The 109442-nt window shown below is 39.9% G+C and overlaps 8 protein-coding genes and 1 long non-coding RNA gene across 17 annotated transcripts; 4 read left to right on the plus strand and 5 right to left on the minus strand.

Annotated features, from left to right (window-relative positions):
• Positions 1–4269: 4269 nt before the first annotated feature.
• Positions 4270–8351, minus strand: LOC122969820. The gene is made up of 3 exons (XM_044335818.1): positions 8253–8351; positions 7963–8136; positions 4270–5064 (listed from the first exon to the last, which is right to left on the minus strand). Exons 1-3 carry the CDS (start codon positions 8322–8324, stop codon positions 4435–4437), a joined length of 876 nt encoding a protein of 291 aa, XP_044191753.1. The 5' UTR covers positions 8325–8351; the 3' UTR covers positions 4270–4434.
• A 3737-nt stretch (positions 8352–12088) lies between these two features.
• On the minus strand, positions 12089–15773 carry LOC122970525. 2 transcript variants are annotated; one of them, XM_044336687.1, is made up of 5 exons: positions 15723–15773; positions 13520–13575; positions 13046–13422; positions 12803–12932; positions 12089–12294 (listed from the first exon to the last, which is right to left on the minus strand). In XM_044336687.1, the coding sequence occupies exons 1-5, from the start codon at positions 15752–15754 to the stop codon at positions 12281–12283; spliced, it is 609 nt and encodes a 202-aa protein (XP_044192622.1). In that variant the 5' UTR covers positions 15755–15773; the 3' UTR covers positions 12089–12280. The 2 variants fall into 2 exon arrangements, with proteins under 2 accessions (XP_044192622.1, XP_044192620.1); XM_044336685.1 differs by having other exon boundaries at positions 13520–13599; positions 15723–15767.
• A 2795-nt stretch (positions 15774–18568) lies between these two features.
• LOC122970524 lies at positions 18569–20972 on the minus strand. The gene is made up of 5 exons (XM_044336684.1): positions 20663–20972; positions 20501–20523; positions 20291–20411; positions 20001–20174; positions 18569–19280 (listed from the first exon to the last, which is right to left on the minus strand). Exons 1-5 carry the CDS (start codon positions 20663–20665, stop codon positions 18636–18638), a joined length of 966 nt encoding a protein of 321 aa, XP_044192619.1. The 5' UTR covers positions 20666–20972; the 3' UTR covers positions 18569–18635.
• Positions 20973–26554: 5582 nt separating this feature from the next.
• On the minus strand, positions 26555–31984 carry LOC122970526. Of its 4 annotated transcripts, none has more exons than XM_044336689.1 (6): positions 31894–31984; positions 30096–30140; positions 27912–27967; positions 27438–27814; positions 27195–27324; positions 26555–26760 (listed from the first exon to the last, which is right to left on the minus strand). In XM_044336689.1, exons 2-6 carry the CDS (start codon positions 30122–30124, stop codon positions 26747–26749), a joined length of 606 nt encoding a protein of 201 aa, XP_044192624.1. In that variant the 5' UTR covers positions 30125–30140; positions 31894–31984; the 3' UTR covers positions 26555–26746. The 4 variants fall into 4 exon arrangements, with proteins under 4 accessions (XP_044192624.1, XP_044192623.1, XP_044192625.1 ...); XM_044336688.1 differs by having other exon boundaries at positions 31866–31941; XM_044336690.1 differs by lacking the exon at positions 31894–31984 and adding an exon at positions 31671–31729.
• A 518-nt stretch (positions 31985–32502) lies between these two features.
• rpl14 (ribosomal protein L14) lies at positions 32503–36944 on the plus strand. The gene is made up of 6 exons (XM_044336692.1): positions 32503–32609; positions 33210–33311; positions 33404–33498; positions 33876–33975; positions 35835–35888; positions 36849–36944. Exons 1-6 carry the CDS (start codon positions 32607–32609, stop codon positions 36906–36908), a joined length of 414 nt encoding a protein of 137 aa, XP_044192627.1. The 5' UTR covers positions 32503–32606; the 3' UTR covers positions 36909–36944.
• A 4448-nt stretch (positions 36945–41392) lies between these two features.
• LOC122970523 (SNF-related serine/threonine-protein kinase-like) lies at positions 41393–58332 on the plus strand. Its single transcript, XM_044336683.1, has 8 exons — positions 41393–41660; positions 45125–45519; positions 45908–46126; positions 47771–48017; positions 52299–52440; positions 53410–53622; positions 53888–54022; positions 55665–58332. The coding sequence occupies exons 2-8, from the start codon at positions 45397–45399 to the stop codon at positions 56938–56940; spliced, it is 2355 nt and encodes a 784-aa protein (XP_044192618.1). The 5' UTR covers positions 41393–41660; positions 45125–45396; the 3' UTR covers positions 56941–58332.
• Positions 58333–67215: 8883 nt separating this feature from the next.
• LOC122970449 (1-acylglycerol-3-phosphate O-acyltransferase ABHD5-like) lies at positions 67216–71206 on the minus strand. Its single transcript, XM_044336598.1, has 7 exons — positions 71102–71206; positions 70313–70395; positions 69732–70140; positions 68694–68845; positions 68154–68265; positions 67899–68079; positions 67216–67554 (listed from the first exon to the last, which is right to left on the minus strand). Exons 1-7 carry the CDS (start codon positions 71143–71145, stop codon positions 67435–67437), a joined length of 1101 nt encoding a protein of 366 aa, XP_044192533.1. The 5' UTR covers positions 71146–71206; the 3' UTR covers positions 67216–67434.
• On the plus strand, positions 71186–92597 carry LOC122970451. Its single transcript, XR_006399202.1, has 6 exons — positions 71186–71631; positions 72919–72963; positions 81806–81940; positions 85060–85203; positions 87667–87727; positions 91285–92597. It is a non-coding gene; the product is annotated as an uncharacterized LOC122970451 (long non-coding RNA).
• A 929-nt stretch (positions 92598–93526) lies between these two features.
• On the plus strand, positions 93527–107036 carry topaz1 (testis and ovary specific TOPAZ 1). Of its 5 annotated transcripts, none has more exons than XM_044336264.1 (21): positions 93528–94061; positions 96341–96475; positions 96947–99224; positions 99322–99371; positions 99787–99887; positions 100125–100171; positions 100269–100336; positions 100461–100519; positions 101085–101171; positions 101536–101593; positions 101827–101978; positions 102187–102279; positions 102371–102486; positions 102599–102668; positions 102783–102954; positions 103086–103186; positions 103590–103755; positions 104932–105084; positions 105481–105684; positions 105901–106087; positions 106189–107036. In XM_044336264.1, exons 1-21 carry the CDS (start codon positions 93710–93712, stop codon positions 106385–106387), a joined length of 4848 nt encoding a protein of 1615 aa, XP_044192199.1. In that variant the 5' UTR covers positions 93528–93709; the 3' UTR covers positions 106388–107036. The 5 variants fall into 5 exon arrangements, with proteins under 5 accessions (XP_044192197.1, XP_044192199.1, XP_044192198.1 ...); XM_044336266.1 differs by lacking the exon at positions 93528–94061 and adding an exon at positions 94542–94654; XM_044336265.1 differs by lacking the exon at positions 93528–94061 and adding an exon at positions 94661–94758.
• The last annotated feature ends 2406 nt before the right edge of the window (positions 107037–109442 follow it).

Below are 109442 nucleotides of genomic sequence, written 5' to 3' on the forward strand. Positions count from 1 at the left end.
ACGCTTTCATCAGAAACACACTTAATGCCTGTTAAACATGAATGAACAGACCGAGCTCTTGATGGTAGAATATGGGACGCTGTATTTACTCTCCCCTACAAATATGTGTTGCCTAACAAAATCAAAGAACTTTTATTTAAAATCATACATAGATAGTTCTTTTTGTAATTATATGGTGGAGATGCTAGAACATGTGTTTATTCAGTGTGTACATGTGACACTGTTTTGGACTGATTTTCAGTTGGATCTAAAAACATATTTGGTGAGGAAATTTTACTTAAAAAAACATGATTTGTTATTAATATTCAACAATCCTAATTTTTCAAGCAATGAACAATATGTCATTAATTTGCTCATTATTTAGCCAAATTTGACATGTGTGTGTTCATATTTTTTTTGTTCTTTTATTGTTCTACCTATTCTTGCATCTCTCTGTCATGGAACTAAACACATTTGTTTTTATTTCAGTTTTAATTCTTTGTTTATATAATGTGTCACTGTGTTATGCTGGGGTACATTCCATGAAAACTCATGATATGATAATATGTATTGTTTGACAAATGTTGTTCAATGAAGGAAAAAAAAGCGTTACACGGACGCCATCTTGGCTCCCAATCTATGGGCCTTTTCCAAAGCTGACCCTCCCCACCTCCCACTTTAAACTCAGAACTCAAATACATTGTTCACATGTGGCCCTAATCCTATCCAGTAATTTACAACCTACATCATTAAATCCTAAATGCATATCATGCTCATTGGAATTCTGATAGTTTATTGATTTTAAATTGAATTATTTAGAAAATGTATCATTATTTTAGGATACTGTGATTTTGATACAATACTGTGATTTTGTCAGATATTGAACATTGTTCTAAGCCAGATGATTGGCAGTTACACCCAGATAAGAGAATATCAGTGAAGTCACTGAAGACCAGCAAAATCACTGTTGGTTTTCATTTATTCTTTCAGACTAAAAACATCCTCCCTATTTCTTAAAATATGTTCATCCCGAGTCCGGTGTGATTCGTGGGTGTGAGCGGAGTTGAGTGAAAAGACAATCCGCTCCCCAGCTACACAGCTGGGTGTGTGCTCTGCTTCGCTCTGCTCCATCACTGGTCCCTGCTCCCAGGAGGAAAAAACTCGCTTCTTTTTTCTGATAATCAGCCAAAAAAAAAAAAACTGTAGTGTATTGAATCAAATTATTTCAATAATCTGGACAGCTCATGCTACACAACAGGAAAAGATGATAACCTAAAGGAGTGCTATTGTTACAAACATTCAACAAAGGGATTGTTATCCACAAATTATAGAAAGTCTCTATTTTAGATTTAAATAACAAAGAATCCAAAAAAATACTCAAAGGCGTGTGTAACGCACACGTCTAAAGAAAAAACTGTGTTTTATAGGGACAATTAGCCTACTGAAGGAAAACAAAAATATTGGGCTAACTAGGTTATCACCCTAAGGCTGCATTTACACCAAATCAGGAGTCTAAGGACCCGCAGGGTCGAGCGGAGGTGTGTGGGTTTGTGGGCGTGTTTATTTGTGCTCTACAATGTAACCGCTGTGAAACAATCAGTAAATCATGTTTTATTGATCTGATTCACCGGCCTTCTCACTACCAGCGCTCCCTCTCTTCATTTACTCTCTAGCTCGCTCGACCACAGCTGCTATCTCTCTCTCTCTCTCTCTAATCAGGAGAGAATAACACGAGTAAGTGCCATAAAGCTAAGTTTGAGTCCGATAGGTCGTAGATGCCAACAGGTGGTGCACAGAGGCAATGCATAGAGTACATAGATTGCATAGAAGCAGAATTTTTTTGTTTGTTTGTTTTTTCTCTACCTTCCGTCCATTAAGTGCAGTGTTCGCGAAAGAACTGGGTCTTTTCTTAAAGATTGAGAGGAACGATGGTAACTTGTTCCACCACTGGGGAACTGCAGAAAAGAGTCTAGCAAGCGACTTAGAGCTCTGTTCTGGTGGTGGTACCAGGCGCCTTTCATTGGCAGAGCATAGTGAGCGGGAGGGAGTCTAGACCTGGATGTGGGAGTTCAGGGAGGCAGGAGCCGTTTTAGTTGCTGTTTTGTAAGCGTGTGTCAGGGTTTTGAATTTGATGCGGGCAGCAACTGGGAGCCAGTGGAGGGATATGAACAGCGGAGTGACATATGCTCTTTAGGGCGTGGGAAAGGAAGGAATCATGTCGACAGTGAAACTCTGTACAATAGCCTACTTTAATTAATAAAATCACAACAGGTGGTATAAGTGGGGATTTGAACATTTTATACCAAATACCAAGGAATATGCCAGATATATCTAACTATCTGGGAAAGGGTGCTGCTTTGGCAATGCAACATCGTGAGCGGCACAGAGCGAATTTGAGCGAGCTTGAGTGGGTTTGAGTGATATCTGCTCAAGTGTCAGTTCTTATTTTTGTCAGTGGTTGAAGAGCGTTCCTCGCTCAGGTTAAATTCCTATCGGGCACCGAATGTAAAAATTCGGTTATAATTTTCTAGCTTATATGTTTTGAACATTTAGCTCACTTTCCTCACGTTTGAGACATAAATTCATGTAAAAACAACATTATATGTAATTGTTGACAATATGTTTATATGTTTAAAAAAGTTTTAACGTTAAGTGTGAATATTACATTTAAATCTAAATGTTAAATTTAAATCTAAATGTATATACAAATACTTTTTGGGGTGACAAGTCCAACTCTAAATCAGAGGTGGACTTTGGGGAGGTGAACAAGCAGCTTTAGAGAGACACATCAGAGAGAGTCATCTTAAAATCATCAAGAAGTATCTTAAACAGAAGAAAGCTGAGAGGATGAAACTGTTTACCCTAAACAACAAGCTCCAGGACGCCATCAAGGACTGCAACAGTTTCCACTGTATGGAACAAAGTAGTGATTGAGGTCTATCAGTATATCTTAAAGCTTTTAATACAGATTAAAAAGCTGTAAAGTTGTTTGTCAAAACACTGTTTCCTCTTTATTTTAAGCATAACCTCATTTTAACATACTGTAAACACTAAGTTTTCACAGGTGATTTTATTGTTTTTTTTCCTCCACTGTGTTGTGTCCCACTGACACAGATGCACCACTACATGTTCAGTTAAAAGTCCAGATTTGACAAGTCAAAGTATAGTGACCTGTTTATGTTAGATCTGGTCTAATGTGGTGTGATTGGGGAAAAAAGCAACAATATCGACCTATTTTCTCTTTTCACATATGCAATATGGATTTTACAACTCTGCTCTAAATGAATCTAGTCAGGATTTGGCAAGTTTTTGATCTAGAAATGGTCTGGATGCAGAAAAGCAGTAAAATTATCTAAAGTCTAACACCCACTTTCAAATTTGTGAAACATTTTTGTATTATTTCTGTACACAAAACAAAAAGTGATTTCATTGCTTTTTTTCATTGCCATACAGACATTAGATCAGGTCTAGCATGAAAACCCATATATTTACACTTGTGCCAACTGGATTAACAAGTAGACTCCAGAGCCTGTTTAAAACAATCTTTCAGATTTGTGAAACCCTCATTACATATGTGAAAACAGAAAATAGGTTGATTTGCTGCTTTTTCTCCATCCAGACCACATTAGACCAGATCTAGCATAAAAACCACTATACTTGATAGACTTGGTAGACTGAACTTTTAACTGCTGCCATCTAGTGGTGTATCTGTGTCAGGGATGGGGGAGGAGGAGGTGGAGAAATACTTTATCATCTGTTAAAACTGCATTATAATAGCAAATAAAATCTTATGTTCTTTTTATTTCATGACTATCAATCCCAGGAATCTGTATAAACATGTGATTCAATTAACTAATTTGTTGAGTATATAAATGTTGAAATATGTACTTATATGATGTCCATACTGCAACATGCAGTGTATGAATACAGGGTTGTTGTTTAATACTGGATGTATTGCCTGATCAGTCTCTGCAAAGCACAGAACAAACAGACTTGTTTCAACTTTATGTTTACTCTGCTTTTAATGAATATGTAGATGAGATCCAATTAACATCATGTGGTCCCACACATAGACCTTAATTACTATCATGTTCTTACAGTTTAAAACTGTGCTGCTTATTGTTAAACAGTTTCATGTGCTAAACCTTCTTCTGATTAAGATACTTGATCATGATCCTCTCTCTGGTCCCCCAAAGTCCACCACTGACTTGTCTTAGAACTGGACCTGTCATATGTGTAGAGTACCTGTATATACTGGCAAGTTATCCCATTATCATCTCTTTAGATGGAGTTGTAGGAATTAAAATAAACACACATTTTAGTTAAAATCAGTTTGATTTTATTAAAACAACAAGATCAGCACATGAACCATTAAGTAATATATTTTTAAAGCCACCACATGTGATAAAAGACCATAACCATTTAATTTCTTAAATATTCAATATTTCCACTTTTTTAAAAATGTTCTGTTTGTGGGGTGTAGAAATTATTATCCCATTTAAATTTCATCATGCGCAGCACACTTTTAAGATGTTTCAAAACACCTTCTTCAGCTGTCAGCCTGTTCTTCTCTGTGCATGTCTCAGATGTTGGTTGTGCTTGCACTTTAACATCTTTCTCGTTTTTGAGCAAGTTGCTCACACTCTCAGCTTCAGCACAGTTGCCATACGCCCACTCCTTCTTGTAAGTCGTGTGCAAACCAAACAAGTTCGCACATGATCTGCAAGGAGGCTTTTGTTCTCCTGTACTGAAATTAAACGCCTGGCACCTGACATACTCTGGAAGTTTGATGGTTCCGTCAAAATATGACTTCTTGACCTTGTTTGGATAGTAGGTCATCACTGCACCAGCTACATAATCATCCCAGATGCTAAAACAGGAGGCAGCAATCATAATTTGCCCGGGATTTGCGCCAGAAGTGGACATGGAGACTCCATAGTGTCTGACTGCATTGACTGACTTCTGAGAGACGCAGATGGTGGATGGGACCAGTTCATCTGTATTACCCTCCTTCAGTCGATGGATGAGCTGTTGCAGTGTCTGTATTATCTTGTCCTCATTCTCTTGTCCTTCCAGGTGGACAATCTGCAAGGAATCAAAAATATTATGAAGCTGTTGTCATGCCCACAAATCAGGTAATATGAACTGAGTCATGCTTTGTGTTTGTTAAATGGAATGATATACAGATGTCATATCAGATTCTTATCCATCATGCAGTATCATTAGGAAGACATCTGATTGGTCCCAAATTTAGCATAACTATGATCCCAAATATACAGTCATAGTCATAAGGAACTATAAGGAGTCCTGCAACAGATGGTTTGGCCCTCACAGAGTCCTGATCTCAACATCATGGAGTCAGTCGTATTACATGAAGAGACAGAAACAACTGAGACGCCTAAATCCACAGAAGAATTCTGACAGCTTCTTCAAAATGCAGGAACAACCTACTTGTCATGTACCTTCAATAACTGTGAGCATGGTTACACCAAATATTGTTTTCATTTAGGTTTCTTCTGTCTACTGCACTTCGTATGAAGTTAATTAGATGAATAAAAACTATTCATGGCATTATTTTTGAAAGCATCCTCACTTATGGCAAGCTGTTTTAACATTTCACTAGACTGGATAGGCATTGCAGATATCTGTAATTCAGTTGTTCCTAGACAAAATTTCAGATATCCACAATGAAAATCTTCCTATCCACACTTGTCATTTCAGATATCTACGACGTCATTCTAGGATTCTCCCAGGACGAATGTCGTCACTTTTGCCATTCATGTATATTGGGTTTCAATTTCAGATAGCCAGAGTGAACATTCTGGATATCTGCAATACAGTTCTTACTAGTCACAACCAACTGAAATTGGCATTTGTTGTCGGTGAAGACAGAAAAATCCTGCCAAAAGTGGTCACTAGATGTCGCACTATGCATGTCCTAAACTCAGATGATTGTGAGTGAGTGATGATCAGATCAAACTGTTACACTAGGCAGTGCTGATCAAATATGAATCACGATTCTGTTACTGCATTAGCTATTGCTCGTCTCAAATGTTTTCAGAAACATACTTTAGTGAACTATTTAGCTGTAAAGTGAGATGGTTTGTAACGCGGCCGCCATGTTGAAAGCGGCAGAGCTACAACCAAGCACCGCCCAACTTGCAGACGTCACCCACTGCGTCGATCTACGTCAGTTACACTTTCAGATATCTAAAACTACATTCTTATGGGGCCAGGACAGTGACATTTACGTTTTGGAAAATTACAATCTTACAATTTTATTATCTTATTTTATTCTGATATTTTTTTTGTATGATGATGTGTTTTTCAATGTCAATCTTCAGATTTTTTTTTACCCTGTCAGTATTTTTTCAGTGTCACCGCTTTTCACTTTCAACTTTCTGTCACTGTTTTGGCGTAGAGAGGAGGGACCTTGCTAGGCTTGCATTACACAGTGTGCCTTACGATGCGACACAGATTGGATATCCCAGGTGTCATGGTGGACATTTTGAGCCAGACTGTTGTAATTTTCACTTTATTAAGATTAAATATTTTTTCAAACTGACCACATATTTGGAATCTACATGGTAACTTTCGCGCCTGAAAAAAAACTTCATAAAGTGAGATATTAACGGTTCTAGAGTGAAAATTACAACAGTCTGGCTCAAACTCCGTCATGACACCTAACTCTGGGATATCCAATCTGTGTCGCATCGCAAGGCACACTTGGTGATGCAGGCCCAGCAAGGGCCCTCCTCTCTATGCCAAAACAACGACAGAAAGTTGAAACTGAGAACCGTTGACACTGAAAAAATGCTGACAGCATTAAAAAAAAATCTGTCACTGAAAAAAGACAGACATGAAGAAAAATCTGAAGATTGACATTGAAAAACCAATCATCATGCAAAAAAATATCAGAATAACTTTTTTCAGCACCAATACTTGTTTCAGTGCCAATACAATGTTTTCCAATACAAGTGTTTCAATGCCAGTGTTTTCTTTTTCAGTTCAGATTTTGTTTTGAATTCCAAATTTTATTTTTCGATGCCAAAATATAAATGTCACTGTTCTGGCCCCATACATTCTGGACAGGAAGAATTACAATTATGGATATCCACAATATTTATATAGATGTCCACAGTTATATTTTCCTGGTTAAATTGCAGTTACACATATCCAAAATGACATTCTTACTAGTCAAAATACATTTTTGGATATTCAAAGTTACATTATGGATATCTGGAATGATTTTTCATTTTGAGTATCTGAAATTAAAATTATGACTAGTAACAATTGGATTGTAGATATCTGAAATAAAAATTTCTCCCAATAATTGTTATATTGCAGATATCCAGAATGTTCATTCTAGATATCAAAAATGTAATTGTGGATTTTTTGAATTTGAAAGTCCAATACACATGAATGGCATAAGTGACGTCATTTGTCCTAAGAAGAATGACATCATAGATATCTGAAATGACAATTGTGGATAGAAAGAATGTCATTGTGGATATCTGATATGTTCATTTTGACTAGGAAGAATTGAATTACAGATATCTGCAGTAAAAATCCAGTCTAGCTATTAAATGTTAAAACAGTCACTATACTTTTTAAAAGATTTTTAGATATCTTAAATGTATTTTTGACTAGTACAATCAAAGTTGTAGATATCTTGAAATACAATTTCTACTAGTAAGAATTTTATTGTGGATATCTTTAATTACATTCTGACTAGTGAGAATACAGTTTTGACTAGGAGAAATACTATTCTGGATATCTAAAATGCAATTACAAATAGGACTGGTTTGATTAAATATTAAAACGGCTTGCCATACCTCACTTTACTTTTAGTGCCTAAAACCTTTCCACAGGTCTGTACATTAATCACAAACTGTAATATTTAAGGATGTTTAGGTGACAGAACAATTCTATATAACTTTACAAGGAAGACATGTATTGTCTCTTGAGAAACTTTAATCTTACCATGTCTTGCACACATGAAAATGGACTCCGCTTGGGCAGTTGAGAAGAATAAAGGTCAAAAGGCCGAGGGTAGCAGTACTTCAGCGCACCATACATCTCATCATCATTCACAATATCTTGGGGGGTAAATGGTGGAGTCTTGATCTTTCCCAAAAAGAAGATACTGTGAAGAATCTGTAAGGTCAAAACACATTCAAAAACATATAATCTTCTGTGTTGTTTGTAACTGTGCAAAATACAGCGTGAAAGGGCAAAAGATTAGGTCCAAAAACAATCACCATCAGACATACCTCATCCACTAACAGTGTAGTATATTCTGAATCAGTATGGTTATTCAGTTCCACCATTTCCTCGATAATCATGAAAGCATTCCTTATGAAAAAGTCTTCATCTTGCAGTAATTCTTCTCTAGAGTAATAAAGACACATAATTTTTAGGGAATTAAGAAGCAGAATGTAACAATAACTGTATGTATTTCAGTAAATCGGTAGACTCACCCCCTTTCCATCTGCTCAGCATTCTGATGTAAATTGAAAATCATACATGACACATTAAAGTCAAACTTTCCACTGACAACAAAAATTAATTTAGCAATGCAGAATTGAATCATAATAATATAAAATATTGGCACAGGAAACCATGTAAAAGCAGCTACTCACCATTGTACAGTAAGTGATTATAAGTAAATGAAACAAAAAGGTTGGAAGAAACAAAGATCCCGCCCTCTGTTTCTACGACTACCAACTACTTTCTCTTTCTAAAACTACAAACGCCTCCAGTAGTTTTCTGATGTAACATAAAACTAAATTGCAGAATTCACAGTATGATGACAGTAATAATGACATATGAATACTTTATAAGCATCAGTTGTATTCATCCACACCGGAAATGGTGAGAGATTGTTCGTCAGTTTTGTTTCTGCTGCAACGTCATAGTGCTGGTTTGCTCACTACTGAACAGAGCAGGAAGTTTTTGTATGTGTGTAAAACACAGGGAGGGCATAGACACAAATGTCAGATGATAATATCCTGAGTGTGGCTCTCTGAAATTAAAGCTGTTTACACCAAGAACTGATAAAAAGAAAATACCATAGATACCAATGCGATTGCAAAATACAGCAACTCTATATTAGCTAGAGGATGATTTTTATCCTGTATGAGTGACAGTATGCCTGTATAACTAGGTGTGGTGCTACAAGTGAAGCAGGAATTAATTTGTTTAACAAAACTGAAAACAGCAACAGAGACACCCGCTCATGCAGTGACAAGTTATACAACCATGGGTGCTGAGAAAGAAACTTACTTGCATCACATGTAATGTGGGTTCATAACTCACCAGCACCGTGGCTGATGTTAAAGCTTTCAGAAAAATGGTTTTCAAGACTTGTGATTTAGAAACGAGTAATTGGCAACACAAAACAACACACACAAGCACAGACTGGTCAACAATACAGGGTTTGAGAGATACACTTTTATGAAGTGTTATAGTCATGATGGACTTTTCTTCTCTGACCACAGTTATGTTAAGAATTTGTATTAACTTGTAGTAGCATTTTATTTGTTCTTGATTGTTTCTCATCAGTGACTTGGGAATATAATTCATGGAAATAAACATGGGAAGTTTATTCTATGAAAATGTATGTTTTAAACAGCATTATAATAACAAATTAAATTGTATGTTCTTTTTCTTTGATGACTATCCATCCTGGGCATCTGTATAAACATGTGATTCCATTAACTAATATGTTGTTGAAATATGTAATTTTATGTCTATAGTGCAACCTGCAGTATATGAATACTGGGTTGTTGTTTAGTACTGGATGCATTGCCTGATCAGTCTCTGCAAAGCACAGAACAAACAGACTTGTTCCCAACTTTATGTTTACTATTGATCCACACCCAGAATGGTGAAAGATTGTTCATCAGTTTCGTTTCTGCTGAACAAGAAGGGTGTAGACACGAATGTCAGATGATAATATCCTGAGTGGAGTGTGGCTCTCTGAAATTAAAGCTGTTTACACCAAGAGCAGATAAAAAGAAAATACAATAGACACCAACGTGAATGCAAAACACAGTAACTCTTTATTGCTGTATGAGTGACAGTATGTCTGTATAACTAGGTGTGGTGCTACGAGTGAAGCAGGGAGTAAGTTCTTTAACTAACTGAAAACAGAATCCTGCTCACGCAGTGACAAGTTATACAATCATGGAAGCCGAGAAAGAAACTTACCTTCATCACATGTTTAGTGATTATAATGTGGGTTCATAACTCACCAGCACCGTGGCCGATGTTAAAGCTTTCATGAAGAATAGTTTTCAAGACTTGTGATTTAGAAATGAGAAAAATTGGCAACACAAAACAACACACACAAGCACAGACTGGTCAACAGTACAGGATTCTAGAGATACACTTTTATGAAGTGTTATAGTCATGATGGACTTTTCTTCCCTGACCACAGTTATGTTAAGAATCTGTATTAACTTGTAGTAGCATTTTATTTGTTCTTGATTGTTTCTCATCAGTGACTTGGGAATATAATTCATGGAAATAAACATGGGAAGTTTATTCTATGAAAGTGTATGTTTTAAACAGCATTATAATAACAAGTTAAATTGTATGTTGTTTTTCTTTCATGACTATCCATCCTGGGCATATGTATAAATGTGATTTCATTAACTAATTTGTTGAGTATATATATATATATATTGTTGACATATGTAATTGCATGATGTCTTTACTGCAACATGCAGTATATGAATACTGGGTTGTTGTTTAGTACTGGATCATCCAGTCTGGATGTATTGCCTGATCAGTCTCAGCAAAGCACAGAACAGACAGACTTGTTCCAACTTTATGTTTACTGTTCATTCACACCCAGAATGGTGAAAGATTGTTCATCAGTTTCGTTTCTGCTGAAACGTCGTAGTACTGGTTTGCTCACTAATGAACAGAGCAGGAAGTTTTGTAGGTATGTAATGGCACAAGGAGTGCCAACAGCAACTCTTTATTAGCTCCCGTGTAACTCTATATAACTTGGTGTAGTTGTTTACCTGAACTGAAAACAGCAACGGAAAATTCCGCTCATTCAGTTGTACAACCATGGGTGAAGAGAAAGAAACTTACCTGCATCACATGTTTAGTGATTGTAATGCAGATTCATAACTCACCAGCACTGTGGCCAGTGTTAAAGCTTTCATGAAGAATAGTTTTCAAGACTTATGATTTAGAAATGAGAAATTGGCAATCCAAAACAACACACACAAGCACAGACTGGTCAACAGTACAGGATTCTAGAGATACACTTTTATGAAGTGTTAAAGTCATGATGGACTTTTGACCACAGTTACATAAGAATCTGTATAAACCTGTGGTGGCATTTTATTTATTTATGATTGTTTCTCACCAGTTGGGAATAAAATTCATTTCATGGAGAGTTTATTTTATGAAGGTGTATTTTTAAACATCACCAGTAAAGTAAAGTAAAGTTTCATAAATGGCTATCTCAAAATCTTGCCACATGAAGCTACATATTTCCTCAGTCCCAGTTTTCAGTACTGACTCTGCACGAACAAATATGTAAATGTACCCTCCATGCTTTCACCTGGAAAAATATATTTCTTGCTAAAAGCAGTGGTGGACAAACTACTGAATTTACTAAAGGTTTCACTACCACAATGGAATAATGTGATAGTAATATTATCAGTCTTTTTGCTCTACAAGCAAATTAAAGTAAACAACATAAGAGATGTAAAAACTGGAAAAAAGTTGTGTTTTCTATAGTCACCAGGTTAATGTTTAAAAAATCTCAAACAGATTGAGCAGGTGTGGTTTTGTCATTAGGACGAAACCACACCTGCCCCATGATGACAGGTGTTCAGCTGGACTGAGATCTGGTGAGTGTGAAGGCTACAGCATGTGATTTACATCATTTTCATAAAACTATTCACTTTTACTGAAAATATGTCAGCATGTGCATTCATCTAAGAGTTTATTCAGGTGTTTCCTTCAATCTGTCATCTGACTGTATGATTCCATAAAATTCAAGTCAACAAAAAGCAGGAAACTTTGTGCTTAGATTGGTAACCATGGAGTCATTATGTAATAATATCAAAACAGACATATTGGATGGCTTTGTGGTGTATTTATTGAAGGACCACAGGCAGTTTATTTCAGTCTTTAGAAATGGTTGTAAAATCAACCTAAAAAATGAAAATGAAATGAAAAAATGATTCAAATCATTATTTACACATTTTGTACACCCACTCAACAACCAAACATAACCAGCACAAGACACAAACCAAAAATGATACAAAAGATGTCAGCTGATGACTCCTAGAGAAAAGATAGCAAGTGAGACAGAGAGAGAGAAGACACAATTAAGATCTTAGTACAATATAAATGTGACACATAACTAAGCAAAACAATCCTTTAAGTAAACTTACATTTACAATAAGAGTTAATATGCTACTCTGGCTGTATTGATGTAACATATGATTGTATGTTTGTTACAATCCCTGCTTTGTTCACATGCATAAACTCACAGATAGGCCTGCCTCAAAGAGAGCCTGAGTAAGTTGAACTTGTTTTGTAAGACAGACCCCTGGTTCTGTGAATCCATTAATCTTGTCTTCATTAAGCTACATTCAAAGATTTAAATCAGTTTGGGCTTTAGAAAGCAAACCTTTCTTATATTATATTATATTATATTATATTATATTATATTATATTATATTATATTATATTATATTATATTATATTATATTATATTATATTATATTATATTATATTATATTATATTATATTATTCATCTTCACCTGCACCAAATATTAAGATACCCACCTCTCCTTTGTCTGGCCATTTTGAGATTCTCCAGGAATCTGGACTTATCTGCTATCACCCGTGTATGATGCTCTTGGGCCAACCTCCTCCCCACAGGCCCACTCTTCACTTTTGCCCAGTCCTCCTCTGTCTACATACAATAGACAATATTAAAATCACTGTCAGTGCCCACAGGTGATCAATCACCAGGGTCAACCATCACAAAACCTTGCTTGTTCTCAGTAAATGACTGTAACTTCTCACCATATCTTTGAGGGCCTCCCCCTTGTAATATCTCTTGGATGCCGGATACTCAATGTCTTTGTCACATAGTCGCTTCAAGCTTGAAGCCACCAAATGCAGCTCCTCTCCATCGTAGGCGTACAGATTTTTGTCCTCACAGGTCATCAGAACAGGGTCACACGGGCAGGAAGTGTCCTCCACTACACCTACGACCTGCATGTGCACTATATCTGGAAGGTAGAATTTGCCCCATCCGTTCACCTTGGCATCTGCGTCTTTGTAAATGGTGTCGTCAAGCCCTCCTATCCTCAACGTTGCGCCAGCTGGATTCTTTAAGGTTAACCTGTTGTGTTTGTATTTGGACACAAACTTTGACACCCAGGCGAGGTAATCTGCACCTGCAACACATGTCAGACAAGAGGAGTTTAATGGAGTATAGAAAATGTTTATAGCAAGATCTTAATGATATGTGAAGCAAAGATGTATGTGGTCAACCTTTTTTTCCATTGCACTGCAGGAAGCTATGCTCATCGAACTGCTGACCTGCAGACCTGAAAGGTAGAAAAGATGACGATCTTGATAAATTTTACAAAAACAGAATTTTAAAAAACACCGTAAGAATAACATACTGTAGTGATGATGACTGTAGGACAAAAAATATAAGTGTCAAAATAGTGACTCGGCTCAGTATATTAATAGTCTCCCTGCTGACATCGGACAGTCTGACTCAGTTGAATCCTTTAAATTGAAACGCAACTCATCTTTTTAGTTTGTTAATTATTCTTATGGTCACTCTGGTGCCCCCATGTTACCATTAACCTTCCAGTGGGTCGGCCTCAGTGTCAATGTAAAACACTTAATGCCAAAGTAATTAAATCTTGTGTCTTGTGCCATCTTGGGACCTTCTCTCTCTTTCTCTTCCCTTCCTTTCCTCAGGACTGTGTGTCGGTTTGGTTCATGGCTCCTGTCTGTATTTGTCCACGCATCTCGGATTCAAGTCTTCTTCATCTTCCAGGAGACTCAGCGTACATTATATGTTGTCTGAAATTACCTGCTTCATTTTGTTTCTTCTCCCTCAGTACGAATGGCATCCTTGAGTCTTCTCTCCAGGTCTTGGTGGGTCCAAAGGAGGTTTGGAGGTCCAGGAAATCATCTTCACTGCCTTCACTCCAAACACTGAAACTTTTCACTTCAATTCATTACATTCATTTCAACTTATTTGTATATGTGTTCCCATTTTAAAGTTTGTGATTTACAAATATATAAATAAAGTTGTCTCGACTGCTGAATTTCTCAAATGTCATTTTTCAGTTCTTTGAGCTGAACAAACCAACTTCCGTTTGTTGTATTATGGCTGTGGATCAAGAATGGCTCAATAGCACGAGGTATCCCATCATGCATTGTATTTAAATTCAAATTCTCAATTTCAACAACGTAACCTGATTGGTCTGTGTCCTTTTATATGTTGTCTCAGATGAGTCACATGGTCTTCTCTCTGATCAATATTAAACCATGATGAATAGTTATGCACTTCAATCACTACCTGTACTCTTTCTAGTTAATGCACTCATACTGTAAGAACTGTACTGAGCAGCGCTGATACTAACCTCATGTGGTTGCCACCAATACCTCAAAAGCTGAAATAATTACATGCTGTAACTCACAACATAGAGATTCAGGTCATTCTGACTCAAAGGCAAAACTCTAGAAATTAAGTTAGATTATCCAACTAAATTTTATTGATTGATTCAGGTCTTCATCCTCCAGGAGATGCAGCCAAAATTTTCTTCGTTGCTCTGAACATCCTACAATATGTTTGCAGTTACCATCTTCATCCTGCTTCTTTGCGCCTCTTCTGTGTCTGTATGAATGGTTTCCTTTAGTTTTCTCTCATGTGTGTACGTGCGGTCTGTGTCCTCATTCTAGTTTTTGTGGTTTTGTGTGTTTGGCAGCACCAGGAAATTGCTCAACATCTTCTTTGATCCATTGTCTTCACTCCAAACACTTTTACACAATGTCTGGAACTTTTTATTTCAATTAAAATTTTAATTAAACTTCAACTTATTACACTTCACATTTACTTATATGTTTGTTATTGATTTAATAGAAATTCTGTTCTTCTATATTATAATTTCCCCATTAAAAATTACAGTTTAGAGTCTGTCCTTATTTAAATTGAGGGTCTAATGATAAAGGGTGTCATAAATTGTTCAAATTTTAAAGTCCTCTAATGCAAATTTGTGGTTTGTGAATGTGAGCTGTATTAATAAAATTTAACCGTTAAATTTCCTCAAAATGTTCTTTTCTCAATCCTGAGCAGCACCTCTATTGTAATGGGGTGGAGGCATTTGACATTTCTGAGTCATATCTCAAAACTTCACCACAAAATGAAACTTTGTTTGGCTCAGTACAACTAACGAAAAGGAGAAAATGTTTTTTTGTGATTTGTGTGTCAACTGACACTTTAAGAACATATGAACAAATTATGTTTATGCAACCATCAGTTTATTTCCACATTCTCAGGTCAAATTTTTCTATTATCTATGATGTTGGAAGCATTTTGTAATTGCTTTACATTTAAACTCCTTGTGTTCAAACAAGTCACTATGAACTGCAGTCCACCTCTCTTCTCAGTTCTCTTATTATATGTCATTACTCATTTAAACCCCCCTGAACAGAATAGAAAACTGGTTCTTACAGGCAGTTCTTCACTGGACCGTTCTCTATCATGGCTGCGTGTCACCTGAAAAACAACATTTTTATTGTTAAAAGTAGTGGCGGGGAAAGTACTCAAACACTTTACTCAGATATTGAAAGTATTAATTCTACAATGGAATAATTTTAAATAACATTTTAAATGATTGTTTCGAAAATGAAAAGTATAATATATAATATAATATAATAAATAATTATAATTAAAATCAGCTTCCCTTGCATTATCCTATTTACCCTTCAAATGGTAAACCACCTTCAGCTTTTGTCAGTGGAAACACAAACGAGTAACGATAATCATCTCAAACGTGAAAAGTATGACCTATACTCACATAAAAAAAATCTAATTTAAGAAAACAATGTGTAAGCTACATAACAGGCGCAAAAAGTGTGTCCAAAATCTTTAACGTATGTCTAACAAACAACATAAAAGTAGTTACCACAGCTGTGGAGTAGACTGTACTTTGCTGTCCTGACAGAAGATAAGAAATGCGGAAATACGACCGTCATATAGTCGCTTCTGTGCTGCCTTCAAGTACCCATCAAACGCTACGTTTAACTGAGACTTCCTTATGTTTTACTTTTCATCCCTCGAGCGGGATCCGACAATATTAAAAACTCTGTCTTGGTGGCAGTTTTTATTTCAAGCAATGAACAATATGTAAATAATTTGCTAATTATTTTAGCCAAATTTTACATTCATAAAACGAAATTACCATCTTATATTTAAACAAACAGATCTAAGCATATATCTTCAAACACTGTCACGTTTAAAAACATGCAACAAAAAATTAAGCAAAACTATATATTTATGCATGCGTGTGTGTGTGTGCGTGTGTGTGTGTGTGTGTGTGTGTGTGTGTGTGTGTGTGTTCATTTTTTTGTTGTTTTGTTTGTTTGTTTTTTTATTTTTCTACCTATTTTTGCATCTCTCTGTCATGGAACTAAACATTTTTGGTTTTATTTCAGTTTTAATTCTTTATTTATAGTGTGCCAATGTGTTATACTGTGTTACATTCCATTCAAAGTCATGATATGATGATCTCTCACATTTTAGACAGAAATCCATGTAAAACAAGATGTAATTGTTAACAATATGTTTATATGTAAAAGAAAAAATGTTATGAACATTACATTTAAATCTAAATGTTAAATTTAAATCTAAATGTATATACAAATACTTTTTGGGGTGACAAGTCCAACTCTATATCAGAGGTGGACTTTGGGGAGGTGAACAAGCAGCTTTAGAAAGAGACAAACCAGAGAGAGACATCATTGAAATCACCAAGAAGTATCTTAAACAGAAGAAAGCTGAGAAGATGAAACTGAACAACAAGCTCCAGGACGCCATCAAGGACTGCAACAGTTTCCACTGTACGGAACAAAGTAGTGATTGAGGTCTATCAGTATATCTTAAAGCTTTTAAAACAGATTAGAAAGCTGTAAAGTTGTTTGTCAAAACACTGTTTCCTCTTTATTTTAAGCATAACCTCATTTTAACATACTGTAAACACTAAGTTTTAACAGGTGATTTTATTGTTTTTTTTCCTCCACTGTGTTGTGTCCCACTGACACAGATGCACCACTACATGTTCAGTTAAAAGTCCAGATTTGACAAGTCAAAGTATAGTGACCTGTTTATGTTAGATCTGGTCTAATGTGGTGTGATTGGGGAAAAAAGCAACAATATCGACCTATTTTCTCTCTTCACATATGCAATATGGATTTTACAAATCAAGTGTGTTTTAAACAATAATTAGCTGCTCTAAATGAATCTAGTTTTTGATCAAGTTTTTGATCTAGACATGGTCTGGATGCAGAAAAAGCAGTAAAATTATCTAAAGTCTAACACCCACTTTCAAATTTGTGAAACATTTTTGTATTATTTCTGTACACAAAACAAAAAGTGATTTCATTGCTTTTTCTCCATACAGACATTAGATCAGGTCTAGCATGAAAACCCCTACATTTACACTTGTGCCAACTGGATTAACAAGTAGACTCCAGAGCCTGTTTAAAACAATCTTTCAGATTTGTGAAACCCTCATTACATATGTGAAAACAGAAAATAGGTTGATTTGCTGTTTTTTTCCCCATCCAGACCACACTAGGCCAGATCTAACATAAAAACCACTATACTTGATAGACTTGGTAGACTGAACTTTTAACTGCTGCCATCTAGTGGTGTATCTGTGTCAGTGAGCTCAACCCCAGAGGAAATACTTTATCATCGGTTAAAACTGCATTATAATAGCAAATGAAATCTTATGTTCTTTTTCTTTCATGATTATCAATCCCAGGAATCTGTATAAACATGTGACTCCATTAACTAATTTGTTGAGTATATAAATGTTGAAATATGTACTTGTATGATGTCCATACTGCAACATGCAGTGTATGAATACAGGGTTGTTGCTTAATACTGGATGTATTGCCTGATCAGTCTCTGCAAAGCACAGAACAAACAGACTTGTTTCAACTTTATGTTTACTCTGCTTTTAATGAATATGTAGATGTGATCCAAATAACATCATGTGGTCCCACACATAGACCTTAATTACTATCATGTTCTTACAGTTTAAAACTGTGCTGCTTATTGTTAAACAGTTTCATGTGCTAAACCTTCTTCTGATTAAGATACTTGATCATGATCCTCTCTCTGGTCCCCCAAAGTCCACCACTGACTTGTCTTAGAACTGGACCTGTCATATGTGTAGAGTACCTGTATATACTGGCAAGTTATCCCATTATCATCTCTTTAGATGGAGTTGTAGGAATTAAACACACATTTTAGTTAAAATCAGTTTGATTTTATTAAAACAGGATCAGCACATGAACCATTAAGTAATACATTTTTAAAGCCACCACATGTGATAAAAGACCATAACCATTTAATTTCTTAAATATTCAATATTTCCACTTGTGGGGTGTAGAAATTATTATCCCATTTAAATTTCATCATGCGCAGCACACTTTTAAGATGTTTCAAAACATCTTCTTTAGCTATCAGCCTGTTCTCCTCTGTGCATGTCTCAGATGTTGGTTGTGCTTGCAATTTAACATCTTCCTCATTTTTGAGCAAGTTGCTCACACTCTCAGCTTCAGCACAGTTACCATAAGGCCACTCCTTGTAAGCCACTTGTAAGTTTAAACCAAACAAATTCACACATGATATGCAAGAAGGCTTTTGCTCTCCTGTATTGAGATTAAACGCCTCACACCTGATATTCTTTGGAAGTATGATTGTTCCATCAAAATATGACTTCTTGACCTTGTTTGGATAGTAGGTCATCACTGCACCAGCTACATAATCATCCCAGACGCCAAAACAGGAGGCAGCAATCATAATTTGCCCGGGTTTTGCGCCAGAAGTGGACATGGAGACTCCATAGTATTTGACTGCATTCAGGATGTTGGTGTTCTGAGAGATGCAGATGGTGGATGGGACCAGTTCATCTGTATTACCCTCCTTCAGTCGATGGATGAGCTGTTGCAGTTTCTTTATTATCATGTCCTCATTCTCTTGTCCTTCCAGGTGGACAATCTGCAAGCAATCAAAAATATTATGAAGCTGTTCTCATGCCCACAAATCAGGTAATATGAACTGGGTCATGCTTTGTGTTTGTGAAATGGAATGATATACAGTACTGTGCAAATTTTAGGTACTTTTGATGTTTAGATGCAATATCATCAGGAAAGCATCTGATTGGTCCCAAATTTAGCATGACAATGACCCCAAATATACAGCCAGAGTCATAAAGAACTATCTTCAGCCACAAGAAGAATAAGGAGTCCTGCAACAGATGGTTTGGCCCCCACAGAGTCCTGATCTCAACATCATGGACTCAGTCTGGTATTACATGAAGAGACAGAAGCAACTGAGACACCTAAATCCACAGAAGAACTGTAGCAACTTCTCCAAGATGCAGGAACAACCTGCCTGTCACATATCTTCAATAACTGTGTGCAGGTGTACAGAGAGAACTGGTGCTGTTTTAAAGGCAGAGCGTGCTCACACCAAATATTGTTTTCATTTAGGTTTCTTCTGTTTACTGAACTTTGTATGATGTTAATTGATGAATAAAAACTATTCATGGCATCATTTTTGAAAGCATCCTCACTTTACTTTTAATGCCTAAAACTTTTGCACATTACTGTACATTAATCACAATCTGTAATATTTGAGGATGTTTAGGTGACAGAACAGTTCTATATAACTTCAAAAGGAAGACATGTATTGTCTTCTGACAAACTATAATCTTACCATGTCTAGCACACATGAAAATGGACTCCGCCTGGGCAGTTGAGAAGAATAAAGGTCAAAAGGCCGAGGGTAGTAGTACTTCAGCGCATCATACATCTCATCATCAGTCACAATATCTTTAGGGGTAAGTGATGGAGTCTTGATCTTTCCCAAAAAGAAGATACTGTGAAGAATCTGTAAGGTCAAAACACATTCAAAGACATATCATCTTCTGTGTTGTTTGTAACTGTGCAAAATACAGCATGAAAGGGCAAAAGATTAGGTCCAAAAACAGTCACCATCAGACATACCTCATCCACTAACAGTGTACTATATTCTGAATCAGTACGGTTATTCAGTTCCACCATTTCCTTGATAATCATGAAAGCATTCCTTATGAAAAAATATTCCTCCTTCAGTAATTCTCCCTTTCTAGAGTAATAAAGACACATAATTTTTAGGGAATTAAGAAGCAGAATGTAACAATAACTGTATGTATTTCAGTAAATCGGTAGACTCACCTCATTTCCATCTGCTCAGTATTCTGATGTAAATTGAAAATCATACATGACACATTAAAATCAAACTTTCCACTGACAACAGAAATGAATTTAGCAATGCAGAATTAAATCATAATAATATAAAGTATTAGCAAAGGAAACCATGTAAAAGCAGCTACTCACCATTGTACAGTAAGTGATTATAAGTAAATGAAACAAAAAGGTTGGAAGAAACAAAGATCCCGCCCTCTGTTTCTACGATTATCAACTACTTCCTTGTTCTAAAACTACAAACGCCTCCAGTAGTTTTCTGATGTAACATAAAACTAAATTGCAGAATTCACAGTATGATGACAGTAATAATGACATATGAATACTTTATAAGCATCAGTTGTATTCATCCACAGCTGAAATGGTGAGAGATTGTTCATCAGTTTTGTTTCTGCTGCAATGTCATAGTGCTGGTTTGCTCACTACTGAACAGAGCAGGAAGTTTTTGTATGTGTGTAAAACACAAGAAGAGTGTAGACACAAATGTCAGATGATAATATCCTGAGTGGAGTGTGGCTCTCTGAAATTAAAGCTGTTTACACCAAGAGCAGATAAAAAGAAAATACAATAGACACCAACGTGAATGCAAAACACAGTAACTCTTTATTGCTGTATGAGTGACAGTATGTCTGTATAACTAGGTGTGGTGCTACGAGTGAAGCAGGGAGTAAGTTCTTTAACTAACTGAAAACAGAATCCTGCTCATGCAGTGACAAGTTATACAATCATGGATGCCGAGAAAGAAACTTACCTTCATCACATGTTTTGTGATTATAACGTGGGTTCATAACTCACCAGCACCGTGGCCGATGTTAAAGCTTTCATGAAGAATGGTTTTCAAGACTTGTGATTTAGAAACGAGAAATTGGCAACACAAAACAACACACACAAGCACAGACTGGTCAACAGTACAGGATTCTAGAGATACACTTTTATGAAGTGTTATAGTCATGTTGGATTTTTCTTCCCTGACCACAGTTATGTTAAGAATCTGTATTAACTTGTAGTAGCATTTTATTTGTTCGTGTTTCTCATCAGTGATTTGGGAATACAATTCATGGAAATAAACATGGGAAGTTTATTCTATGAAAGTGTATGTTTTAAACAGCATTATAATAACAAATTAAATTGTATGTTCTTTTTCTTTCATGACTATCCATCCTGGGCATATGTGTAAATGTGATTTCATTAACTAATTTGTTGAGTATATATATATTATTAACATACGTAATTGTATGATGTCTTTACTGCAACATGCAGTATATGAATACTGGAATACTGGGTTGTTGTTTAGTACTGGATCATCCAGTCTGGATGTATTGCCTGATCAGTCTCAGCAAAGCACAGAACAGACAGACTTGTTCCAACTTTATGTTTACTGTTCATTCACACCCAGAATGGTGAAAGATTGTTCATCAGTTTCGTTTCTGCTGAAACGTCATAGTACTGGTTTGCTCACTAATGAACAGAGCAGGAAGTTTTGTAGGTATGTAATGGCACAAGGAGTGCAAACAGCAACTCTTTATTAGCTCCCGTATGACTCTATATAACTTGGTGTAGTTGTTTACCTGAACTGAAAACAGCAATGGAAAATTCCGCTCATTCAGTATGGGTGACGAGAAAGAAACTTACCTGCATCACATGTTTAGTGATTGTAATGCAGATTCATAACCCACCAGCACTGTGGCCAGTGTTAAAGCTTTCATGAAGAATAGTTTTCAAGACTTATGATTTAGAAATGAGAAATTAGCAATCCAAAACAACACACACACACACTTTTGACCACAGTTACATAAGAATCTGTATAAACCTGTGGTGGCATTTTATTTATTTATGATTGTTTCTCACCAGTTGGGAATAAAATTCATTTTATGGAGAGTTTATTTTATGAAGGTGTATTTTTAAACAACACCGGTAAAGTTCCATTTAGCCCTACTGTATGGGAGTGGTGCCACAATTTTCATAAATGGCTATCTCAAAATCTTGCCACATGAAGCTACATATTTCCTCAGTCCCAGTTTTCAGTACTGACTCTGCACGAACAAATATGTAAATATACTCTCCATGCTTTCACCTGGAAAAATATATTTCTTGTTAAAAGCAGTGGTGGACAAACTACTGAATTTATTAAAGGTTTCACTACCACAATGGAATAATGTGATAGTAATATTATCAGTCTTTTTGCTCTACAAGCAAATTAAAGCAAACAACATAAGAGATGTAAAAACTGGAAAAAGTTGTGTTTTCTATAATCACCAGGTTAATGTTTAAAAAATCTCAAACAGATTGAGCAGGTGTGGTTTTGTCATTAGGACGAAACCACGCCTGTTCCATGATGACAGGTGTTCAGCTGGACTGAGATCTGGTGAGTGTGAAGGCTACAGCATGTGATTTACATCATTTTCATAAAACTATTCACTGACCCTTTACTGAAAATATGTCAGCATGTGCATTCATCTGAGAGTTTATTCAGGTGTTTCCTTCAATCTGTCATCTGACTGTATGATTCCATAAAATTCAAGTCAACAAAAAGCAGGGAACTTTGTGCTTAGATTGGTAACCATGTAGTCATTATGTAATAATATCAAAACAGACATATTGGATGGCTTTGTGGTGTATTTATTAAAGGACCACAGACAGTTTATTTCAGTCTTTAGAAATGGTTGTAAAATCAACCCAAAAAATGAAAATGAAATGAAAAAATGATTCAAATCATTATTTACACATTTTTTACACACACTCAACAACCAAACATAACCAGCACAAGACACAAACCAAAAATGATACAAAAGACGTCAGCTGATGACTCCTAGAGAAAAGATAACAAGCAAGACAGAGAGAGAGAAGACACAATTAAGATCTCAGTACAATATAAATGTGACACATGGCCATAACTAAGCAAAACAATCCTTTTTGTATGTGTGTAAAACACAGGGAGGGCATAGACACTAATGTCAGATGATAATATCCTGAGTGTGGCTCTCTGAAATTAAAGCTGTTTACACCAAGAACTGATAAAAAGAAAATACCATATACACCAATGTGATTGCAAAATACAGCAACTCTATATTAGCTAGAGGATGATTTTTCTCCTGTATGAGTGACAGTATGCCTGTATAACTAGGTGTGGTGCTACAAGTGAAGCAGGAATTAATTTGTTTAACAAAACTGAAAACAGCAACAGAGACACCCGCCCATGCAGTGACAAGTTATACAACCATGGGTGCTGAGAAAGAAACTTACTTGCATCACATGTAATGTGGGTTCATAAATCACCAGCACCGTGGCTGATGTTAAAGCTTTCAGAAAAATGGTTTTCAAGACTTGTGATTTAGAAATGAGTAATTGGCAACACAAAACAACACACACAAGCACAGACTGGTCAACAATACAGGGTTTGAGAGATACACTTTTATGAAGTGTTATAGTCATGATGGACTTTTCTTCCCTGACCACAGTTATGTTAAGAATTTGTATTAACTTGTGGTAGCATTTTATTTGTTCTTGATTGTTTCTCATCAGTGACTTGGGAATATAATTCATGGAAATAAACATGGGAAGTTTATTCTATGAAAGTGTATGTTTTAAACAGCATTATAATAACAAATTAAATTGTATGTTCTTTTTCTTTCATGACTATCCATCCTGGGCATCTGTATAAACATGTGATTCCATTAACTAATATGTTGTTGAAATATGTAATTTTATGTCTATAGTGCAACCTGCAGTATATGAATACTGGGTTGTTGTTTAGTACTGGATGCATTGCCTGATCAGTCTCTGCAAAGCACAGAACAAACAGACTTGTTCCCAACTTTATCTTTACTATTGATCCACACCCAGAATGCTGAAAGATTGTTCATCAGTTTCGTTTCTGCTGAACAAGAAGAGTGTAGACACAAATGTCAGATGATAATATCCTGAGTGGAGTGTGGCTCTCTGAAATTAAAGCTGTTTACACCAAGAGCAGATAAAAAGAAAATACAATAGACACCAACGTGAATGCAAAACACAGTAACTCTTTATTGCTGTATGAGTGACAGTATGTCTGTATAACTAGGTGTGGTGCTACGAGTGAAGCAGGGAGTAAGTTCTTTAACTAACTGAAAACAGAATCCTGCTCATGCAGTGACAAGTTATACAATCATGGATGCCGAGAAAGAAACTTACCTTCATCACATGTTTAGTGATTATAATGTGGGTTCATAACTCACCAGCACCGTGGCCGATGTTAAAGCTTTCATGAAGAATGGTTTTCAAGACTTGTGATTTAGAAACGAGAAACTGGCAACACAAAACAACACAGACAAGCACAGACTGGTCAACAGTACAGGATTCTAGAGATACACTTTTATGAAGTGTTATAGTCATGTTGGATTTTTCTTCCCTGACCACAGTTATGTTAAGAATCTGTATTAACTTGTAGTAGCATTTTATTTGTTCTTGTTTCTCATCAGTGATTTGGGAATATAATTCATGGGAATAAACATGGGAAGTTTATTCTATGAAAGTGTATGTTTTAAACAGCATTATAATAACAAATTAAATTGTATGTTCTTTTTCTTTCATGACTATCCATCCTGGGCATCTGTATAAACATGTGATTCCATTAACTAATTTGTTGAGTATATATATATTATTAACATACGTAATTGTATGATGTCTTTACTGCAACATGCAGTATATGAATACTGGAATACTGGGTTGTTGTTTAGTACTGGATCATCCAGTCTGGATGTATTGCCTGATCAGTCTCAGCAAAGCACAGAACAGACAGACTTGTTCCAACTTTATGTTTACTGTTCATTCACACCCAGAATGGTGAAAGATTGTTCATCAGTTTTGTTTCTGCTGAAACGTCATAGTACTGGTTTGCTCACTAATGAACAGAGCAGGAAGTTTTGTAGGTACGTAATGGCACAAGGAGTGCAAACAGCAACTCTTTATTAGCTCCCGTATGACTCTATATAACTTGGTGTAGTTGTTTACCTGAACTGAAAACAGCAATGGAAAATTCCGCTCATTCAGTATGGGTGACGAGAAAGAAACTTACCTGCATCACATGTTTAGTGATTGTAATGCAGATTCATAACCCACCAGCACTGTGGCCAGTGTTAAAGCTTTCATGAAGAATAGTTTTCAAGACTTATGATTTAGAAATGAGAAATTAGCAATCCAAAACAACACACACACACACTTTTGACCACAGTTACATAAGAATCTGTATAAACCTGTGGTGGCATTTTATTTATTTATGATTGTTTCTCACCAGTTGGGAATAAAATTCATTTTATGGAGAGTTTATTTTATGAAGGTGTATTTTTAAACAACACCGGTAAAGTTCCATTTAGCCCTACTGTATGGGAGTGGTGCCACAATTTTCATAAATGGCTATCTCAAAATCTTGCCACATGAAGCTACATATTTCCTCAGTCCCAGTTTTCAGTACTGACTCTGCACGAACAAATATGTAAATATACTCTCCATGCTTTCACCTGGAAAAATATATTTCTTGTTAAAAGCAGTGGTGGACAAACTACTGAATTTATTAAAGGTTTCACTACCACAATGGAATAATGTGATAGTAATATTATCAGTCTTTTTGCTCTACAAGCAAATTAAAGCAAACAACATAAGAGATGTAAAAACTGGAAAAAGTTGTGTTTTCTATAATCACCAGGTTAATGTTTAAAAAATCTCAAACAGATTGAGCAGGTGTGGTTTTGTCATTAGGACGAAACCACGCCTGTTCCATGATGACAGGTGTTCAGCTGGACTGAGATCTGGTGAGTGTGAAGGCTACAGCATGTGATTTACATCATTTTCATAAAACTATTCACTGACCCTTTACTGAAAATATGTCAGCATGTGCATTCATCTAAGAGTTTATTCAGGTGTTTCCTTCAATCTGTCATCTGACTGTATGATTCCATAAAATTCAAGTCAACAAAAAGCAGGGAACTTTGTGCTTAGATTGGTAACCATGTAGTCATTATGTAATAATATCAAAACAGACATATTGGATGGCTTTGTGGTGTATTTATTAAAGGACCACAGACAGTTTATTTCAGTCTTTAGAAATGGTTGTAAAATCAACCCAAAAAATGAAAATGAAATGAAAAAATGATTCAAATCATTATTTACACATTTTTTACACACACTCAACAACCAAACATAACCAGCACAAGACACAAACCAAAAATGATACAAAAGACGTCAGCTGATGACTCCTAGAGAAAAGATAACAAGCAAGACAGAGAGAGAGAAGACACAATTAAGATCTCAGTACAATATAAATGTGACACATGGACATAACTAAGCAAAACAATCCTTTAAGTAAACTTACATTTACAATAAGAGTTAATATGCTACTCTGGCTGTATTGATGTAAAATATGATTGTATGTTTGTTACAATCCCTGCTTCGTTCACATGCATAAACTCACAGATAGGCCTGCCTCAAAGAGAGCCTGAGTAAGTTGAACTTGTTTTGTAAGACAGACCCCTGGTTCTGTGAATCCATTAATCTTGTCTTCATTAAGCTACATTCAAAGATTCAAATCAGTTTGGGCTTTAGAAAGCAAACCTTTATTATATTATATTATATTATATTATATTATATTATATTATTCATCTTCACCTGCACCATAGATTAAGATACCCACCTCTCCTTTGTCTGGCCATTTTGAGATTCTCCAAGAATCTGGACTTATCTGCTGTCACTCGTGTATGATGCTCTTGGGCCAACCTCCTCCCCACAGGCCCACTCTTCACTTTTGCCCAGTCCTCCTCTGTCTACACACAACAGACAATATTAAAATCACTGTCAGTGCCCACAGGTGATCAATCACCAGGGTCAACCATCACAAAACCTTGCTTGTTCTCAGTAAATGACTGTAACTTCTCACCATATCTTTGAAGGCCTCCCCCTTGTAATATCTCTTGGATGCCGGATACTCAATTCCTTTGTCACATAGTTGCTTCCAGCTTGAAGCCACCAAATGCAGCTCCTCTCCATCGTAGGCGTACAGATTTTTGTCCTCACAGGTCATCAGAACAGGGTCACACGGGCAGGAAGTGTCCTCCACTACACCTACGACCTGCATGTGCACTATATCTGGAAGGTAGAATTTGCCCCATCCGTTCACCTTGGCATCTGCGTCTTTGTAAATGGTGTCGTCAAGCCCTACTATCCTCAACGTTGCGCCAGCTGGATTCTTTAAGGTTAACCTGTTGCATTTATATGTGGACACAGACTGTGACACCAAGGCGAGGTACTCTGCACCTGCAACACATGTCAGACAAGAGGAGTTTAATGGAGTATAGAAAATGCTTATAGCAAGATCTTAATGGTATGTGAAGCAAAGATGTATGTGGTCAACCTTTTTTTCCATTGTACTGCAGGAAGCTACGCTCATCGAACTGCTGACCTGCAGACCTGAAAGGTAGAAAAGATGACGATCTTGATAAATTTTACAAAAACAGAATTTTAAAAAACAGACCAGACTATTGTACCATAAGAATAACATACTGTAGTGATGATGACTGTAGGACAAAAAAATATATGCAAGTGTCAAAATAGTGACTCGGCTCAGTATATTAATAGTCTCCCTGCTGACATCGGACAGTCTGACTCAGTTGAATCCTTTAAATTGAAACGTAACTCATCTTTTTAGTTTGTTAATTATTCTTATGGTCACTCTGGTGCCCCCATGTTACCATTAACCTTCCAGTGGGTCGGCCTCAGTGTCAATGTAAAACACTTAATGCCAAAGTAATTAAATCTTGTGTCTTGTGCCATCTTGGGACCTTCTCTCTCTTTCTCTTCCCTTCCTTTCCTCAGGACTGTGTGTCGGTTTGGTTCATGGCTCCTGTCTGTATTTGTCCACGCATCTCGGATTCAAGTCTTCTTCATCTTCCAGGAGACACAGCGTACATTATATGTTGTCTGAAATTACCTGCTTCATTTTGTTTCTTCTCCCTCAGTACGAATGGCATCCTTAAGTCTTCTCTCCAGGTCTTGGTGGGTCCAAAGGAGGTTTGGAGGTCCAGGAAATCATCTTCACTGCCTTCACCCCAAACATTGAAACTTTTCACTTCAATTCATTACATTCATTTCAACTTGTTTGTACATGTGTTCCCATTTTAAAGTTTGTGATTTAGAAATATATAAATAAAGTTGTCTCGACTGCTGAATTTCTCAAATGTCATTTTTCAGTTCTTTGAGCTGAACAAACCAACTTCCGTTTGTTGTATTGTGGCTGTGGATCAAGAATGGCTCAATAGCACGAGGTATCCCATCATGCATTGTATTTGGATTCAAATTCTCAATTTCAACAAAGTAACATGATTGGTCTGTGTCCTTTTATATGTTGTCTCAGATGAGTCACATGGTCTTCTCTCTGATCAATATTAAACCATGATGAATAGTTATGCACTTCAATCACTACCTGTACTCTTTCTAGTTAATGCACTCATACTGTAAGAACTGTACTGAGCAGCGCTGATATGAACCTCATGTGGTTGCCACCAATACCTCAAAAGCTGAAATAATTACATGCTATAACTCACAACATAGGGATTCAGGTCATTCTGACTCATTTTATTGATTGATTCAGGTCTTCGTCCTCCAGGAGATGCAGCCAGAATTTTCTTCATTGCTCTGAACATCCTACAATATGTTTGTAGTTACCATCTTCACCCTGCTTCTTTGCGCCTCTTCTGTGTCTGTATGAATGGTTTCCTTTAGTTTTCTCTCATGTGTGTACGTGCAGTCTGTGTCCTCATTCTAGTTTTTGTGGTTTTGTGTGTTTGGCAGCACCAGGAAATTGCTCAACATCTTCTTTGATCCATTGTCTTCACTCCAAACACTTTTACACAATGTCTGGAACTTTTTATTTCAATTAAAATTTTAATTAAACTTCAACTTATTACACTTCATATTTACTTATTATATGTTTGTTATTCATTTAATAGAAATTCTGTTCTTCTATGTTATAATTTCCCCATTAAAGATCACAGTTTAGAGTCTGTCCTTATTTAAATTGAGGGTCTAATGATAAAGGGTGTCATAAATTGTTCAAATTTTAAAGTCCTCTAATGCAAATTTGTGGTTTGTAAATGTGAGCTGTATTAATAAAATTTAACCGTTAAATTTCCTCAAAATGTTCTTCTCTCAATCCTGAGCAGCACCTCTATTGTAATGGGGTGGAGGCATTTGACATTTCTGAGTCATATCTCAAAACTTCACCACAAAATGAAACTTTGTTTGGCTCAGTACAACTAAGGAAAAAGAGAAAATGTTTTTTGTGATTTGTGTGTCAACTGACACTTTAAAAACATATGAACAAATTATGTTTATGCAACCATCAGTTTATTTCCACATTCTCGGGTCAAATTTTTCTATTATCTATGATGTTGGAAGCATTTTGTAATTGCTTTACATTTAAACTCCTTGTGTTCAAACAAGTCACTATGAACTGCAGTCCACCTCTCTTCTCAGTTCTCTTATTATATGTCATTACTCATTTAAACCCCCCTGAACAGAATAGAAAACTGGTTCTTACAGGCAGTTCTTCACTGGACCATTCTCCATGATGGCTGCTTGTCACCTGGAAAACAACATTTTTATTGTTAAAAGTAGTAGTGGGGAAAGTACTCAAACACTTGACTCAAATATTGAAAGTATTAATATTACAAAGGAATAAAATAATACGATGCCACAGAGTATGTGCCTTTTTCACAATTATTTAATGAACTGCATCAATAGAAAGGAACTAGACAAATGCCAGTTCAAAAGACAATGTAATACTGTATTTCAGGGGTGTTAGTCATGTGTGTCTGTCCATCAGTGACTGACGGAATGATGAAGTTACGCCATTGGTCGGCCAGCCGAGTGTTGGAGTTTCCATATTGGCCGTTGCTTTCAAAATTAATCGGCGCAAACCGTTTTCAATTACATCTTCAGGGGGCGTTTATAGCAGTTCCACTAACTGCAGCTCAGTCTGCATCTGGACTCCGACGACATGACTGCACGAATGTCGGAGGAGCGTGTGGAGGCATTGTTCGTTCGTGTATAGAAACAGAAAGTCGCTGGTGCTGCAGCTCGATTGGCTGCCTTGATATGAGCACCGTTTAAATTTTTGAATTTGTGACCCCTACTCGTCGCACCAGCAGTTTAGTCCGCGTCACCAGGTATCCCAGCATGCTTTGTGCAGCGAATTACTCGCTTCCCATAGACCACATATGCGGATTATGTCGACAGTCCGTTCGCGTACAGTGCGGCCACACCTTGAGTCTTAGAAAAACGAGAGACATCAGCTGATAGAAACTGATGAAAGAGCAGGGGTAGATAACACATAATTAGAATAGTTATAATTACAATTAAAATAAGTCCTCTTTCATATCAAACATCCGAAGATAGCCTATGAGTGGAAAATATTGTTCTTGCAACTGCATTTATAACATTTTTTGACTCAAACGTAGCTTAAGCATGTCATGTGATATGCTACTTCAGTAATTATTACTGCAACCACTACAGAAAATTGCAGATGAACATTTAATATCCAGGAATTCACATAATAGACACTACCACTGACTATCCCTGTAACACACTGGCAGCAGTCTTTGAAATAGAAAAAAACAAAAAGAGACTTTTTGTTGTGAGTTGTGAGATGACTAGCAAATGTGACAACAAAAAGTACTATTTAAAAAACACCTTTATAAGTACTTGTCGTAAGAATAATTTTTCAAATTAACGTTTTTATGATTTAAGGCCAGAATCATTCATCATTAACGATAATTTCAAAATGCTCTCATGTAAATATTTTTCATATTGCATCATTTTAATAATCATTTAGCTACAATTTGTAAGTTGTAGCAACTTAAATGTAGCCCACATTTAAAGTGATCGTTTCCGAAAATTAAGTCTATAATTATTGAGACTTTCAAGTCAAAATATTTTTTCAACTTATGCGGCCATGTTGTACACAGGATGACGTCGATCCCCTTATACGTTTTCACAAAAGTTTCATAAAATTGTAGCTCTACTAAATGTTGAGTAAAAGGTTTAGGCTATCAGGGTGTAGCCTATTAGTTACTCGTAACATAACAATTAGCTTTCCTTGTATTTTCCTATTTACCCTTCAAATGGTAAACCACCTTCAGCTTTTGTTCTTTCCTGTCTCAACAACAGCGGGAACCATAAACGAATAACAATAATCATCTCAAATGTGAAAAGTATGACCTATACTCACTTATAAAAAAATCTAATTTAAGAAATCAATGTGTAAGCTACGTAAGAGGCACAAAAAGTGTGTTCAAAATCACTAACGTACATCAAACAAATAGCATAAAAGTAGTTACCACAGCTGTAGAGTAGACCGTACTCTACCGGAGTCTTCACGGAAATTTGGCAGTCATGCGGTCCCTCCCATGCTGCCTTCAAGTACTCATCAAACGCTACGTTTTACTGAAACTTCACAATTTTTTATGGATTAGTTTTCATCCCTCAGGCAGAATTACATACTCTGTCGTACTGGCAGTTTTGTGTCTTTCCCCTTTTTTACGAATCAGTGTTATAGAGATTCTTCATGTAAAATTGGGCAAGTAAAAGGAAAAAAGGCAGGCCTCCCGATGTTTCACTGACTTTAATGCAGTTTTGTTTACATCATTCTCCATTTCCAATAACAACACGTATGGGAAACGTTTCGTGACATCAAAAACCATGACTTTCTTCGTCGTCCTTGCCACAACAACGGTAAATCATTTATTTCTGATGTTTTTTCAAAGTAAATTCCGATATTTGACTGTGTCCGTGAAGGCAACAAGATAATGTGACGCAGATGTTTTAATTCATCGGTCCAGAGCACATTTGACACGGATTTCGTATCAGACTGAGATCAATTTGTTTAAGAATTCCAAATATTAGTTAATTTCAACGCCGAGTGGCTTTACAAAGACATTTGTGTATAATAATAAATTCGCGTAAACAGTAGAACAGACTGCGCATGTGTGGCGGAAGCCGTTTGTGCGCGAGCCGGAAGCTCTAACGTCCTTTCTGTACCCAGACTGCCATCATGGTGAGTTCGCCATGAGTGTTTTAGCGTTTCAAAGTCTAATTTCTTTCTAAATATATCATTGTCCTGCAACAAAAAATAGCCATGTGTGTTCCTAACACACTCATACGCATATTTATTGAGTGCTTGAAACTGACGGGTTGGTTTATTGTACGTTTTAAGGACCTATCGGTAAAATGTCGGATATCGGCCGCTGTACAACGTGGTCCGGCAGGCAGGCAGGGCCGAAAATTGCTCGGCGAAGCTAACAGATGCCCTGTTTTATCTCAAGAACATTGACTTATATCGTGCGCTTACGAAATTGTTTCATTTTAATACACATTGTACCTATTGTCAAACATGGTCCCATCTTGTGAACGGCGCAATGCGAACGTAACGAGTCGTTAGCTGTAACACGGGCTAGTTAGCTAACGTACAAGATACAAGTCTAATCCATTTCAATAATGACTTCAACATTGACCTGTTGGGTTGTCCATTAAGTAGAAAGTTGCAGTAACACTTACCCAACACAGCACTTTCTCTACCTCACACACTACTCTCCTACCTGCCCGGTCCATTTTGAATTTCAGTCATCGCTGAGTTGTGAATCTGTTTTGTTCTCAGGTGTTCAAGCGCTTTGTTGAGATTGGCCGTGTTGCCTACGTCTCTTTCGGACCCCATGCCGGCAAACTGGTGGCCATCGTCGATGTCATCGATCAAAATAGGGTGAGTGCTCATGAGGACAGTGGATTGATCAGTGTGAAAACTTGACTTTGGCTCGTTTGGTGTGTTAAATGCACTTGTGCTGTGCTTTCCAGGCTCTTGTTGATGGTCCCTGCACAGGCGTGAAGAGGCAGTCCATGCCCTTCAAGTGCATGCAGCTCACAGACTATGTCATCAAAGTACCACACAGGTGAGCGGAAACACCGGTCAAATCCTGGATACCAAAAATCCTGTATTAAGACTTGTAGAGAGACAGTCACTTTTGTGTGTTTGTTGGTCACTTAAGACACATGAAGTTGAGCTAAATACAAATAGGTTTATTTATGAATGGACTAGCTGCTGCATATGTGTGGCTCCCATGTGACCACCTTCCAATACATCTTGAGTGATCAGATACCAGTGTGTCCTCAATATATTTATAATGCAATCTCCATCACACAAGATCATTTTAAAATCACTTTGGATATGGCCTTATTTTCTAGAAATATTACATTAATGTAGTTTTAAGTGACGATACGTCAATGTGTGTCTCAAGTGATAGTAATTGATATGTGTGATGTTTCACAGTGCCCGTCAGAAGTTTGTGAGGAAAGCCTGGGAAAAGGCTCAAGTCAACGAGAAGTGGGAACAAAGCAGCTGGGCCAAGAAGATTGAGGCAAAAGAGAAGGTAAAGGCTATGATTTTGCTTTTTTTTTCTCAGTTCCTTGTCTGTGTCAAAACTATTAGTGAATAATATTCATCCAGTATTATAATATCAATTCCAATATTGACACATGAACAACATTTTGATTTTTAGGAAGTGGTTGATTAAGGCACACAAACACTAGTTTTCTTGTGGTTCTGCTGTTGGATTTCTTGGCTTCCGTGGCAGCGGGTACTGCAACACAATACAGCTCTGCTGTTGATGATGTCTAGATTGTGGTTTTAGAATTATAAGTTGGTTGTTAAGCAAATAGTAGGTTTGGTTATTTGGCCAAAAGGGGTATTGCCATTAGAGCTGCAACGATTAGTCGATTTTCTGAAAATCAATTGGCAACTATTTGTTTCAGCCATTTTTCAAGCAAACATGTCAAACATTTGATGGTTCCAGCTTTTTGAATGTGAAAATTTGCTGTTTTTCCTTGACATGTGACCCTAAATTGAATATCTTAGCATTTTACTTGTAGTCAGACAAAACAAGTTAATTGAAGACATCACTGTGACCTCTGAGACATTGCGAATGCCATTTTTTTACTATTTTTAACATTTCATAGACTAAACAATTAATCAAGAAAATAATTAGCAGATAAACCGATAATCAAAAAGTTGAAAACAAACTCACACTGTTTTACTTGCAAGTTAATATCTAAAAATTAACTAATTTGCAAATTAACTTGCAAGTCAGACAGTGTGCGAGAGTTTGTTTGCAACTCTTTGATCTGTTCACCCCTCTCCTACGTACCTGTCTTATGAAAAAGATGTGCGAAGTGTTCTTCTGATCAGATATTAATCAATAATGAAAATAAGTTGTGGCCGTAATTACCATGCAAGTGGCCTTGTTGTAGTTTCCCTTTTTTTTTAACTACAGCTGAACAGAATTATTTTGTGAACAGTAGGTTAACATCTGCCAGCTTACAGTTTTCTTATTTCACCGTAGCAGGAATCCATACAGCATTGAGTCACTTGTCTGACCAGCTGGGGGGTATCTAGGATATTGAGATGTTCTGGTGGGGTGCCAGTAGGAGTTTGGTGGTTTGTACCTGATAGCGGAGTGTACATGTAATTTCATACGACGAAACGGCACATGCTGCTTGTGCAATAAGACAAAATGCAACATATACCAACAGTGTGGTGCTAATAATTAAAATTCAAACTGATTTTAATCAAGTACTAATGTAAGATGTGCAGCTGAACTGTGACTCTGATAATGATATGGCATGCAAAGCTGATCAGTCACTTTCTCTCACAGTGATCAATTTAGGTACTAAATGGCCGTATCAACTCATGAAACAGGACCCTTACTGTTTTAAAATACTAGCTGTGTTTCCCCCTGGAAAGTCAAGTTTTTATTTCCTATATGTGCATTGATGTTGGCAGAGATTATTTTAGTGGAGGCGGCCCACCTCTTCAACAGCTATAGGAAGTTTGCCTGAATGATGTCACATACACCAGAACAGACAGTTTTTCTACCTGATATTTATCTGTAAGTGTAAAATCATTAAACTAAACCTCCATACAACTAATTCTCAATAAGAAGCATCATCATAGCAGTGATGAGTTCAGAACAGAATCCACACCAGCTTCAGGGTTTGAAGCAATCAAAGAACTTGTTATGGTTCAAAACAGTAAACTGCTCATGCTGTATCACTGACTTGCTAGGAGTATGCACACACATCCAAACCCAAGAGGGCAAGAGTGCTGGGCTGAAAGTGAGCGAATGTCGAAATAAACAGATAAACGGCTCGCACACTTCAGGGCTCTAGTGTCCACTTAAAAATATAAGTATATAAACATATCACTGATTTATCATCCTCATTTTCTTTGCAGAGGGCCAAAATGTCTGACTTTGACCGCTACAAGGTGATGAAGGCCAAGAGGATGGTAAGTAAAGCAGAAAGACAAATCAGCTGTATAGGCTGGTGTCAGCATGCAAAGTAATTTTGGTTTTACAGCAAAAGTATCCTGTTCACCAAAAGTTAAAACTTAAAGAAACAAAATTCAAGAGAGTAAAATATGTTGTAGATTGTTTTCAGTGTGGTGAAATAGTATTTTCATTGTTCATGATTAATAAGAGGGCAGTTATAAGGCTGAGAGTTATTCATGCATCCCTAGTGCTGCCTGTTTCTTTACTGTATTTGTTGTTGCTCCTCAAAATTTAAACATTTAAATGTGCTGTACATTTCTTTACTGTGTTGAAATTGTTAGCAATATGTCCTCATTCTATTAATATTCTAGATAAATTCATTCTCTGAGGTGAATGTCCTCCATTGGCTGATAGTTTGATTTTTTTTTTTTTTTTGATTTTTTTTTTTTTTTGCCCTCAACACTCCGCTGTGTCTGTTCATGCTACATGTGACTTGATGCAATTCCTTCCATTTTAATACCCTTAAAGTTAAGCATGAATTCTTGACTCACATAGTTCATACCCACCTTCATGATACTGATGAGTATGGTTTGTTTTCGTGAGGCCAGCTCTCAGATAGACTGGGATTATTATGGGCCAGGCCTTGTTATACTGGTATTATATACAACTGCGTTACATGTGATCACTGTCACAGCCTGTTGAAGTGGCTGAATAAACAGCTGCAACTAGTAAAATTAATGATGGGTCAGTTTGATGTAATTGTGCCAGTGAGTAAGCATTGACAATAGCTAGTATTGTTAATGGTCGCTCATTGGCAGGCAAATCAAAAGTGCTCATTAATTTTAAAAGCTGCAGCTCGAGCTGCTGCAGTGTCTCGTCTATGTAAAGGGTGCTTTGCTCTAAGTGTAGACAAATGTGTGTTCCTACAGCAGTTATGGGGTATATTTTAATCATGGACTTGCTCTTTGTTTCTGCAGAGGAACAAGATCATCAAGCATGAGGTGAAGAAGCTCCAGAAGGAAGCAGCAAAGAAGTGAACAGTTTTCACAAAATAAATTTCCTGTTCAATTGTTCATCTGTGTCCTGTCTTCTTCTTTTGCCCAGTTGGCAGAGCTTGTTGTGGCTCATTAGAGATTTTTCCACTTCGGTGGGTCATTTATTTGTAATCAACTTTATGAAAGAACTTCAGAAGTCTTGCCTGTAATGGAAAAAATGATATAAAATCTGAATTTAATGATTTTGGTAAATGCTTTGAAGGAGAGTGTTCTTGTCACAGCAAAGTGTTTAATAGGTTTTTTTGGTTTTTTTTAGTTAAAATCTCCTCAGTGCTGAAACTAGTTTGAATTCATAACTAATGAAAATGCCTTTAAACAAGAAGGGTGCTGGTGAATGCACTCGTGAACTGAACTCATTCACAAAATATTTATGTATGACAGGTGTTATTTTGTGGCATACACATCCTTTGTGGACTTGGTATTAGCATGATTGACATGAAATACTCAGCTGTATGCAGTGTGTTAAATGCAGTCTAAAGTCCTTTATATTGAGTTGTGAGCCTCATACAGATCAATGATTCAGCTGCTCAAAAAGCCAAAAGGCATGTTCCTAAAGTGCCCACTGATGTTCAGTCAGTAAGTTAAAAACAGGAAGAGCAATAATGACACTGGAGAAAAGGCAAAAAGGAACTTAGTCTCACTAATTCACAGTATGTTTTCACTCAAATGAGTTTTAACTTCAAGCTACAAGGTTGTTAATAAGGAGCAGTCAAATTCAACTTGAAAGGGCTTGTCCTTTAAAGCGTTTTGAATCTTCCTGAAATGCAGAGTATTAAGTTGTCCAGTTATATTTGACTGTCTGTGACAACAGCTTTCTTCCAGTATGTGGCATTTTTTCCTGTGCTGTGGGAAGAGTTTCTCAGCGGAAGAGACTTCAGACTGTGGTCTCAGCTAAAAAAAAATGTGTGTTTGTTTTTCCCAGCAGGAGTACATACAATAATATTTCTCACCTAGAAACCCAGTGAATTGTGTAAGAAGAACATAGAACTGAAAATTTTTGGATTGTTTGAACTTATGCATGACAGAGTTCCTGCAGAAATATCTACTTAGCTGTTGACCTTCAGTTTTATGAACTTTTATACTGACATGTTCTGTTTATTACCCCTCTGTTCTTACTCTTTGTGTGTGACTCAGTTTGATCAGGACTTTGTTTTGGTTTTCTCTACAGCTCTGGTAGCTGTATGATAAGATGAGGCAAAAAAAAAAATGTTTCTAGTGTGTTTTTACAAAATGTCCTTTCCTCCAATACCCACTAGATGGCAGTCTAATACTGAAGCTTAACTCCTTTGTCTCCATTTCTACTTAGTTAAAAATAAGCAGTGGTGGAAAATAACTAAGTACATTTACTCAAGTACTGTACTTAAGTAAAATATTTTTTAGGTACTTGTACTTTCCTTGAGTATTAACATTTGATGCTACTTTATACTTCCACTGCACTACATTTCAGAGGGAAATATTGTACTTTCTTCTCCACTACATTTATTTGACAGCTTAAGGAATTATTCAGATGAAGATTTGACACAATGAATAATATAACAAGTTTTTAAAATACAACGAATTGTTAAAGATGAAACCAGACATCTTACAAAAAGCAGTGTGTAGTCAGGGTCACATTTCAGATGTCTATCAGTTGTTAACAGCTCCACCAAATAGTGATTTTTCCCTCTAAACTTCTCACATGGTTTCATGTAAATAAATGTTCAAATGATCCAATATTTCACCAAAAATCAAAGATTAGAGAAAAAGTCCAAAAACTGAAAACAGATTTGTGTATTTTTTCTTCTTTCCGCTCCCATTAATCATCTCACGACCCCTCAGACTTATCTGGTGACCCTTTGGAGGGGCCTGACCGCTAGGTTGGGAACCACTGGACTAAACTAGCTAACTGTATATAAAGTAGTTCAAACTAGCTCCACCTCCAGCAGCTACAACAGTTAATCTAATGATGTCATATATAATAATATATCAGTCAGAGGGACCAAGCCAGTACTTTTACTGCAATACTTTAACTACATCAAGCTCATAATACTTGTGTAGTTTTACTTACTTTTTCATGCAGGACTTTTACTTGTAATGCGGTATTTTTACATTGCTGCATTGCTGTATTAGTACTTGTCCTTAAGTAAAGGATCTGAATACTTCTTCCACCACTGAAAGTAGCAGATAAAACAGGTAATGATGCCTGTAAGTTGGTTTGAATCTCCTGAATATGAAGCTCTGGTCTGTTCAAAGTAAATATTGGGAGAAGCTGTTTGCTGCCAGCTTCTTCTAGTGTTGCAGTTGCTCTAGTGTCGCCTAATCTAAACTCCGCACTGGCTTTGACGTGAAGCAGATGATAATCTAATAGATCCCATGCGTGTAACTCTTACATAACAACACACTTGAACATTGCCCAGCTGGTACAGTGCAGAGAACAGGGACACACATGTCAGCACACCTCCCCTCTCACCATCCACCACCAGGTGTGAGTCCTCCCTGGTAGCTTTGCAGGCCCTCACTCAGTGGTCTGGTCTCTATATGAGACGTACACAAGCTGATAATGACCCATTGTCCTTTTTGTAGTCCAATAAATGCTCATTTTATCCTCGCAGCTCATTTATGTTGTATTCATCAAGTTATGATTCAAACATGAACACGTGTCAGGCAAAGAGCAGTCAAAAGACAAAAGTATATTTTGTGTTTTTCTCGTGGTGCCTGATAAACACGTTTTTCTGCGAGCGTACTTCTGACGTCAGAGATGAATGGTACCAGTGCGCAGTAATGATAGAGCTGTCATTCACAAATAACGACACCGGAAAACGGTGTACATTTCCTTCAAAATAAAAGCTCAATACATTAAATATCTTGTAGGGCAGTGGTTGTCAACCTTTGTGGTGTCAAGGACCCCCACACAGATACACATCAGGCCGCGGACCCGTATTTGATAAGATGTACTCTCAGGGATCCCTATCTGATAAGACTGAGCTATTCCATAACTGTCTAGACTGTAGAACGGCAGATTAACAATGAAGACTGTGAAACCTATGAACACAGTAATCATTCTTATACATTCTCTCACTGGGCTAACGTCTAGTCAATGAAATAATAGTGAAATTAAAATATTTCCCATTTTTCTGGTGACCTCCTGGAACCCCTCATGGACCCCTGGGGGTGCTTGGACCCCAGGTTAAGAACTGCTGCTGTAGGACATTGTAAAAAGTTGAATTGATCTTGATGTTTTCAACGATCTTGGGAAAAAACAGACACACATTAAGGCCATTTCCTATTTTTGCTTTACAGATTGATCTTCAAACAGTTAAAGTGGTTTGTTATTCACATGTTTTGAAGTTATTTCCTTTGCCTGTATTAACCTAATTAACATATATGTAAATATGTATTTTAATGTTTTTATATCAAAATCCCATTTTAAAATTCTTAAAGATGGAATGCTGGACTTTTTTCTCCCCCTTCTAGGAGTGAGAGTAATTACAAAAACACTGTCGACACGTGCTTACGTCATGGGTGGCCTACTCTGTCACTACTGTTGCGGCTGTAAAACAGTGGATAATGTCACCACTGACACCAGATTTAAAAACTATTTATACTGTGAATTACAGAGGCATTTATCTGGCGGTGATAGGCTTAATCAGCATTGTGTGAACTCGTTTGGCAAGGGCTTGAATGTAACAGACATTCATTTATATGTAAAAGTCCCATACTATAGCTTTAAAATTACATCTGCTCCTTCTCCCTCATGACAAATGATAGAATATGAATAAGCAAATATTGTTCATTTCAAAAGTTTAACTACTGGACACAAGATTTCTCCTTGATGAATGTCCAATCTCGGTGTTTGTGCACTGGAGGCTTCAAGATTCTACATCATACTTATGTAAATTGCATACTGGACCACGATTGGCTCCAGACTAGTTCTGATGTCACAAATCCTGCTCATAGGCCCACCCATTAAAATTGGATTGTCAGTTAACAGGAGAAACTTTCCACTTTCAACAGATTAACGTGACGACAGACTTCAAGTGTCAAAACTCTTTAACATACATCATTCTGCACAGTGAAGCTCAAACATCCAACTGTAGGAACAAAAAGCAAAAGACATTTTTGAGTGGAGGGAGACTTTAATTATCATCTTAAACACATAAATGTATCCAATAAAATGTGATTTCCTTTACTTAATCATGTTAATTATTCTCATAGCATGTTTCCAAAGTACAGTATGTTATATTTGAATAACAACGTCTTACAGATGACCACAAATTAAGCACACAGGCCAGAGCAAGATTCATTTTCTGTTAAAAGCTGTGTCACATATCAGACAGTATTCATATTTTAATAATGATAAGCTGTTAAAAAAATAGGTACATTGGTACATAAACTAATCAAACTGATAAGTGCCTTTTACTACTACTACTACTACTATTATTATTATTAAACAAGGACCATGCACAACAAACATTAATCTCTAAGTCATGTACTTCCTGTTAGCCTGCTGACTGTGCGTGCTTGACGCAGCTGGGGGAGGGAGAGAGAAACAGAAAGGTTGAGTGGACTGTGTGACAGATACACACGGGGACTCACTGGAATAATCGCTGTCCGGTTCACTGTCAGTCAGTACCGAGTGAACGGCGTCGGATTTCAGCCTCGTTAAAGCGCAGCTCACCGCTCGGAGCCCCGCAGGGTCCCGCAGTTTTAAACGGCACGGACAGGACGGCTGGCGCTGCTTCAGATTCCTGTGTGGTGAGTAGGACTGTGTGGTAGTGCATGCAGGCTGACGGTGCGGGCCCGTATAGTAATATGTGTCAAGTTCGCCGGGCTCCAGTTGGGTTTCAATGGAGGACTTTTCCATGGTGCGCATCCTGGAGGCGCATTTTTCGCATGCTGTCCGTGTTTCACAGCTTTCATATGTGTGCTGCTGGTGCAGGCTGCTCTGCGCTGTCATGTTATTGTGGATGCAGCCAGCAGGCATGTTGACAGGTGAGGGGGGTTGGAGGGTCCCATATGGGCAGTAGCACATATACAGTAAAAAATATTACTGATACAGGTTAACAGCTTGAACATAACAGTCCTTTAATATTCCAGTTAGTTGACAGTGCAGTGAATTTGTGACATCCCTATGGGCACTTTAAGTGTCCCTGTAGTTAGTTTACAGTGACTTCTTCATGGTGTCTTTATGGTAGTCCTATAATAACCACATATGGAGAAAACACCGTAGTGTAACATACACTACTGAAGAAATCTTTCTATCTGTATAGAACACGCTTTAAGGCTGCACATATACAGTGTGCATAAAAAATCACTGTTGTGCCCCTTCTGTTATTTTTATAGGGACCTACTATGTCTCTATGGTACAGTCATAACTCCTCTGGTGTCACAATGATATTCCTCTAGATATGTACAGTATTATGCATAGTATTACTATGCATTATTGCAGTGCATTGCAGTATTTAGTATTAAATCTGAGGGGTCCCGAGATTATCAACAGGACAAGAAAACAACAAACAACATATTCCTGCCACTCAAAATTGTGTTCACTTTTTTCAAACTTTCCTCTAATCTTTAATTTTTTGTGGTATCACTTTAGGAGTTTTAAAAAATGGTTTCAAATAAAACGAGGGGGGAAAAAATCAGTCATCCATTGAACTGGACACAACTGGTAAACCTGTCTAACCAGTGATGGGTTGGGGGTCACAGGTAGACATTGGTTTGTGTTGAATGGTCACAACCCAAAAAAGTTGAACCAATGTATTATAGCACAACTGGCTACCAAGTATTTGACCCTAAAGTACTATATGATATTTGATCTTTAATGGATAAACATCTGCAGTGTAAAATGGTTTGTTTGTGAACTAAGTTGGGTATCTTTTACATAGATATATTTAAATGCACCAGGAAACTGATTTTCCAGTTAACCAGACCTGATAGCCCCCAGTTGATATCTTTAATCTCACAGTTTATATGAGTGGAACAGTTATAATAACAGGTCCTTGACCTCATGTGTGTGTTGGTATGCTTTTGTGCGCACACATGCACATTAATACCTTGTAAATCAATACACCGCCAGCAACTTGAACAGTTATACAACTGACCTCAAAGCATGCAGGATTGGTACAGTATGTTGACATGTCAGAAAGACAGGCTTTTTCATCAAAAATACCAAACTGTATCTCACACTAAGTGCATTTTAGGATCTTCTCAACTTGTATTTTTATCCATCACCAGCTTTAAACTGATCAAAGGATTACACACACTCCCTCATGAGGTAAGTAAGAGGTCTAGATTTAGACTGGCAGATCAGTCATTCACTGGCGAGTTAACGTTAATACTCTGGTTTAAGTGAGGCCAAAACACACCAGCTCATCACCACACCACAGCCTGCACTGATCCCACTGAACCTGCACTGTCAGCCTGACCAGTGAGTGTGTGTGTGTGTGACACGAAAGCAGTCACAAATGTGTGTGTGTGTGTGTGTGTGTGTGTGTGTGTGTGTGTGTCACCTTTCATGGCTTCAGCTTTTTGAAACATCAACACTTACATTTTGTCAGTGTCGGGGAGGCAAAGAGTTCAGCGCAGTTGAGATTTGTGTGTGTGTGAGTGTGAGAGAGAGCGAGACAGAGCAGAGGCAGATAGAGATGTCAGCCTCCTATTATAAGAAAAATGACTCACTCTTTTCTCACAAGTACAATCCTCCAACTGAGGAGCACATAAAAACCCCAAAGAGCGTTTTAGGCTTTCATAGTTTCGTTTGAGCAACCACAGACTGCTGGTTGGGTTAGAGACTTTTTTTTTTTTTTTAATCCTACTATATGTAGTCATGTTGATAGGCATGTTCCCTGGCAACAGTTATTTGGCTTCCTGTTATCTCTGTGAATCCAGGTGACACACCTAGGCGAGGATAACCGCGCAGGAATGTTCTTTGCCTGTACATTGTGTGTTTTTTGCCGCCTCCGTGCTCTTGGCACGCAGGTAGATTCCTGGAAGAGGAATGCCATGCCTCCCTAGAGGCGTTGTTTCATAACCAGGGCTGTGAAGCAACATACTGTATGACGACAGTAGCCTCTGGTGAACAGAGGAGAGGTCAGACATGTGAGCACAGTGGTATTTGAGATGACTTAGTTTGGAAAAGTAGAGTTTGCCATGCCTTAGGGGCAAAAAACATCAAATAGTGTGACCATGGACTATGAAAACATTCAAAACATAGAGGAGAAATATGGGGCAAGCTTATATGTAAATGATATTAGCTACAGAAACAATTACCTGATTAAATGATTAGTGAATGGACAGAAAAATAATCTGCAACACTTTTAGCAATCAAACTATTGAAGTCATTTAATGGAGAAAAAAATGCAGTATTTTCTGGTTCCAGGTTCTCAGATGAGAGTGTTATCTGCTTTTCTCTGTTAAACTGAATATCTGGGTTGTGGACTGTTGGTATGACAAACAAGACATTTGAAGACGTCACCTTAGGTAACGAACTTTTTTTAGTGAAATGTCTATGTCTAATGTCTGTCAATATCTATGTGATGGATTGCCATCAAATTTGGCACGCCCCTCAGTATGAATTGTAATAACTTTGGTGAACCCTTGACCGTTAATCTAGTGCCGTCATCGGGTTTGTTGAATACTTTGGTTTATGACCAAAAACTTGCAAGAATAATGACATTTCCATCAACCATATAGCTGTACTTTGCATTTAGTGCTAATTACCATCTGCTGATTACCACATGCTAAACTAAGATGTTGACCATAGTTAACATTACCTGCTAAACATACTGATGTTGGCATTTAGCTCCAAAACACCACCAAGTACAGCCTCACAGAGCCACTAGCAGGGTGTAGGTTCTTAGTCTTGTTTTTTTGTTTGTTTTAGTAGCAAATGAAGAACGTAAAGTCTTCGATTCCACTATCACTACTAATTTAATTGTTACATGACATGCTAAAATGCACCCTCATGTCATTTTTGCTAGTTGTCTGCAGTTGCAACTCTCATTGTTATTACATTGTGTGCAGAACATTTGGCCTCCTCCAGTCAGTGCCAGAACAGTAATGGTGAGAGAATGCAGTCTGGAGGATAACCGTTCATCAGACGGGTTCATGACTCAGGGTTTAGAGGGATTTCCTCAAAGCACTGGCTCAGTTTATTCATCATTGTTATATTTTTAATGGATTAATTTACTTTTCTTTTGTATCATTTTGCCCCTTAGATCATGAGAAGATGGGATTGAAGCGAAAGGAGTGCAGTTAGTGCAAATCCCGGAGAGCATTTGCTGTTACTGTGCTGCAGCTTCAAATCCCTGAAGCTACTTTAGTGAGAGGCCCCACAGCTGGTCCAGGATCAGCCTCTGTAGCCCTCTACAATCCAACTACTACCACCAACACAAACCTCCACTAACTTCAACCTAATCAGGAGGAGATGGAGAACTGACGACCAGCGGGCGACAGAAGGCAGCTCCTCCCTCCCCGTTCACCAGCAGCCATGGCGGGGCTCAAACGTCATCATGATGGGAAGATCGCCGGGCTGTACGACCTGGACAAGACGTTGGGTCGGGGACACTTTGCTGTGGTTAAATTGGCCCGACATGTGTTCACTGGGGAAAAGGTGCGTCTGCCCACAATTTGTATGTGCAAATGCAATGCTTTGATGCCAGTGATACAGTTTATTCATATTTAACCAGTCAGTGTCAACATACTGTTGAAGGTTTCAGCCTCACCCTTAGAGACAGACATACAAAAAAAGGGTTAAGAGGAACACTTGTAGAGATTTGTGTCTAAGGGTAAAAGTGTGCGTTGATTTGCCAACATATTGTGTTGATCTTGGCTTTTGTGTGTGTTCTAGTATCACTTGATGGTATGACAAAACACTAAATATTTGTAACGTTTTTGCTTGATAATCATCAAAATATTTCTAGTATCTGCGCTACACATCAGCAATTAGAACTTTCAGTCCAAAAGTATCAACAACTTGTATGCAAACGTTGCTCTTCCAGGTTGCAGTGAAGGTGATAGATAAGACTAAACTGGACCCAGTGGCACGTGGTCACCTTTTCCAGGAAGTGCGATGCATGAAGCTGGTGCAGCACCCCAACGTGGTGCGCCTCTATGAGGTCATTGACACTGCCACCAAGCTCTACCTCATCCTGGAGCTGGGAGACGGAGGAGACATGTACGACTGCATCATGAAGCGCGACGGAGGCCTCAGTGAAGAGGTGAGTGGGCAGTAGAGTGGCCATTCACTTGCATAGACTGTCTTTCCATGGCAGATGAAGGTCTATCTGATCTGCAGAAGTGTCCTTGATAGTATCTTATAATGTGCTTTTTTATAGCTGTACCTGACTTTGAACTTGAAGAGAAAGGAGATCAATTAAATATCATATTAATATTATTTCTCCTGGCAATGGATCAGAATCACTGGAGTTTAAAGGACCAGTGTGGAAGATTTAGAGGTGTCTATTGGCACAGATGGAATATAAGTATGTATGTTTTAAATGGTGTATAATCACCTGAAAATAAGAATAGTTGTCTTTTCGTTAGTTTAAAATGAGCCCTCTATATCTACATAGGGACCGGGTCCTCTTCCACAGAGCCCATTATGTTGCACTGCCATGTTTCTACAGTAGCCCAGAACAGACAAACTTAACACTGGCTCTAGAGAAGACCTTTTGCATTTTTCGTGAGTTTTGCGGCCACTGTAGGTTCTCCTACACGCTTGGAGGGGGAGGGGTGTTTAGTTGGTTGCAATCTGCAACCTCACTGCTAGATGCCACTAAATTCTACACACTAGTCCTTTAACTCTGGTTTGGTAGTTCTTTTCTTTATTTCTAGTGGAGTCTCTTTAGTGGAAATGCAGTGAAGGACAATTCAAAGGTAGTTAGAAACTCACCGATGCATTGTGCATACAGTGTCTTCAAAGTTAATAAATTCCAGACACCAGGAGGCAACTGTGATGGTGGTACTTATGTAATATTGAAAGTTGTTACATTGCAAGATAAGGAGGGAAAAGGGACGAGATGTTCTCAAACTCTCTTCTCTATGTTGACTTTTTATGTACACTTACAATGACGGAGGCAAAAAGCGGGTTAAAGTTGGGTTTTGCTATAAAAAAATATGTAGAAATAAAAGTGGGCATGTTTTGTTAGCTTGATGTATGTTATACTGTGTAGGATAAGTTGAGAAATTGAAAGTTCTTTTATTTTTTGCGACTTTGAAGGAATAGAGGATTTGGGGAAATAGGCTTATTCACTTTATTGTTCAGAGTTAGATAAGAAGGTCGATACCATTCTTATTTCTAAGTTAAGTTTGGAGCTAGAGTCAGAAAATGGTTAGCTTCGCTTAGCATGGGGAAACAGCTAGCCTGGCTTTGTCCGAAGGCAAAAAATACACCAAAACACATAAAAATGAGAAGTTGATAGTCAGGCTAGCTGTTTCTCCCTGCTTACAGTGTTTATTGCTAAGCTAAGCTAATCGTCTGCTAGCTGTAGCTTCCTGTTTAAGACATGAGAGTTGTATTAATCTTCTCACCTGAGTCTGGGCAAGAAAGAGGCTAAATCTCTCAAAACGTCAAACTATTGCTTTTAAGTGTCTATAAAGGCTTTGCTACAGTGGAACATACAGTAGTTGTTGTTCAGCACTATTTAGTTTGCATGTTCTCTTATGTTCATGTGGGTTTCCTCCCACAGTCCAACCGCATGTAATTCAAATGAAGAGTCTAAATTTTCTATAGATGTGAATATGAGGGTGAGGGGTTATGTGTCTTGTTGTGTTTGCCCTCTTGCTAACTCACAAACTGACATAATTATAATTCTGAGATGCATTATTATTGCTTGATCCCATTTCTGTCTCTCCTCCTCAAGGTGGCCAAGTGTTACTTCGCCCAGATTGTCCACGCCATCTCCTACTGCCACCGGCTACATGTGGTGCACAGGGACCTGAAGCCGGAGAACGTGGTGTTCTTCGAGAAGCAGGGAGTTGTCAAGCTCACCGACTTCGGCTTCAGCAACAGGTTTCAGCCTGGGAAAAAGCTCAACACGTCCTGCGGCTCGCTGGCCTACTCTGCTCCTGAAATACTGCTGGGGGACGAGTATGACGCTCCTGCTGTGGGTAAGTTTAAAGAACTGACAGAGAGCGAGTTCTAGCGCAAGCAGTGAGGATATACAGTATCTATGCTGACTTACCAAAGTCAGGTAGTTATTATCAGCAGAGCATGGTACACGCTGTCCTCCACTGTATATCAGCCTTAACGCTTTCGCATTCACACACTCCCTCTGCTGATATGACCTACTGAACACAGACTTTGACTGTGCTGTTTAACCTACAGTACTTGTGGATGGACTGTACAGACAACTTGGCACACTGACAGCTTTATCAGCCAGCTGATATACGGAGAGGAGCTGCTCAAAGTTCAGAGGTTAATATTGGAAATCAGTTGCTGGAAATCAGGCTGATTCGATTTTAAAATAATCCACAGCATTGCAGTTTATTTTGATTGAAAGTCTTTCTGTGTATAATAAAATCTGTTATCAGATTAGACTGAAATAGGTTTCCTCACCATCGTCACCACCTGTCCATCGCTCCTATCAATAGTGGTACCTTGCTGAGCCATGGCTTAGATATTACATTAAAATGTAATGGAAAAGAAATGAAACAGAAGCGTGCAGATTGGAGGAAAACGGGGGGGAAGGGGGAGGGAAGAAACGCAGGAGGAGAAAAAAGTGGCAGAGAGGGGCAGAGAGAAACGAGGAAAACAGACAGAGCGAGAAAAGGCATCAGTAGTCTCTGTGTCTACCCAGAGGCCACTGCGTCAGAGCATGGGAGGGGAAAAAAAGCCCTGCAGAAGCAAGAGAAAAGCATTTTCTATTTTTGAGTGGATTTGCAGTGGCTATTTTCTTCTGTCACTCCTTCTCACTCTCTTTTGTGCCAAGCAGATGAGCTAGTCCCGAATATTGAAAGCGGAGTAATAAAAAGTCATTGTAATTTGACTCTATGTGTGTTTTTGTGTATGATGTTGTGAGTGGCTAGAAATGTGAGGTCAACTGTCCTGTAAAAACCTGTCTGAACACTTGACCCAGATGATAAATCAGACGTTTTTAGCGCATGTGTGTGCAATGTTCATACTGCCTGTGCGCTATTGTTCATTCAGCTGAGATGAGGATGTTTTGATTGTGGGGATTATCCATCCAGCCAGGATGTAATATTGTGTGATTCTATCAGCAGTGCAGTTTGATGTGGAACGGGCTGAATGGAGGCCAGCACTCCTGACGTTCATGGCTTTGAGGTAACCTGGCCTGGGATTACATCGCTGCCAAAGTACCTGCCGACGGTCTGCAGGGTGCTGAGTTTTGCTGGTGACGTGCCAGGTGGCGACGAGCCCGGTTTATTGCAGAGATAAAGAGGCTGTCCTCACCCTGCTCGCGCAAGTTGGGCCGGTTTGGAGTTTGTTGCTCTTTTGAGGAAGTGCTGAAAATAATTTGAGATGAAAAGTGATCCAAAATAGAGATAACGTCGCACCAGTATTCAGTCCTACTGAGCGTACAGAAGGCGCCAATTAGCAGGAACTGAACACTCCAAACTGCAAAAAAAAAAACCCAGAGAAAAAAGCTCCTTGTATCTATTAATCCAAGGTGTTTTTCCTAGCAGACAAATTTGACTTCCTCAGCACTCTCTCACATGTTCAGGTACTTGTGAATGCACAGTCATAAGGCACTATGAGGAACTGGTGATCTGTCTTGTCATTCCCAATGGGACTCCAGCCTCTGATGAATAGAAAGAATGTTGAAAGTGAATAAAAAGAAAGTTTAGGACAGAACAATCAAACAAAAGTACATGACATATTATTGTTGCAGAAAATTTGAAGGTTTAACACATTGCAGGCATGTTTGTGCATTTTTCAGAGCAGATTATGGACTAATAAGGGCTATGAAAATATGCCTGCCTCCTTTTTTTTTCCTTTCGATGTTATGCAGTGTGTGGGCTCCCTCCTTTTTGTCTTCAGTAAATGGAAAGTTAAATATAGATTTCTGCTTCCAGCTCAAGAAGCACAAGCCGCACTTCAAAAAAATTAACTTACCTAATAGCAATTACAAAGAACATATCCTGGGCACATGCATAATTCAGGAAATAGCTGTGCATGATAATGAACATGCACAAGTGGGGAGATTTTTTTTAGAAAAAGATACAATGATGCACAATGGAGATTAGCAGGACAGGATGCTGAACTTGGCCCACTCAGCCTGGAGGTTAGCTGTGTCAAGACACAAGGAAATGGTTGTTGGTTATCTCAGGGAAGCAATTGGTGTTAAATTGCAATGCAGGGCAGCGAAAAGGGATGTTTACACTCCCAGCTGTCACTGCTAAGTAGCCGGCATAGTTAGCGCCGGTGATGCTAATGTGCAGTGATGTGAACGGTGTTATCCAGAGATGTGTCAGCCATCTGGTTTATAAATAAAGTTATCGAGGAAGGAAGTTTGGCGGACCGCTGACGCAAGTAATGAGGGAGAAGGGTCACGGTTGCTAGGATACGTTGGCTAGGGGTAAGATGGTGATGGGGACTGCAGCAGTGTTTGCTCTCTCCATCAGCAGTATGAGATGCTCCTTCACAGCCTCAGAGCAATAAATACTCCCCACCCCCCACCCCCCCCCACAGTAAACTGGCGTATCCTGGCAAACTGAAGACATATCACTCAGGATGTTAAGGAGAATAAACCCACTCAGGCTCAGTTTACCACCTTTTTTGTAGGATAAATCTTTCATGAAATATATTGTAAAACTGATGTTATATATACAGTATGTTATATGAGCACAAGGTCGGTTCAGGTAATAATTCATACATTTGCTGTTGGAGAAAAAAGTCATCTGGCGCCCAGGTAGTGAGGCATGCTACATTTCTGTTTTTAGTGCACTCTGCAAAATGTAGTGCAAAAAATCCACAGCAATAGGCACACAATACTAAAAAAAGCCCACAAAAATACAAAGGAACCTAGAGATTAGTACTTTAAAGCTGCACTACTAAATATTTTTATATTAATAATGAGTCAAATGGGTATGTGTGATGTGAACAGAATGGCTTGTAGTGACGAACCTACAGAGAATTATCAACCGACTTTGCCGTTCCCTCAGCTATACAGAGCAGTTTTCAGCTCATTGTTTCGGTTTTACTGCTCGTAACTATACTGTTTGGTTTGCTCTCAAGGCTCTCATCAACCTTGTTTCCAACCACAGGAGGCAGCTGTTTGAAGTTAAAAATAAATGCTGATAAACTAGCCGTATGCTGCCTGAGCAGCACCAAATGGGTAACAGACACAGTTAGCAACTAGCTGGTGAACATAGTGGAGCATTTAGCAGCTAAAGAGCCAGGTATTTTTCTCAGGAGTTGGTGGAGACCAAAACAGAGCTACAAGGAGAGTGAATATTGGGCTTAAATTGGCAAGTACCAGAAACAAGACTCCAAATGAATGCTAATGTTGCTCCATGTCTGCTGGATGTGTAAATAGGCAACTGTTTGCTAACACATTTGCCACAAAAACTTTACAAGGTGATAATATAGTATGTCAGTGTTGTGTTTACAGCTTGTGTGTTGTGCCCAAGTATCAAAAAAATCAATTAACGCAGCTTTAAAAAAGAAGAAAGACACTACAAATTGACTTGACTTTTTCTGATATTCATGCTGCTCATGAAGAAGAAGAAATGATTTAACTGCTTTTTTGTTCTCTTTCTGCGTTGTCTTCATATTGTGCTACATGCAAAGCCCAAAATCTTGTATCTCTCCTTCCAAAGTGGTTGTGAAAAAGTGGTTTACATACTGCCTAAAAAACTGTATGCTTTCATATCGCTATCTCTCTCCTCCATAGACAGTATATTACTGCAGAATGTGTGTCAGTGGACCATCCAGCTGACCGGAGCAGTGGTGAAAGCCTGGAGCAAAACATTGCTCTTTTGAAATGGCTAATCGGACTAAGAGAACTGTTCCATAAAATTAGCATTTGTATGAAGCTTTGAGGGATGAACACGTTAACCCACTTTCCAAGGGACTGTGTGTTTGTGTAGGAGCACATGCATGCGTGTGTGTATGTGTGAGCATGATGCCGGCCGCAGGCAGCAGTGCAGAGCCTCATCCTTGGTTAGACAGATGTGTCCTAAGCTAGTACATATTTATGGAAATGGCTCTGATCGAATATGATTCATGCTTCATTTCAAATGGGGGGAGGAGGTGAGACAACGTTTGTTTTTTCTATCTAGGTCACTAAGCAGAAAGGACATACGTGCTTCACTTTGTTTGTCTGTCAATCCTTATTTTTATTAGTCTCCTCTCTTTTCTTTCACCATCCTTGAAAGATTCACAGTTTTGGTATTGAAAGACAACTCTCTCTGTCACTGTCTCTGCAGATATCTGGAGTCTGGGGGTGATCCTCTTCATGCTGGTCTGTGGTCAGCCCCCCTTCCAGGAGGCTAACGACAGCGAGACGCTCACTATGATCATGGACTGTAAATACACAGTACCTCCGCACATCTCCCATGCATGCAGAGAGTGAGTAACGCACACGCACACATCCCCGCACAGATGGACAGGGTACTCTGCAGGTGCTGCATATTTCATGTTTATAGACGTGTGAAGAAAAGACAGAGCGGAGAGAGAGGAGCGGTCTCTCTTCTGCTGCTCCTCGTTGTCCTGCTTTCACTCGCTGCTGCAGTCAGCTGCTCCACCAGAGATGCAGTGCTGCGTTAAGTGTATCTAATGCACCCTTAAAAATCAGCCCTCTATTTTTAACATTGTGAGGGTTTAAGGATGCGTCAAAGCAGAGCAGAGCAAAATAGGTGCTGAATACATTTGAAATAGCTGTAGCTTTGAAAACATATATTGTTTTTGGACATGACTTTATTTGGTTATGTTGACTTGAACACACATTCTAGTTCATGTGTTCTTTGTTTGCATCCTTAAACAAATTGCTCGCCCATGTGGCCTTGAGGAAATAGCATTTCTTCCTGTTTCTGTGAATGATTTAGTCAGGGAAGTTGGTACGTCTAGCTTAGCCTAATTACAAAAACACAATTCTTGTTTCCAAAGGTCACTATGAGGATAATGTTGCAGGTAGAGTTTGACTATTCTGAGTTTTTTAAGGGAAATACTGATAAAATTCATGGTATTCTTGTATTTTAGCTGCAGACAGGTGATATTTTGTGCGTTATATTTAAACTCCTGTTGGAGGTAGAGGGCACTGAACAGCCATTCATGGATTTTAAAGGATAATTCTCGTTTATTATAATTTGGAGCTTGTAGTTTTGGTCATCATTTATGGATCATAGTATTAACTCAAGCAGAGTACTGAAGTCTTGCTTTAGTTTATTAGCTTCAGCTGCTAGTAACATCCATTCATACTCATGCAGGTATAAATATGAGATAAATATTACTTTTTATGTAATATATCTAGAGTTTTGACTAGATGTTTCTGCACAGTAGTTCCTCTGTAATACTGATCTCCCCTGTGACTTCCTTCAGTCTTATAGGCCATATGCTGCAGAGGGACCCCAGGAAACGAGCGACCCTAGAGCAGATCGAGGGACATGAATGGCTTCAAGGTGTCGACCCCTCCCCGGCCACCAAGCTGTCCACCCCTCTGGTGTCCCATCGCAGCTTGTCAGAAGACGAGCACAGCTCCATCATCCAACGCATGGTGCTGGGGGCCATCGCAGACCGAGACACCATAACTGAGTATGTGTCCCTGTCTCACACACTCGCATAAATTAGCGGGCAGCTATTCTTTTCTGTGTAATCTCCAGATATTTGCCACAGTTCACCAGTCCAACTAAAGCTTAATTGAGTGTCATCAACACTTTAATTGCCATTAACAACCAGCTGGCAGTCAATCCTGAGCTGTTGTCGTGTCAAATTAAATCTCAAACCTTGTCACCTCCAAAGTCTGGATTTAGTGTGTGTGTTTTGGAATTCAAATCGGTTTCTCTCTTCATCTTCTCAGGGCTCTGGAGTCAAATCAGTACAACCATATCACAGCTACCTACTTTCTGCTGGCTGAGAGGATGCTGAGGGACAAGCAAGAGAAGGAACAACACAGCCAGACACGATCACCCAGTCCCAGCAAGGCCCAGTTCAGGTACACACACTCGCACCCTTACTCTAAAGTTGAACCTAAACCAGTTCTAAACTTAACCATATCTTATCCCTCAAACAGCCCTTTGAAGGTCTGTCCAAAATGTCCTCACTTAGATAGGCATACAAGCACACACACAAACACCCACTCGCACAGACATTTCTTGAGATAGACAGAGTGCTGCCTCTGCAGTGCTGCCCACTGTCAGTCTCCAAAGATGTGTTTGACAGCAGATGGACAGACGGAGCCTTTTTTTTCACCAGAGAGCGAAGGACAGACTGAGAATAAAACAGAGGCTGCAGATCAAAAACCTCTTTTATTTTCCCTAGAACTGAGTTTGTGAATATTCATAAATCAGGCTGTGAAGGTGAGGTGAAGGCTTTCTAGTGTAAACACTATTGTTCATTGTCACAATGAATATGGGTGTTATGATGCAACACAACAGATCCACATGTTCAAATTGATCTATTATAAACACTCTGTTGTTGTGAAAAGCAATTATGACACAGTGATTGTTAGCTTTTACCCAGGGAGACTAACAGCCAACCAGATAGCTGTGAAGAGGCTGATGCTAAAGTAAAGATGACAGAATAAAATAACTTTTTTCAGCTCCACATTCTGTAACACTAAGACCTCAAAGTGGACCACGAGACCTCTTTTTTGGTTCAGATCTTAAAATGTTTATAATGTGCTTACAGATATTGGAACACAAAAAAGTAATGTGACCATCTCATTAGTCTGAAGTTGCTTGTAACAAAGAATAGATCTTAAATTCAACCAATCAAAAAGAATTGAATACTAACAGTGTCTTCATTTAATATCCTTGTTCAAATGTAGGATTTAAAAATAGGAAATAACATGGGACTGTTTCTGTCAAGTGAAGGAATAATTCAACATTCTGGGAAATACGCTTATTCGCTTTCTTGATGAGAGTTAGATGCAGCCAGTTAGCTTAGATTAGCACAAAGACTGGAAACAGGAGGAAAAAGCTTGCCTTGCTCTGTTGGAAGGTAACAAAATCTGCCTACCAGCACCTCTAAAGCTCACAAATTCATACTAAACACAGTGTTTTTACACTTTGGTAGTATAGAGTTGCAGTCAGGAGGTGATTAGCTTAGCTTAGCATAAAGACTGGAGGCAAGGGGAAACAGGGAAAGCTAGCCAGGCTCTCTCCAAAGTTCAAAAACACATGTACCACCACCTCTAAGGCTTACAAATTAACACATATCTTTTCTGTTGAATCCATACATAGATAGATGTGTACAATTTTATGCACTGTAATTATTTCTTGGCAATACAACATGTCATTTAGTGAGCTTTAGTGGTGTTGGTAGCTGTGAGCTTTTAACTTTGTACAGGCTAACTGTTTCCCCTACTTCCAGTCTTTATGCTAAGCTAGGCTAAACCCATCTTGACTCCAGCTTCGTACTTGACGCACAGACATCAGAGTAATATCAATCTACTCATTTAACTGTAGGGGGAAAAGCAAAAAAGTTCCTTTCCCAAAATGTTATTATATACTATATCTTTAAGACAGCCTTCAACTAAATAACTTAAGTATTTTTCGCAAGAGTAAACATACAGTATAGCTGATTTTGGTCAATCCACTAAACCTTGTGTTCTGTGTGTGTTTAACCCTTCACAGGCAGTCCTGGCCCACAAGAGTGGATGTTCACCAGGATGTCAGTGATGGCTTGGGGGGTCCCGCTATCTCCCACCCCGGGGGGCCCCAGTCCCCAGCCCGCAGTGCTGAGAGCCTCCACAAAGGCCCCAGGCCTAAAACAGCTCTATTGGATCTCAGCCAGCGTCAGGAGAACCATGTGCCAACATCCAGCCAGCAGCCTGCACACCAGAACCAGGAGAGGGGGCTCAGGCCTCTGGCAAAGCCACACTCCAACCCCCTTAGGCTGGGCTCTCTGGCCTCAGTGGGCCCTTGCAAACCCCGGAGTCCCAGTCTTTTCAGTGTGGAAGAGGATGAGGAAGAAGAAGGTGATGGGAGCAAATATTTGCACCCCTCTACACTACCTGCTCAAGTGGTGCTTCGTTGCAAAGCCTCCTCATCTGGTAATCGGTTGACATCCCGTATGAGCGCTCCAGTTCTTAACCAGATCCACGAGGAGGAGAAAGAGGATGAGGAAGAGGAGGAGAGGAGGGAGCTGCATGGACTTGGCCCACCCAAACCCAGCCTCAGCCTCAATCTGAACTCTAGAATACCATCACCATCAACACTCATATCACCTAAAACAGGCGGTCTAACAGCACCTGTTGCCACACTGACCCCCAGCTCAGAGACTAGTGATGATGATACAGAAAGTCACCACAAACCAGACACAGCAACTGTAGGTGGACAAGGGGACGAAAGAGAAGGGAGAAAAGAGGATGGAGAGAAAAGAGAGGCAGGGCAGGGCAGTCCCTCCAACTGTGCCAGTCCTGGATCAGGCCAAGGCAAGGGCACAGCCAAAGCTGCCAGCGGCCTGGTGGAAAGCCTAAAGCTGATGAGCTTGTGCCTGAGCTCTCAGTTCCACAACCTGACGGGGGGAGGAGGAGGAGGAGGTGGTGGCAGCGGAGGTGGTGTTGGGGGGGACACTCAGGACCGTCCCATGTGGAGGATGTGCATGGGCGGCTCCACTGGCAGCCTGGATAAGGTCTCGCTCTTGGGTGGCCCCTCACCCAGGGGAAACCTCTATCACCACCAGCCCCCGCTGGGAGATGCGCTGGCAGACCCGCTGCTGGAGGGTCCCTGCTCGGGTACGCTGAGGTTGGGAGAGCTGGACCTGGCCAGAGAGAACCACAGAAACATGAAGAACCGGGTGCTGCAAATGCCTCTGAGCGACAAGACTCTGTCCGTCAACATCCACCGGAGCCCCAAGGAGGGTCTGCTCTGCACCCCTACACCCCACAGCTGCTGCCAGGTCATCTAGAGTGCAGATAGCCACTCCATGAGCTGCTGCACCTCAACACTCCTCCACTCTTCCATACATCCCACTTCATTGCGCTTTTTATTTAGTTGTCACCATTGGCTCATGAGTTCACAAATCTTTTGCATTTATTGCTGTTTTCTTTTGTTTAACACTTATGGTGGAATTACTGGGAGTTCAAATGCTAACCTTGCACATTTAGAGACACAAAAAGTCAGTTTTAGCTCTTTGGTGTGTTTAAATAAGAGACATTAAGTATGGAAACAGATATAGGACGTGCTCAGTAACATTTTTTGCTCACATCATGTATACATACATCCTGTATGAACACAACGTGCACATCCACACACACCTACATCACTCTGATAAGCTGATGAAAGGGAAAGCTGAGTTTTATTCTCCTGTTACATATTGTCTTTTGTTGCACTTTGATGCTGTTTTTTTATCATAATTTTTAAATTATTTTTTGAGACAATCATTTTATCCTTTTTTAATTCTGACTGAAAGTTATGACTATGTTTTCATTAAAATGAGGACAAATAAAAGAGGGAAAACCTTATGTGGACAGCAGCACTTAAGTATGATGGTGGCACACGGTATTTTGTAGTCTATCACTGTTTTATTTTTCTATCTTGAACATGTGCTGCAAGAAAATGCACACTCACTTGTCAGGTGTCTGTGCAATTACACAGCAGAGTTTGTACATATGTGAATAACCTCTAAGACTCCTAGCAGTACTCTGTACCTGTAGTATTGACGGTAAAGTTGTATTGCAGTAGAAACCTGAATACTAGAGCCTTATACACCATTGTTCTTCACTCCTACTGGATATTCAAGGTTTTGATTGAACCCAGAGCTAGAAATGCTTTGTTAGCAGGCTGGAAAAGAACACTGAAATAAATTTAATGTCTACGCTGAAAAAAAAAAACAGAGTAATTTATCATACATGAAACGGCAGCTCTCTAAATTAAAAGTGAATGAATACTGGGTGGAACCGAAACCATGTACATCCCGTAGCTTGCCAGGATCACGGTAGCCACTGTTGTAGCGTATTCCAAGACGAAAACAACCAAGGGGTTTCAATAGAACATAACAACACCGCCCCTTCAAGTATCGGTCTGTGTAACTGGATGTGTGACCCACCCCTAGTGGAATATATAACTTGACAGTGCATGTGTTTTTGCTGTAGCAACCTTACTCCTACCCACTGAGGTCAATCCACCTGCTGTATCTACCTAAGTAACAGATTCAAATGGTCACTTTACTGTAGCCTCACAGCAATACCAACGACTGCAAAATGTACAACAAAAATGGATGTGCCATAAAATCTGTCTTGAGCATATTGTACTGTATGTATATGATAGAGATATATTAAAATAAACGGACATGAATGAAGTCTGGTGCTGTTTCTCTGTTTCTTTTGTGGAATGAAAGTTGATGTGCACCTCCATTTCCTTTTACCAGTCCACCTTTTATAGTAGGGTGAGGTATTTGAGGAACCATGAAAAGACATCTGCAGTCATATTAACAATGTTCACCATGAGGCAATCAGAGGGAAAAAAGATTAAATCTCACCTTTTGTAGAGTAGAGGAATAGCCACTTACTGTAATGTCTGACCAGGGGGAATTTGGGAAGAGGAGTTTACATTCTATAATTACACCCATGTTAAATATGTTTATCTAATGTAAATGTTGAATTTTTCTTGGCGTGAATATCTTAAAATGTGACTATTTTTAGGCTAACAAGACAGAGTCTATAGCCATGCTAGCAGCTCTGTCAGGTTGTACTTAGCTGTACTCAATGGTGCATTGAGCTAAATGCTAACACTAGCATTGGCAACATGGTCACAATGACAACATGCTAATATTTAGCAGGCATAATGTTAACCATGTTTATTATCTTAGTTTGGTCTGTTATCATGCTAAGATTTTCTAATTAGCACTATACACAAAGTACTGTCGAGGCTGATGGGAATGTCATTAATATTTCATGTATTAGGCATAAACCAAAAGCAAAAACTGAAATTTTGACCAGATGATGGCACTAGATGAAAAGTCAGGGGAGCTTTTTTATTTATTTTTTTTGGTATGAATTACATAACTTTATTTTGCCCAAATTTCCAGACTTAGTTAAATATCCTTTAACCTTTTAATTAAACTCTAATTTTGACATTTTTAGCTGCTGACATGGCTAGCTGCTGCTTAACATACATGCTAACAGGTAGCAGTTGAAGACACAATTACTATTAACAGTAAAGTTGCCAATGGCCCCAAAACCTGAGTTTTTGTTTGTCATCTGTGATATCTGTAGGCAGAAAAAACAGGGATTATCTCTGTGGAGGAAAGTTGATGGAGCAGAATGAGCCTGTGTGCTGTACAAATTCTCCCATTGTGTTTATTTTCCTGAATGGTCTCGAAGCTCCCCTTCCAAACACTGCAGGGAGTTGTAATCTCCGCAACATCTGGGCTACTGTTCCACATCAGCCAGCTGGGAGAAAATCAGATCAGACCAGATGAGCTCTGGGGTTGACAGATGAACCCGTGTGACCCACAGACTTACGCACACATGCAAACACACACACTCAGACATAGTGATGCAAGTGCACTGACAGCTACACACAAACAAGGAGGAATACATAAGCCGTATAAGATAACACACAGACAAACGAGCAGGTGACAAGGTCGTCATGTGGGTTTCAAAAAGTGAATGGACCACTGAGGATAGTGTGTCAGAGAGACGATGTCATGTGTGCACCGAAGCACGTGCTGGAATCAGATCCTACCATCTAACCACAATCCTTTCGCTGCAGCGAGAAACATCTCTCCTATCTGATCCATCTCTGCCTCCCTCTGTACAGCTCTCTTTATTGCTTCATACATTTCAAGACACCAAATACCTAGAATATGTAACATATGACAAGGTGTAGGCAACCCTGTTAGTCCAAATTAGATTCTGTAGTTTTTACAGCTGATGCTGTGTGATACACAGAGGATCAATCTGTCAGACTGACAAAGAAACACCATCTACACCACGTTCACAGCAGCCAGCTGAATATCTGGTTCTGGCAGGTCAGCATGTATTAACAGTAACGGTCTGTTAAAGTTAATCCTTTTACTGTCATTTGTACGGATGAAGACCAGTATTTTTTAGTGCAGTATTTATCACTTAGTCCCATTTGCAAATCTCTTTGTGCCCAATATACATGAGGAGTTACATGTATTGATGCCCATGGAAAAGTCACAGCTCAGAGTTTTGATGATTGGTAGGATGAATTACACATTATTAGTACAAATGCTATGTTTCTCAAAAGACACTTTAGTTTCTGATGTATATTTCGGCTTTCGGCTAAGATTAACATTTCTGTTTCGTGTTCTAAACATATTAAATAGATTATTCATTTGATTATCACTGATGCTTCAATTTACGAGCAGCATTTTAACATTAGCTAGTCTATGTGACGCTAATTTGAACCACTCACAACAATACATCATCATTTATAAGATTCTCAAATAATCTCTATTTTAGAGCCACAACTGTCAAGTAAATGCATTGGTACAAAAACTACCATATTTCCCTTTCAAAATGTAGAATATATAAATTAGGATAAAGTGGAAATAACTCTATACATTACATTAAAGTTGTACTTAAAGCTGCAGGAATCAATTTTTGGCCACTAGGAGGCAAAAAAACGTCAAAACCAGCTAACAAACACACAGTCACCACTATCTCTAACTTTTTTTTGGTAACAGCAGCTGCCTGCCATCATGAAGTCATTTGACACCGTTCACATGCAAATATTGATCAGTGTTTAGCTTTAAATCACTGTCATCACTGTAGTGTAGAGCAAGGATCAAGCCAAAAATAACAAGATATTTTCTTACATGCCAGACCCAACAATACAATTACATTACAGTATTTTGAATATGTTATGTTGAATAAAATCAGGTCAGCCACCAGTCATTACTGTATTCAGTTCCTGAGAAATATGTTCATAGTATATATGGCCCAGTATTTACAAGATATGGTCTTTGTGTGGTTTCATCTGCAGATTGAAGGATGTGTCTGTCAACAGAGCATTTAATCTGACCGTCAGTAGAGCTGAATGTTAAGGCTGAACTCCTGCCACCAGGCTGTCAGTGGAGCTGCTGATAAAACTGCTGTAAGGAACAAAGCCCTGAAGTGCACGCGCACACACACACACACACACACACACACAAAAACACACATACACACACACACATACACACACACACACACGACACAACACACTTTCAGCAAGCCAGATGGATCCCACACCTCGTAGACTAAATACAGCCTGCCTACAGCACTCCTCTGTTATTTTAAAACTGCATTTCTTTGTGACTGTGCCCAACCAGCACCACACACACACACATACAAACACACACACGGTGGGTCTCTGAGTACACAGACACTGGCCATCTGAAGCTTTTTTTATCTGACATTGAGCAGTGTGAGATGTTATGTGTATCTATATGTGTGTGTGTGTATGTGTGTGTGTGTGTGTGTGTGTGTGTACATTTAATTTCACTGTAGACTTGTTCAGAGTGTTACTAAAACAGTGTGTTTGCCCATCTCACACAATGTGAAACCAAGGACTGCCAGAGAGAGCAAACGCACGAGAGAGAGAGAGATAGAGAGAGAGAGAGAGAGAGAGGACAGCAAGTCAATTAAAGGCAAATTTTCATTAGCCGTGACAGCCTGGGCAAAGGCAAACAGTGGAGGAGTGGAAGGGTATCAAAAAAAGACCAGTTATTACAGATATTACATAAAAGATAACAGAAGCCATGGCAATTTAACAACAAATAAAGTTGTGGCACACAAACTATATAACCAGGAACAGAAGGAGAAAACAGCAGCGGGCTGCATATGAAAAACTCCTGCACTGTGAAGGAGGCAGGACACAGCTGGAGAACAGTGGGCATCGCAGCTATAACAGGCAGACAGGAAATCATAAAGCAGCACAGAGGCAGAGATGACCGCAGGTTACCTTTAAAGTTGCAGCTTTAGGAATATGAGAATTCCTCACATAATGAAAGAAGAGATAGGGATCAAATCAGCCAATTTTATAACATTGTACTCACTTCCATAGTGAAACAAATTGTGGTTGGGTTGAGAGAGACAGTTGCAAGGACATTAGCAGCGATGACAGCCTTCCTCCCTGGCCACATCCTGTTGGTACTGCAGGACACCTGCTTTTAATGATCTCCTTAAACGTAAGAAGGGCCTGTCGGATGTTACCCACTTGTTTTATTAAGAACCCACAGAGGCTCCTCAACCTGGGAGTAGAAATTCCCCTTTGTTTCTGAAATAATTAACAATTGTAGCCTCCGGTCTTTGTCCAAATTAGGTAAAATGGTCTGTAGCGTGACAATGAACATTTATTGTTCATTGTTTTCAGAAGCCAAAGTCAGCTTACTCGTCACAGGGAGTACTTATCAGTCAGACTTGGAGACTATAAATGTCTAACAGAAAGCCTGTTACAAACTGGGGCCCAGGCATATGCATGAGGGTCTAACAAAATATGCTAGGCTACTGGTTGCATTGTGGATAGTGTAGCATCCAGTGTCTTTGCAGCTCAACCCAAATTAGGAGAAACCTGCAATAACTGATTCAAAAAAGCTGCGTGCCAGAAAACTTAAAGATGCTGAAATGCTCTGAGGGGAACTGCAGAGTTGGGTGATACTGTAATTATATGTGGCTTTAAGACTTGTAATGTCATCCAATGTCATTGTAAACCTAAAATCATCTCTTATAGCTGCTTTAAAATAAGAGTATTTAGACCTCTGCTGCATCAATTTTGACTATTCATTTTTGAATCTGTCTCTTGTGAGCCCCTAACTTTGTGGAAGTGCAACACTAAATCAAGTCAAGCCAAGTCAAGTTTTATTTGTATAGCCCAAAATCACAAATTCACTAAGGAACTTTACAATGTGTACAACATATGACACTCTATATCATTATTCAGATAAGGACAAACTCCACAAAAGACCCTTCAACAGGAAAAAAGGGAGAAACCTCAGAGAGAGCAAAAGAGGAAGGATCCCTACAAGAACAGACATGTAATAAATATATATGTTCAGAGTAGACAGAAATACCAACTGTATCTATATAAAGTAACTTGTCACTTTTTTTTGAAACATCTAATATTTATCTCAGCACTCCTTGCACTCTTCACACCTTTGCACTATTTGTATCCTGTTTACAGTTCACAGTAACTGTTTCACCTGTTTATAGTCATTCCTTGTGTATCTTTCTGAAGATGTTGTGTTGTGTGTAACTACATTGAGAGCCAGTAAACCGGAGTCGAATTCCTTGTATGTGTAAACATACTTGGCCAATAAAGATAATTCTGATTCTGAAATAACAATAGTAAAATTACACAATAGAGAAACAGCAGAATAACATAATTAGGTTAATAGAGTGCAAACATATATGAAGAATATGGATCCAGGAAGGTGTCAAGCATGTGTGATGGTACTGTATACTGTGTTTAGAGCTTCAGTATGAGGCAATGATAAATGTTGTCAGTACATACTTTGAATAATTTGTTTAAGTTGTAAGTGGATGAGGACCAATGTAAAAAAGGGGGATAAGTATGGAAATTTGTTTGGTGACTGGCAGTGCATCAGAGACCTGATTTAGTCCTGCAGGATCAATAGATTCAGTGAAGAGAGAAAAATTACCAGCTTTAAAGGACTTTATGAATCAGTGGCACTTCATAGTGACGTCACGGACATGAGTCTAGATGTGAGAGTCTCAATGCCTCTTTTCATTCCCTCCGTGAAGTGAAAAGAAGTCATCACATCGACAGCTTTTCCTGTGCTGTGTCTGTAGACGATAACCAACCAGCTGGTGAACTCAGCTCTGGTTCTGTTAGGCCTTCCTGATGCACTCAGTCAGAATTGAAATGCTGTGATCATTAGACTCACTAATGTGAGAGCTGTGAGGTGCTGTGTGAGTGCTCTCACTCATTTGGGAAGTTGAGGGGCAATTACTGTATCTTCCAGATCTTTGGCATGATAATAAATAAACTAGATAGATAGATAGATAGATAGATAGATAGATAGATAGATAGATAGATAGATAGATAGATAGATAGATAGATAGATAGATAGATAGATAGATAGATAGATAGATAGATAGATAGATAGATAGATAGATAGATAGATCGTAATTTAGCAACTTAGTCAGTCGTGTTGCACAGACTTCATTGAATTATTGTCTTTTTTAATGTGCAAATCTCAGTCTGGCTGCCAACTTTGTGGTAAAAATACATCTCTGGACTGTAAATATCATCCGTCACTCATAAGCAGACTATAATTGTTCAGTTCAGACGAGAAGGGAGTGGAGCTGCCTCTGGGTGATGCATGCATCTCATTACACTAGTGGACTGTCACATGAAAAATGAATTCAATTGTTTGGGGCTTCTGCACTGTGTTGATGGATGCCTCTAATATAGAGCAGTTTGGTGTTGAGTGTCAGAGTGCTGTTTGTCCAGGATAGTCTACAAGGCTATGGTGTAGGAGACCAAAATGAGCCAGAATAAACAGTGAGAAACGTCAGTTCAGTCTTGCAAATATGAGAGAGAGGTATCACTGTTAGCTTTTAAAATTGAGCTCCTGGTGCTTTGGCTGCACAAAACTGTATGTGGTGGTGTTGATTAAGGATAAACTGAGAGAGCTGATAGGCTGCCATCAGCAGTGCAACAGTGTGTGTTTCTATGTGCACACACCTTTTATCTGCAGCTATTTCAGGCCTGCAAGCTTTCAATTATATCAAAACACAGTATGAAAGCTCCTGTCACTTTTCTCACTTCTCCTAATGAAATGATTTTGTGCCCATGTGACTGAGTGGGTGACAGAGATAGAGACACGATGAATAAGCCTGCAGGCTTATTAAGTATTATGGACACAAGCCTGGGCGTCATGCACATTGTGTGTGCACGTTTCCAACCCCAAGGGGCTGTGCACACGGAGCTCCTGCTGAATGTTCTTCGCTGCCTTGATAAGCAGCCAGCCAGCAATCCTCAAGAAAACAAACAACCCATAATTACCCCGTCCAACCGCGGCATAACTTCCTGCAGGTCGACGATCCAAAAGGCTTGGTCTCCGTGGCTACCCTGTTGCCAGGAGACAGTTTGGGTGGGCCAGGTTGATGTCTCGGAAATGACAGAGACGGGCAGAGGTAACAGAGGGGCTGCACTGTTAAAGGCCAGGGGGCTCGGTGCTCAAGAATAATATATCTCCAGGTCCAACTCTCTCCTTGATTAGTTTGCTAAACTGCAACCATGTTTCACCTTCAGCATCCTGCTGTTAGAGACATTTACTGGAAATATAAAGTCAAGGTATTAATGGTGTCCTGTGGAGTTTTCCTGTAAACAGGCTAATGCTATGTTTGTTTACATTAATGTTTCTCACCAAAATGCAGTTTGTGTGTCCTTGAGGTCTGAGAAACTGTTGGGCAACTCAGTGCTGAATGTATTTCCTTACTCAGAAAACACTTGCAAAGCTGATTGAATATTTTAAATCATGTAATGTTTACATCCATGTTTGCTAGCTTCATCTACTTTGCCTTTGTTGACACATTGCCACACGTTTTCGTGTCAACAATCAGTGGAATAGTGTGAATCTGACAGCAGGAATGTGTATCTTGTTGCTAGCGTGCTTGTGCATCCTTGATACAAACAAGATTGGGGCCCACTTGTAAAATCATTGCTCTATAGTGTTACAAGTGGCTAAAAACCCCACAGTGTACCTTCAGGTTGAGGCAACAATGACAATCAAGGGAGAAATTAGGTGGTCTATTGCAATAAAGCCCCTTGTAATTATGGACCAGTGTGTAGGATTTTGTGGCATCTAGCGGTGAGGCTGCAGAATGCAACCAACGGAATATCCCTTCCCTACCCTTCCAGGCGGTAGGAGTAGGAGAACCTACGGAGGCTGTGAAACTTGCAAAAAACATGAAAGGCCCTCACTATAGCCAGTGTTTGGTTTGTCTGTTCTGGGCTACTGTAGAAACATGACAATGCAACATGGCGGGCTACGTAGAAGAGTACCCGCTCCCTATGTAGATATAAAGGACTCATTCTAAGGTAACAAAAAACACAGTATTTTCAGGTGATTATACACTAATTAAAACGTACATACCTAAAAGCAATTCACACAATTTGGCCACTTGGAGATGTTTTGGAGAGGTTCACGGACACCAGTGACACCACAAACTAAAAACTACCTAGATCCAATAAGGTTAGGTCTAGAGGTCTGGAATATACATTATACAGGTGTGGTGGACAAGATGTAGAAGGTATGTGGTGATTTGCATAGTTGTGGCACACAGCATGTCCAAGTTATTGTTATTCAGCCACATGCTGAACAAGCACATTTCCAGAAACTAGGAGATGTTACCTTTCAAATGAAGTCTAATACATGCATTTTGGCCTCACAGTTCTTTTTTTATATGCCAAATAGGTGAAAATTCCAAAAAAAAAGGGTGGATGTTGAGAGGTTAAGAAAGGCCATATAGTGACTTCCTTTTCCCCCTGTCGTGTAAATATTAATATACTGAATGGAGTCTATAATGCAACTAACAATTCAATGCCTTACAAAATGAAAAAAAAGTCCAATTAAAGCAATGGTTTCCTTGGTCCCACTATTTTTGCAGACTCATGCATTCACAAAATTAGGGTCTCCCAGTAAAGGGCTAAGTTGTTTAACTCCTGACGATGCCTTTTGAAACAGAAGGTCTATTTTTAGTCGAACACACGTCTCTGACCCTATTCTGTCACTACAGTTGTGACTTAGCGAGAGCCGCGTGTCGTACTGCTCTTAGAGCATCACTGTCCAGGTCTCCTGAGTAGGTCACTCAACTCAATATGCATGTGAGAGCACATTTGTGTGGGAATCGCTCTTACCCTTGTGCCAGAGGAGAGGTGAAGAGCACATGCTGTTACTGTGCTGCCACCTGCTGGCAGCTCTCAGTCAGGGAGCCTCAGGGAAAAATGAGGAAGTTTCCTGAAAAACACATCAGCCCTTTGCCCTACTTACTTTTCCCTCATATCTGTCTGAGAGTGGGTTAGGGGTCAGAAAAGGAACATTATGTGTACTTTGCCTAGACCTCCACCCAAAACAAGATACTCTCTTGAGAGATGATTTGTCTTTTTTTTACAGATTGCCCAACAGTTTCTCTTTTCATATTTCGAAATGGATGCCAGCCCGTTCTAACCACATTAAATATCAGTAAAAACACAGTGAGCAACATAGACTGCATCTCACATTTATTTACAAAAGTTATTTACACAAGGCCTTAGAAAGCATCAGCCTGTGGAATGATGAGTGTCAGTATCAGTCAGTGATGGGTCTCTCCTAAGAGTAAAGTGCATGATAAAGAGGCTTACAGTTAAACTGTCCCGGTTGTGTAATGGGGTTTGGGTTACTTAACCCCTGTGCCTCCTGTGTGTCGGCTAAATGAGGGAGCTCTCATTGATTCATGTCCTCATCTTGGCTTTTCTTCTCTGTCCTGGCGAGGATATGTAGGATTGTCTGGTTGAAGTCATCTGGTTGGTCAGCGAAAACGTAGTGGCCTGCCCCTCTTATCACCTGACAAACACAAACACACAGTTTCACAGAAAGAGTCAGCTGTTTGAGTGAAGCTGTAGGGATCACAACAACTGCTCTACACTCAAAAAAATGTATGCATTTTGAAGTGAATCATGTGTGAAAAGTGGATTTATCTCATTTGTCTATATGGAAAATGAGTGTGTGCCCACCATTAAACAACTGACACAACAAGCCAATATAGAATTTTACACATTTAAAAATAACATCTCCGCATCCTTTTACGTATTGGAGCTACTAAAAGAATTTAAATTGAGAATGTGTCACATCTGAAGAGACTGATGAAACTGAAACTGGAGTTACAAAAAGCAAGGTAAAACACCTACTGTGATTTCCACATCTGGCCTGGTTTTCTTAAAGGCATATCCAGAGTCACTGTCAATGCTGGAGCGGGATCCGTAAATGAAAGAAATGGGAATGTCGGCTCGGACCTGGCCGATCCTCTCCAGCATGGGCCTCCTGGCCCAACCGTAGGGAATGGTCATGTTCTTAAAAGCTGTTTCTCCACTGAAACAGGAAAAAGTCATGTTAAATCTTGTACGATGTTTTGTCAGAAACATAATGTTATCTGTGCATATCACCTTGGAGTCTGGGCGTTCAGGTGGTAGATGTAGTCAGATACAGTGTTGTCGTCAAACACAGAGGAGTATTTCTGCTTGAAGTCCGACCTTATTGTCTGGACCAGCATTGGACCTGAGTGAAGACAGAAGAGGAAATTTAAAATTCAAAGAAAATTAACTTTCAGATCTTTGTATGATAACTGTAAAAAAACAAAAACACTACATAGAACATGAATTGTAATGATCTCTATATTGCATTTCACATCAGAGTGATGTCAGTCGGTGCAGAGTGATGACAAAAGAGGAAACAGGGAGACAAGGAGCAACTTTTTTGTTTGTGTTAGAAGGGAAAAGGGCTTATTTTTTGTGTGGATAACTATAAAAACATCTTACGATATCACTGGCATGATAATTTTCAATCATGCTCTTTTTTTTTTTTTTTCACTATTTATTGTAAATCCAGGTTTTGCAGTTAACAGTTATACAGAATTTAGATGTTTAAAAATCATCTTTAACAAACCAAACAAATGTGTGTGTGTGTGTGTGTGTGTGTGTGCTGACCTAGAGGCCCAGCCAGTCTGAGTCCAGCCAGAGGGTTGAAGGGGCTCATGACGGCCCCCATGGCTCTGATCCACACAGGGATGGAGCTGTGGTTGGGGTTCTCGGGACGAGCCGGGAAGCCCCACGGCTCCACCAGCAGCAGATGTTTTACCCTGCGCGCACAGACAAACAAACATACATAAAAATAATGTGCACACTAAATGTTACATTTCTACTACAAATACCCACCTTTACGTGTGTGTGAGTTTGCAGGATATATAGCAAACGGTAAAACAGACCAATGTGGATAGAAGACATTGAACACAACTATTACACAAGAGTCTTAAGATTTTAAACACCAAGAAGACCAAGTTCACAGCTGGAATAAATATTTAAACACAATAGACTATTTGGGACAATTTGACTGGTTATTCACCAGATAAAATGTACCAACAAAAAGACAACATTTTGAAAGATATCTTAAACAATAACATGATATATTTGACAATATTAAAAAATACTTTTGAGGACCTACATTTAAATTAAAAAACTTAAAGCTGCATACGGACACTTGGCAGTTTGGTAACCTCATGTAGCGCTGGCAGACAGCTTTATATTTAAAGTCTGCAGGTTTTTGTTTCCCAGATATCATATATTAGGATATCAGTGAAGCCCTCTGTTCCTCATTGATAAGGGTTCAATCATTTTCACTGCACCTTTGGTCCATCCAGCTTTCTGTTTGCTGCTGTTGAGCACCAAATTTTATTTGCACTCGATTTTTACTTCCTTATTTCAGACTGGCACCCCAAAAATGACACCTGAAATTACTGTCATGTAGGTGAGATGTATAATCAAAGGGGGCTGACTGTTCCTCTGCATTGCAGAAAGAATATTATTAGATGTTTGTGCAGGTAAAATGTTTGCATTTGTTTGTACAAGTGAAATTTTAAGACTTTTTTAAAAGATTTTTTTTCCAAGCTGTGAAACACACTTGCATGACCAGCCATCCACTCACTCAACCACCCACAGACACCCACACACACACACACGCTGAAGCACCTGTGTGGGTATTTGAGTGTGTAGGCAGCAGACAGGTATCCTCCCAGGTTGTGTCCCAGCAGCACCATTTCCTCCAGTCCCACCTTCTCCCTCCACTCCTCCAGAGCTGCCAAAAACTGCTCCTCAGCTCCCTCGGGGTCGGTGCTGAACTGGGGATGGCTGCTTCGGCCGAATCCCAGCAGGTCTAGAGCGTAGACCGGTCCACTGCTGGAGAGAACATCCAGGTTTTGGGCCCAGAGGGCAACTCCGCCACCAAAGCCGTGCAGCAGAACCAGAGGAGGCGTAGGTTGGGCCTGGAGCTGGGGCTCAGAGGGGGAGCTTGGTTGCAACTGAGTGGAAAAAGCTATGGTCCACAGATAGTTGTCATTGGATATCCGGACGTGCTGCCTGGAGAAAGGCTGCTTTACACCTGCAGTAGGTGGGAGAGATAATGGGACAAGGATGGAGGGAGGAGAGGTGGTATTTTTAATTCTTTTCATACCACAAAAGTTACAGAAGAAATTGAAAACACCAAACCCTCTCAGCATTTAGCCAAGTCAGGTTTCTATAGGTGGTTCAACAGCTCCTTTGATCACACTTACTCTTGAGCATTTTTTCTTCTGCATCTTTCAGCTGAGAGGGAGACGTGGGGCACCAAGAGGGAAGCCAACGCAATATCCAGGAGCTGTGATTTAGACAGCAAACATGCACCAGAGCAGGCAGACAGAACACAGAAAAGTACATGAAAAATCTGGTAAATGATAAATTGAACTTTGACCATATGACATTTCTGTTATCAGTGCTGCAGGTATGCAATCTATACAGAACTTTCCTCAATGTCCCCTACAAAAAAAAACTTGACAGAACGCAAACAATGTTGAGAGTTGCCCATATACTTTATGTCAATGCCATTGAAAATATGTCAATTTAATATTAACTGGCTTGCCAGCATACATGTTTACTTAGTAAAATATGTTTTAAGAACTTGCAGAGGTCCCTGAAATAAACCAAGTGGCATTTAGTGAAATACAGCATAAATTCTTGGAATTGACAGCAGGCAGAGAAAAGCATGAACAAGTTAGTTTTGTTACAATAAAATCTAACCCAGTGGATCATTTTGTCCGCCGAATTAATCAGAACACAGTCTTAGATCTTAAATCGGATTCTAGGAGATTTGATATATTATATATTTGATAATAACCGGCTGCACATTAAAACAACAGATTTTTGATTGGAGGTTCTGTTTATTTGTCCAAAGAGGAGCGAAGTCATCACAAAACAGCAATCACGTTATGAGCTAAAACAACAGACAAACTTACAACACCAACCGATGTATGACAGAAACTTAGAAAGAAAATGTGTTAATTAATGCTTTCGGAGAGAAAACTCACCTCTGCTCTTTGGAAGGTTGGATCTCCTCCGCCATCCTTCGCATGGTGTATGGATGGTGTCGCCACCATGTGAGAGAAAAGTCTGTCACAATTTGTTATGGTGCATTCAAGTATATCTCGTAAAGTACAAAGCTGGAAATCAGAGGGAAAATTTACAACAAAAAACATATTGAATTCAGAGCATTTATTAGCCGTGACCTTGGAATGTAACGTTGTAAATATCGATATTAATAAGAAAAAAGGCTCCATTCCCTCGTACTTTTACCATTTAGTGAATTTATTGCCACTTGTGGAGACCTTTAGAGACCTCAATGATTGTTGTATATCCAACTTCTCTGAACGGCACACAGCACAAGTGAGCTCCATCTCCTTTTCTTGTAAAAGTTGATTGGGAGAAATGACTCTCATAACCTTTATTAGTTAGCCTCAATTTAGCCCTAATTTAAGCCATAACGTTGTATTTTACAGGGTTTATTAAACATGAAGAGGCGTTTATTCTCTAGGCAACCTCCACTGGCTTCATAACAGAGGTAATACACATTAAAAATTAAAATTATGAGATATATAAACCTATACGACATATCAATTAAGCAAAACCCACAGTGACATTCTTTCAAGATAACTTCTGTATATGCTAAACATAAAGCTACACAGCCTATCATGCTAATAATGGTAGAAAATGTCGAATGTAGCCTGTAGCTAATTGAGTAAATGCCATTTTTACACACGCATTATGTTTAATTTCAATGCATATATAGCATTCTAGCTAGTTTTTGTATGTTAGGTATCATATGCGTTGTGAAACTGACCCCTTTCTCAGTATTAAGTCTTCACTGGAATGTTCTTTTTCTTGTCAAAAACAATTGGTGAGAGTTTTCTTTCACTGTGATGCTTTTTGTTTGCTCAGACTGCTTTAAAAGAAGAAAGAAAAAATTGTAAAGCATATTTTTGTACATATTTTGTACCAGTTAAAATGAGGACATGATTTCATCACAGTGTTATTGTTAGGTGAAAGTTATCACAGTAGTGTTAGTGGGGGTTAATCTAAATGTGTGTACCAACAGCCAGTGTCCCAACATTTCCTGGAAATAGTTTCTTGGACAATAGTGTCAGTCCACCTTGTGCAATGACAAACCAAAGGAGAGGATTTTGGCCTCCACACTAATATCTAGGCTAAAAATAGACACAAAAAAATCACAATTGCTCACATAGAGATTAAACCTTTGCTTATCTGCATAAATGTCTTCTTATAATATAAGATAAGGTCAGAGATTAAAGGAAAAGTTAATTTAATTCATTATCCTGGAGGATTTGAGTGTACAGTACGATCCTGGTGCTTCAGGAATAGCACGTTCGCTATCTTAGTTTTTCCTTTTTTTAACATTTACTCTTACTGTGAATCTCATTAAACCTTAAAAGGGGTTTTATCTTATAGATTAATAGGCGCGTTATCCTTGAAAAGCTCGGAAACACCCTTCAAGAATTGATTCTATAGTCAGTTTTCACTCAGTGTCAGATTCACTAATGTATCGTGGAGACCTCAGGAGGTGGGAGCCACCCAATGAATTTCAGCAGGGTGGTATGGGATTTAAATGTATCTACAAGCAACATACAACATACTATACATTTTATATACAGTATATATATTTATAATATGTACATTATGTGACCAAAAATAAACATTTTCAAGCTTTACTCACATTGTCATTCCTCCAACATGGTGAGGACTCCTTGTATAACATCACTTTTCAAACACATGATGAGCTGCAAAATGGACACCCTTTCTCATAAATGATTTGGGATTTTCTCTCTTTCAGGCGAAGGACAACTTGAGTAGAGCTGTGCCTGTCCTGGTCCACAAGGTGGCGTAATAGTGTTCTACTTTTTACACACACACACACACACACACACACACACACACTCCCATACACACACACACACATACTGGCTACCTTGTCCTTCATTCCTCAAACACAATTTTCCTCTCATACCACCCACTTCTGGTGGCTCTCGGACTATGGGCTGACTGAGTGGTTCCTGAGTGGTTAATTTCCTTTGCTCTCACATATGCACACACACACTCATCTTCTCTCTGTGTTACTGTCCGTTCACTCTGCTGAGCACTCAAAATTTCATAAGCCAGCAGACAATGAGACTGTAGCCCCAGCCCGTAGAGCAACAGAGGTAGTATAAGACAGTAGCTGTCTGGAGACCAGTAACTGGGTGAAGCTTTTAGTGAGGAGACGGCATAAAGCTGCAGCATGGTGCTGGCCTGCGCAGTGTGTCTCACAACTAAATGCTGGTCATGCTAGCTAGCGGTTATACAGTACATCTGCATCCTCTTGTTTTATCTTTATCAGTAACCCGTGGTCTGGCAGTAAATTGACTCATACAAAGAGTCTGTTCAGTCTCATCAGTCCTGAGACAATCAGGAGGAAATTTCACTAAACAGGGAAAAAGGCATTGCATCTAAACTGTGTGATTGTGTAATTTACCTGATTGTCCTTGAAGGTGTGGATAGTGTCTACTTACTAAGCACTTTACTGTAGTGGGGGCAGGCATCCTGTAGAGGTCCTGCATGTAGAACTGTGTAGAAATATGACAAAACACTCACATGTAGTACAGAATTAGGCTTTTATTCAATGATGATAATACTCAAGATGCATGAACGTTAGGGTGAGTGCAATGCATTTATTGTTCAGAAATCTATCTCGTGTTGATGAGAACAAATATATTTGTTGCATCTTTTAAAAATTACATAGTCATGTTTACGTCATTGTCTTTTCAACCTGATGGCATTTGAAAATTTGCCGAAGTACGCAGTTTCTTTTGTTTTATTTACTTTTTATTTATTGAAATTAATGAGGCATATGTGGTCACAAAACCTAAAAAAAAAACGTGCTTGCATTTCAAGTTATTTCAGGGAGCTGACAACAGTAAAGCAGTGTCCCAGTTCAAAACCACAGACTGATTCTAAGCAGGTTTTAAGTGTGTGGTGTGTTCTCTCTGGAAATATGACTTGATGAATGAAACGATGAAATACTCAAAAAAGGTCAGTATGCATACTAAAAAAAACCCACTTTACTATGATATGTACTGTTGATGTCATTGCACAAAGAAAATAAAGTAAAGTAAAATGATTTGTGGATGATGGTGAAAGTTAATGACATTCTAAAGTCATTTGATTGAAGTCACGTCGACATTGCATGTATTGTATATCCTTTATACATATTGTATTGTATTAGTTAAGTATGTGGATTTTTTGTATATAAAATGTTAAAACAGTATAGTATGTTGATTAGGATGGAGTACATACTGTACATAATTAGTATGCTGTATGGATTTGGGACACAGAAATATATAATATGAAATTCTGACACAGCAAAAGCTTTCTATGCACCTGACTAGAGCTGCAGTGTGTGATGAGAAAGTTCAGCTGACCTCAACCCATCACACGGTTTAACAGCTGTTTCCTCCCTAAAATACAAAGAAGATGAAGATAGGAACAAACACAATCATTTTTACATATTACACATTTATTAGATTTAACGTTTGTTGCATTAAACTTGTCATTTCACATACACTAAAGGCCTTAGACAACTATAGTCAATCCACACAGGTGTTTTCACTTATTGCCCACATTCAAACTCCTATGAGGACTGTGTTTGTGTGCACAGACTGTGTTTGACTGACTTTTTTCCCACCATTATTATTAGTACATGAAGTTTGGTGTCCTAATAATTACAGCACAGCCCTGGCCAACTTAAACCCATGCAGGAGGTCTAATTAGTAATTGAAAACAGCTATGAAGGTGTGCAGGGACTTAATTAATGATAACAAAATCAAGTTACGATGTCATAGTACACAGGTTCAGCATGACATGGGTAATGTCCACTGTCATGAGAGTGATACTGGGGCTTGCTACATGTACTGTAATTTGGCTGAATTTGTCCACCAGACTGTAACAGAAGGACTTTTATAAACTATATCTATTCCTTAAAATCATCTTTTATTGTGAATGTATGTGTATGTGAGTGAGAGGGATGGGGGTTGCTTTATTTGTGAGTATGCAAACACCATATATATTGTCAATATTGTGTGTGTGTGTGTGTGTGACCAGGGTCTGCATTATGTCCATTATCTGTTCATAGTGCACCATTCTAGGGTCAGCTCCTGTTAGCTCTGATTAGCACGAGGACAATACGAGCCCACTGTCGATCACTCAGCTAGCCGTAAGCACAATCCACACTCTGTCGTGTGAGTTTTTGGGGCATGGCCCAGTGCAGTATGGGTAATAAGAGTGACCAGGCTGTTAGCAGAAGATAGAAAGGGGATGGAGGAGAGGCGGACGGTCTGTGTGGTTGCTAGGATACGTGGCCGGCGCCAACAGCGGATATGATTTATAATGGCCAGTCTCACTGTCTCGCTTTCTCTGCTAGTTTCCTCCTTCCTCTCCTCCCTCTCACTTTTCCACTGGCTCTCTCCATCCTCTACCCTAATTTCTATCCTCAGCATCTCTACGGATCTATTAACTGGCCCTGTCTGACTGATCTGACTACTTACTGCTGGCATTAGTAAAGGCTATTATTTATATGGGTGTTCCTGATATTCTCTCCTGTGTCCATCATGAGCACGCTGAGATAAATTTCAAGCAACTTCCGTTGATTTGGCAATAACGACAAAACTAATTTTGAGTCCATCTCCTTCAGTCTCGTGGGTCGTGCGTGTAGAGTGCAGCAACTTTTAAGTGTGTATGTGCGAGTGTGGATGTTCACATGATCATCCATGAGCTTCACCCACATGAATGGATGATATTGATTTGCAGAGACTTGATCCACCTTGGGATGTGAAAATCCTTAGGGACAAATACAGCGTGAGGAGGAGGAAAGCATGTGAGTGGAGGAGACAAAGGGAAATGGAGGGCCGTATGTAAGATGAAAGGATGTCACACAAAGATGTAGTGATGTACACTGTAGTGTTTGATGAAGATGGGTTGATGGGTCTGAGGACCAATGCCCGCACTTGAATTCCTTTCATAGAATTTCTTTGAGAATGTCCTTTATGTGTTTGGCTGGAGATTTTTCTCGCAGCAGTATTCAGACAATCAAAAAAAATCAACAGAAACAGTATCTGTTACTCTGGATAATCCACACATCTTCCAAACTAACAACTAACTAACAAAGAAATAGTTCTGATGCAGTATTCACTGCAAGGTCTGTGTATTATCCACAGGAATGGGCACATTGTCTCATAAATGAAGCATTGCTGTTGACATTTTTTCGTGTAATTTGTCCAATTCTGTGAGCACCATGAATGAAATTCCAATCACCTCCCACTGTGTTGCGATGAAAGCTCAGATATGGAAGCACTGTAAGTGGAAAAATGCAGTATGTTTGGTTGTAATATTAGTGAACTGACCCTTTAATACAAGCCCAATACGGGCTCTCTGTATCTGCAAGCTGATATATTGGTTTAGGTCGTGTGTCTAAACACACATGAGTCTAAATACTCATAGCTAATGTCACATGAGCTTCCCAGAGGTTGTGTGTTGTTCTGCAATACAAACATTTGTCCTCTAGTTAGCTGAAGCATCATCAGTTGACTGGTGAAGAAGGATTTAATGGTTTGCTTAGTAGCAACACAAACTGTGATTATAGTTTCAGCTTGTTGTCATTTTACCCTAATTATCAGACTCCTTAACTTATCCGCACTTATTAGATTATTTAACAAAGCAAGATGTCTGTTTGTCTCTTAGTTCTGCACCCATAAGTGATCCAGGAAGACATTCAAACAAGAGTGTCCATATTTCTCTTTCCCTTTCAGTCTGTCCAGTGTCTTCCAGTAAATGGAGGATAATAATAGAGCGATAAAGAGCCCAGAGGATATCGAGGGGAGGGAGCGTGCACGTATGCATGCGCGCGCATACACACACACACACAAACACACACACACACACACACAAACACACACACACAAACACACACATACACACATACACACACACACACACACAATAAGATGGTCCCTCATTCCCTGTTGCACCTGCTGACCCCACAGGGTCCACTGAGATCGGCTACTGCTGAGTGTGCGGCTTCTACACACACTCAGACACACACACACACACACACACATTCAGGAATGCGTACGCACTTTGACTAATAGGCCTAATGCTTCCTGAAGAGGGCCCAGCACTGCATTAGCTACGGATGTGGGATTGATTTAGAAACTGAAAGCCTTCTACTGTGTGTGTGTGTGTGTATGAATATGTTGTGCGCTCACTGGTGTATATTTTTCCCCATTCCACTCCACTAACATTATCTATTTACTCACAAATGGCGCACACACACAGTAAGACACATAAGACATATATGTCGGAAGTTCAATCAATTTTGAAGATTGATATTCAATATTTAATATTTCCCATATTAACGTTAATATTTGGCCATTTTCATTCCAGAAATGTAGAAGTACACAGAATTGTGATCTAGAATATTATTCTCGTCAGAGTGTAAAAGCCATTGAATAAATGTTTAGACCGTCATCAGACACTAAAACGCTCTTACTAATTTTAGAGTTAGCTGTAGGGCTAATTAAAGCAGTTTGACCCATCACACCAATTAAACAGCAGTGAAACTCTGGCAAATATTAGTCCTTCTAATTCCAGATTAATTCCTGACATCAGTATTAAAAAGTTAAATGAATAAATATAATGGACTAATGAAATAAAGTGAGTGTGGTCCATCATTACTGAGGTGGACGTCACTGAGTAACAGTGTGCAACATTTAACACATAACCAAGCTTTTTTTTCCTACTGATTGTGGCGATAAACTGCTTCTCGGTAACAGACACTGACTCTTTGGCTACTGTGGTGGAGCACCATGTTACAACATTGGAGCCAGGGAGGCTAACATGAAGGAGCACAATTTTGACCTTGTCTGTTGGTACACTTGGTCTATGGAAACTGTCATAGCTCACTATTTTGCTATGTTGCAGCAAAGTCAGTTACTGATAAAAGCTGCTATGCAGATGTGCAGTTGTGGTAAAGTGCAGCCCCAGCAAACATGTAGACTTTGCATCAGTGTTGATAGATTTACCCATGCTAACACTGAAAACATGCACAAATGTAGAGTTTAACATTGGACATCACTGTTACATTTTGCTAACTCAAATCTTTCTCATATCCCAACAGCTTTCAGAGGTCTTTTAAAGATTTGTATATCTATCTTAATACTATACTCAGATGTCATATGTACATTGAAAGAGTTATTGGTTGTTATAATTATCCCTCCTCTCCATACTGGCCATGAAGCGATACATTTGTAGCGTATTGACACTGTAATGGAGGGAGTATACTTGAAAAGAACTAGTTTGTATGACATAGTGAAAGTGGAGGCCATCACGGAGAGGAGCGAGACACAACAGTTGTTAAAATATGGGGCTAACAGCACACATCTTTCCTTGAAGGCATTCATAGTGTTGCACTCTTTCCTACATATGAAGTGACAGAAATAGTTGTGTAAAGAATGAAAACAGAGATCTTTAGAGAAACGTTCAAACAGTTCCTACTTTCTCACCTCCACACACCTGGCCAATCACTGTGTGAAGGTGGTGTGAATGTAGGATTGTTGGATTCGGAAAGTTACAGAAAACGATGAGATGCAGCCTCCCCAATTCTGACATAGGAAAGTGTTGAGGGAGGGTTTTTTTTAAATGCTGTTCAACCATTCGACAAGCACTTCAGTTGGAGCCACCTTTTGAAAGAGGAAACAAAATCCACAGTCCTCAATCTTTGCAAAGATGCTTTCCAAAGTCTGAAGCTAATATGAGGCTTCAGCAGTCCGAGTTACGGCTATAAACCTGAACGTGACTACCAGAACGAAGATTTGTCTAACTACAGAAGTCTCATATTAGCTTCGGCTAAACTAGGACTGTGGATGTGCCCCCCCCCCCCCTCCCCTCATCTCCCCATCCCCTACATAATAGTCTCACGATGAAAGCATCACTTCTGAGCCGGCATAGACCGGAGGAATGATTACAGCAACCAATAAAAAAAAAATCCAACCTTATTCTGTAATATGTTTTTGGAACACAACATGATATCATATTGCACAAAATTTCACTCGGGGTAACGTTAAACTCAAATGTCAAATGCTTGCTGGGAAAAATATTGGCAAAGCGAGATGCAACCTTAGCATGAAGCCGCGTGGAGCTAAACGTAGTAACAAAGAGGCCACGGTGCGTGGGGGAGAATATCGGTGGAGGAACAGGTGACTGGCAGAGGATGCTGGTGGAAAAGAATGAGAACGAGGGCAGAAGAGGAACGGGTTAAAGCGTGTTGAGAGCAGAGGAGAGGGCGAGGTGGCCTGGGGGGAGGAGAAGAGAAAGAGCAGAGAAACAGAAAAGCAGACGTGGAGGAGGTGGGGAATTGATGAAGCAGAAAGCTGGGTTATTCCTGCTGTGAATATATGTGTCTTTTCTGTGTGTGTTTTCGTGCGTTTGCGGGTGTGTGTATGCGCGAATGTGCACACGCTACAGTGTGTGTGCGTGCGAGAATGAGTATGAATGGTGGGGCTTTGGCAGTAAATGAAACTGTTTATCAGATCAATATGGCCATCATCTCTCAGATGACTGTGGCCTCTACTGAAGAGCAATCATAAATCACAACCAAATATGGAGGACACCGATCTATACGGCTGTGTGTGTGTGTCGCTTTGTGTGTGTGTGTGTGTGTGTGTGAGCACGAGCGTATACGCACCTCTAGGTTTTGGTCGTTTGTGATAACCCGTTTGTATCTGTGTATGTGGGTATTTGTGTGTGTGTGTGTACTCCCTATAACTGTCTTTGTCGTTCTCCGGATGCTTTGGAGCTGAGATTTGAGACGGAGCAGACAGAAAATGGAGACACAAGAAAGACAGACCACACCTTCGACCACTGCTATAAACACACAACACGAATTTCGCATCTCCGAAGCGTACACAAAAAGCATATCACAGCGCACACACACACACGATCGTATCACCGTGTGTTACACATGAAATGAACAGTAGAGATGCAGCCATTTTGTAAGTGTGACATATCCTCCGTCCTTCTCTATAGGGTTAACAACAGCGCTCTTGTTCTGTGTCTGACGGCCCTCGGTGCTCTCACTCTGAATAATGTAGCCTCCCGATATCAGTGACAAGAGTCTCGAAACCAAAATAGCATCTTGAGCTCTGATAAATATAGAAGGTAATTAAATCGGCAGCAGGAGAGAGACAGAGAAAAGCCAGGAAAAAGAGAAGGTCTGTTTTATGTGTGAGGATGAAGCCCCTCTCTGTGGCGAACTACAGGGGATTGATTGGACTCGAACAGAATCCTTCGCTGTTAGCGTGTGTTCTTTTGTAATCGCCCCTACATTGACGTTCATGAGGAGTCCATTTTGTTTTGAATAGTTTTTAGTGAATATCCCGGATGTGGATGTAGAGTTTGATGTGTGTGTGTGTGTGTGTGTGTGTGTGTGTGTGTGTGTTTTAGGGCCTGCAACGAGCACAGTGAGTCAGCAGTATTTCACCGGTTAGTTCTCAGGAGACACGGGCGTGTGTGAGCGCTCGCTGCCATCTGCCTCTTGCCACTCTGTCGGCCTTTTACTGCCTTTCTGAGAACTGAGCTCCTTTCCCGCCTCGTCTTCTATCACCTGCCCCCTTTTTTGTCAAACATTTTCAGTCCACAGCGGCACCAGTGAAACGGGCAAATCGGGATTGATCCTGTGTGTGACACCGGAGGGGAGTCAGAGAAGCGGGGGTGAAAGGTTGTGTGTGTGTGTGTGTGAGGGGGGGGGGGGTTGGATCAGCTTGTCAGAGCAACCGGCTCCTATCTTGACATGATCTCCTCTGGGAGTGTGTGTGTGTGTGTGTGTGTGTGTATGTGTGTGTGTGTCCATTCATTGTGACATGTTGTGACAGAAACTGACTGACAAGCCCTTTTGCAGCCCAACACCAGCCGTTGCAGAGCGACTAATGATGACAGCTCACAGGCCGTACACACTGCTCTCTTTTTACTCTCTCTAACACACACACACGCACACACTCATCATGTCTTCCTATCTCTCGCTCTCTTTGTCTTGTGTCTCTCCCTGGACTACCTCTTCCTCTATCACACGCCCACACAGACAATGGCATCCTGTATATCGTCTCCCTGACACAAAGGCGCAAACACACACATTTACATCCATGCTCAGGAAATCACACTCGCACACTCATATGCTCGCATACAGTCATACTAGTCTGCATGACAAGTAATTCTCAAATACACACAAAAGGTACACACACATTTTTTCTCTTGCATTGTCTGTCTTTCTCTCAGACACACACTCTCTCTCTTTTTCTCACACACACATACACAGACACACACATACACACACACACACGCACACACACACACATACACACACACACACACATACACAAACGCTGCACTACTCTCTCTGTCTTGGAATTTTACATTTTGATGAAGGAGGAAGCATGTCGTCCAATCAGAGCGGTGGGAGCAGGGAGAGACCATCTCAGCGCAGACAGCAGGGTGATTCGGAGGCTGTTCGACAGAGCGTTATCAGTGCCGTCCCTATAAGCTCTGTCCCCCGCGTCCCCTCGTCTCCAGGTGGTGGGTGGTATGATCCGCCAGGCTCGATAAGAACCCCTCCTCTCTGTCTCCCCCTCTTCTGTCAGTGCTAGGGTGTAGCTACTGATCCTATACTACAGCAGAGAGAGTGAGAGGGAGAGGGAGGGACATCAGGTGTCACAGCTCTGCAACCCCAGTTGAGGCTGCATTACCACGACAACCAGCTCCAGGGGCACCGCCAGGTGAGTCTGAGGACACGCACACATACTCTCACACAAATACACTTTGACACACATGCTGTACATGTGCACAATGATGTGATACCATATTGCTTTCACATAGGGATGTGTTGAATTAAACAGATTTACATACACAGGTGTGCAGTCGCCGATGTGCTCCAAGATGTCGGGATTGTCACTAAAGCGCTGTTGCATCCTGTGTGTTTCACCACTGTACTAAGAGTGTAGCAGTGTTGTGTGTGAGTGTGTGCGTAGTCAGTGTCAGCGAGTGTGTGCGCGCGTGTGTGTGTACGTTTGTAGCCATGCCAGAATGTACAATATATGGGTGTGTGTACGTACGCCGTCCCTCCCAGTGTGGTGGTGGGAGACAAAGGGTCCCCTCTGTCTGGTGCTGTAGCACTGCTCACATAGCCGCTGATGGGTGGGAAAGTTCTCTCTGACACCAATCATGTCTGATCGGAAAAAGAAAGAAGTCAAATAGGGTGCAACCCCCCCCCACCACCACCACCACCACCATCACCCCCATCCCCCACCCCCCCCCCCCCCCTACCTTCCCACCCACCCATCGCTGTCGAACACTCCTGACTCACGGTGATAGGAGGACACGGTCACAGCAGATGATCACCCGGTGGGTGGGGGTTGGGGTGGGGGTGGGGTGGGGGTGGGGGGCGTTCTGAGGACACGGAGGCTGAGAGGAGGGGAGGGGGGGTGGTTGGCGGTCATGACACTAGAACTACTGTAATGTATGACAGACATGCCATAGAGAATGAGGTTAAAACACATGTGTCCGAGGGGGGTCATCTGCCATGCACATGACTGCTGGTGTGTGAGTGTGTGCATGTGTGTGTGTGTGTGTGTGACAGAGAGAGAGAGAGAGAGAGTGCGCATATGCGTGTGAGAGGAAAAGAGGAAGAACGGGAGCAAGAGCATAATGTGCCGAACTGACGGCCATTACTGACCGATGAACCCAGACAAAGGGCGGCTGATCATATGTGCAGTCTCGTGTCATATTCGGAGTGTGTGAGTGAGCGTGTATGTGGGTGAGGGAGCGGGGGGAGAAGGGGGAGGGTTCGTATGTTGAATGGTCATGTAGATGCAGGGCGCCTCCGTAAGCATGTGCGTACAGTATCATGATGTCTGAGCGAATCCTGAAAAGTAGCATTTGTCTCCAGAAGATCACATGTGCGCATTGCGCCGCTGTGTTCTCCGTCCTCTCTGCCTCTCAGTCCCTGACGCCCTTATTCAACCTGTCCTGTTTGACAGCTGGTTGTCATCCCACCCTGAATCTCCACCGTCATGCGGCACCAGCAGAGCCTCACTCAACCTCCGTCTCACAAGGACTGGTCCATATGACACTATCAATCCACTCTTTGTGTCAACTACTATAATAGATGTGTGCTTATCCTTATGTGGCCTTTGTTAAATCCTGCCCATGTGATTGCAGATCTTTGTAGAGGGGGTGTAGTCTGGTGTAGTTTGTAGTACTGTACAGCAGCGTTTTAGGACTATTCAAAGCCTTTTGGTTTAACAAAAGCCAAATCAAATAGGTGAACTCTTAAATGCCATCAATCTGTATTGAAAGAAGACACAATTCTGCATACAGAAAGACTCATTTTCTTTGGACAAAAATATCTCTTATGTAAGACGTGACGATTCCATCTTTTTCAAGATAATTTTTTGTGGCGTTTATTGGTTAGCACCGTGTGGGCGAGACAGGAAAGTTAGGTTCGAGAAGGTCTACATGGGTGGACAGCTAGGCTCAACTCATGACATGCAAGTGCACGCATTCACCTACAGTGTGCAAAGAGGAGGGCATTATATTACCTGGAAAAGCACAATTTGATATTTGAAGATGACAGTATCCCTCGCGTTCAAAAGGGAAAGTCTTATATTATGAAACAGCGTGGTGCATGACAGGTGATGGCTGTCATTATCCTCTATTCTGATATCCTGAGAGCATTGTATACATCACGATAGCGGACTAATCTATATTCTTAGCCCACGGCTTCACCGAAATGGAATTAACAGTGACCAAACTGCATAGTCTGTGCGGCGACGAGAACAAGCTGTACATTTCTCTTTCATTGCCCTTCTCTCCTCTCCTTTTCTCTCTCTCTCTCTCTCTCCTCTTCCATTTTAATCCATTTCTCACCCTTCCTATTTCCCCCTCTCTTTTCTCTGAGCTCACATGCACACACTCATCCCCTCCTCCATATGTGAACACTGTCAAGCTGTAGGGCGTGCCCCCCCCCCCCCCCCCCCCCAACCCCCCCACACCACCCCCCCCCCCCCACCTCTCGCCATATATGTTACAATGAGCCATGTAGCGTACATTCATTCACGCCATGAGGAGTTCACACATGGCTGCACAAAAACTGACATGCTGGCCGTCATATACGTCCGGGTTTACACTATGGGGCCTCTGCGCTGAGAAAAGACATCGCAGACACACAATTAGGATTCCTCTTTTATATTTTGGATACTATGAGGTGAGTGTAATTGCACTGTGGCTGAAATGGTACTTCGTTGCGTATATGATGTGTGTAATGCTGAGAAATGATGGCGTACGCAACAATTACCCTAATTGAACATTCCAGAGCAGCCCTGCAAAATGGCTGCCGAGCCGGCACGCTGTCTGTGATGGCCGACAAGAGTGTGTAGGTCTGAGGTGTGTGCATGTATAGCTGCGCGTGTGTCTGTGTGTGTACGTCTGTTTGTACACATGTGTGTTCTGCCTTTGTGTTTATGGTAAGTCTATGGGAGAGTAATCCTGCTTTTGCTTTTTACCGACTGCTTTGTGTCAGGAGAAGTCTCCGCTCACCCGAGATCTCTGCTAATCCATAATTACCAACCTCAATATACCTAGACTGTAGGAGCCATTATGTCAAACTGCCTTACTGTAATATTTGACGATTATGTTTCCTGGCGCCTATAAAAAAGATCCTACATTTAGCTTTGAAAATAAAACTCTGCTCTCCGCTTTGGATAGCGACGGCGCTGGGAGTCGCCAGAGTCCTTTCAACTTCACGACCACCATCGTCAGAATGTCCGCATTTTCACAGACTGACATTAAGGTGCTGAATGTGTTCTGCCAAAGAGCTGACCTTGTTGTTTCTTTACAGCTCTCTGCCTCCGCCAGCCCAGCACCCAGCCAGCCGCCCAGCCAGATATCCAGCTATCTACCCATCCATCCACCCACCCAGCCAGCCAGTCGGCCAGGCCGGCCCTGCCCTGCCCGGAACTGGCAACCTGCAGGAGTCATCAGGGTTAGTGCTCCTTTGGCACGCCTCTGTGCCAAAATCATCTGCAAGCACCAGGCAGGAACTTGTAAATTTATAGATCTGCACTTAAACCAGAGGCCAGACAATCAAATAATATATTTTCATAAGAGAAAGAGAGAAAAAGGGGGGAGGGAGGGGGCTGAGAGAGGCATCTATAAAACACTTGTACTGTTCCTGATTTATAACCGTCAATATGGCAAGTCAAGAGACACGGAGCGGTTTTATTGTAGCACAAAAACCAATATTTCATTGTAATCTTAGAGGAGGTATTGAGTGATGCCAATTTTGTTTGTTAGATTTATGCTCATATCTCTTTATGCTGTGACACAAAGAGAACAATGACTCCTCAAGGTCCTAAGTTCAATTTTTTTTCCACATCAGTTCTCTTATGACACTATTCCAATACAGTATCTCAAAGAAAGAAAAGCTTTCAGAGGTGAGTACCTTCTCACACACTCACAAACGCAGCCATACACACACACACACACTTTTTGTACCGAGATAAGCAGCATTCTCTCATTTACATATCCACTTTTTCTTCTGCTCTTATTAGGCTACACACCCGTACACACACACACACACACACACACACACACAGAGCACAGATTATAAGCATGGCTGGATTAAGTTAAAGCTGTGCCGTTTTGCTAATAATTCAAATACTGCAAGTGCTAGCATTTTCTGCAGTTCATCAGGGAGACGCTGTAAAAAGACAAAGCTGAACTAAATGACTACCAGCGCTCAGGCCTTATCGCAACTGTGTGGGTGTGCGGCTTGTGTGCTCATGTGTGAGAGAGAGAGAGAGAGAGAGAGAGAGAGAGAGAGAGAGAGAGTGAAACGTGTGTGAATGTGCACGCACCGAGTCTTGAATGTGACAGCCGAGGGTCGGGCTTACACATTAAAATCTCTGCCGCTGTTTCTAATGCATTTGTCAAGCAAGAGTGTGGTCACACCGTTCTGTCGAATGGTGGAAACACAGCAGAGAGGAAGGACAGCGAAACAGCGAGAGGGAATACAAAGCTGTACGTCCAATGCATCGGACCGTTTCAGGGTGTGTCCGTGGATGTGTGTGTGTGTATATAGGTGTGTATTTGAGAGAGAGGGCACACGCAAATGTGAGATACCTCAGATTGGAGTGAACGATGCGTCTCCCTTTCTTTCTCTCACACTCTCCGTCTTTTCTCTCCTTTTTCTGTACATTATTTCAATATGGATAAGATGGAGTCATCAGTTTAATGTATGTAAATATAGGAGACCAGAGCTCAAAGCACAGCTAAAGGTGCACATTTTTTAAATTACAAGTCACAAGCAAAAACTAACTAGATGCCAAAATACAAAAAAATGAAGAAAGCACAGAGTGTGATTTTGTTAAATGATTTATTTTATTTTATATTGACATTATATTGACAATTGTAAGGAGTAGTCATCAAAATGAAAGAAATATAAACTCTTAAGAGTAGAATTGATTGATAATTATTACACAAATGATTAGAAAGCTAGAGTACGCAGAACAACCAGAGGCCTATTTACAGTCTTTTGTGTGCCATTTAAAAGAGCTTTTGGTGTTCACCACGATGCTCCTGACAATTTAAAAATAACACCATAAATGAGACAAAAGTAAAAAGACCAGAGTAACAAAACATCATCTTGATCTTATTGATGTTCACTATTGACTAAAGCGAACATGAGGAAAACAGTCTGTGTGTGTGTGTGTCTGTGTCTGTGTGTGTGTACCTGTGTTTGGCAAAGGGCCTTTTAGACCCGAGTAAAGAGGAAATGGATGCTTGGTAAATGCTCAGCCAGCATCCTTATCGCCGCTGCTCTCAAAGCTGACCACCACAGCTCCTTAATAATGGACACAAAACACAGAGTCAGTTCTATTTATGCACTCACTCAGCCTTCCAGAGTATTGCTACAAATAATATTAAGACCAAAAAACAATACAGGAACAGTCATTTATCCTGATTTTGAAGATGGAGAAAGAGGATAAAAGGCAATACATACAAAGGGCAGTATACAGAAAACTAGAGAAATTGTGTGTCTGTCTTTCTCAGCGTGAGGTGATGTGGGACCAAAGAGAAGCATTTGACACAAGTGGAGGTCTGCTGGTTAATAGTGTCGGTCTAAAACACAGAGAGGAGTGGCTGCCCTCCACAGCAAAGCTTTTTACCGCCCTGGCTTCCATCCCAAGTGCAGACAAGAGACGTCGTCATTTTCCAACTCAATTTACTGACGCATTAGGAGATGCCGAGGCGCGCCCAACTCTCTCAAATGCAATCAGCCTGCCTGTGTGTTTTAAGAGGAAATTGAGAGTGCCATCTTTATCGACTTCTTTTTGACTTCTTCTCTTTTGTGGATCCATTTTCCCACTGAAATAATTTTAAAACATACACAGCTGCATATCGATGCCCTTAATGACTACTTTTTACCCATTTGTCTCCCTTTTAGGCGACATGAAAAAAGGCAAAGAGGATGTTTGTTGGGGCTATTGAAATACTAATTTACTAAGGTAAGTTCAAAATATATCTACATCTTTAGACCTAAATTCTTACAATTTTCATGTTTATCTATGTCCACCTGGTTTATGTCCATTTACTGTATTTTCAGAAATAACCCAGTTTGACCGTTTTTTTTTTTTCTTCTATATGTTAGTCGTTAAATTGATCTTAAATTCAGCTCCAGGTAGCATTAAAAAGCTCTTTAAATTTGGCTTTGTGAAACCTGCTGATACCCTGAAAGTCTGCCTCTGCTTCTCTCTCTCCCTGTAATTGATTTCACACCTTTGAGCCTCACAATAGTTTTCTGAGTGCACTTAGGGGAGAGATTCAGGACAAAGTCAGCTTGAGAGGTACATCCATGTAGATCTACTGACGCTCAACACCAGCTGCCTACAATCCTGCACTGTTAATGTCCTGTTTGACCCTCCGCTAAACATACGACTAATTGAGAGCTCGGGTAAAAACTGAAGAGAGAGAGAGAGAGAGAGGGAGAGAGAGAGAGAGAGAGAGAGGATGAGAACAGAAGCAGGATGGCAGACAAAGGATGGGGGCTGGGAAAAGGCAGAAATGAGAAGAGGAGATGGGAAAGAGGTGGTAAAAAAGAACACGGGGAGAAGAAGGAGTTATTAAGAAAAGAAAGAGAAGTCTTTGAAAAGATGGCATCTGCTATTATTCTCTCTGCTTGGGTCCTATCTATAGCTATCTCTCAATTTCTTTGGTCTCTCAAAAAATGTCACAGATCATTCATCCTCCTTTTTTACCCCTCATTTCTCTCCATATCACCCCATTTCTGGTACCAGCTGTTCACTCATCTGTCTCACTTTTGATCTCCTTTTCCTCCAACCTCAGATTTTTTCCATCATATTTTTTCCTCCTTCGTCCTTACCCTTCTTTCTCCTTCCCTCCCTCATATTCCTCAATCACATTTTTTTTTTCAATAAATGCTTCTCTTTAATCACCCTATAAGAGAGGCCATAACGACAGCGGATTGATCTCACGCATAAATGCATAACTCAAATATTGATTATTTCACACACCGTGGACATGGAGACACACAAAACGTTATTCATACGTGCCGTTAAGTGGCTGCATCGCTTCAACAAATCTCTGTTCGCAAGCAGTAGCGCGGATCTATAGCATTCAGGTGGAGGAGGTCTCTCGGAGCATGTGGACGTTATCTTGAAACGAGGGGCTGGCTGCCATAGCAACCATATGATGAGGCAGGCAGGGCTATTTAAAGGAATTCAGCTGCTGCTCGCATTCCTGTCAGCTTCACACCAGTCCAGTGAAAGACAAAGAAACAGAGTTGAATGCAAGACAAATATAGATCATTATAGTTCCAATCCTACAATTTAATGTCTGATATTAAGACTGGCTTATAAAATAACAAATCCCTTAGTAACAGTCTAAATTGAAGGTTACTTACATTGCACAGGGTTTAGTAAAAGACACAACCACCAGATGAGCGATTCTCACGCATTTAATCCCAATTTAATCTCAGATCAAAAGATCTGCTTGGAGTCTGAACATTTCTTTCATTTGCCTTTAACTCCTAGTTTAAAATGTCCAATATGCAATTCATGTTAGTTTTTTGTACACCAATCCTCTTTATCTATTCTCAAAGCACAATCTCTTCCTCCCCTAGTGCCAATTAAATAAATCAGATTTAATTGCAGCATCTTCTCTTAGCACAGCTACACACGTGAATGCACCATCTTGTCATCTTGGTGAGAACACGCTGCACACATCTTAAATCAATTCACACAAAATCGACATGCATGCACAAGCTTTCCTGCCATATGAAAAAAGAAAAAGTTGAAGCACTTAGTTTAAATATTTTCCTGTTAAAATATATGCAAATGTGAACGACATAGCCAAAGCTTTCTGTGCGGTAGTAGTTTTTTTTTTTTTTTACTGCAATGTGCCTGTGCTTGAATTATCTGCAGAAAGGGCCACTGTAGTGTCTCAAATTATTCATGATAAAAAAAAAAAACACACTTTTTCTCTAGAGAGGTATTTCTCAGTGGACAGCAACACATGAGGAGACGAGTGTGAGAGGAAGAACGACTGCTGTGCACCTACAGTGACTTGCATGCCAAACACGGAGAGGGAGGCAGAGAGGGCAAAAAAAAGGAACAATTTCCCTGTCATTATCAATGGTTTTAAGATGTAAACCTGAAGGAAATTTACATTAATTTCACATCACCTACTGAGAAAATTGCTGTATTTTAATTTAGCCTGTCAATGATAGGCAGTACATCCCTCCTTCTGCGGCATTTACTAGTCATCTGAGCCTCTTTAACTTAAACAAACTTCAATAAGTAATTACTATAATTACTGTTTTGAGCACAGTATTCAGGTTATAGAAGATGGTTTCCCCCAGTCAACAAATTAAGGTATAGATCAAACATTTACCCAGTGTTTTTTTTAAAAACATATTGGTTCTCCTGATTAAACAAGTAGATTTTTATTTTCTGCTGCTAGACTGAAAGGCTTTTGGACACACACCAAGGCAGTCAGAATGACAAAACGCTTTGATGTAGAGCTGAAACAATTAGTCAATTAATTGAGTTGATTGACATAAAATTAATGAGTGACTACTTTGCTAATCAGTTCACTGTTTATGTCATTTTTTAAAGCAGAAATGTCAAAGATTACTTAGTTCTAGCTTCTCAAATGTGAGGATTTGCAGCTTTTCTCTGTCTTTTGTGATTTTTCCTCCATTCTGACATTTTATAGACTAAATTCATTGAGAAAATAATGACACGATTACTCCATTTTGAAAATGATTGTTAGTTGCAGCCCGACTTTAATGCTCACAGTCATCAACAGACTTCTACCTATTGATCTGTCCCAGAACAAGACACTGAACCTTTTCATGTTCTGGAAATGCACATCAGGTAAATACCTAAAAAATTAATTGGAGGAATCAACCACACTGGTCTGGACTCATGGGGATGAAAGGTGATATTTCATCCTCTATAAATAAATAAATAAATAAATACTCCTGATTTTTATGTCCTTTTATCATGCTGATTATTCTACAACATTTTAATATGAAATGCACAATTAATGGTGAAACCACCGCTGTTCTTTTGTCACTCAGTTGAGCCCAGCATGCTCTCCCAGCACCTGTGAGAGCAGTCAGGAAGATTAAAAGTGCTTCATAGAAGCAAAATTATGAGTGACCTCTCTCATAACACTCCCCGTGCTCTTCACTCTGCTCTTTATCTCATTCTAATCCCAACTCATTTCATATGCTAAGTAAAAGCTTATATCCCTCCTCACTGTATGTACACACACATCTCTCATTGCTGTGGTGTGATTATAAAATTTGCATAGAGGATGTTTTTGGAGCTGTGGAGTGCAGAAACAGGGGGTTGTGGGTGGCTAATGCCTGTCAGGTGTAGAGAGGTGGGGCAGAGACTCCCAGAATCCCTCCCGTGTGGATTTATGATGAGGGCTCAACATGAGGAACCCAGAGAAAGTTCCCTCGTGTCTCTATGTGTCTCTTTCCTCACCTCAAATGGTTTCCTCGGATTCTAATTTGCATGTTCTCTTCTCACAGCTGTCACAGATGTAGCGAAGATTAGGGGAGAGAGGAAGAGGGAGAGCTGACTCTGTACCCCCGAGGAGAACGCAATGAGATGGAACCACTTGTCTCCTGCGTCTCTAACGAAAAACCACTTCCACCATCAGAGCGTCATCTGCTGGCTCGGTGGGGCGGGACAGCTGGTGTTGTGAATCAGGCCGCCACAGTCCAGGGAACGGCTACTTCCCAACACCAGGTTCTCACCACCACCTCTCACATCTTTCATCTTCTCACACCTTCATCTTTGGTGTGATGTAATTCGTCAGCAAATATTTTAAATTGGTATTTTATACTCTTTTGCATCTGTTTGCACTGATAATTATTTGAAATACTGGAACTTATTTGTCCAAATCTTCTTCTTTTTGTAGTATATTTTTTCTGCATCATGTCCTTTTAAGATATAAATTGGAAACATGTAACAGAAAATTTACTAAATATACAAACAGGTTAATGACAGTAATTTATAATTACCACAGTATTTTCCTAAATGTATTAATAAATAAATCCTCTACATTGTAAAAAAAATATATATATGTGGTTTTATACCTAGTGTGTAAAATATTATGAAATCACATGGAAATTAAATAAAGTTTTCATGATGTCATTTGTTTGAAAATGTTTGTCACTTTGCACTCGTTGTATTTTGTTCAAAATTATTGCATTTATTTACACAGATTACACAGATCACAGATCAGATTGTTTTCCAAACAATGAATTGGGACTAAATACTCCACACATTTGTGGCTTTACAGTTACATTCTTAACAGACAGCTGTTAGTTGTAATTGGTTGACAGTGGTGTCCCACTGGGCTCTATTACTGGACCTTTGTTTATTTGTTTTTTCTGGTCTATTGACATTTACAAAAAATATTTGGGTGGTCCCAACATACTTTCCTCCACCAACTCCAATCATTGGTTCCCTTTAAAAAATGCAATTAAGTAACAAGATCTCCATCACAGGCAAAGTGAATTGCTTCATTTACAGGTATCATTTTTTTGGGATGACCGGCGGGACATCTTCACCTTCCTTTATGTTGAGCACTGTCAGCACTCTCACATTTCAGTCCAAACTAAACATATCACACAAAAAGTGACTGTATAATTTTAGGCAGTAAGATTGACTGAAAAATGCATCAAAAGACAGATCCTTGTTGACACAGGTGTAAATTTTCTTAATATATATTGTACAGGCTATTTTGTCCATCTTCTGTTGACCCTAAGTATATACAGCTGTACTTGATTTTATTACAAAGATGACAAGCATATTCCTTGTTTTGAGATTTGAGCAGGTAAAGGTTTTGTTTCAAAACAAAATGAATGCACGAGTGTGTGCACATATCAGTGTGCTCAATGCGCACACTAGCTTATCAGACAAAAGTGAGTACTTCTAATGCTCAAACCAGAGCTATGTTCTTGGCCTGTTGTAGCCTTAACTGACCAGTTTGCCATATCTTTCAGTCATCTCAGAATGAATGTATTCACTTTATTCAGCAGAACTCATTCATTCATTTCTGTTCATTCACATTAGCTACTTAAAATACTAAATGAAGTATAATAGACTGCATTTTCAGTTTCTGTCATACTCAGTTTTAAATACTGAATGTGGAATCGATATATCGTTTTTTTGTACATCTCAGAAAATGTGTAGATTGTAATACGTGTGATAAATATCATTGGAATTCTCAGCAATTTAAGTAATCACACACAAAGCTGGTGTAAAATATACCATATGAGATATAGTCATAATATAGATCCAGTCTTTCAGTTAAAATATGATTACGATGTTAGGTAACCCTGTTACCATACCTGTATGTCTGTTTATATTCTCATTTTAGTTATCTAGTTTTTAGTTGTGTGTGTGTTTGCTTCTGTACTTATTTAGATTCTTTTTCATTTTTTCATGTATTGTTAATTTATTTGGTCATTCATTAATTCTTTCATACACGTTTTTGTTTTCATTTCACCCACTTTGTGAAGAGATAAGTGGTATGAGAATGTGTTTGTCTGTATTATAATAATCTACAGTATAGACTGTGTGTCATAGCATATAACCTTAAATACCACAAACACCATTAACAAACAGTGAAACTATTGACATCCTATTCCCTTAATTAGCATGGTCAATCTGTGTTGGTTGGTTTAGATAGTAAGCTTATTATTTCATATTTTAAAATAAAGAATCAAATCAAACCAAATGCTTAATTGCGCTGGTAACACATTGCGCATGCGCAGTCAACACGGTGCCAATGTCGACCTGTAGCTAATTAATCAGCTCCAGGGAAAGTTGAGTTAGGGTCGTCGTTTCGCATTGTAGTTTACGCTTCACCTGGTTTTTCAACAGCAGAAAGTTTAAGAGTGTATTGTTCTGTAACTGTCGGTAGTCATTTTAAAAAATGTCAGCATGTTTCCATCTTCTCACAGAGTGAAACTCAACAGAGTCGCATTAAAAGACGTCGTTGGGCTAAAACTGGCGCCGCGACGGAGACGAGTCTCAAAGCCGTTGAATAACGTTACAGCTGACTCCAACAAACAAGAAGAAAAACATGTCGTTTCTGAAATAGTGTCAGTGAAGGACAATAGCAGCAATGAACCCGTCCAAACTTTTTTAACAGAACAAATGGCCCCAGAAAATGACCCAGACACGGCCAGTAGAGATGCTGGAGAGAAGAAGTGTGAGCCAAAGAGGAGAAATGATTTCCAGTCATGCAAAAGGAAAGATACGGAGTTAAAACAAGAGGGGCCGATCACTAGAGGCAAGTATCACCAGAGCAAACCAAACACCAGGAGCAAGGAAAGGTTGGAGAGACTCAAACCCAGGTTTACTCGGTGCTTTTGCGATGATTCAGAAAGTGCATCAGTGAAACCGTCAGTGGTGCACCGCCGGGTAAAACCGAAGGGCAAAATCCTCAAATTGTCTGGTAAAATGTCCAGCGAGGTGCCTTTGGCTGTAAACAACGCCACAAATAACCAAATTAAACCAAAATATGGTGCGGGAAAACCGTCTAGAAGGAGATGCAAACTGAGACGAGAGGATACTAATTGTAAAACTCGTGTGACCTTGGTTTCTAAAAGCCGCCGCGACAGAGGCAGAGAGGGACAGAGACAGATAGAGGGACAGAGTCAGGGACAGAGTCAGAGCAGGGTGGAGGCCCAGTCAGCTGGCTGTGATCCTCAGCTTGCGGGACAAGTGCGGACCGGAACACGGTCAACACCCACCGGACTCTCAAGTAAGGCGCACTTTGCTGTATCATTTGCTTAAGGTTGGGTTAGTTTTACCATCAGTACGCGTATGAAGTTGGTGACAGTGGGCCCTGCAAACTTTTTTTTTTTAATTGAGGATTTTCAGGTACTTAAAAGCTTTTAGCTAACTTGCGTTTTTTGTGCCTAAGTTTGATGAAACGTGTGAGATGCTAAGCTAACAGCGCGGCTAAATTGTCTTTACTAACTACCGTAAGTACCTTTTTCAGTTAATAACGTGCAGGGGGATCTTAAAATTTATTGCCAAGCACCATGTAAAATTGGCATTTACGACCCCTTGATATATTTTGATGCAGAATTAAATATGTGGTAGCTAATGGCATTGGGTGCATCCCTTTTAGATCAGCTCACAAGTGCCCTGCAGATCACCCCAGCTTGCTCAGGGCCCTTTGGAGGTTCCTACTTACTGTGTGCTTTTGAGTAGCTGCAGTGCTAGACATGAGGTTTGCAGGGACTCAGATAGACTGAGCTGGGTTTACTAATTGGATGAATTTGGTTGCTTAGTTAAAAAAAAGCGCAAAATGGGGGGGGAGAGTTTACATATTTCCACTGGGATAGTGTAATCTTCTCTGCTTTCCAATTTTCCATTAGGATTCTGAAGTTGGCCTCTGATTTGGGGTTGAGGGGAAAGTTAAGGCAAACTTAAATATTTAGCGGCTGATTCTCAGGTTTCGCACCACTTACACTTGTGAAAAGTGTTAGACATCATAGCAAAAGCCACTGTTTAAACCCACTTTCAAATTTGTGAAACGTTTTATTTTGCTTATGTAAACAGAAATAAGGCAATTTCACTGCTCTCACTGCCTAAACAGCGTTAAGGCTTTTGTTATGATTTCTAACACATTTTCACAAGTATAAGTGGTGCAAAAATGGAGAATCAGCCGCTAAATATTTATGTCTCCCTTAACCCCAAATGTAAAGCTGCAAATTGGAAGCTAACTTCAGCATTGTTTCTTCATTAAACCCCTGCAGTGGGATATAGCACTGTTAAAAAATGGATTTAAAATGCTGTGTAATGGTATTGGGTATACATTAGTGTTGCCCAGTTTGGGACTGTCACTGTATGGGAGATTGTCATGGATACTTCCATAGGAAAGTGGCTGTGCGCTGCTTTTTATCGAGATATGGAAGTTAAACAAAAGTGCATCTGCCAAACTAATCCTCATTAGTGAAACGTTCTCTCTGATAATATATAACGTGCTGTCGGAAAACACTTGAAATAAAGTATAAATCTCATCTTTGAGTGGCTTATAAATGCTCATTGTTGTTCCTTGTGGCTGATGGGGATAAAAACAACCACTAAGACTGTGGTTCTCATCAACCATTGCAGTGGCTGTTTTCCAACTGCCAGGCTCAGGGGACAGTAATGAGCTGATTACAGCTTGGTGCATCAGAATGCCCCTGCCTGGACAAGCTACACAAAGGTGAAATTTATGCTTTATCAGAGTCTTTTTCAAATAATAGCCTATTTTTAGATTTTACAAGGGAAACGACTCCAGTGATGAAGATTTACTGGTTGATTTGGCAAATGCATGTGTGGTTAACTTACCCACTCCCAATGAAGAGCAGTGCACAGCCCCTTTTCAAAACAAGTGCCTGGGACTGTCTCCCATGCAGTGAATGGGACAATCCATTACTGATGAACCAAAAAGTGAAACAAAACAACACATTACCATGGTAATAAGGTGTGTCCTTTTAGTGTTTAACAATTCCAAATGGCAAATTTTTACTGGAACTTTTGCACTATTTGACACGTTTTTGTTTCCATTTGCAGACATTGATCGAAAGGTGCATCCACGCCTCACTGGACTGGCTGGTTCAGATGAGGCTTTGAGAAGAGCTGTCAGAGCCTCTGGCTGTAGTCTCTGTGGTGACTGTAAATACATTTCCCCCCAGCAGAAGACATTGGGTAAGCAAGGGCAGAAAAGCAGTAGCCCAGGGGCAGAGCGGCCTATGTTCACTGTGACCCCTAAGAAGATTATTGTATGGATAGACCGGTACCCCAAGGTGACGCTTTGTGATGTAGCCCAAAACTATGATGCATCCAATCACGATTCAGGCATTGTGTTACCAGACGTGCTGAAGAACAAGGTTGTGCGTTGCTTCAAACGGGACATGAGAGCTGGATTTCAGTTTAGGCCCAGTTGTTTAGGGCACAGCAAACATGGAAATGATGAAAGTGCTCTGGCTAAAAATAGTGGGTTGTGTCCCAGGGTTAAGTCTGAGACGAGCATCTGTCAGCCTCAGAGTCTGACTGAAAACCAGTATCACCTGAAGGAACACACATATGCAGAGACATTATCCACTCATACCTCATGTCATTTCCTGAAGGGTTGGGCGAGTGAAGCCTCTGCAACTTGTTCTGCTTCTTCCTCGCTAGGTAAGCATACAAACAAGGGGGAGTGCAGGACTGGCATGTGGGACAGAGATGTTGAGGAGGACCCTGGGCCAGGATGTGACCTCATGAGAGAAGAGATGCATAGAGACAAAAGAGTAAAACTTGGGGACAGCATTGAAGATGGCAGTTTACCCTTCACTTCAGACTCAGAAAGCATTAGTTGTAATGACCCAGCAAAAACTAGAGACAAAGAGAAAACATGCTCTGGGATGTCTGCTGACAGCCAGTCATGTTTAGAACTTGCCATCAGGAGCTGCAGAGCTTTTGACTCAGCTGTGAAAGATTACTGTGTCCTCAAGAAACCTTGTGGTGAGATAGGCGACCTCAGAAAAACTGACGCAGCACATATGTCATCAGAGCGGTTCTGTCGAAGGACTGAATTGGACACAGATGAACTTGAGTCATTAACCTGCCAGAGAGTGAGGGTCTATTTCAGAAAACCAAATTTTTCTTGTGCACGCACATACATGTCCTGGCCCTTCTCTAACAGTGGTCAGACCCTTGCAGCACATGCTGGTACCACAGCCTGTCCAGCAGAGCCTATTGATCCATCCACTAGAGATAACACCCACTTTCCAATAAGTCAAAATCAGCCAGTTTCAACCAGCAACCGAACCAATGTCATGCTCCCAAATGCAGCTACAGTAAGCTCGACCAACCAGGTCTCTCATCGAAATGAAGAGAGAGGAGAAGATGGTGCAAGACATGGAAGAGAAGGAGATGGAGAAAGGGGGGAAGGACATGGTAATATGTCTTCACAGTCTTTGGCCGGCAAAAACATGGAGTTTGTACCTCTCTTTAGGAAAGAATCACTGGCCAGTCCTCTGACAGACATTGCTACACTTTCCACCCCTAGTCACCAATGGGAGCTTGGTAATGAAACAGTGTCAGCCCCATCTTTGCCTGCTAATGGACCTGAAACTGACAGCTCCATGTCTACCCCTTCCCCCTCAGAGCTTGGCCTGAGTGACTGGGAAACTGCCACTTTGTCCCCTATGTCATCTCGATTCCCACATGGTGGTTTGAGCAGCCTCTCGGTCACGCCATCCTCCCTCCCACCTTCATCTTTTCTGCTGAACAAAGTCAAAGGTGTTGAGTTGCCTGATGCACATTCTACATGCGCATCACCAACACCATCTTCCTCCTCACCCAAATATATTGTTAAAATGATAAAAGACCCATTGTTCTGCTGCGAAGACACCCGAATGACTTCATGCAGTTCTTCATCTAGCGCTCCTCCACACAACTCCGACTCCCTTCATTCATGTGATTCCTTCCTCCTCCTCCCTCAAGAGGAGCAAGAGAGTGATGGAGGCATTCTCACAAGCAGGAGCCCACCAAAACTTGAGCCTTATTATTATACAAGCCCCTGTAACCATGATGGAGTTGGAAAAGAGAGATCTCTGCTCAATGTCCCCATTGAACAGTGCAGAGAAACTGACTTAAACATGTTGTTGCTTCCACCACTGCTCTCTCCTGTTACTTCACCACAGTGGCACTCACGGACAAGCTTCCTGTCGCAAAGACCATGCAGCTCCGACGAGGAGGAGGAGGAGGAGGAGATGAGCAAAGACACCAACAGACAAAAAATGTTCCAAGGACATCACATGCCACAAATTGTGAATGGCAACAGTGAAAGCTACAAGAATGATCTTGAACACGGTGTTGAATTCAAGGGAGTATCGTCACATTTCAAAACTCTTACTGATGATACTCAAAGGGTACTTCAGTCTTCTCCCAGCAGTGATGAAGATGTAGATGATGGTAATGAAGAGGAGAATCAGAATGAAACTGATCACGAAGATGATGAGGCACAGGGTAGCAGTAAATCAGAGCAAGTTTCCTCAGATCCTAAAATAAAGGAAAAGATTACCTCAGGTGTTCTGACAGAATCCCGCTCTTCTCCCAGCAGTGAAGAAGATGATGGCGGAGCCTTCAATAGTGAGGGACAGCCACGTTCTGCTAGAGAAGAGGGATCAAGTGTATTTGAAATAGCAGGCGGTGAAAGGCATAAAACTAAAGCAGAGGCAGCTGGTGACACTCAGTCCTACATTTTGGATGAGTTCACAGCTTATGAACAAGATATCCTACTTGTGAATGTGATCCAGGATGACCCAGAGCTGTTTGACAAGCTGCCCCAGAAAAGTGTGCTGAAACTGGGTCCCACAAGGGTTAGTGAGGTCCCTAAAACCAGACCTACTGGAGTGGTGAAAATGCTGTTGCCAAGGACGAATGAAGCATCAGTGAAGTCTGAACAAAGGTAAGGGTTCATATTTGATAGCATCTCTCCTTACAGTCAAAGAAATTATGTGTAATCTTTTGTAAATGAAAGTTCTGTTATGTTATTTGTGTTTCAGATTGACGGCAATAAATATAGATTTTCACCGCATCAGTCCTGACATCAAAGGTATGCCCAGTGTACCAGTCAGAATTTTTAAAGTGATGTTTGAGATTAGTTGATGCTTCAAATCCTGTGAGCCAGTGGCTGACCAGACAAAAATGAACAGCCAAGAGCCATAATGCGAATTAGTATAAGTGACAACACAACATGCAAAAAGTTGTAATCATCTACAATAGAAGCAGACATCTTTTGTATATTTTTGATGCTGAATTGTACTGTCAGACCTCATCTTTGATTGACAGAACTCAGAAAATATCCATTCAACAATACCACAACCAATATTAAACTCATATGTAAAAAAAAAAAAAAAAAAGTGTTCTTTGAACAATGAAATATATCTTGCTCGGAATTTGCTTCAAGCAACATATTTTATCCAAAGATCGTCATGTAATTTTATTGTATTTTTATGTATCTTTTACAGAGGAGAGTGAAAGCCGGCCCTGGAGACCTCAGTGTAGCAGCACCCCTTTCAAAATGCAAAGCAACTCATGGCCCGCCACAGAGAAGCAAACCAAAACCATGGTAATGTAGTAACACTGCGTTGTGTTATATAGTGGACCACACTTCCCAGGACTATCTTTCAGAACTTTACTGCAAGGCACCAGGCTTGGAAACAGCATAACTTCTCTGCATTTGTAGAGAAACAAAGCATTTACAGGGTATCTCTTGCATCAAAGCTCTCTTGACAAAAACAGTTTCAGTTACTATATCAAGAGGTACGCTGTATAATGTTAAATCTGTCTTGTTTTTTTTGAACAGGGTCAATGTGATGCCAACAACAATCATGTAAATGGAGGGCCACAAAGGTACCTGTTTTTACACATTTCACGATGAAAACATTCTTTTACCCAATCAGATCTTCCAGTGTTGTGATAATTACTCTGTTTACGTCCTTCTTAATAGGAACCAGCCCATCCAGACAGTGAACTCCGCGCTTAATCACATCCCTCCATTCATGACTGTAAGAAATGGTGAGAAAATGAAAACAGCATAGATAATGACTTAAGTTTTAACTGGTGTCACTTGGTTTTCCAAAGTGGAGTAAACATCTTGAACAGTTGCTTATAAGTGCTCTGTTGGATGCTCTTCACACAGGGCCATGGACCACAACCCCAACAAACATGACAGAATTTAGGCGCCAGAAATCCAACACTGTAAGTATTCAATTAAATGAAGAACAGTCACTGTCTTCCCTCAAAACAAATGCCTCATTTATTAACATGTTTACGGGCTTTAGCTAAGATTTTCCACTACTTATCCTAAAGAATCTGACCAAACCTAATAAGATATAGACAAAATATATATGTACAATTCATGCTAGTACAGAATTATTGTTGAAAAGGTTTGTGCATTAAAAAAAAAATTTAAACTTTAAACAAGAAAGCAATATAATTGAATGTCCTTTATTCCTGATATGATTGATTGCACTACTTTTCCAATGTGAGACTTGGATTTTCCCAATTAAAAACAACAACAAAAAATATAATTAGGACAATATAGTATGCAAGTCTGCTTTAGGATATATGTAACAATTAAAATGAATATAAATGACATTAATCACCCTCTATTTCTCAGTCATATAGTTTAACCTAATCAGTGTCCATAGACTAAAATTACCGATACTAGTTGTAACTTTGGATAGATTCAAACAACAGTAACAGTAACATGATGTTGACTGTAAGGTAAATGAGTAATGCAGCATCTCCTCTCAACCTTCAGTATTGCAGGCAGTACTTCAGTGAATCACTGTCCTGCGGGTTCAAGATGTGTCGATTCCAGCATGTACCTGTAGAGGGAGATGAGAAGGTACGCTCAGAGGGAAATTATGCTGTTTTCTTGACTTGGCAAGCAGTACGCTAAACTATGAATATGCTGGTGCACTGCACGGACCTGTACCTTTTCTGTCATCAAGTAAAGAAGATTAAGTAGACAATTAACATTTGAATATAAAAGTTAATGTCAGTTTATTTAATTTAGCAATTCATCTCAGGTCAGTCATAGAAGTCATATTGAAAGCTGGTGCCTGTAAAGTTGAGTAATGGTTCATGCTAAAGCTCTCTGATTGGTGTTGATCACAGAGGCAACATCACCCTCTGCTGTGCCCGATCTGTAACTCCACACTTTTATTTCAAAACTGTGGAGTCATTTCATTGTTTTTTTTCTCTTTCAGTTCTGTGTTGACACTGTGACACGGTTCTCCAAAAATCCAATGTGCCTCCAGAAAGCAGGTACGATTTCAATGTCTACAATTATTTAACCTCAAACAGACACAGTCCATACAGTGTGAATGTGTTTCTTCTAAGTGACACGTCTGTGTGAATGTCTTTATCTCTCTCAACTGATCGTCATTCTTAATCTTTTTACCTTTTTGCTACATCATCTGTCCGCTCTACGTCTCTCTCTCTCTCTCTCTCTCACTCTCTCTACTTGGCTCTCCTGCCTGTTTCATTTTTATCTCCAGGAGCTGTGTTTACAGGCTACTACCAGAGCAACCCACCAGGAGTGTATTTCTCCATGCCAGTGCTTCTGTCACTCCTCTGGGCTCTACTCAAAGCTGGCATGGTGTCTGATGTCTTCTCAGTCCTCAGCGTCAGCTTGGCCCACAAGATAGTGGTCAGTCGGGTTTTCATCCATCTGTCAACAACAAAGTCATGGTGCAGTTACAGTACACCTTGTAGTCCAGTAGAAAGCAGGGCTTATTCTATTTTGCATGGCCAGAGAAGGACTGTAATGGTAAAACATTGGTTTGTATGAACAGCATGTAAACTTTTTGCGCCTGAAAATAAATTCTGAACATTTATCCCTTTTCCTCTCTTGGTAGCCTGGCCATGAGTTCCTGCTAGCTCTTTTCAACTATGTAAGAGAAAAGGGTCTGGTGGGCTGTGTACCTGAACTCATGCAGCTCACATTCAAGGTATCTGGATTCCTACTCACTTAACTTACTGTATTGTAGCAGAATCTGAATGTTGTTTTGTGTATATAAATGTCTCCTCATGTATTGACAGATGGCCACTGCTGGGCTAGTGCTGAGTTTGGATTGCTTTGACTGTGTAAAAAACACTCCTGAGTTCCAGCAGACAGTCCATCCAAACTCACCTGTTTCAGTGTCTGGCAACCACAAGTGAGTGGAACATCACTTTTATACAAGTGGTTATTTACCCTCTCTTCTCTTGTGTTTTTTTTTTTTTGCCGTCAGTAGAAGCAGCTGCCTGACTCTATCTTTGTTATCAAAGGTTATCAGTGTCCACCAGTGCACCCTTTCCAGAGTACCTGAATTTGGCCCACGCCATTGTGGAGATAGAGGTTAGTTCTTTTCTTCGGTAGATTACTTTTGTCAGTTGATCCACGAGAATGAAATGGTTTTGTGTTTAATCTGTCGTTGCACTCAGGCCTGCTTTTATGCTTTGTGTCGGTCAGCTTTGTACGAAGCAAGAGGACTGGAGGCGGATGGGGGAGGTTTTCAAGTCCATTTGTCAATCCTGCCAACATCCCAACCAAGTGGAGCACATCAGCGGTCGAGTTGCAATAGCGCTCCTGTCTGAGAGTAAAGACAAGCTGTCACTGCCCTTTGCTGCCTTGGCTGAGACAGGTCCAAACTCCTTACTTCAGATAAAAATTATTTAACTGCATTGTTTCTAACTCATGGTTCTCTGTTCATATTATTTTTTGATTTAAAAATTCATAATGATGCTTGAAGGTTTGATTACTCTCATTTTTTAGTGTGTCAGAGTGAAGGTGAGGACAGCCTGATCAGGAGTTTCTTAGGCAGAATTGGAGTCTCGCTTATGTTAAGATACCACAAAACACACCAGTGGGCCAAGGTAAATACAGTGTGTGTGTGTGTGTGTTTCACATGCCTGTCTTCTGTCTAGATGTGTCTGTCTTCACTCAAGGAAACTAATGTAGCCAGTTATAATCTGTTACTCTGTGAATGAAAGTAGCCTCCGGAAATAGTTTACTTGTGTTTTATCAACTTGACTTAAACAATTCAGACATTTCTCACTTTGTACAAAAACAAACAATTGAATTGTTACAGTAATTGGACTTTTTGTGAGACATGTAGAACCTTTGTGATATGATGGTAACACGTAAACACAGCAGCCACTCCCATCTTTGTTATCACTAAAAAGTTGTACAATTTAAGATAGAATATTTTAAGCAATGTATATCTGGTATTTAGGTGTGTGTGTGTGTGTGTGTGTGTGTGTGTGTGTGTAAATGTAGGGTCGGAAGGTGGTGGAGGTGCTGTCCTTGTCAAAGGTCAACTACTCGATGCTGAAGGGTTTGTTTGGGAATGAGGACGGCGCATCACGCTGCTTCCTGGTCACTGTGGCTACTGAGCTCTTCCTCCTGAGTGGCAGCGTGGAGGGAGCTCTAAACACACTCCGAGGTAACCGCTGTTATCACTCATTTTAAGATATGTAACATTTATGTTTGATGATCAGAAACATCAAATGGCTGTCATATAAACCAGAGAAATTAAATTTTAAACATAATTTAGAGTAACTAGTATGCTTGATGCTCTATGGGAAAAGAAAAAGGAATGAAGCAATTTGTTTTTCATAAGATATTGTTATGGCATACTTGAAATACAGGTGAGAAGGCACATTTTTACTTCTGTGGACAGTAAACACCTCATTAAAAAAGGACTCTGGAGTTGGACACTGATGTGGCTCAATCACAGCTAGAAACATTGCTACAAATAAAGCTCTACTGATTTGAATGCCAATCAACAACCCCATATTATAGCCCCCATAGTTCTTTTTATTTATAGGACACCCTATAAATCATACATACTCAAGAGGGGGACTCCGGTCCAAGTCTGGACCAAATAACAATTTAATCTGGACTGGGACCAATATTTCACTGCAGCCTGACCTGGACTGCTTTTGAATGACACATCGGTATCACGTCACCCCACCTGTCTTTAATCAGCTGCTCGCTAGACGCCACAGTTAGCAAGGTTGTAGTCGATGTTGGCGCTCTGGCTTGTTCAAAACTAGCCAATACTACTAAATAAAGGTTGACCATGAAAACTGTGCATTCAAGCATTAGTGGACTGGTCTTGTTCTTCATTCTGCCTGAAGTCATGCGTGATTTGCAATGAAACAGTGGCCATATTGAAGAGTGGTAACGTAAAACACCACTGCAACACCATACATGCCCATTTTGAACAAAACTATCCTGGAAACACAGAGGTAAGAACCACAAAATTGAACCAGTTGAAGTCGTCATATCACCTACATCAGCATAATTGTAAAATCAATTGATGAATACAGTAAAGAACTCATACCGCAGCAGACTTACTAATGAACACACCAGTGTGCTATTGATTGGACATGGAGACACAACAGAGGTGTCACTTCTCTCATTAATACAGAAATGCTGTTCATGTACAGAGTTTTGTACTGAAATATCATGTAATGCACCCTTAGTGGACATTTGATGCTGTGTAGATTTGGTTAGTGAACCTCTAAGACTTATATTTGAGTATCCCTGCTAATAAATAATGCTTTAGGAATCTATTCAATAAATTGTGTGTTTATTTATGCATCTGTTAATCCAGAAAACAAATGGTTCCTGAGTTCGTGCTTGTGGCCATGTGAGCCTGCTGATCTGGAGAGTAGAAGTCGTGTGCTGATGCGTCTGGCTGAGAAAACCTCTCACAGAGACACGCTGGAGGTCCTCCGTAATCTCCCTGGAATCAAAGAGCCAAATGGTGAGAAAACACAACCAGTTCTGTTCCCAGTTTTGTCACCTTTAGCCACTTAACTCCAGAACCAGAACTTAATTTTGTGAACAGCTGATATATTCTGCATATTTCAGGGCATGGCTCTAGGGCTGGCAGTGTTGGTCTGTCGGTTGGTCAGTCTGTCCACCATTTTGGAAGAATAAATCAAGAACTGTTGCATGGGTTGCCATGAAATTTTGTACAGACATTCATGATCCTATTGATAATGACCCCCCTTCCTCTAGTGCCACTATGAAATCGACATTTTTGTTTTTTAGTCAAATACCTCAGATATATTCATGCTGCTCAGATTCCCTGACTTTTCATCCTGTGCCACCAGTAGGTCAATTGTGTGTAATTGTGTGTATGTTTTGTTTTCCTCAGACCTTGTCGATATCTCCAGGTACAGTCCCCTGTTTAACTCTCACCTACAAGTGTGTATGGACAGACAGATACTTCCTGTAGCCTCAGACACAGTGGACTTCATGCTCTTGAAAAACCTGGCAGTTGACCAGGCGGTGCTGCAGATACTTTTACATAAACTGGGGAAACAAAACTTGTGGCTCCGTGCAAGAGAAGTCTTCAGACGTAAGTATCCCCTTCTAATTTATCGGCTGCTCATCTTGGATCGTAAACACAATGCAGGAAAAAGCATCCGCATGTTGGGTTATAGATCTCTGACTTTATTGGACTTAAACAGCAACTTCATAAACACATTATCCAATAAAAATAAATGTCAAGTTATTCTAACAGTGTTGTTCCATCTATTGATTCAACGGCTTAATTAATGTGTACGTTCACCAGACTCTCTGAGTGTGGGGTACTACGCAGGTGTATCAGCTCCCCCTGGTTTCATGGCACTGATCGTCCCCTGTCGACTGGGGGAGGTTGAGCTGGCTCTCACCTTTGAAATGTTCATCACTGTCAATGCAACAGTCATTGTCCACCTTACAGAGACCACGACTTCCTGCCTCAGCATCACTCTGAAAAGGTAACGTGTGTATGTGTGTGATGGGTATTTGTGTGTGAGCGAGCCCTCGTTCCATTATGTGATCTGTATGTACATGATGGTCCTGCTTCCTCCTCTTCCAGGACTCAAAGCTGTGAGAGCGAGTACCTCTCTGCTGGTAGCCGCCTGCTCTCCGCAGCATGTATCCCTCAGCCCAAACTAATTGTTCACTACACAGCAGTTAACTCCTCACAGGAGCAAGTGTTCACACTTGACATTCCCTCTGCTCGACGCTGGCTCCGCCACAATCATTTGTGGGCCAATGAGGTGTGGACGCACTAGACCAAACCGTTACTCCCCCCTATAGTCACCCTGAAACTGTTCATGTTCCAGAGACATCAGTTGACTCTGGGAAAACAACCAATGAAATCAGGAAAACGAACGCATGTGCATTTCTGTTGGCTTGTACGTTTGTAACACTCAATGGTGCTATTTCAATTTAGCTTTTGACTAAGAAGCAGAAAATCAGAAGATCACCACCAAAGACTGACGCCAGAACTTTACCCTGTTTGTTTTTTTACAAATCTAATAATTTATCTTTGTTCAGATTTCTTTTAAAATATGTTAAAGGAGTTATTTTGTTAATTCCCTGTCGTTTCCAGAGGAGTTCTTTTAGCTCATTTGTCTTTCATTTATGTCACTCAGTGTTTATGTGATTTACTATTTTGAAAAAATAAAGTCTGTGGGGGAAGTCCAGCATATATTTGTAGGGTTGTTGTTGTTACAAATATTATAGATTTTGTTTACTTAATTGTAAATAACATCTGAGTGTAAATAGGTCTATATTTATAATGGTGTTAAGTCTTTGACAGTATTATGTTACTGAATTATATTAGTGATTGTCAAAACCTCAACTGTTGCCAGTTCAAGAGCTGTGAATTTACATTTCCTTTGTATGACGTTTTTATAAAACCGCTGTTCTGCTCCAAAAGGTTTGGCTCTGTGTTGTTTCTTCATAGAAGGATGGTATGCATGTAATGCCGCCAGTTACTCCCCTGTAGTCTTAACATTATTTCCCTGGTGTCCATGAGCATATACACACGTTTCAGGAAACTCAATATCACATTATAGTGTTCCCAGACAACTGACCATCTGGTAAGCGGTACAAATCATGAATCAGTTCTAGTGGCTTTCACCTTTACTTTTTCAAGATATGTTTCTCTTAATATTGCAACCCTCTCCAGTCATATCCACCTGTCTGTTGGTTTTGGGGGATGTCATGAAAAAGTAACATCACTGCATGTCTGCTGCAGTTATCAGTGCCTGGAACTGATTTGAGAAGCTTGATTACTGGCTTATTAATCAAGGTTGAAGGGGTGAAGCATTTTGTCCTGCTGGATTATAAGTATGACACCAATTGACCTGCTGGCCTGATGATGCATGACACTGAAAGGCCTGATAATTAAGACTGATATGGAAGTTACACACATCGCAGTTCCTGTTTGTTGGACAAAGGATGGACTTCTTAATGGTGAGTTTCTCTTGTTTTATGTCAAGCTGACCTGAAAAATCCCCTCTCCAGACTCTTAATGCAAATTACAATAGCTGCATGCACACAGACTCCCGGCTGCCATGACAGCTAAGAAACTACACGTCACTGGCCAGTGTTATCTGGTTTAAGGTCTATGCTCCTCAGTGCCTTTAAAACTGGGAGAAAATGTGTTTGAAATAACTATCCAAACACATCCTCACATAAAATCTGTCCTTTTTATTGGCACAAATGCATTTTCTCATTTCATCTATATTAAAGGTAAAGAGCTACATATGGCTGACATCGCGCCCCTCGCATATGTGTTTCAGTGCCATGTGTATGTATTTTACAAGCCCAATATAAAGGTGTTACAGAGCAACCAAACCACCAGGGGGGAGTACTGGACTGTGCTGAGATGAATCAGCAGGCATGGTTCCTTGATATAGATGTCAGGCAAATTAATGAAATGTGGATAAAATTTAAAAGATGCTGGTGGAAGTAGAAGAAAATAGACCTCTGTCAAGACAGCTGTAATAGCGGACAGCTCCTGTTTAGCACTTTCTCACACTTTTATTCCAACAGCTGGAGCAGAGGATGATCTTTATCTAAGTCAAGCCATTTAACTTACTGTAGTGTCTATCCCATTATCTCACTTCTCAATTTCTTAACGTCAAGATACTTTTCAACTTGAGGTCTATTTATATGGACCAGAAAGAGCTCCTTTGTCATTTATAAAATGGTGCAGCTGCTGCATTTGGGTTTCTCTGGCAGCAGTTAGGCCTAAAAGTTTGGGATGACCCAAGAAAAATGAGAGACAACTGTTTGAGACGCAGGGACAGTGGGATGATAGGGAGACAGATGGACTGAGGGATTGAATGATTGCACAGTTCATCACTTTCTACTGTTACCTCCCTCCCCCACCCTCATTCAGCATTGCAATTAGTTGGAGCCTCCTGCAGCATACATTTAGCAAAACACTGCAGATCATCTGTTTTTCCTTCTATCGTCACAATCTGTGAGATGGTCCTGAGAGGCGAGCTGGGGGGCAAGTAAGAGTAAAAATAGGCCTGGTCGACCTTCACGTGGTCTAGATACATGAATGTCTGTTGAGATGTTATTTCATGTTAACATTGTCAAGGGGCCTGCACCATTCAGTCAGATGATATGCTGTAAATAATGGAAAATGACCATATTGGGCAAACCGGCGCCAAAGTGTGTGTCGTCCAGGGATAGAGATAATCCTAACACAGAACCATTTGTGTGATTTTTTTTTTCTTCTCCTCAAAGCAGTGCTCTCTAAATCATATTCACCCCTGCCTGAAGGCTCAATAACCTTCACTACCCTCCAGACTTTAGCCTGTGTCATCTCAGAGCTGATGTGTCATCTGACAATGACTTCCTCAGACTTGAAGAATAGTAATTAACACACTGATTTATCCGCTTGTGTGCGCAGTCTGCAGTGGCTTTATGAAAGGCCTTTGTGAAACAGAAGGCACCACAGGCTATTCCATCCGGAGGAGTGTTTTCTCACTTTGACGTATCAACATAACCTCTAGTGTGTTTGCAAGTCATCCATCCTTTTATCCGCCCCTTGCTTACTTTGATCACCTTGCGAGGTCACTGTAAATCAACCACCATCTCCCTCTCTGCCTGAGTCACTGTTGTTCTTTCCTTTAACCATGAGATAAATGGGGTAACACTTGTGACCTTATGTCAAATTAAGTTTGATAAGTGTCTCATATGATCTCACTTAGATAATTACCAAACCCCACAGCTTTGACCCTTCTTCCAATTCCTCTGCTGCACTAGTTGCTTTCTTGCAAACGCTTGTGTAACTTGTGTTTTTGTAGTTGACCTCGGCTTCGT

Source organism: Thunnus albacares, chromosome 19 (genome assembly GCF_914725855.1).
Source record: "Thunnus albacares chromosome 19, fThuAlb1.1, whole genome shotgun sequence".
In the NCBI taxonomy this organism is placed as follows: Eukaryota; Metazoa; Chordata; class Actinopteri; order Scombriformes; family Scombridae; genus Thunnus; species Thunnus albacares.

Excerpts from the sequence above, each read along its gene's own strand:
- LOC122969820 (XM_044335818.1), bottom strand. The coding sequence starts at position 8,324 with ATGATTATCGAGGAAATGGTGGAACTGAATAACCATACTGATTCAGAA. Across the intron at positions 8,137-8,252 it reads CTACACTGTTAGTGGATGAG|ATTCTTCACAGTATCTTCTT; the intron begins GTATGTCTGATG and ends TTGACCTTACAG. Across the intron at positions 5,065-7,962 it reads TTTCATGTGTGCAAGACATG|ATTGTCCACCTGGAAGGACA; the intron begins GTAAGATTAAAG and ends GATTCCTTGCAG.
- LOC122970525 (XM_044336685.1), bottom strand. The coding sequence starts at position 15,754 with ATGATAGAGAACGGTCCAGTGAAGAACTGCCT. Across the intron at positions 13,600-15,722 it reads GGTCCAGTGAAGAACTGCCT|ATCGTCATCTTTTCTACCTT; the intron begins GTAAGAACCAGT and ends AAATTTATCAAG. Across the intron at positions 13,423-13,519 it reads GCAGTGCAATGGAAAAAAAG|GTGCAGATTACCTCGCCTGG; the intron begins GTTGACCACATA and ends CATGTGTTGCAG.
- LOC122970524 (XM_044336684.1), bottom strand. Across the intron at positions 20,412-20,500 it reads ACTGAGCAGATGGAAATGAG|AAAGGGAGAATTACTGAAGG; the intron begins GTGAGTCTACCG and ends TTATTACTCTAG. Across the intron at positions 19,281-20,000 it reads TTTCATGTGTGCTAGACATG|ATTGTCCACCTGGAAGGACA; the intron begins GTAAGATTATAG and ends GATTGCTTGCAG.
- LOC122970526 (XM_044336689.1), bottom strand. The coding sequence starts at position 30,124 with ATGGAGAATGGTCCAGTGAAGAACTGCCT. Across the intron at positions 27,968-30,095 it reads GGTCCAGTGAAGAACTGCCT|GTCTGCAGGTCAGCAGTTCG; the intron begins GTAAGAACCAGT and ends TCTACCTTTCAG. Across the intron at positions 27,325-27,437 it reads GGGAGGCCTTCAAAGATATG|ACAGAGGAGGACTGGGCAAA; the intron begins GTGAGAAGTTAC and ends TGTTGTGTGTAG.
- rpl14 (XM_044336692.1), top strand. Across the intron at positions 33,499-33,875 it reads GTCATCAAAGTACCACACAG|TGCCCGTCAGAAGTTTGTGA; the intron begins GTGAGCGGAAAC and ends GATGTTTCACAG. Across the intron at positions 33,976-35,834 it reads AGATTGAGGCAAAAGAGAAG|AGGGCCAAAATGTCTGACTT; the intron begins GTAAAGGCTATG and ends TTTTCTTTGCAG.
- LOC122970523 (XM_044336683.1), top strand. The coding sequence starts at position 45,397 with ATGGCGGGGCTCAAACGTCATCATGATGGGAAGATCGCCGGGCTGTAC. Across the intron at positions 46,127-47,770 it reads ACGGAGGCCTCAGTGAAGAG|GTGGCCAAGTGTTACTTCGC; the intron begins GTGAGTGGGCAG and ends CTCCTCCTCAAG. Across the intron at positions 54,023-55,664 it reads CCCAGCAAGGCCCAGTTCAG|GCAGTCCTGGCCCACAAGAG; the intron begins GTACACACACTC and ends AACCCTTCACAG.
- LOC122970449 (XM_044336598.1), bottom strand. The coding sequence starts at position 71,145 with ATGCGAAGGATGGCGGAGGAGATCCAACCTTCCAAAGAGCAGAG. Across the intron at positions 70,141-70,312 it reads AGAAGAAAAAATGCTCAAGA|GTGTAAAGCAGCCTTTCTCC; the intron begins GTAAGTGTGATC and ends CACCTACTGCAG. Across the intron at positions 68,846-69,731 it reads ACACTCAAATACCCACACAG|GGTAAAACATCTGCTGCTGG; the intron begins GTGCTTCAGCGT and ends CTGTGCGCGCAG.
- topaz1 (XM_044336262.1), top strand. The coding sequence starts at position 93,710 with ATGTTTCCATCTTCTCACAGAGTGAAACTCAACAGAGTCGCATTAAAA. Across the intron at positions 101,594-101,826 it reads AATGTGCCTCCAGAAAGCAG|GAGCTGTGTTTACAGGCTAC; the intron begins GTACGATTTCAA and ends TTTTATCTCCAG. Across the intron at positions 102,669-102,782 it reads ACGCCATTGTGGAGATAGAG|CTTTGTACGAAGCAAGAGGA; the intron begins GTTAGTTCTTTT and ends TGTGTCGGTCAG.